This window comes from Balaenoptera acutorostrata, chromosome X, assembly GCF_949987535.1.
Source record: "Balaenoptera acutorostrata chromosome X, mBalAcu1.1, whole genome shotgun sequence".
In the NCBI taxonomy this organism is placed as follows: domain Eukaryota; kingdom Metazoa; phylum Chordata; class Mammalia; order Artiodactyla; family Balaenopteridae; genus Balaenoptera; species Balaenoptera acutorostrata.
The window spans coordinates 96,871,637-97,015,815 of record NC_080085.1 but is presented as its reverse complement, the minus strand read 5'-3'; the positions used below and the strand labels follow the sequence as shown (position 1 = coordinate 97,015,815).

Sequence of the window (144,179 nt, the reverse complement as noted above, 5' to 3'; positions counted from 1 at the left end):
GGATGGCAAGTACGAGAGACAGAAAAATCAAGTATCTCTATTGAGAGGCAATATAACATAGCCATTAGATCCAGACTGCCTAGGTTCAAAGATTGGCTCTGGCACTTACCAGCTGTGTGACTTTGGACAAGTTACTCAGTGTAACTTATAAACTGAACTTCAGTTTATTCATCTATCCTATGGGGATAATAATAGTACTAATTTCCAGGGAGCTATTGTAAGACTTAAGTCAGTTCATGACTGTAAAGTACTTACAGCAGTGGAGACCAGTGTTTGGCACACAGAGCACTACAGAAGCGTGTGTTAGTTAAAACAATGGCCCAGCTCCTCCTTGCCAAGCAGAACTTCAATGCCCACCGTTGGGACTTCCTCCTTGGGCCTGAAGCAGGGCTCAGAGAAGCTCTGAGTTGTTCCTCAGTGGGCATGTCTTCTTTCCAGTTTCCAGAGCCCTGTCCTGTGAGCCTGGTCTATCTCACTGTTCACAGGCCACTTTTACTAGTTTCCAGCCTGCAAAGTTTCTTCCCAATTCTTCAGCCTCTTTCAAAGCCCAATAAGAGTTTATTATGAGGACAGATTAGAGTGGATTCCGTGAGATCCCCAAAGCAAATAGAGTGAGAATAGCCTACTCTTTAAGAAGAATGGCTTTGCAATCAAGCAAAAGTGAGTTTGAATCTGGGCTCTGCAAATGACCAACTAGATGACCTTGAACAAATCAACCTCTCGGCCTCAGTTTGCTCATCTGTTAAATGAGGCCTCACAGGTGGTTTTCAGGATCAAATGAGAAAAAAATGGACATGAAGCATTCAGTACAGGGCCTGGCACATGGTAAACACTCAAAAAGTGTTGATCCTTTTCTTTTTAATCAATTACTTAATTTATTTTTGGCTGTGTTGGGTCTTGGTTGCTGAGTGCGGGCTTTAGTTGCGGCGAGCAGGGGCTACTCTTCCTTGTGGTGCATGGGCTTCTCATTGTGGTGGCTTCTCTTGGTGCGGAGCATGGGCTCTTGGGCGCACGGGCTTCAGTAGTTGTGGCTCGCAGGCTCAGTAGTTGTGGTGCACGGGCTTAGTTGCTCTGCAACATGTGGGATCTTCCCAGACTAGGGTTCGAACCCATGTCCCCTGCATTGGCAGGCAGATTCTTAACCACTGCGCCACCAGGGAAGCAGCAGAAAGTGTTGATTCTTATCAATAATAATCCTAGGATTATCGGTCTTGATCTTAGAATGTAATTTAACAGCATTATGGCTTTCATTCACTACTGCTCTGCCATCCCAATGTGCCCCTTCCAAACCTAAAAAGTGCAAAAAAAAAGTTCTTGGAGCCAATAAATTGAGAACACTCCATTTGAGGTTTATGCCCAGTTCAAAAGCACTACAGAGAAAGAACTGGCAACTCTAAGTACACCAGATTTCAACATGTCTGTGAATACCTCAAAGTGGGGTACTCTCAGCCCCCATAAAATCACCAATCTTATTTTTAATTTCATTAAATATATTCTTCTTATAAAATGGCAAAAGTTTTGCCAACGCTCATACTTGCATTTACCCTAGAAACAATTCTCCTATTGAAACAAATCTCCAGTGAGGACACAAGTAGCCAGGCAAGTACGTTTTGCTAAAGTTATCCGAATGAGTCTGGTAAGCACTTCTGCTCCGAGTGAAGGACTGGAAAGTGAGTTTGGGGGAAGAGGTCAGGGCCTCTCTTTGAGAAGAAATCCAAGAAGGGCAGGGATAACCACTCTGCCTCCCACACAAAGTGGGTGTGTAGAAAAATGCCCGGCACCCACTGGGGGAAAGCAACCATGTTTTCTCCTCTATGCATTAATCATGGAGGAATTCCTTCCTATAGTTATCCAAGCATTATCCTTGACACACCAACTGGAGAATTGTGCTCAGTGAGAAGACAAAATTTATCCCATGCTTCAAAAATGCAACTCTATTTAATGACTGGATTAAATATATGTCGTGTCTAAAGGTCAAATACTATTTAATGTCTAAAGCAAAGAATGATTACCAAACAATGTAAGTATTTTGGATTTATACAACTGTTCCCAAAGCTAATTGTTTGCTGGGAAAAACTGGCCTTGATTATGAACATTAGTAAGTGTGCTTACATTTCAAATCAAGAAATCAGTCTCTCAAATGGCTTTAATCAAAGAAAATAAAAACAAATAATTCTCAAAATAAAAGCATGAAACAAAACAAAGTGTAAAAAAATAATTGATGAAGTTGTTACTTTTTATTCCCTGATATATATATACTAACAACTTCATAAGTTATGATTTGTAGTTCAAAATATTGTTGATGTTTTAAAAAATAGTTTATATTTGAAGAGCACTTTTTTTTTTAAAGGGAAGTCTTTTTTTAAATTTAATTAATTAATTTATTTTATGGCTGTGTTAGGTCTTCGTTTCTGTGCGAGGGCTTTCTCTAGTTGTGGCAAGCGGGGGCCACTCTTCATCGCGGTGCGCGGGCTTCCCACTATCGCGGCCTCCCCCGTTGCGGAGCACAGGCTCCAGACGCGCAGGCTCAGTAATTGTGGCTCACGGGCCCAGTCGCTCCGCGGCATGTGGGATCCTCCCAGACCAGGGCTTGAACCCGTGTCCCCTGCACTGGCAGGCAGATTCTCAACCACTGCGCCACCAGGGAAGCCCTGAAGAGCACTTTTAAGTTCACCATCTAACATATTTTATAGCAACTCTTGATATACATTATATAAATATATATTATAAATATATGACATACAAATATATACATTATATATACATACATATATAAATATATATTATATATAATATTAATATATGTTAATATATAACATATGTAACACATATATATGTTAGATGCACCTATGTTACTTTGGAGGTCCACCAAAACTTAGATGTTTCCCATAAAATATCTGAAAATTTTAAAGTAAATTTTCATTTAAATCTTTCAAAAATAAATAGAATGTCAAATTTCTTTTTCTTTTTTTTTAATTTTTATTTTTTGCCTGCATTGGGTCTTCGTTGCTGCGCGCGGGCTTTCTCTGGTTGTGGCAAGCAGGGGCTACTCTTGGTTGCGGTGCACGGGCTTCTCATTGCGGTGGCTTCTCTTGTTGTGGAGCACGGGCTCTAGGCGCACGGGCTTCATTAGTTGCAGCACGCGGGCTCAGTAGTTGTGGCACGTGGGCTCTAGAGCGCAGGCTCCGTAGTTGTGTTGCATGGGCCCAGCTGCTCCGCGGCATGTGGGATCCTCCCAGACCAGGGATCGAACACGTGTCCACTACATTGGCAGGAGGATTCTTAACCACTGAGCCACCGGGGAAGCCCTCATATTTCATATATATATGTGATCTATAGTAACAGATCTATACTTACAGTTGACCCTCCACATCCTCGAATTCAACTGCACATCGTGTAGCACTGCAGTATTTACTATTGAAAAAAAAATCCGCATATAAGTAGACCTGTGCAATTCAAACCCCTGTTGTTCAAGGGTCAACTATATAGTCAAAGAAACAAAGACTTTTGAAAAATAATACTTCAAGAAGAAATGCTAAATTCATTGAGCTATTGGTGTCAATATTTCAATACAAGGATGCAAAATTTATAATGTAGTTAAGCATACAGACTCAAAAATCAGGTAAAACTGATTCTCATTTCCTTCCAATCTCTTGCTAACTATGTGACCTTGGGCAAGTTACTTCACTTCTTTGAGCTTCAGTTTTCTTACCTGCAAAGTAAGAATAATAATAGCACCTATGTCAGAGGGTTGATGGGAAGATTAAGTGAGCTAATTCATATACAAAATTTTTAAACTGTCTGGCATGTGGTAGGTGTTTAATGACTGTTTTGAGATTTTGTTATTATTTCTACTAGAATGTAAGTGGCAGTTTCCTTCTCATTGTCTTCTCTGTTGGATTCCTATTGCCTAATATAGGGAGTACTCGATAAATATTTGTTGGGTGGATTAATTTATGTGACAGCTACATGAAGGTCTAGGGCAGCTGTTTATTGATTGTGCCACTGCTTCTAATCACACTTGGCAGCTGCACAAGTAACTCAAGGTGAATTTTTTTATAGTAGCTTTATTGAGTTATAATTCCCTCATTTAAAGTGTACAGTTGGTTTTTAGTATATTCACAGAGATGAGCAACCATCACCACAGTCAATTTCAGAACATAATTATCACTCCAAAAAGAAACTCCATACCCATTAACAGTCACTCCCCATTAACTCACAACCCCTTCCACTACCACCCTGCAGCCCAAAGGTACCACCAATCTACTTTCTGCCTTTATGAATTTGCCTGTTCTGGACATTTCTTAAAAATAGACTCATACAACAAGCGGTCCTTTGTGACTGGCTTCTCTCATTTAGCACAATGTGTTTTCAAGGTTCATCCATGTTGTAGCATGTATCAGTACTTCATTCATTTTCATGGCTGAATAATATTCCATTATATGGATATGCCACATTTTGTTTATCCATTCATTGGTTGATGGACATTGTGGTTGTTTCTACTTTTTAGCTATTATGAATAAGGCTGTTATGAACATTCACATACAAGTTTTCGTGTGGACATGTTTTTATTTCTCTTGGGTACATACGTAAGAGTGGATCTGCTGGGTCAGGTGGTAATTCTCTGTTTAACTTTTTGAGGAAATGCCAGACTACTTTCCACAGAAGCTGCACCATTTTACATTCCACCAGCAGTGCATAAGTGTTCCAATTTCTCCACTTCCTTGTGAACACGTTATTATTATCTCTCTTTCGATTATAACCATCCTAATGGAAGTGGTATCTTGTTGTGGTTTTGATTTGCATTTCCCTAATGACTAATTATGTTGACCATCTTTTTATGTGCTTATTGGCCATTTGTTTACCTTCTTTGTAGAAATGTGCATTCAGATCTTTTGCCCTGCCCATTTTTAATTGGGTTACTTGTCTTTTTATTATTGAGTTGTCAGAGTTGTTTAGATATTCTGGATACAAGTCCCTTATCAGACATACAGTTTGCAAACATTTTCTCCTACTCCATTCTGTGGTTTGTATTTTCATTACCTTTGATTCACAAAAATTTGTAATTTTGATGTAGTCCACTTACCAATTTTTTTTCTTTGGTTGTTTGTATTTTTGGTGTTGTATTTAAGAAATATTGCTTGATTCAAGATCTTGAAGATGTACACCTGTGTTTCCTAAGAGTTCTATAGATTAGCTCTTACATTTGGGTCTTTGATCTATTTTGAGTTAATTTTGTATATAGCGTGAGTTAGGGGTCCAAACTCATTCTTTTGTATGTGCATAGCCAATTGTTTGAGCACCATTTGTTGAAAATACTTTTCCTTCTTCATTGAATTGTCTTGGCACATTTAGTGAAAATAAGTCAAACATAAATGTAAGGGTTTATTTCTAGATTCTGAATTCTATTCCATTGATGTATATGTCTACACTTATGTCAATACCACACTGATCACTGTAGCTTTGTAGTAAGTTTTGAAATTGAGAAGTGTGTGTCCTCCAACTGTGTTCTTTTTCCAGATTGTTTTGACTATTCTGGGTCCCTTGCATTTCCATATGAATTTTAGGATCATGATGTCAATTTTTGCAAAGAAGCCAGCTGGGATTTTGATAGGGATTATGTTGAATCTATAGATCAGTTAGGGTAGCACTGATATCTTAACAGTATTTTCTTCTGAGTCATGAATATGGGATTTCTTTCCATTTACTTATGTCTTCTTTGATTTCTTTCAATAACGTTTTGTGCTTTTCAGTGTACAAGTCATGTACTTCCTTGGATTAAATTTGTTCCGAACTATTCTTTTTGATGCTAGTGGAATCAATGGAATTGTTTTGTTAATTTCATTTTTAGATTGTTCATTGCTAGTGTATTGAAACACAACTGATTTTTGTATATTGGTCGGGCAACTTTGCTGAACTCTTTTATTAGCTCTAATATTTATTTTGTAAATTCTTTAGGGTTTTCTACATACAAGATCAAGCCATCTGCAAATAAAGTTTTACTTCTTCCTTTCCAACCTGGATGCCTTTTATTTCTTTTTCTGGCCTAATTGCCCTGGCAAGAACTTCTAGAACAATGTTGAATGGAAGTGGTGAGAGCAGACATCTTTGACCTGTTCCTGATTTTAGGAGGAACGCTTTACTATTTCACTATTAAGTATGATGTTAGCTGTGGGGTTTTTATAGATACCCTTTATCAGGTTGAGGGAAAAGGTGAAATTTATTTGAAACTGGAAGACCGTCACCAATGATGAAACTCTCAGGTCCAGTTGTATTTTCTCTCTTCTAGTTTGGTATAATTCTTCTGTTTCATATTCTCCAAACAGGGGGAGAAGGCCTTACAAGGCAGACCTATACCTTATTCTGGGTTTCAAATTGGGAATGTTTCATTTCAGAGGAAAGTGCTTTAAAATACAGCCTACTGAGAATTGTACAGATACTTAATAATTAATTTGTAAAACATAAGATAGCAGGCTTTCTTTGAGCTATGACTTTATTTAGTTTGGTGAAATTTGGGTTCTGCCAGTACATCTCATCTTTTCCTTAATCTCCTTGATGGGAGCATGGGAATGGGGGGAGAGCATGGAGGACTCTATTATGCATGATACCTAGAAAAGTAGTGGCATGTATGACAAGACCTCCTGGGTTCAAATCCTTGCTCTGCCACTTACACATTTGGCAAGTTATGTGATCTGTATGTGTCTCAGTTTCCTCATTTGAAAAATGGGGATCATAAAAACAATAATGATGATGATAATAATACCTACCTTATATGCTTGTTGTGAGGAATAAATGAGTTATTGTGTATAAAATTACTTAGAACAGTTCCTGAAAACTATAGTGAATTCTATTTACATACTTGCAATTAGGCTGTGGTGTTCAGAAACAAAAACATAGGTTTAAGAGCCAGATAAATCCAAGTTGAAATCCTTCCTCAACTGCTTTTGCCAGCTATGTGGCCTCTGACAAATTACTTCATCTCTCTGAGCCTTGGTTTTCTCATTCCGAATAGGAAACAGAACTTACATTACAGGGTTATTAGAAGGAACAAATTAGATAATTCCTGTGAAATACCTAGCACAAAATAATTGTTGAACAAACTGCAACTACTACGCTGCTTTACTTATATATTCCTATTTTAAGGCCAGTGAGATCCTATCACTGAACTTCTCATGCTCATTTAATAGTTCAGGCCGGGGATGGCAAAAGCAAATTCCATAGGGGGCTTTAGGTTTAAAAAAAATTGTTTCTAAAATTACAAAAGTAACATATACTTGTAAAAAACTTCAAACTTTCAAAAGTATATAGTGAAAAGTAAAAATCTGTTTTCATACCCATTCCCCCACCCGTTTCACTTCCCCTCTCACAGATAACAATACCAACAATTTGGTGTATATCTGTCCAGACCTTCTTCTATGTATATACATACATATGAATATATACATAAGAACACATACATGCACATGTATATATTTCTACATAAATGATACCTTACTATGTATATTATTCTATGACTTTCTAATTTTACCCATCAGTATGCCTTTTTTTTTTTTAAACATCTTTATTGGAGTATAATTGCTTTACCTTGTTGTGTTAGCTTCTGCTGTATAACAAAGTGAATCAGCTATAAGTATAAATATATCCCCATAGCCCCTCCCTCTTGAGCCTCCCTCCCATCCTCCCTATCCCACCCCTCTAGGTGGACACAAAGCACCGAGCTGATCTCCCTGTGCTATGCGGCTGCTTCCCACTAGCTATCCATTTTACATTTGGTAGTGTATATATATATATCAATGCTACTCTCTCACTTCATCCCAGCTTCCCCATCCCCCCTGTGTCCTCAAGTCCGTTCTCTACGACTGTGTCTTTATTCCTGCCCTGCCATAGGTTCATAAGTACCGTTTTTTAGATTCCATACATGTGCGTTAGCATACGGTATTTGTTCTTCTCTTTCTGACTTACTTCACTCTGTATGACATACTGACAGACAGTATGCCTTTGACATCTTTCCATTTGAGTACATAAAGATCTACCTCATTCTTTTTTTTTTTTTTCTACCTCATTCTTTTTAATGGCTACTCAGTCATCTATAGGATGGATGTGTCAGCGGTTTACTTTAAAAAATCTTCCATCGTTGCTCTCAGGATAGCAGCATGAGTATCCAATTGCAGGGTGCTTTTTTCTCAAAGCCTATATTTAACAATGTAGCATGTAAATGTGCAGTTTAAGGAAAATTCATAGTTTGCATAGATGATGAGTGTTTTGTTGAATTCTCAGTTGTAGGGACAGAATGGAAAGCTAAGCATTTGGACAGAAAGGAATTTCTTTAGATAAGTCAGAAGGAAAAAACAAGTCACTCAAAATATTACCAGCTTTTGAATTTTTTTTTTCCTGGCATGTTCTAATATTGAGAGACTAAATGAAAAAGAAGACTGGAGTGGAAAATCAGTAAGTTCAAAAAAGACCTTGGGACGCTTACTAGATACAAAAGTTACTGTTGATCTGGTGGATAAAACACTGAAATAACTATAATAATTAACCTTTTGTATTGAGAAGTTACCATAATAATTACTCTTTCCGATAAGAACCTAGCCCAAATAATTGAGAAATGCCAAAAAGTGATAGCCACGTATTCAAAATAATTACATTTACATAAATAAATCCATAAAGGAGAAATTAAAATTAATACTTCCAGAATAAGCAGAATACATTGTGTCAATTTCCAACAGCCCCAATCTGTCTACGTGCTGCTGATGGAGGTGTCAGAATTCTGGGCAAGTATTCACAAAGTTCAGAAGTGTCATAGCACTGAAGCAATGTAGTTATAAGAGAAGAAGATGTGTACAGATGGAATCATGGAAATGTCACTCATTGTAATATCTGAGCAGGAGGTTGTAATCAAAGCAGTTAGCAATTAGAAAGTACAAGGCCCTAACTCCCACAGAATTTTTGGTACAAGCAGCTCTGACAGCACACAGAACTGTTGTAAGATACTTTGTGAGAAAGCTTTGTCAGTGGTAATGCCTGACTTAATGACATCTGGAAACAGCTGTTTTTCTCCAAAAGAGAGCAATATGTCGAAGCCTGCCAAATATAGATAATAAGGTGCTTACCTATCATTAACAAAACTATGCTTTCCTTATTGACAGAAAAGATTTGTTCACATTGCGAGAAGAGTACATTACAGAACTAGTGAACAGCTATTGAAAAGTATCATATGGATGGCTGCAAAGCAGTGATTCCCAGCTCTAGATTTGCCACCCTCTAGGGTGTCTACAATTATCCTGAGGATCACCATGAGCCTTTAGAAAATGTCTCAAAACAAAATTAAATATGAGGCACTTTAATTTGAAAAAAATTATATGCCATACAGCATTTTCAGGAAAGAGGGGAGATGGTATAAAATCAAGCTAACAATAGCAATGTGATAAACTCCCACAAGGTTGGGAGCTAATGATGGTAAGACTGGTATATTTTACAGATTTAGCGGTAGTTTTTATGAATTCAGAACATTGTACCAAGGCACATCATCAAACTGTTATAAGCAAATGCATGTGTTTTCTATATTTTTCACACAAATAGTCATCCATGAATTCTGTCTCCAAGCTTTGGATAATTTTTGTACTTAAGCATTTCCTGAATGTCTAAAAAACATATTCCAGTGCTAGCAACAAAATCATTCATTCATTGAAGAAATGTTTATTGAGAGCATGCTATACGCCAGGTACTAATATGCACATTGCCTGATAGAAAGTTTGTATCAGCCATGTATAGCAGTGTCTGTTTTCCTAAGCTCTTCTGATAGCATATTAGAAAATATCTTTAGCAATATATTAGTAAAAATAGTATCTTATTGTAGTTTGCCATTTCTTTGAATATTAGTAAGATTGGACACTTTTTCATATGACCATCTGTATGGTCATTTGACCTTTTGAATAATCTGCTCACAGCCTATGTCCACTTTTCTACTTGTCTTTTTATTATTGATTTGTAAAGGCTCTTTACATATTACCATGCCATCTATCTGACCTTATTGTCTTTGAGTAGGAGCTTCCAGAAACAACCAAATTTGCTCAGTAACTATCAGAGTTGAAGTCAGCTAATGCTGTCAAATATTTTTATAAGGTCTATGAATATCCTGGAGTCATTGTGATTATGTTCACTTCTCCTGTTTCTGCATTTAATCTAATTTTATGTACACTAAACCAGGTTATGCCATAGCTAAACAGATTCCAGGAGTGTCCAACAAGCAATATTGTTCAGTAGTCAATAAAGAAGAAATTGGACTATAATCTTGCCAGTGATTTAAAACAAAACAAAACAAAAAACTAAAAGATGTTACTATAGTTGCCACCATCAGCTTGCTCATCATTCTTGAAGTTGGCATTAATAGTAGCATCTTTGGAATATTTCAACACATTTTTAGTGCTATGTATATTTAGAAAGGACTTCACTGCCAACTAAGGCACACTCTATCACACTGCTTTAAAAAAATCTTAGCAGGCATACACAATTAGGTCCTGGAGATTTGAGGATTTGAGAGCAATACTGACCTTTTCACCAGAAATGGCAGAAGCTAATTTGAGGCAATACCAGAGCTGCTCAGTAACTTGAGCCATCATCCTCGATGACAGATATGTATTAAAATTTCCATAGAATTCTTTTCTCTCTGTGATTCAGAGTCAATAAATATTTGCTGAGTCTTAATAGGTGCCAGGTGCTTTTACATACAATCTTTCTTCTGATCCTCACCACCAATCTATTATATCAGTACCCTCATTTTCATATGAGGAAATTGTAACTCAGAGAGGTTACATGATTTGTTCATGGTCACATCGTAGCTATTAAGTGGCAGAGATGGAACTTGAAGCCAGATTTTCCAAGTCTAAGTCTAGTGTTCTTCTGATGGTGACGCAACTGCTCTCCTCAGCAAGACTGGATGGGACATGTGAATGCCCCAGGCAGGCTTATGTACTGGTGCCTCTTCAATATTTTTAAAATGTGTGCTCAACATTTATTTAATGAGAGTAGGGAGAGACTGCGATCCTTTTAATAAAATTGTATACCTTTTTCATTACGTTCAAAATAGAGAATTTACCACATATACTTGTCACAATAACAGCTGCCATTTATTGAGCACTTACCATGCATCAGGGATGAACCACTTCACATGGATTATCTCCTATAATCCTAAGAGGTTGGCATCATCATCATCACCATCCCCGTTCAATATGTGAGGCCCAAAGAGGTTAAGTAACTTAGCCAAGGTCATACAGTTAGTAGGGAAGCCAGGATTTAAACTTAAGGCAGTCTGACACCTGAGCCTATGAGCTTAACCACTATATTTCACTGACTTCAACAACAATAAAAGTCCTAAATTAGCATTTTAACCTACTCATTTCTTTCTTTTGTCACTCAAAACTGAATACAATGGAGGTAATTTACATGGATATAGTTATAAAATTACATTTAGTGTAAGGTTTTAGAATCCCACCCTTTTGTTTTTTGTGTTTCTTTTGGTTTTCTTGATAACAAACTATTTCCTATTTTCCTTTAGTTCTTGTATTGTCTTTAGTTTCCTTTTGCAATTTTCCAACCAGGTAACTTTCAGGGAGGTGTATTAGAGGATTTAGAACTCAGGTAAGAAAATAAACCCCTCATTCCTGATAAACAGCTTGCTAATCTCACAGTTGGCGGCACACCCTCTAACTTGCACGTGCTCATGGCAAAAATGGTATGGTTGGCACCAGTGAGGACTGCTGGCTTTTTTTGCTTTTGCTTTTTTTTTTTTTTTACTCAAGGGCCCCAACCTCTTTTAGCAAGAGAGGTAGCCAGTTTCCATCTCACCAATTACTTTGGAAAACACTGGCAGAAACCCAAAGTAATCAGCACCATATTTATGATTTATCCCAGAGATTTTCTAACACCCCTTTCAAACTGGCACCCCAGGCAGCTGTTTGGCTGAATCTTCTTCCCTGTCTCTGGAAGCTGCAGAGGAATTGATGGGTCTAATTGGGTTTTCACAATGGTACACAGGACTCAAGAGGTGAAGAAGAAGGAAGGTATGGTTTGGGTACAGGCATATTGATTCAAATATTAAAAGACAACTTTCTATGAGTTTTGGCTGACCCTAATGGGCATATAGATTCCAGAGCAAAACCCATTTGGTGGGTTTCCTCACTCTGCTATTTGTAAACAGGTAAAACCTGATTATAATGAATGTCAGAGGGCAGCTGTAGCCTGCAGGTTGAATACTGATGCTGACAGCTGTGTAATTACAATGCAGTTTTATTACAGGGAATTACACATGTATAATTATAATGAAGTTTGGATAATTTAGAAAAATGACTGATCGTGAGCAAGGTCAGGCCATCTACAATCTGAACTTCCCCTTGGTGTTAGAGCAAAACCTTCCAACAGAACTGGAAATGAAGGGTCACTCCTGGTGAAAAGACTCCGCTACCCTGGCTTCTAGTTTGTCCAGTCACTGTGTGTACTTCTGTGGAAAGCTAAAAACTTTACTGACTGACTACTTCTGGGTTCAAGATCATGCCTCTTCCCCCGCCCCCACCGGCACCCCGACAATTTTTCAAGGGCACGAGTCTGCTTTGGATCTTAATTAGATGTCTCCGACTAGAACTGAGGGTTTCAAATCAAGTGGAGGGAGTGGAGGCAGTTTTATGTCTTGATGCCTGAAAAAACAAAGCCTCCTTCATATGCTGACGAGAAATGCACGGTGATCACATTTTGGAATTTCAAATGGGAACACGTAGTCTGGAAATGGAACGGAATATCTGAAATCAGGACTGCCCCAGAAAACTTGGATAATTATAACGATCATGTATTTTGAGTACTTACTATGTGCCAGGCACTGGGAAAAGTCCTTCCCATATATCATCTCATTTAATCCTTTAATCCTTTCAACAAACCCTAAGAAGTAGGTCCTAGAATCCCCATCTCTGCATATGAGGAGACTAAGGCATAGTGAAGTTTGGACTACTTGCCCAAGGTCATATAGTAATCACATGGCAGAGCTGAGATTCAAATCCAGTTCTGACTAACTGCGAAGGTGTTCTCTTGACTACCAAGGGGCCCTGACATTCTCTTGAGATGTTTAGTGTCTAAATAATTTCTTTGCAGAAAGGATTCAAAGGTAGGAGCCAAATCAGTATTTCCATCTGTGTACGACCCGCACAATTTTTGCCATATCCAAAGACAACATAAATTACAGGCAGGGTGTTCAGGCATGCTGTGCTCTCTCTCGTTCCCTGAGGGTGCAGGCTTCCCCACCTTAGCCTCATCCCCATAAGCCTACCCAGGATCCGTTCTTGGCCAGCCAAGTTCATCTCTGGAAAGTGAACTGCCATGGCTCTACCTACTTTAACCTCAAAATCTTAAGCAATAATAATCATGAAATCATGGATGGGATGTTTAGATGTACTTTTTAATGCACATCAAAATAAATAATATTCATCTGTGATCACCCCAAATCATCTCATGTAGCACTGGGGGACATATAACCACATACAGGACAGTACTGATCTAGATGATCTCTATGTGACCTTCTAACCTTGACAGTCAATGAAACAATTCACCTCTAAAAATAATTCAAAAAGGATGAGATGAGTTTGAGTAAGATGGCAATTTGCCAATCCTTGCTCATTTTCCTCTCTTGAAGTCTTCAGTCTCTGCTTTCCTCCCATTTTCTGAGAATTTCTTCACAGCTTTTCAGAAGAAACTGGGCACTTCCCAGGGAACAAGCTGCTTCTATTTCCACAAATACTGAACTTCAACCTCCAGCTAAGGTTTCACATCCTTAGAGAAGCTTTCTCTGACCACCCAATCTGAAGTGACCCCCTATAATGTTACCTGTATTTTTTTTCTCTTAGCACTTATCACTATTTCAAACCATCTTGCCTGTTTGTTGACCTGTATACTGCCAGTCTCCTACTAAATAATAAGCTCCAGGAGGTCCCTGGCTTTTAGCACAATGCCTGGCACGTAGTAAGTGCTCAAGGGGTATTTGTCAAATGAACGAAGTAAGGAATCTAAAGTTAGGGTAGGGCTGTGGAGCTGATGAAACAGAGAGAACATAAGGAAAGCTGAACTTTGGGTGATGTAATTTATCCAACAAGGTAAAGTGGGCAATGACCTGGGAAGGTGTAAAACTATCTCAGGTACTTACAACACTCATTCCATCTTGAGCACTTACTGTTTTCAGGGCATTGTGCTAAGCTGTTCCCTGTGAACTGGCTACTATTAACCTCTGGGGCCTATGCCATTGGTAAGTCCCAGTTGTATTCATGTAATTCATGTTTACTGAGTGACTACTACATGTCAAGCACTGTTCTATGCTAGGATACAGCAATAAGCAGGACAAAGTTCCAGCCCTCTAGTGAGGGCCAAATTAGGACCAGGCATGCATCTTTATATAGCTCTTTATCCCAGGTGGTATTTCCCAGTGGTCCTTTACCTGTCTAGCAAAACCATCTCTTTGCTCTCAAGGTGGTTTATTGGCCCTGACCCACTAACATTTATAACAGCTTCCATCCATTTATTGAGTATGCATTATGTGTCAGGCACTGTGCTGAGGGCTTTATATATATTATTACATGTGTTAATCTTTCCAATAACCCCATGAAGAAGGTACTATTATTAACTCCATTTTACAGAGGAGGAAAGCAAGGCTCACTGAGATTAAAATGACTTGCCCAATGTCATGTAGCTGTTATGCGGTGGAGTGGATTCAAAGCTAGGCAGGGTGCCCCCAGAATCACCGTCCTTAACCATGAGTGTGTAATGGTGCCTCTTATATTACATATGGCCACCCTTCCCTTCTGAAGATTCTGGCAATCCAGACACTCTCAGATACTGGGTTTTCCTGGGGAGCTGGCAATGAGGTAGGTAGAAATGTCTCAAGATCTGCCTGTGTGCTTCAGAACACGAGGCATATATATACGGTGGATATATGTTATGGAGCAGTTGCCATGGTTCATTACACCCTAGGAATAACACTGACTCAGTAAAGATCAAATTATTGAAGATATAGTTCAAGAGGAAAACAGTACATGTCTGGACTTCTTTCATTTGAAAACGATTAAACACAAAGCAATTAAAGAAAAGCTGAGGAAAACAGTGCATTTGTAGAGAAAATATTAAAACCATATCTCAATATAGGCAACTCAGATTAAAATAATAAATATCTTTGTGCTATCAGTTTTATCATAATATATCCTTTAGGTTCAATGTACAACTAAAAGCTATAAAATATGTTTTGTTTTTACACTAATTCTGCATTTTACTGAAATATATACATTTGTTTAATGCCTTTTCAAAGCAATTTTTCTTACCTGATTTCACTGTGGTCTCATAAAAACTTTGTAAGGTAGAGGAGGGGAGGTATTATCTTTGCTTTATAAAAGTATAAATTTAAGATACAAAGTGGACAAGTAAGTTACCAAGAACACCAGATTGGAATTGAAGAAGTGAAATTTGTTCCACACCACCAGGGTGCAAAAGTGTTACATTTCTTTATATCCTGACAACAAATGAAATCTGCTCTGAGCCTTCCACTTTTTCAGCTGGCTAAAAATGCAATCTCACTCATGGTTTTGAGAGGCCCTTCCTCTCTGCCAAGGCTGCTGAAAGCCTTAGCAAATCATACACAGACCAGAAATTTCAGGACCGGCCCTCTGCCTGTTGTCCATACTGATATGTTTATTATGCAAATGCACAAGGCCCCTTGTAGGTAGGTATCAGCTGCCTCTGCGCCACCCTTGGACATTGGTGGGGGGAAGGGTGTCTTTCCTGAGGTTGGTAGCCTTGTGGCCTAGTATCCAGCCTCCCTGAAGTGTACCATGCAGCCATTGTCCTTTGAGACCTTGCCCCCTTCTTTGGGGCGCTAGAGGGGAGCAATGGTAGTCCTTGCTGCTCAAGGAATCTGCCATTACTCCCATCTCCTCTCTAGTGTTGGACTTCTAGAACTTCTAGGTCAGACAGCTTCTGCCACCTCTACTCAAAAGTGCTCACTTCTTAACCCTCTGGAACAAACCAGCATAATTTCCCTCAATGAACCTAGGCCTTTGAAATCAAAAGCTCTAGACCAGGTGATCATCTGAGTGCCTGACAGCTTCTGCTTTTGACCTTGCAAAACAAAATCTCCCAAGACAAGGGTACAGAAAGACTTGGCTATGTTTTGATTTGGGGGAAGGAAAAATACCTGCAGAGGCAAAAACAAATTATAAAAACTTAATATCTCAATAAATAATCCTACCACAAACTTTATTACAATTCTTATTGGTTGTTTTTTTATTTTAGGCATGTTATTTGTAAGTCAGTAGTAACCATGGATCTACATTTTTGCAGTTGATTTCAATTCTGTGCATATTTATTGAACACACACAATGCTCCTATTACTGTACTATGTTATTATATGGCACATGTAAGAAGAAAAAGCTATAGTCTTTGTTTTTGAAATGTAAGGAAATGAAGCCACAATGTGTTCTTTGATAATCTGTTGCTGGTAAGTTTCAGATCCCACTATGCAAGAGGCTAGGAATTTCTTTCTTAAAAAGTATGCCCTTTATGGAGGGTATCTTCTTTTCTTTCTTTTTTCCTCCTTGCATTCACTCAAGAAACATTATATGCTACTCATGGGGCCAGGGATATAGAGAGATGGCACTGTCCTTGCCCCAAGAAGTAGAAACTAGGTGGAGGAAGAGAATAGAGCTACAATATCAGAGTGGCGTAAAAAAGGAGGGAAATTCCAGAAAGAACTGAGAGCATGGACAAAGAAGGGAACAGAATTCCCTAAAATAAAAATAGGGAAGTGAAAGAACATAGCATCTTGAGGGAACTATCAATAATCTGACTGATGTAAAAAGTCTGTGGGGAATAATGGTGAAAGACAAGGCTAGGGAGCTAGTCTGGGGTGTGATTGAAAATGTCCCTATATGCAAAGTCAAAGAGTTTGGGATTCTTCTTAAAGGCAATGAGACACTAACCAAAGGTTCAAGTAGGGTTGTGACAAAGGCAGAACAGCATTTTTTTGAATGCTCCTGCTGATAGAGCTGCCAAGGATGGACTAGAGGAGGGTGAGACTGGGTACAGAGACAGTAATCAGGTGGCTCTTGGTGAGAGTTGATGACATAAGGCTATAGAAGTAGAAATAGATTGGAGGTAATATTGGTGGACTAAGTTTAAGAGGTGGGAGATAAGTGGGAGTTACAGATGACTTCCAGGCCTGGGTAATCGGGTTGATGGAGATGACATTAACCAAAATAGGGAATACCCAAGAGGGCCAGGGTTGTATATAATGAGTTGTGTTTCAGATATGTTGAATTTCAGGTGTCGTTGGGACACCAGGTGAAACGATCTAATAAGCCAATTGAAATATCAGCCTGCAGCTTGGTTAGAGAAGTCAGGGTTGAAGTTAGAGATTTGGGAGTCATCAGAATACAGGGGTTGAATAGCCTGATGGCAATAAATGTAGAGCAAAAGAAAGGGCTGGGGATAGGGGCCTGAGGTGCAGGTATCTGGAGTAACAGAAAGACCCCAAAAGAGACTGAGGGAAGCAGTAATCTGTCATGGAAGATATAGGAGAAGAAAGGTCCTGGAAGGAAAGGATGGTCATGAGTCACAAACAAAGAGTAGAGTCAGATAGGACAAGAACTGCAAGGGCCACTATGAATTAGACAACTTGGACGTCACCAGTGGGCTTTTGTTGGAGCAGTAGCGGGGGCATAAGCCAGACCACTGTGGTTTGAGGGCTTAAGAGGAGAGAAGGAAGAAGGAAACAGTATATGAGGCTTATTCTGTCAAGAAGTAAACGGAAAGTGAGAAATAAGATGGCACCACAGTAGGCAAAGTTCAAAGAAAGATTGTTTAATGTGGGAGAACGCCAGTGAGAGTGATAGTGGAGCTCTGAGAGAGGAGAAGGCTAATGCATGGAGTTGAGTCTCAGACAAGTCCGGGGAGATGGGTTCTAGCCCAGTACTTTTCAAACTATCTGTGGTGAAGGATCAGCTTTTAAAATTTCCAATCTGTCGCAGACTGGTACTTTTGTAAAATATAATAAAAATGAATTACTAGAAAAATGCAGTGAAAAACACAGTCAAAATATAAGCCCCAATTTTTCATTATTAGATCCAATGAATATACAATTACTTTACCAAATTGCTAAAAAAGTTTCTGAATTCTTACTCTCAATTTCAGTGCTTATGTTGTTGTAAATCAATATCAAACAGTTTGAGGATCGGAAGAGGTCTATCCCCTTCTTTGGGTCCACTATCTACTTTGAATAGCACTATTTAGACCATAGGACCTGGAAAGGAGGAAGGAAAGAACACCACTTCTTCCAAGAGAGAGGAAGGAAGTGGGAAATGATGGGAGAATAGAGAGAATGCTTAGAAATGGAATGAAGGAGAGTTGAGGGAATTCCCATCTGAATTTTTTTTTTTTTTTTGGAGTGAAGTAGGAAGTCTTGACCTTATGGAGTAAGTAAAGGATAAAGGGCATAGGGTGGGAGGATTGGAGGAGTGTAGTAATGGGTTGAAACAGCTGTTGTGGGAAATGAGCAATGTAACTGAATAAAGATGAATAAAAGTGTGGTAAAACAATAGAAAGAAGGTCCAACTGAGACTGGAAATCATAGATTTGTTATGGAGTCAATCAGCCCAATTTTGTGATTTTCTCTAGCAGTTTTGCAGCCTCAGAGCAGGGGTGGAGAAACATATGGTGGGGCTCTGGTAATATGGTGGGCTAGGAATGCAAACTGACTCTCCCATGGAAAACAACTAAAAATGCTGGATAAAATGCAGCAAACATCTTCTCTTTTTTTTAAGCATAAATTTATTTATTTATTTATTTATTTAATTGTTTTTGGTCATGCCACACGGCATGTGGGATCTTAGTTCCCCAACGAGGCATCGAACCCATGCCCCCTGCAGTGGAAGTGTGGAGTCTTCACCACTGGACTGCCAGGGAAGTCCCACAAACATCTTCTTAAAGGTATCACAAAGCTGGAAAGGTAGTAAGGAATTATAAGCCCAGATCTAAGCAGACAGACTGATGAAGTTACTTCCTTGAGAACATTTGCTGAACTTAATATAAACTTCAAGGAACAAGCCATAAGTGATATTAAAAACACAAACCAAAAGCCTACCCAAGGTGGGGAGTGTAATAAGGTTCCTCCCCAGATAAAACTGGAATGACAACGGGTTGAACCATCAGTGTTCCAGTGAACCAGAAATAAGCCTCCACACACACACACACACACACACACACACACACACACACACACACAACACACACAAAAGGGGACTTTGAGGAAAGCAGCCTTGGCATTACATTAGGCTGTAAACATTGTGTTTACAGCCTCTTAGGCACCTGCCCTGAGAGACTGTAAACACAATCTCATCTAATAAAGATTCGCAGCCTAAATTCACATTACCCAGGGACTCCAAAAAACCTCAAGCTCTGAATTTAGTTTAAAGTAGACCCAGACTGGTAGTGCCACCAGGCACCTGGCAGAATGCAAATCCTCTCTGCAGGAACCCACCCTCACCCTAAACCTCAAAATATTCCCACAAATAATTTTCCAAAGATATGAGGAAATCTTAATTAAAAATCACTAAGCACACAACAAAACAAGGCACCATGCATAAGACAAATAGGAAGTTCAAATGAGATAGATTTGAATCCAAATATATAAGTAGTTTTATTTAAATACAAATAGACTAAATGCTTGTGTTAAAAGATAGACTAAATTTTAAAAATCCAACTATATGCTGTTTATAATAGTTACATTAAAACATAAAGATACAGAAAGATTGACAGTAAAAGGATGGAAAAAGACATTTCACACAAATACTAACCAAAAGAAAGCTGGTACTGCTATATTAGTATCAGACAAAATAGACTTTAAGGCAAGAAAGCACTACTAAAGATATAGTGGGTTGTTTTTATAAAAATACAATCTGGGGCTTCCCTGGTGGCGCAGTGGTTGAGAATCTGCCTGCTAATGCAGGGGACACGGGTTCGAGCCCTGGTCTGGGAAGATCCCACATGCCACGGAGCAGCTGGGCCCGTGAGCCACAACTACTGAGCCTGCGCGTCTGGAGCCTGTGCCCCGCAATGGGAGGGGCCGCGATAGTGAGAGGCCCGCGCACCGCGATGAAGAGCGGTCCCTGCACCGCAATGAAGAGTGGCCCCCACTTGCCGTAACTAGAGAAAGCCCTCGCAAGAACCGAAGACCCAACACAGCCAAAAATAAAAAAGAAATAAATAAATAAAGTAGCTATTAAAAAAAAAATTAAAAAAAAATACAATCTGAGGAGAAGATATAAAAATGTTAAATTTGCATGAACCTAATAATACCCTTAAAATAAACAAAGCAAAAATCAACAAAACTACAAGGAGAAATGGACAAGTCCACAGTCATAACAAGAGCTTTTAACATACCTCTGTCAGTATAGAACAAATAGAACAAAAATAATCAATAAGTATCTAGAAGATTTTAATAACACAATTAACAAAATTGATCTAATAGTGCAAAGAACAGTGAACCCAACAATTGCAGAACACACATTTCTTTCAAGCCCACATAGAAGACTCACCAAAATTGATCATATACTGGGTCATAAAGCAAAGGATTAAAATAATACAAATGACTTCCAATGATCACAATGCAATTAAGCCAGAAATCAACAACAAAGTGATAACTAGAAAAACCACATACATATGAAAATTTTAAAACATACTTTTAAATAAACCATGGGTCAAAGAAAAATCATATTGAAAATTGTAAAATATTTTGAACTCAACTAAAATAAAAATACTACCTATCAAAGCTTGTGGGATGCAACCAAAGCAATACTTAGAGGGAAAGCTATAGCCTGAAATGCTTATATTTCAAAAGAAGTAAAGGCTGAAAATGAAAAACTAGTCATCCATTTTGAGGAGCTAGAAAAGTAACAACAAAATAAACCCAAAGAAAGTAGATGGAAATAAAACATATGATGAAGTTAATCCAGGATTAGAGGTTGGCAGAGAAGATGTTGTTGAAGGTAATAAGTAGGAGGGAACTGAGGAAGCTAGTGAAAGTGTGGGCAGAAAAGGGGGTGAAGTGGAAGTGGTAAAGGAGGGTATGTCAGGAAGATTGGAGAATAGGGATAGGTCTAGAGACATGAGGTCACAAAGACATGAGATCACAAAGCAGTTTAATGGGAGTAAGGGAGTTAGAGGTGAATACACAGGAGTTTTTGATTAGCGTGGAATTTTAAAGTTAAAGGTTTTATATGTGAAACAGTTCTAAATGAAGAAAATATATGGCATGTGGCCATATAAGTGGGTTGCTGAAATGAGGTGGAGTACTCTTAATTATCTGTTTAGAAGTCTTTCTCTGACTCTACATTGGTTCGTAAGACCTTATAGGATTGGAAACACCTTACTCATCTCTACGTCCCTGTTATGGGGTTTGTCACATAGTAGATGCTCAAAAATGCTTGTCTACCCTAACTAATATAGGCAATATGCTAAGCACTTTACACACATTCTTTTATTTAATCCTTACAACAATTCTATGAGGTACCTACTAATACGCAACTTAAGAGAGAAGGAAAGTGAGGTTAAGTAACTTGCTCAAAATTGTACAATGAATGAACGGGTACTGTGCTAAAGGCCTCAGAGTAGATGTTTACTACAGTCCCAGACAAGCTATGCCCAAAGCAATCACTAAGCCCAGCTGTGATTCTGAAGAGCAAAATTTTGCTGAAGCAGTAAAAACATCATGCCATCAAAATTTTCACTGGAACCCCACCACCACCCAAATCCAAGCATTTTATTGCCTGCCTTCCTCCTGTGCTCATCATTGCCATCCAGCTCAGTCCTCCATCTTTCCTGGCTAACCCTATCTTATCCATCTCCCTATTTATGAAACCAGAATAGAATAATAATTGATGCTTTGAGATCTCAGTAGTTGTGCTGTTCAGGATAGAAGTGTTTCAGAATTAATTCATCTGCCCAAAAATTACTTGTAGGTATACTTCACTGAAGACTTTGTAATGATGACCAAGAAAGACATAATGCTTATAATGATAATAAAAACAACTACTTATAATAGCTCTAGAAACTATCCATAATTAAAGGAAAGCCCTCCTTCGACCCAGCATTCCTCTCTAGCTATCCCCTCATTTCTCCGCTCTTCTTCAGAGCCAACTGTTTCAACAGAGTTATCTGTATACACACTATCAGCAGTTCCTCACCTCCCTATTCACTTTTCAACCCACTCTAGTCTGGCTTCAGGCTCCTCCACTCCAATGAAACTACTCCTATTATTGCAACAAGCAACCTCCATATTGCCAAATCCAATAGACACTTCTCTATCCTTATCTTACTTGAACTCCCTGCAGCATTTGACATAGTTAACCTTTCCCTCCAAGTTAAAACATTTTCTTCTTTGGATATTGTGACACGACACTGATGATTCTTTCCCCCTACCTCACTGGATGCTCTTGTTTAGTCTCCTTTGCAGATTTCTCCTAACATTGTGGTACCTCAGGACCCACTCCTGGGTTTTCTTCTCTTTTTTCTTTATACAGTTGACCCTCAGTATCCACAGGGGATTGGTTCCAGAAGGCCCCACACATACCAAAATCCACAGATGCTCAAGTCCCTTATATAAAATGGTGTAGGACAAGGAATACAGCCAGTCCTCCTTATCAGCAGGTTTCACATCTGCAGATTCAACCAGTTGAGGATCAAAATCTGTGGTTGGTTGAATCTGTGGATGTGAAACCCATGGATACAGAGGGCCACTGTATTCCTTCTCCATGTTATCTCATCCAGATCATGGCTTCAAATACCATCTACATGCTGATAACTCTCAAGTTTATTTCAAGACTCTACTCTGAGTTCCTAACATGCATATTTGACTATCTACTTGACATCTCCATTTGGATACCTGGCAGATACCTTAAACTTATTATGTCAAGAACTCTTGCTATTTCTCCCAAACAGCTCCTTTTCCTATCTTCTCCATCTCAGTATGTCACCACCACTTATTCAGTTACTTAAAGAAGAAATCTAGGCATCATCCTTAATTCCTTCTTTTTCCTTACCTCAACAACATATCTAACAGTAAGTCTTGTTAACTCTGACTCCAAAATTTATGTAGAATATCTCACCTTATTTCATCATAACTGCTACCACCTAGGTCCAGGCCTACCCTGGATTATGGAAGTTTCCTGCCTAGTCTTGCTTCCTCCTCTCTGTTCTCCCCTAGTACAGTTCTTCACATAGCAGCAAAATTGATCTTTTTTTTTTTTTTTTTTTTTTTTTTTTTTTTAAAGGATTTTCTTATTTATTTATTTATTTATTTATTTATTTTTGGCTGTGTTGGGTCTTCGGTTCGTGCGAGGGCTTTCTCCAGTTGCGGCAAGCGGGGGCCACTCTTCATCGCGGTGCGGGGACCGCTCTTCATCGCGGTGCGCGGGCCTTTCTCTATCGCGGCCCCTCCCGTCGCGGGGCACAGGCTCCAGACGTGCAGGCTCAGCAATTGTGGCTCACGGGCCCAGCTGCTCCGTGGCATGTGGGATCTTCCCAGACCAGGGCTCGAACCCGTGTCCCCTGCATTAGCAGGCAGATTCTCAACCACTGCGCCACCGGGGAAGCCCAGCAAAATTGATCTTATTGAACGCTTCAATGGCTTCCCATTTGGCTCTTTGAATAAAAGCCCAAAAACCTTATTATGGCTATATGTGAGCCACTCTTGCTCCTTAATAAGTAAATAGAAGACTTGGACAACACTATACACCAACTAAACCTAACATACATCCATAGAGCATTCCACCTAATAACAGTAGAATACATAATCTTCTCAAGTGCATGTGGAATATTCTCCAGGATAGGCTATATGCTAGGCCACAAAACAAGCTTCAAAACATTTAAAATGATTGAAATCATACAAGGTATATTCTCTACCTTCAAAGGAATAAAATTAGAACTAAATAGCAGAGATTTGGGGAATTCACAAATATATGGAAATTAAATAAAACACTCCTAAATAACTGATGTGTCAAAGAAAAAAAATCACAAGAGAAATTAGAAAATAATTTGAGATGAACAAAAGCAAAACTACAACACACCAAAGCTTATGGGATGCAGCTAACGCAGCACTTAGAGGGAAACTGATAGCTGTAAGACCTTTATTTAAAAAGCAGAAATATCTCAAATCAATACCTTAACCTCTCACCTTAAGAGACTAGAACAGGGACTTCCCCGGTGGTCCAGTGGTTAAGACTCTGTGTTTCCACTGTGGGGGGCACGGGTTCAATCCCTGGAAGGGGAACTGAGATCCCACATGCTGCATGGTGCGGTCAAGAAAAAAATAAACTAGAACAAAGGGTAAAGTAAACCCAAGGCAAACATAGGGAAGGAAATAGTAAAGATTAGAACAGAGATACATGAAATGGAGAATGGAAAAACAATAGAGGCAATTAATGAAACAAAAACTGGTTTGAAAAGAACAGCAAAATTGACAAGCCTTCAGTTAGACTGTCCAAGAGAGAAAAAAGGGAGAAGACTGAAATTACTAAAATCAGATATGAAAGAGGGGACATTACTATAGACCCTACAGGGAAAATAAAAAGGATTAGAAAAGAATACCGTAAACAATTGTATGCCAACAAATTAGATAACCTAGATGAAATGGACAAATTCCTAGAAATGCACAAACTACCAAAACTAATTCAAAACGACAAAAAAAAAAGTAAAAAAAAAAAAACTAATTCAAAAAGAAACTGAAAATCTTAATAGGCCTATAACAAGTAACAAGATTGAGTCAGGGGGCTTCCCTGGTGGCGCAGTGGTTGAGAGTCTGCCTGCCAATGCAGGGGACACGGGTTCGAGCCCTGGTCTGGGAGGATCCCACATGCCGCGGAGCAACTAGGCCCGTGAGCCACAATTACTGAGCCTGCGCGTCTGGAGCCTGTGCTCCACAACAAGAGAGGCCGTGACAGTGAAAGGCCCGCACACCGCGATGAAGAGTGGTCCCCACTTGCCGCAACTAGAGAAAGCCCTCGCACAGAAACGAAGATCTAACACAGCCATAAATAAAATAAATAAATAAATAAATAAATAATTAATTTAAAAAAAAAAAGATTGAGTCAGTAATTAAAAAAGAATCTCCCAACAAAGAAAAGCCAGAACAGATGGCTTCTTCACTGGCGAGTTTGACCACACTTTTAAAGAATTAATACCAATTCTTTTCAAACTCACCCAAAATATAGAAGAGGAAGAAAACTTCCCAACTCATCCTATGAGGCCAGTATTATCCTGATATAAAAACCAGACAAAGACATCACATGAAAACTCAGACCAATACTTCTTATAAATATAGATGCAAAAATCCCTACAAAATACAAGCAAATTGATCCAGCAACATATAAAAAAGGATTATACACCATGACCAAATAGGATTCATCCCAGGATTGGAAGGTTGGTTTAACATCCAAAAACAATTAATGTAATACACCATATCAACAGCATAAAGGACAAAAAGCACATGATTCTTTCATTAGATACAGAAAAAGCATTTGACAAAATCCAACCTTTCATGATAAAAAACATTCAACAAACTAGAAATAGGAGGGAACTTCCTCAACATAATAAAGGGCATCTATGAAAAACCCACAGCTAACATCATACTTAATGGTGAAAGACTGAAAGCTTTCTCCCTAAGATCAGGAACAAGACAGGGATGTCTTCTCTTGCCAGTTTTAGTCAACATTGTACTGGAGATTTTAGCCAAAGCAATTAGACAAGAAAAAGAAATAAAAGGCATCTAGATTGGAAAGGAAGAAGTAAAAACATCTATTTGCAGATAACATGATCTTGTATATAGAAAATACTAAGAAATCCAATAAAAATTATTAGAACTAATAAACATTTCAGCTGGGTTGTAGGAGACAAGATCAATATATAAAAATCAGTTATGTTTCTATGTAATGTACAATCCCAAAACTGAAATTAATAAAACAATTCCATCTACAATAACTTCAAAAAGAATAAAATACTTAGAAATAAATTTAACAATAGAAGTGCAACATATACTCTGAAAACTACAAAACATTGTTGAAGGAAATTAAAGTAGACCTTAATAAATGGAGAGAAATCCCATGTTCATGGATTGGAAAACTAAATATTGTTAAGATGTCAATACACCTCAAAGCGATCTACATTCAATGCAACCCCTATCAAAATCCCAACCAGCTTCTTTTCGGAAATTGATAAGATGATCATGAAACTAATATGGAAATGCAAGCATCCCAGAAGAGCCAAAATAATCTTGAAAAAGAAGAACATATTTAGAGGATTCACACTTCCCATTTTCAAAACTTGCTACAAAGCTACAGTAATCAAGACAGTGTAGTGCTGACCCAAGGGCAGACATATAGTTCAATGGAATAGAACTGAAGGTCCAGAAATAAACCCCTATGTTATTTTTGATTGGTTCTTGACAAGAGTGCCAAGACATTTCAATGGGGAACAAAGAGTGTTTTCAACAAATATTGGCTGGGATGACTGGATATCCATATGCAAAAGAATTAACTTGGACCCCTTCCTCACACTGTGTCCAAAAATTAACTCATAATGGATCAAAGATGAACTGTAAGAGCTAAAACTATGGAACTCTTAAAAGTAAACACAGATGTAAATCTTCATGACCTTGTATTTGGCAATGGTTTCTTAGATATAATATCAAAAGTACAAGCAACAAATAAATTGGACACCATTTAAAAAGTGAAAAGACAACCCACAGGATGGAGGAAAATGTTTGAAAATGATATATCCTGGTATCATGAATATATAAAGAATTCTTACAACCTAATCATAAGAAGACAAATAACTCAGTTTAAAAATGGGCAAAGGATTTGAATAAACATTTCTCCAAAAAAGATATACAAATAGGTGATAAGCACGTTAGTCATTAGAGAAATGTAAATCAAAACTACAATGAAATACTATGTCACATCCATTAGGATGGCTACAATAATACTTCTTTTAAAGATAAAAACAAGTGTTGGGAAGAATGTGGAAAAATTGGAACCCTCATACACTGCAGATGGAGTTTGAAAATGGTGCAGCTAGTTTGAAAAACAGTCTGGCAGTTCATCAAAAGGTTAAATATGGAGTTACCATATAACTCATTACATATAGCATATAATTCCATCACTAGGTATATACCCAAAAGAAATGAAAACACACATCCACATAAAAACTTGTACATGAATGTTCATTGCAGCGTTATTCACAATAACCAAAAAGTGGAAACAACCCAAATGCCGATCAATTGATGAATGGATAAACTGTAGTATAGCCATATAATGGAATATTAGTCTGCCAGAAGAATGAAGAAAGAAGAATGAAGTACTGATAGATGCTACAACATGGAGAAACCTTGAAAACATGATGCTAAGTGAAATAAGGCAGACACAAAAGGGCAAGTATTGTATGATTCCATTTACATGAAATGTCCAGAATAGGCAAATCTATAGAAACAAAAGGTAGGTTATTGGTTGCCAGGGGCTGGGGGGTGGGCAGGTCGATGGGAGGGAATGGAGAGTGACTGCTAATGGGTATGGAGCTTCTTTTTGGGATTATGAAAGTGTTCCAAAATTATGTTGCTGATCACACAACTCCATGAATATACGAAAAACCATTGAATTTAAATGGGTGGATTGCATGCTTTGTGAATTATATCTCAAAATAAAAAAAGAAAGAAAGAATCAGAGGTGTTTGGGGGACTCATAGAGCAGGGTGTAGCATGGGAAATTTCAAGCCCCTTAGAAAAGCCATAAGCCACCATGAAGCATCTGCAGTAGAAATGGCAGCATGGAGGGTTAGTTAGAGAGAAGCCTGTCAAGTGGCATGGAAGAAATCCAGATTTCCTTGTGGGGACCTGTGGAGGATGCAGAAGGCAGCTGAGAATTAAGAGGCAGCATATTTGCCAGGCAGTTGCTGTGGCATGAGTGAACAGCCCTAAAGTCAGGGGCTGGATGGAGGATATGGCTGAAGTTTAGAGGGCTAGCAGACCACTGGGAGCTGAGGTAGGAATCCTGGGCAGTAGTATGTAAGGAGAGAGATAGATGTGCTTCCTGACCCAGTCATTGTGCATTGCGCATAGTGAGAGAATAAGCCATAAATTATGGACATTTAAAAAGTGAGTAGGGTGAGGCAAAATGAGCTAAACTTCAGCTAGGATCCAGCAGAGATTATGGGACTCACTCACTGCCATGAGTGTGTTTGAAGTGTAAATCAAATGCTTGCACAAAAGAGACTTTTAATTCAGAACACATTTCTATATTCTAATTGACAAGCTTAATCTGTCCAACCTGTGCCCAACCTGCGCCTCCAGGCAACTGGAATAGGTGCTCCAGAACACGATGAGATTAGTTATAGGAAAACAACTATATGTTCATAATTAAATGTGGAGGTGGGGCACACTTGCGGTATATACATTTTCTCACCCCATTAAATGCATAGAGGATAGTAGATGAAGCCTTTAAAGAAAAAAGAGGGAAATAGTCAAGTAAAGATTCTCCAAACTATAGTAGACACCGTCGCGTTTTGGTTGCTCACAACTCCCCTAACTGCCCAAGATAACACTCGCTTTGATCATCTTCTCCCTAAAAAGCTTTCCTTTCCAATCCACGGTTAGCTAGCTTTGTTAATACTTCCACATTCAGTATAGATATTCGCATACCTAAATCTTATTAAAGAGTTCGTATAACTTTGTCTCAAGGAAATAGGTAGCAAAACAACATTCAATTAGCTTGCATTCCAGTTGACAATAGAAGATATAAATGAAACAACTATTTAGAAAACAGTCAAAAGTAGACCATGGTCCTTCGTCTCATTAATGTGTTCATTAAAAACAGGTTTCAGGAGGGCAGGAGCTGATTTGTAATCAAGAAAACAAAAGCTGATTTATCCATTTGAATTGAAAAGTAGCTAAAGAATTTCAGTATTTATTCACATATTCATTCAAATATAAAAGGGAACTGATCACCACCTCCGCCACCACAACCATGTGTCATATGTGTACAAGGTTAGATCAAAGTGGTAGCTAATAATATTACATTCTGCAGTTGTTCAAGGATGACAGTTGAGAAAGTTTGATGACAGAGGATAAAAATAACACTTGTTTGGGCATAAATGGAAGTTTTTTAAATTGAACTATGTGAACGTTCCTCTTCTCACCCACACTGCCAGAAACCTAAGAAAATAATTTTGCAACATAAAAGTGTTCACTACTCATCGAATTACAATTATTCTCTTTTTCTGAAATGAAAAATAACTATATTGTAAGCATGAGAATAAATTGAGGTAATGATAAAATAATCAGGATCTATTGGGTTTAATTCAATTCCCAGTTTTACCACATAGTAAATAATGTGCGTTAGCTTTTCACAGTTGTATAACAAAACATTTGACAAGAGTTACTTAACGGCAATTTAGAGGCAGATGCAGAAGCAGAAATGCTTACAGTTTGAATGTGCTTTGTCGACAAAGAGACTATGGCCTATTTACTTTTTTTATTTAAAAGAAACGTGGGATCTTTAGCTCCCAGCTTGACAGTCAGTTACAAAAAGCAGAAGGCACCTTAACGTTTCCTCTGGAGGATATTATCACTCCAGTATCAGCAGCGGGTAGAAACACATTTGCTTTATCATACTTTGACCTTTACACTTTAAGTCAAGAGAATCCTGAGCAAGGTCAGTTTCCCCATCCAGTGTGCACTTTGCTGAGATGTAAAAAAAGTTTTTTTCCCACAGAATTTGATCTGTGGATTTTATTTATGTTTGAATGAAATATGTTTATTTCCATGGTGGTGACTTTGCAAGAAAACAAGACCAGGAGAGGTATTTCCTCAAAGGCTAAAAGGAGGCATTACTACCACCACCACTGCTTGCCAAGGGATTTGCAAAGCATCTTGAGGCTCAAGGTTAGTATGGGAGACGAGCCAGGCTCAGGAGAAGTTAGCACAGACAAAAAAGTTAGAGTGTTTTCCTCCCTTTTAGCCAGCCAATTCAACAAAGTACTTCAGATAGTAACGCTTAGTGGTCAAATAATGATGTCTTTTCTGCAATGATCATGTTTGGGTTTGTCTATTTCCTTTATGCTTGTGAGGTTTGTAATTGGAATTTTAAATCCTTGGGGGAAAAGCTATTTTTGTAATTCAACTGGGATGTCCTTGTCTTAGGGTTTCCCATTGCTTCAGTCCCCTAGCCTGGTACTATAGCCATGATAGTGTTTTGTCTTTTAGATGAAATGCAGAACTAAGGACATGACTACTGGTGCTTATTAAAGATTCCTTGCTATTTTCACAAGAGTAGGGGCGTTAGACTCTTGTCTACTGGCCAAATTCTAAATCGGGAGATTACATTCTGCTTTCCTGAATTCCCCTAGCAGAAGCAGCCATCCATGGTATCCTACTTTGCTTCCTGTGCTAAACTGTTGTGTGATGTCATTAAATGTCACTGCTTTTCTACTACTAGAAGTGACCACTTCTTAGTGGAGTGGTGAATAAATTGGTACCTATTGTCTGATATTGTATTTGACCTAGTTTCAAACAAATTAAAAGGTAGCCTCTGAGAGTTAAGGATAAAGTACAAAACAAAACAAAACAAAACACCCTAACAGTGTACCGGTTGTTGTGGAGCATTTTTAAAAAACCAATATGCTTTCTCTTCTGCAACACAGACAAACAAATTAATGCATTTTTCAAAACTACACTAGTGGTTGACAATAAGTTGTTATTTTGCCTCAAACAGGACGATAGTTCTAACAGGGATGCTGAGGTTTGAGACGATGTGATCACATATCACAAACTAGTTAAACCATCTCTTTTGTCTTCAGGTTGTATCTAACCATCCTAGACAATTGATCTGTCTATTTCATAAAATCTCTCTTTAAGGAGAGTCTTCATCTTTCCTTGGTAACATATTTCAGTGTTTCTCAATCTTTCCATAAAAACTAAGTTCTTATTTTTATTTAACCTCCGTTCCACCTACTGTAGCTTAATGTCACCATCTTTTATCCATCTCTAGCTTTCTATCATACACTGGTATTGAGAGGCAGTGTAGCACAACGGCATGGTTTTTGGAGTCAGACATGCCTGCGTTCAAATCCTGACTCCATCACTTTCTAGGTATGTGATGTTGGGCAAGTTACTACTGAGGTTCAATTTCCTCATCTGTAAATGAGCAACTTCAGAGGGTTACTGTGAGGATCAAATGACATAACATATTATTTGAAGGGTTATGGGGTAAGATGAGGCATGGTACTCAGAACCCAAAAAGTGCTCAATAAACAGTAGCTATTTATCTGATTAGGTACACAGATCTGACTTAATTCATAAACTCTTTGAGAGTGGGAAGCGTACTTCCTGGATTTTAACATAAGTACAGTGTCATGCACATACTATGGCACAGAGGCTCAATATTTGTTGAATGAATAAACTTATTTTTCCCCCAACTGGAATGAACAGCCCTCACCTATTTGCAAGATCCCACACATTTTAGCTCCAAGTTGACAAATCTGATCAATCCTCTGATACCTCCAAGTATGCAGATAGATACCTCACTTTGTCTAGATGTTTTGGCATGGCGTGGACACGATGCAAAAAAACTTACACTTTGTTTCTATCAGGTTCATTTCTATGAATTTTTACATTTGATGATTGTCTCGGGTGCCCAGAATGGGACTGACTCAATCATCGACCTCATCCATCCAAGCATTCTTTGAGAAATTTTTAAAATGAATGCTAACGACTATCTAATTATATACCTAAACAAAATCTTTCAACTTGTGACTAAGTATACTACCTGCCCTATTTACCTGTAAGATCTATGCTGACTACAGATATATTTCTAATTTGCTTTGTTCCCAAGCCAGCCCCTTCTCCCAATTACCCACCGCCACAAGTTCCAGAGCACAATTAACATCTGTGAACCAGTGAGGTGTTGGTTAGGACTTTATGTTTTGCTTTTAAACGTCTTCACGGGGCTAGGAGGGGAAGCTGAGGAACAAACAGAGGATATATAGATTCAATCGGGCTGCAGTATTCGTTGATAAGGAATGGAAAGAGTATTGCTCTTTTACCATAATCTTGGAAAACTTCTGGTGCGTGCTCAGATTGAGCCACTGCAGTGTGGCCATTTCCCCGACTGATTTGTACAGACTTTAGAGGGGCGATCTCAGGTGTGGAGCTCTGAACACCTGCTTGCTCACACTCTGGCAGTTCAGAACCCAGCGTATTTGAGGCCGGTGGCTCAGGTTCCACGTAACTCAGCTCAAGTGTCACTAACACTATGTGCAGCGCCCGTCATCGAGCTGGGCTTTGAGACTTGGACACTTACTTCGGACTTTCTTCTTTCTCCCCCCCTCCCCTCCCACTAGTTTCCCTTTCCCTCCTCTGACCCGGGGCGTGCCCACCTCTTCCCTTTGCTCCCACTCTCCGCTTTCTTCTTCTTTCCTTCTCCTTCCTTCCTACTGGGCTTCGCGTCTTTCATCCTCTGAGAGCCGCGGGGCGGGAGGCTGAGGCTCGGCTCGGAGGAGGAGGCGCGAGGCCGGCGGGACAGGCGCGAGGTGCCGAGCCGCGAAAGCGCGGGGCGCGCGCCGGGGCGGGGGCGCGCGAGGGCTGGCCGCGTGGCCGGGCGTCCGGGTCAGGTAGCGGCGCGCGCGCGCGTGGCCCGGGAGCCCCCGGCGCGCCCCCGGCGTCCGGGGCCGCAGCGTGCTCGCCCCCGCCGCCAGCTCGCCTCACTTATGGGTCGGAAGCGCTGCGTGGGGGAGAGTGTTTCAAGATGGCGGCGGGTTGCTGCGGGGTGAAGAAGCAGAAACTGTCCAGTTCGCCCCCCTCTGGCTCTGGTGGCGGTGGTGGCGCCTCCTCCTCCTCCCACTGCAGCGGAGAGAGCCAGTGCCGAGCCGGGGAGCTGGGACTAGGAGGCGCCGGTACGCGGCTCAACGGGCTAGGAGGTCTAGCCGGAGGAGGTAGCGGCAGCGGCTGTACCCTCTCTCCCCCTCAGGGCTGCGGCGGCGGCGGCGGGGGAATCTCCCTGTCGCCCCCTCCGAGCTGCGGAGTGGGCACCCTACTTTCTCCCCCGGCCGCCGCCACCTCACCCTCGCCCTCCTTGTCGTCCGCCGCCTCGTCCTCATCGCCCGGCTCCCGGAAGATGGTGGTGTCAGCGGAGATGTGCTGCTTTTGCTTCGATGTGCTCTACTGTCACCTGTATGGATACCAGCAGCCCCGGACCCCCCGGTTCACCAACGAGCCCTAGTGAGTACCGTGCCCACCGCCGCCCTCTCCCTTGCGCTCGGGATGGGGCTCAGAGTTGAGGTAAAGTACGAGTCAGCCTCCCCGCCGGCCGTTGCCCCTGCCCCTCTTGCTGCCCCGGGTCCCCGGAGCCGCTCGCTCTGAGTAAGGGCACCCCGCGCTTTCTGCCCTCAGAGGCAAGCGCCTCACACTTGGAGCGGGGTGCTGCCGCGAGAGATGGCGCGCTGGTTCCCAGAGGTGTTCACTTTCTCTTTGAGGTAACTTCGAGGAGTTTTGACCCTCTCCTCTCCTTCGCCACCCTGCGTCTCATTCGCCCGGGTTTGGGAGGTCTGGTTCCCTCACGATGTTGACTTCTCCTGGCTTGGGTTTCCTTGACCCCCTGTGAAAGCCCCGCCGGTATTCCCGCCCCGCGTACCTTGCACATGGAGAGTTACTCTTCCATTGCAGCGTGAAAAATAGCACCTATCCAACTTCTGTTCTGCTAGTGATGGAACTTAGCTCCGGAGCCAATGAAGTTTACCCATCTTTCTCTTTCGGGTTTCCTTGTGTCCTGGGGAGGGAGGAGGTTTCCTTCAAAGCACATTTTCCCTTAGTACCTATTTTTATCCGAACATACCCATTAAAATGTGTTTCTAGTGAAGCGCACCGCCGGCTCTCTCACATTTAAAGAGTGAGACTTTTTTTTTTTTTTTTCATTTCACCGTCTGGGTAATATAGCTCATTCAAAGAGAGCTGTCCCCATAGAGCCACTGTCAGTTTGTACATTAAGCGTACCTTCGCTTTTGTGTCGATTTCACTTTTAAGAAACCCATGTTAGGCTCGACAGTTCGAGAAATAGTTGAACAATAAGTGTGTAGGAATTTTTACGGTTTCCTTCGGTTTTGTCCTTTTAGTTATTTTATCCTTCAAGTGTGTGGTTGAGATTATTTAAAATAACACTGTTACAGCTAAAAGCCAGGTTAATTCTGGTCCCTGTCCGCTTGGATGTGTGGGAGATGGGGCATATGTTGTTTTTTTAATGTGTAAACTGAGTGTAAACTGACTTTTTGAGTTAAACGCTAGACAGAATGTAAAGCCCAAGGAAGGGCAGAATGACAAAGAGGGTGATTGTTTTTATTATGAGTACTTAGCATCAACAGGAAAAATAATAGAGAAAAATTTCAGTGAAACTTATACTGAAAAGCATCAACCCTTTTTCTAGCTAAGACAAGTGCCCCTTGTCCCCATATCATAAATACCTGAATTGATGTTCTTTTTAAACTGCTTCTTTTCATTTTGTGAGATTAGGGGATTAGACTGCGACTGGATACGTATAAACACTTCTGCCTAGACTAAAAATATTCAATTAATATGTAAAGTGGAAATTACAACAAAGTGTCCTGGAAATTATAAATTTGCTTCGTTTGTTTTCTTTGGCTTTGATGCTTGAAATGTATTTAATTTTGTATTTTTGCCACTCTTCTGTGGTCTGTGCTTTTTCTTTCAGACTTGGTTCCTCTTTGGGCATTGGTTCATAAGAAATGCATGAAAGAGCATAGAGACTGATACTTTGTCAAATAAATTAAATATCTTGATAAGTTTCATAGTTTTAATTCTAAAAGCTTAAATCCTAAACCCACACCTGTACTTAGCCAATTTAGTTTTTGGTTAAGAAGTAGAATTCGTTTTGAGAAAGACTGCCATGTTTAAAAAAAATCTATGAAATATTTATTAGGTTGAGTCACTTATTTGTGACTTTTCTGTCTTCTCTTGGATGTCTATGATGTATTAAAGCCAGTCCGGGGATGATACATAGGTTGGCTCAGCAAAGTCATGGGACTGCAAAAATTCACTCCTGTTTAGTTATATGAGTTTGGCAAAGGCTGTTTTACTATTCACGCTCCATTGCTCCAAAGCATATGCGAACACACTTTCAGGAGGTGCTATTTTCACACATTTTAAAGTGAGTTTGGGTTAACTGAATGACTGTAACAAGAATTTTAAAAGGAAAGTGAGCTTGACCAGCTCATACAGAAAATGCTTTTGAAAATGTCATTTAACAGTGGCTACTTTGCACACGTATTTAGGTATTGATTCTCCTCTAATAGTCCACCCACTGGATTTCTTTTTCATGGAATTAAACAGAAAAAATAAGACACCCTTTTGACCACTGTGGATATGTTGAAATGATGGTGGAAGAATAATAACTATTATTTAGCAGGCCTTGGCTGTGTCATGTATTCTACCAAACAACGAATTTAGAAGAGCCGCTGAACATGACCAAGGGGAGAAGGAAAGTTCACTTAAGTGGAAAGAGGACTGCATCTTATTTTCATTTATCTTAAAGTCATTTTTGAGGTGGACGGTGGAAAAATTCAGGAAAGTTTCTTAAAAGCAGTGTTTGATTATGGGAGTGAAATAACTATAATCACTTGACAGTGCCTTAGTAACCAGAACCCATTTTCTTTCTGTTTTACATATTTAATAGCATTGTGTACTTATTAGTGTGGCTTGGTGCTGGGGGCCATAAGACAGAAATAGGCACATTGCTTTTCTTTTTTTCGTCAGAGTTATTAGGATCGTGGTGTCATGAGCAGTGCTGTTTCAGGTCCTGTCTCTCTGTCCACCAGAAGACGTGCTTTCGACAGTGGCACATTCTCCTGTGGGAAAGCACACCGTTTTCATCCCTTCCCAGGACCTTTCTGTCAAAATGTCTGTCACTGGTGAAAACTGCCTTTTATAGGCTTAGAAGTTCTAGCTTCATCAGTGACCCTTCCACTTTGGAAGGTTATTAGAGATTTCCAGTGATCTATCTGTTTCAGGTTTGGCGGGGAGGATGTCACTATAGGAAAAGGCTGTGTGGATACAAATTCTTCACTGTTGCTGCTGTTTCTTGGAGTACCTACCTCATTGCGAAGAGGTAGCAGTAGCTGGGACTTGGGAGGACAGTGGAAATCTGTTTATTGGAAGGCAGGTAACATTTGTGTTCAAAGTGAGGAATGAATTACTGAATCCTTGGTCTCAGTTGCACAGCCACATTTGCCCACAGAACTAAGATTCAAGACATGATTAAAAAAATGACCTTAGGTGCATTTTACTGTTCAAAGTCAGAGCTCTTAGATTTATATTGAATAGATGGGAACACAGCCACGTTATAGGAAACCATTTGCTACCATAAAGGGATCCACTGTGCCAGGTGTCGAGCCAGTTAGACTCCAGAACCGTCGCTCTCAACCTTGGCTGCACATTCGAATCACTGAAGAATTATTAAAAAATATGGATGCCAGGGTCCCAACCCCAGAGATTCTGATTTAATTGGTCTTGGATGGGGCCTGGGCATCAGGATTATTAAAAGCTCTCCAGGTGATTTTAACATGCAGCTGAGGAGGAGAACCAGTGGTTGTATTCGACTAGGCCTTTCTCCTGATATTCTGATTAATTTGGTCTGGGGTGGTTCCTGGGTACTCGGATTTTATGAGCACCCTGGGTGATTTTTGGTAAACAGCCAGTTTGGGAAACACTTGCAGTGTGGTCTGCAGAAGACATCACCTGGAGACTTGTTTGAAATGTAGGTTCACAGACCCCCACCTCAGACCTGCTGAATTTGAATCTGCAGTTTAACAAGCTCCCCAGGTGATTCTTATGCACATTAAAGTTTGGGGAGGAGTGGTTCTCGAACTTTAGGGTACATCATAAGCTCCTGTAGTGCTTGTTAAAACACAAATTGCTGGGCCCCATTCCCAGAGTTTCTGATTCAGTCGGTCTGGGGTGGAGCCGTGAATTTGCATTTCTAACAAGCTCCCTGGTGATGCTGCTGCTACAGTTCCCAGGACCACAAGTTGAGACCCACTGGGTTAGAGAGCGGTGAAGACCTGAATAAAGTAGTTGAGCAACTGTAAGGGAAGGGCAGTTTTCACTGTCAGTTTCCAGTATAAAACTTACTGCTTCCGTGTTAGTATATTTTATCGTGGTCTTTCTAACTTAGCACCAGGGAGATTGAAGGCTGCCAAGATCATCATAAGAGTCTGAGGTTCTTGGGATGGTTTCAGTCCGAGGTGGGGTTGGCAGGGAGGAAACCCTCACCTGGAAACCTGCGGTACGATTTTCAGTCTTTTTTCAGAAATTGTTAAATGTGGGGGGCACATTTTAGGAATTAAAAGCAGCTCAAGTATACGTTTAAGTGAGTTGTATTGATTTTAGTAAGTAAAGTCCCCCTCTGTTCCCATAAAAAATGCTTTGATGATTAGTTCGCTTAAATAACATGTTGTGATGAGATTTTGAAAGCTTTTACTTATACTTACGCTTGCTGGATTGCATTTTAAGAATTTCCCTCATTAACAAAGAAATATAAAAGGATCCTGCTAAGGGACTGGGATTGTTCAGTCTTTATATCTTTAATGCTGTGTTGCATGTCACATCCCATGAACTTTTAATTTTAATCTTCTTACCACCTTTGAAGTTAATGCAGTACTACATTCTGTATAGACCATAGCACATAAAATATGTTTTACTATTAAACATCAATAAGTGTGGTTTTTCCATTGCAGTGAGCAAAATGTATTTTTTAAAAATCCACTCCTGGACATGCAGATTTTGAGAGACTCTGATCAGGTGTTTGAACAATTACCTTTTTCTTGTCGCAGTAGTCAAATTACTGTTTCTCTGTGTGCTTGGGAGGAATTGGGTTGCTCTAGGGAGGTGAGAGGTAGGCACTTTGTTTCACCAGAACAGTAACAATCCTATCGCATGTTAGTAAAAAAGATGATTTGATAATGCAGCTCAGGTCAAAGTGATATTAAATCAGCATTTTAAACACAAACTATTATATTTCTAGTATGTCCTTTTTGGATGAAGACTGACCAGAATGGCCGGAAGGTGTATGTGTTTCTTGCGGATGATACTACTAAGCCAGTACAGATGTCCTTATCCACGCTAGCGTAATGGTCATAACGTATAGTTCTTCTTTTTTTAAAAAAATTGTCTGAAAAATTGTTGAGCATTTTTGGATGTGTTATATGGGTTGTTTTGCAACAGTGTTGATTTCCATTGGAAGGCAGTCCGGTGTCCTGTCTTACTGATAGGAAAAAAAAGCAGGCATGCCCCCAGTTGTCATTTATGCTGTAAAAACCATCAGTGACTGAAATGGTAGGATGTAGAAATATAAATTACAAAATTATTTTTATATCCATGCATAAAGGTGTACGTAGGGCAAGGTATATTTAGTTACAAAGGAAAACTCGTTGCTTATTTTACCTTCTCCCCCATGTGGCCAAAGGGAGTGATAATCTAGCTCATGATTTTTATTGCTTATGTATTGTGTTTGTGCTGTGTTCAGGTCCCAGTTAGTGGGTAGCAACCAAGAAGGAACCTCTGCTGGGATCTCTCAGTCCAGTGGGAAGAAGGAACACTACTGAGAAAGAGAAAAATGCTCTGTTAGCCCATGCATAAGTTGCTTTTTTCTAGTATGTGTTTCTCAGAAACATACTAACATTCACATTGTTGTCTTTAAAAGACTGTACACTTTTTGAAATTGTATTTGCGTTAAAACACTATACCCTATTATGGCAATTTATTATAATTTTGAAGTCAGTTGTGCTTCCCATTAACAGACCATCTTTTTGAGAATGTATATGTGTGAAACACTAAAACTTGTGCAATGAGATTAGTCAAAGTTCCCTATTTCAATAGGCGTTTTTCTGTTCTCTCCATGTCACACATGCTTGCCTGTTTTAAAGCAGCACAATGACCAGGGCTTTTGCATTTAAATTTTCTTAAATAGTCTTTTTTTCCCCCAACTTGTGTAATAATGTCTCTTTTTGATACTGTTCTGAATCAATTAAGCTAAGTGAGTGAGGACCAGCAGTAAAACCCAGGGGCTGCCAAGAATGGACCTTCAGTGTGTAAGCTGTCTTTCCACAATCAGTAATTGGGCAGTCGCTCACAGGACACTGGAAACAGTGTGGGAAGCCAGTGGTTGTGTAGGTGGGAAGAGTAGATTCCCAACAGTAAACTTATTTAGAGTTGAGCTTCTGTAGTTAGTGTTGCTAAGAGCAAAAATGAGCCACAAGCTTATGTAGTAGAAAGAAAAGCGCCCAGAGGAAAAAGTATGGGGCAATAATATAGCTGGTTGGGCGGGGCGTATTTTATGTTTGGTCCAACTATAAGTGGCATCTTTTCTATCAAGTGTGGGTGTATTTTCTGCAACTTTTAATGTATCATACTTTCAAACTTGCTCAACCTTAAAAATGTTAGTGTTGAGTAGCTGAGTGGAAATTATATGTCACTGGGGAAAAAACCCGTTTTTTGGTTTTTTTTTTAAGCATATACATTATGCTGAGTTCCGTGGATGGAAACTAGAGAAATAGAAGAAATAGTTCTGTCCTCACAGAACTCACAGTCTTGTTCAAGATATGATACAGATATCAAAGTTTCTTAAAATGCTTACAGAGCAATGTATACATGATTACAGGTGAATTAGATACATGAAAAATGTTGTACCTAAGCATGGTAATGACGTGGGGTAAAGGAGTGCTCAGGAAGAAGGCTTTTGGGAGAAGACAACTTTTCAGCCAAGGTTTTAAATGGCAGAAGTACAGAGACTATTGGTAAGAGTCGGTATGACCAGTAGATCTGGAAGTCTTACTTGGTTGTTCTCAAACCAGTTGCTGTCACCGCCACACCCCTTGCCACAGCACTTGGGGATTCCCAGCAGCTGTCTTCAGTCAGCAACTTGCACACTCAGCATTCGCCATACCAATCCCCTTGCTCTGGTCTCTAAGATCATAAAACTTCAAGGAAATGGAAAGTAGCCTTTTGTCTTGGGAACCCTCTGGGAATGCTGGATAAGAAATATTGGATCTGATTATAGTTTCCCATGTTAGGAAGGGAACAGAATTTGCAGACGAGTCCTCTAGAATGTGGGATGAATTGGAAGGAGAAGAGTCTCAAGGTAGGGGAGCCCAGCGAGGCTTAAGGTGATGAGGGCAGGAGGAAAACTGGCGTTGCAAAAGTAGGGAATGCGCCCCAGGGACAGAGTTTGTGAATAAAGGAATGTTGAAAAATCAAGAAGTGGAAGAAGTTGTCAGTGTATGCAGAGACTCGCACTCTAGGACCAAGTTTTGTGTAGGAGTGGAAAGATTGCAGCTCACCTGTTTTTTGGTTTCCATCATTGCCTCTTCTTTTCTTGGCTCTGTGCCTAGCTATTCTTGTGCTCAGGAAAAGTTTGTTCAACAGCTCTGTTGGAATGGCGATGAAATTTGATCCCAAGTGTAAGAACCTACCCCGCCCACCTTTCACCTATTCCCAACTGTTATCTAATTTGAGAGAAAGGAGGAGAAGACATGTTGGTTTGATCGAATTTGGATCACGTATAAAGATAGCTGAGAGAGCTCTTGGATGAGGATCTGAAATCAGGTGATTGCATGTGAGTAAAGAGGCATTGCAGAAAAAAAAATCTACGAAATTCCCATTGCTGGGGCAAGTGAGGCTTTGAACATAATTCAGAGTGTGTAAGTCTGAGAAACCAGGAGGATGGTGGTGTCAGTTAAAAACATGGTGGGGGAGGGGATGGGATGAAACATAGTTGGTCACCTGAAATCAGATTTCTTAATATGTATATTTCAAGTGTTGGCAGTTAGCAAATGTTATTTCTTTTTTAATTAACAGAACCACAGAGCGGCAAAGAGCTATTGTGATCATCTTGGGATCTCTCCAGCCTCCCTGTCTCCCCAGTTGTGACTTTGAACTGCCGAAATGGGTAGAGATCAGTGATAGTTTTAAGCTTTGTCTTGCTAGTAAAAATACCTGACAGAATGTTGGGTTTCCCTAATGTAGGTTTATACATTTTCTCAGTCTTCAGGCTTATCAATTTGAAAGCACTCAGTGACTCTTATATTTCCTTATGTGTTTATCACAGCACAGTTGTCAACAAAATAGAGCCTCGTGGAGGACCATCTCAGAAACTTGTATTGGGTTGGCCAAAAAGTTCGTTCAAGGGTTTTCCGTATGATCTTACAGAAAAACCCGAACGAACTTTTTGGCCAACCAATAGTTTCAGGCCTTGGATTAAAGGAAATTTGTGAAGGACTGCGAGTACTGTTTGGTACTAGATTCTAGGTCCTATGTTCTCAAGCTTAGAAAATAAAGAATCAAGCTGGATCTGTTTTGCAGCTTTGCTCAGCAATGAAAGAGAGATGTTATCAGTGGACAGGATTAGCCATATTGCTTTGTGATCTTTGCAATCTTCAGTGGATAGGCAAATGTGAAAAGTTCTGCTTGAGTCCAGGCCTGCTAATATTAGTTTTTTTGTTTTTTTTTCAAATTTATTTATTTATTTATTTTATTTTTGGCTGTGTTGGGTCTTCGTTTCTGTGCGAGGGCTTTCTCCAGTTGCGGCAAGCGGGGGCCACTCTTCATCGCGGTGCGCGGGCCTCTCACTGTCGTGGCCTCTCTTGTTGCGGAGCACAGGCTCCAGACGCGCAGGCTCAGTAGTTGTGGCTCACGGGCTTAGTTGCTCCGCGGCATGTGGGATCTTCCCAGACCAGGGCTCGAACCCGTGTCCCCTGCATTGGCAGGCAGATTCTTAACCACTGCGCCACCAGGGAAGCCCTAATATTAGTTTTTAAAATAAGGTCTGTGATAGTCTTGATGATTCTTGCCTTTCCCCTGTTTCATTTTACAGATAATCCACACTGTGACCCAAAGCCACATGCAATGCTGGGAGAGCACAGTTGACTGTATTATGCAATATCCTGCCAGAAGATGCTGACCAGCTCTCTAGTAATGGAAAGGAGTGAGATTGACTTAACTGCCTATGTAGCTCGCCTTGCCATTCCATATGCTTTCTGTAAGCATATGACACACAATTCTAGTAACATATCTTATAGTGAGATCTTGGATTGCTGCAAGGTGGTGACACCAGATTCTCTGCTTTGCTTCAGGCACTGGTGGATCTTTGAGTCATTCTCATAGTATGGGATCTATGAAAAATCGGTTTTGGTGCTGTCAGCCTAACGGCCACAGCACTGTGTCTGCCTCTAAGAAATGCTCATGTGCTAGTCACGTTGGTGTGCTTCTTCTCTGTGACAGTAGTATTGCTTATGTAGCCTAAAGACCACATGGTTAGGTATAGGTGGTTTGGGTGCAAATAAGTTACATCTCTGGTACAACTTGGACCTCAGTACAAACCTCATTGTAGTAAGACAAATACCCTCTGTATCCTGATTTTGAACAACAGTGAGGTAAGTGTTTAGATGCTGGGTGCTCTTTTCACTTTTTTTTTTTAAGGTGGTACGTGGAAGACAGTGTTGGTGATTTATTCACTAAAGAAGAATCTCATGAAGTCTTCTGGCCTTTTTTCTATGTTAGAGTATTCCTTTCAATGCATTTCATGAAGTTCCCCATGATTAAGACAAACAGAAACTCCCATGCTTTGTTTGCATTAGAAACAAAAAACTTGCCAGTAGGTTGGCCAGGTACTTGATTTTGTGGAATAGCTCTTTGATGGTAGAAGTAGGGGGCTAGGCAGTCAGTGGTTGAAAATGTTTGTTCATTTCCTGGATCCATCTACCCCACACCCTTGTCAATTTAAAAAAACCCCACAAGAACAAATGGGAATGATACTGCTTCTATTTCTCTGACACTAATGAGGTGATAGGTGGTTTGCGGTGTATTTTACTCTACGAAGTCCTCTAACCATTGCCCTGTTTGGCAAGTTGTTTTGCAGAAATCCACCCTTCCACACAGAAAGCATGGCTCTGTGGAGACAGAGAGTCACACAGGGCTGGAGGCAGGAGTAGGGGGCACGTGGGGATCAGGGAAGGAGAAAAATGAGATTGTTGTCAAGTGAGGTGATGCCTGGATTCAGGGCAGATAAAGAGACCAAGTGTGGAGTCTGGAGCGGGACTGCTGCAAGAGGCGTATTTTACATGATACAAACCTAGGTGTCCCTCCTTTAGGACCAAGAGTCGTGGCACTCTGGTTAAAAAGAAATGATTCCTATCAGCAACAGATGCACAGCATGAAGTTTAATAACATAAGAGGACTTGCGTACGGGTCCCCCGAGTGCTTCCTAGAGACCACGTTGAAAACCATTCACATCGTGTCCTCAGAATGAGGCCTCTGGGTAAGTTTGGGAGCCGTGGGACAAGTAGCTTAAGTATAGTCCAAATGGATAAATGTAGCCACTCTCTGGTCATTATCTTTTTTTTCTTGATTTATCCTTGAACATAGTTATAAATCCTCAGGTATTCAGATGTGTTTTATTTTTAGGCCTGTGTATTTAGGTATTAATAGCCTCTCCTTAGATGTATGACGTTTCTTTTACATAGCTTGCTGCTCATAGTTATTCTCCATCACAAAGATTATGGAACAGATACTATGAAAGGAGAGACCCAGGTGTAATGTCTGATTGCAGAATGCAGTCATAGGAAGGCATCCTACTGAGTATACTCGGCTCTTCTGTACCTTATCTCCAGTGTCTCTTAACAGGACCCACTATGGTCGATTTAATTTGCAAATTACACTCTTAGAGGTAACTGGAGTATCAGCTATTTTTGGTTAATGAATTTCTCTTCAATCATATAGATGTATACTGATTTTAGCAAGTTTATTCTTATTGTGGTAAAAAACACATAACATGCGATCGAACCTGTTAACACATTTTGTAAGTGTACAGTACTGTTAACTATAAGCACCATGTTTAGCTTACTTTTTAAAGGTACGTAATAGTGGCTCTACCTCAAGCAAGTAAGTTTTCATAGGAATGTTGAGAATCTTTTAAAAATCTTACCAACCCACATTAGAGATGCATGAAGCCTACTCCCACTTCGTCCCAGCTTACCCTTCCCCCTCTTACAAGAGAGCCTAATTTAGGCTTTGAGGTATTATTTTTCCAAACTTACTGAAAATTATGAATAAACTAGATTAAAGGCATTAGAGGCAGAAACAACAATTTTTAAAAAACATTTCAAACTAGTAGCATTTCAGTTAGTATTTGACCTGGCATTTATCATTTGCTTTGTTAGTAGACTTAATACCAACTACCTGTATTTGAACAGAGCTTGATTTTCTAGCTTTCCTTTTAGGTCGTTATCTCATCCTCTGTTCTTTAGGGCTTTCTAACGAATTTGCTAATAATAATATAAGGAAACATCTTTGACAGGTCAGAGCTTGGCCCTTGTTCACCCACTTTTAAAGGTGGAAGGAGGGACCAAAGCATTAAAGGAGAACATTAGTTTTGACAGTTAATCCTGATATTTCTGGAAAAATGTGTTTTCTAGAGAGATGGAAAATTGGAAGACATCTTGCCTCATGGGATATTATAAGTAAGGCCTTTCAGTCCATATGTGTGTGTATAAACTGATTAAGCACTTTTTGAAATTGCTTCTTACAGTGTACACATTTGTTTCTAATGGAGAGCTCACATCTAAATGTGGTAGTGGCATCTGTGAAATAATAGGTATGGTAAAGTCATGGGTCTTGAAAGTTGTTTATTTGCCCTGTTGTCTACACAACCAGTATGAGGTTCTTTATCATTAGCAGAGGTGCAGACATTTTTAAGTAATAGCACTGAATTGTAATGCATTAATTTGAATTTTGGAGCAGTTTCTAACTTCTTCCATTTAGAGATGCCTCTGCGCTTCTAAAGGAGAAAATAGAAATTCCACCATGATTATCCCTTTGCTTATAGACATTTAAAAACGAATATTTGTTCAAGCTTCAGGATTTATTTGCCAGCATTATCTTAAGACAGTGTGTTTTACCTCAAAACCTATCTCTTATTCTAAGCTAGTACTGCTCTTCATATTATGGTTAATTCTGATATTTCAGTTCAACAAGTGATATAACTGTTGTGGGCAGAACACTGTGGTAGGCTCCTTTTTGGGTGCGGGTGAGTGATCTATAAAATAGACATAAGCCATGCTTCCTGCATTTAAAAAAGCTTGCAGTCATATTGAGGAGACAAGATTCAGGAAACAAGTAATGAGGTCACATATGACTTAATGGCCAAGTGAGTGATGGAGACAATGAGGTCTGTAGGAGTTTGGACAACGACTAATGTGGGCTGGGGTTATATAGGAGGGCTTCGTGGACAAAGTAGGATTCGGCTGGGTTGGCCTTTTTCATAGATAGATCAAGCATTCTAGACAGGGAAACGACTTAAAGATACAGAGGTCAGAATGAGCATTAGACAGTGGTCAGTGGGCGCCACAAAGGTAGTTTGAAGTGGGGGAGATCCTAGCAAGAAAGGGGATCCATCACGAGACTGTTGCTGTAATTCAGGCATTGGGAAATGAAGGTCTGCCAGTTGACAATTTTTAACTGTTAATGGCTTGTGAATTGCCTCTGTCTTGGTAAAGTTTCCCTTTTGTCCAGTTAATTATGCCTCAGCAGGTTCTTTAATATCATGAATGTCATGAAGCCTGGACAAGAGACTGGGAAATAACACAAGTAGGAGTCTGCTGTGTAGACAAAGTACTTTCATTCATCAATAGACATTCAATGAAGTCAGTTAGATGTAACATTGGTTTTATCACCCTTTGCCTGAGTGCCGTCTATGTTCGGTGTTCTTTTTTTTTTCTTCTAAACTTCAGTATCTCAAACATAAAGCTGGGAAAATTGAATAGCTGCAAAGATTATGTAATTGAAAGAATAAACCACCCTAATTATTATAGAATTAAATGGCTTTAAGCCACTTTTTTCCTCCATAAATTAATGAAGAAATTTTACTTGGATGTTGCAAATGTAACCCACATAAGGTAGGTACTGGGAATTATAATAATTACAGGAGAATTGTGTACTAATTTTTGAATGATGTTATTTATTAAATTAGCTTTAGATTAGTCTAGTGGGTGTATTACTTATGGTTCTTTTTTTTTAATTCTTTTTTTTTTGGCTGCGTCGGGTCTTCGTTGCTGCGTGTGGGCTTTCTCTAGTTGTGGTGAGTGGGGGCTACTCTTTGCTGTGGTGTGCGGGCTTCTCATTGCAGAGCATGGGCTCTAGGCACGTGGGCTTCAGTAGTTGTGGCACACGGGCTCAGTAGTTGTGGCTCGCGGGCTCTAGGGCGCAGGCTCAGTAGTTGTGGCACACAGGTTTAGTTGCTCCACAGCATGTGGGATCTTCCCAGACTAGGACTCGAACCCGTGTCCCCTGCATTAGCAGGTGGATTCTTAACCACTGCGCCACCAGGGAAGCCCCTCCTTATGGTTCTTAACATACCCTATTCGAGAATGCTACAACTCTTAAGACACAAACTATATAAGCAAAATCTTTAAAGGTTTTATAGTATTATTTAGAAACAAAACTCTGAAATAGTTTCCTGAATTACAATAGAACAGCATATTTTTATTTTTTGTTGAACAATTGCTCTTTGAAGACAAAAGAGCAAAATTCTCAGTCTTTTGTTGATAATTTGTTTTTAATTTTATTAAGATATAAGTTTAGAACCCCCAAATTCTTCTTCAGTGATCCCTGTAAAATTTTATTTTAGTAACTCACTTTTTTTGTTCTCTAGAATATGTTTCAGAATATAAGGAAATTATTTCGCAACTATGAGACTGATCTCTGACAGGTTCTAGCCACATAAGCATGAACGTTGTGCCAGCATACTCAGGAAGTAAAAAACAACACTAGCACAATGCTTATGAACAGTGTTCTCTGTGTAGTCAGGTTATGTTTATAAGTAGATCAGCTCTCCCTGATGTCATAGCCTTGAATTATGAATAATCTGTAACTTGAATTATTTGTTACTACAGTGAGGTGAAGATATACCAGATGTTAAAAGAAAATAGGGGTAGTGAAATATTTTTGAATCAACTTTTTTGGAGAAGAGATGGATTTTGGCCTATATGGGTGATCGTAGACCCCTGCCATACAGTAGGGTAGGAGGCCAAATGGAATCCAGTGGTTCTTAGGACAGACCACACAAAGGTCCCTGATCACTCTCAGTATGCTTAAAATCTTTATTAACAAAGGTGCATGCCCACGCCAGGGGAAGGAGAGGTAATTTTGTTTATACAGGGTTGAACCACTTAGATGCCAATTTCATTTTTCACAGGCTTCAAACAATAGTCATGTTAAATGGGCAGTGGCCTCCATAGTGTAGAGCACAATCAAGGAAAAAAAAGTCAGTGGTTTTCCAGTTTGGCTGTGGCAAGAGAACAAGCAAATCCCGTTTTAAAGTGAAAAAATGGGTGTAGGTCCAAAGGGTCCTGGTTCCTGTCTCCAATGGGCTGTTCTTAGAACCTTTGCTGTGTTTATTTCAGTTCAACCTAGAGAAATTCAGGTCAGTTTTTACAGAAGAGGAGCGTTTTAGCCTTGAAGCTTTCTTTCACTTTCATGAAGAGTTATAATTATTTGCCATCCCATGATAACCATTCATTAACCCTTTATTAACTTAAATAACTTGCACGAGCCCAGCAGGGCCACTGGTGCTTTCCTGTTTTCAGAATTGTTGTTATATTTATTTGAATACTTTGGTCTCCCAATCTCCCCCACCCCAAAATTGAAGCACAAATCCAGGAGGATCCTTCTCTTCCCCTTCCTCAACATAATTTTTCTATGGAGCTTCATCATTTTTGAAAGCAGTCGTCTTGAATATTTGAAGGCTTGGTAGCAACTGCATAATATATAGAATTTTGACCACTTAAATCCTAGCAGTGTTTAACCACTTTGCATTATCTAGAAAGCTATTTACTGGTCCTGCTAGTTTTCCAGTTTGGGGAGGTGGTGGAGTGATGGTGGTAGAGAGGTTGTGAATTTATGACTTCCAAGTTTTTTCAAACAGTGGATTTGAATATCTAAAGGAGTACATAAACACTGTTTAACTGGACTGATTTTGAATTCAGAGCAGTGCTAGATTTCAAAGATTTCTAGGTTTTCCAGGCAGTTTAAAAGCAGAGAATAAGTGAGATGTTCCATTGTGCTCCTTCCTGTGCTTTACCTGAAAGTGGGTATCTTTATCTCTATGTGTATAATTGACATCATAAGATCTTTGTGGATTTATTTGATATTGTTTGTTATTTGGGGACTGACCTGGCTACATGTAGCTGTACGCAGGAGGGTAAGAACATGTGTTTATTGTTCTCAAGGAGGTATGGCACAGGCTTTAATCACCTGCTTATCTTTTACCTATGAGTCCATTCTTATAGAAGATTGGAATGCTTGGAAGGCTATTTGGTACTATTTACTTATTTTTTTCTACTGCTTTGTTTTAAACTCTAGGTTTCCATATTTTAGATAAATGCTTCTTTCTTTCCTAGTACTTCTGCAGTCAGGAGTTTTTAAGCTATTGCCTAAGAATGCATTTTGAGGGGGGGCGTCAGCAAACACACTGAATATCCTACATTTGGTGAACCAAAGGAATACCTTTGTTTGTTTTTATGGAAATTCTTGATGTGTCTGTTCTCCCATTAACATAATTTAGATGAAGAGAAGCAGATTTGAAGAAGCCTGACCCAAGGGATTATGAGTTATCCTGAAAGCACAAATAATATTTTAGCATGTAATTTCCCTCATAAAATGTTTTATGGCAGACTTGTTTATGTCATAGATCTGAGTCAAAGCTGAATTCAACACATTAGTCTCTAACTTATCCAAAATTAATATCTTCTGGCTAAGAACCAACACTGCTTTATGACTCTTAAAGCATTTCCTTATATTAATCATCAGCAGTAGAAATTTGCTTTATTTGGGGGCCATTTATTTTCAAAAACAATTTTTTTATCACTTCCTGAGTTATTGCGTAGTTTACAATGCAAAGAAAACATCCAGCGCAGGGTTGGATGATAGGATAGACTTACTAACTTAGCAACTCATTCACACATATTGGCCTTAAAGTACATAAGATTCAAATTATTTATATTAATGTCAGCAAAATGAAAAATTATTTAATCAAGGACTGTAATGCTTGCTCATAAATTCCTAAAATTGCAGATTCTAAGTCCATGAATTCTAAAGATACATAGTAGTGAAAACTTATCATGTTATATACCTTTATCATATGTTCATGCTGGTTTTTTTTTTTTTTTTTTTTTTAAAGATTTATTTTTTATTGATTAATTGATTGATTGCTATGTTGGGTCTTCGTTTCTGTGCTAGGGCTTTCTCTAGTTGCGGCAAGCGGGGGCCACTCTTCATCACGGTGCGCGGGCCTCTCACCATCGTGGCCTCTCCTGTTGCGGAGCACAGGCTCCAGACACGCAGGCTCAGTAATTGTGGCTCACGGGCCCAGCCGCTCCGCGGCATGTGGGATCCTCCCAGACCAGGGCTCGAACCTGTGTCCCCTGCATCAGCAGGCAGACTCTCAACCACTGCGCCACCAGGGAAGCCCCATGCTGGTTTTTAAAAATATGTATAGACTAGAATAGTGAAACTGTGAATGAATGATAGCATCATAAATAGCACTGAGACTACTATCGTTGATTTTTATTAGTGAATTCCTCTATATTGAAGATTTGGTCAATTTAAATTGTTTTTCTCAGAGAAGAGCTTAATGACTTTGTAATCACTTTTACTGTGTTTTAAACATTAACTCAGTGATACTCAACAGTTTTTTTCCAGCAACATGCCTCTCTGCCCTGCAGCATGACCCCCAAACCCAGAGTCTCATGTACAAATTCTGGATGCTAATTTGAGGGGCAGGGAAGTCATATGGAAAGCTTTATGTGTTGGTTCTCATTCTCTGCGCCACCGCCCCCGCACCCCCGCAACATATACAATACACACAAGGGTATGAGCAGGTCGTTTTTCATATCGAACCTGCAACTAAACTCATTCAGGACCCCCAGAACTCTCCAAATGAAGAACCGCTTATAATATGTTTGATATCTCCTAATTTAGTATTAGGATAATGCTATCATTGTTGTCAGACTCTTTCATAACTTGTAATTTGGTTTGGCAACATGATAATGAATAGTCAGTTGTATGTGATGAAATAGTAAATGTTCTATTAAAGTGAGTTTTTAGGGCTTCCCTGGTGGCGCAGTGGTTGAGAATCTGCCTGCTAATGCAGGGGACACGGGTTCGAGCCCTGGTCTGGGAAGATCCCACATGCCGCAGAGCGGCTGGGCCCGTGAGCCACAATTACTGAGCCTGCGCGTCTGGAGCCTGTGCTCCGCAACAAGAGAGGCCGTGACAGTGAGAGGCCCGCGCACCGTGATGAAGAGTGGCCCCCGCTTGCCACAACTGGAGAAAGCCCTAGCACAGAAACGAAGACCCAACATAGCAATCAATCAATCAATCAATTAATCAATAAAAAATAAATCTTTAAAGTGAGTTTTTAAAGTGTTTATGATTCTTTATAAAAGTTAAGATTTAGAGCTTGTAATCACTGTCTTCCTCATTTCATCTAAGAAATACATTGAGACCTTTTCTTAGTAACCTTTCATCTGTTATGACTCTAGGCATTGAATTAGATGCTATGCCTTCAGTCCCACCATGACTTGGATAAGTCATAGTCTCTCATGTTCTGTTATGTAAAATTAAAATATGTGAATCTTTAAAAAGAAGCAATATTTTAAAAATACTTAAATGTAGCCAAATATTTATAACAGTAAATGCATTTTTTTTCATGTCTGTTATCAAAAAACATATATTTCCTTGTAGTCGGCACAGGTAAAATGGAATGTAAATATAGGTTGACCATATTTTCCCTCTTCAAATTTTATAGATGTTCACGAATACTTTAACCTAGAAATTTATGTGTAGATATCACCAGGGATCCCACATGTTTTGCTGGGCAGTTTTAAGAGCTGAAGGTTACAGTCTTTTTGGAAGACACCAGTCCCAGAAAGATTTTCAAACTCAAAGAAGGGATTTCGGAATATTGGAGTAAGGACCTCAGAAAATCTACTCATCTAAAAAAGCAACATGAAAACTGGCAAAAATTTTCAAAATCAACTTGCTTTGGAATTCTGGAAATTAACCAAAGGCTTCTAACAACTTTAGGAGCATTTATTTATTCATTAAAAACAGCCTATTTTCAGTAAGAACAGTGAATATTGTGTTTTAACTTGTCCTAATCCTACCTCCCTTTCCCTAGTTCCATAAGGAAACCAGCAACCTTGCAAACACAGTAGCTATGAAAACCAGTAGCCACTGGAAGGGTCAAGTTCCCCAAATATCCCTGTCCCCATAGAACTGTAACTGTTTGACCTGTCTGGCAGCTCCATGAAAAGGCCCCATTCACAAGGCTTGTCTTAACTTGATGTGACTCATCCTTGCTTAGTGGAAAAGTCTTATCCTCAGGACATTTGTTTAAAACAGTTAGGGGCAATTGTTTAACATTGCATCTGCCTGAGGTAGTGATACCAGGAGGGGCAAAGAAGGGGCTGGTCAAAAAATTCAAAAGAAGGATCTGGAGATGAAATAGGGAGATTTAAAAAACTCCAGTATATTCCTGGGTATCTACAAGGCCATACACATGTACAGGCCTGGGTGCATGCCCAGGAAAGATCTGAGGAGGCCCTGTTTGCTCACCTCTGGCTGACCTTGAAAATCTGCAGAAATAGGAAATGAAGACTAAGGCAGAGTTGTAAACTGCCAGAGCATTGAAGGCATGTCCCAACACACATGGGATCCCTTGGCAAGGGGTGAAAGATCTATTGGTTCAAGACATTTTAGAAAAATCTCTGTCCAATCATTAGCTGACCTCTAAGCTAACTGAGCAGAGACTTCCAGTGGCCACATATGGCAGGGAATACAGACTTTACAGAATTCTTCCAGGGACGTCCCCAAACAAACAAATAGCAACAACAACAACAAACCTTATATTCAAAGGAAATCATGCCTGAACAATTAAAGGAAAGTTTTGAATGTCTTGCCAAATAAAGAATGTCAATAGATAGAAATTATTTTTAAAAGAACCAAATGGAAAATCTGGAGTTGAAAATTTTAATAACTGAAATAAAAAATTTACTAAAGTGGTTCAACAGCAGATACAAGCTGGCAGAATTAAGAATCAGCAAACTTGATGATAGATTGAGATTATACTGTCTGAGGAACAAAAAGAGAAAAAGGGTAAGGAAAAATGAGCAGATCCCTGAGGGCTGTGGGACACCATCAAATATACCAACATACATATAACAGGAGTCCCAGAATGAGAAGTGGGGGATCAGAAAGACTATTTGAAGGAACAATGGCTGAAAACTCCCCAAATTGATGAAACCATTAACCTACAACATCCAAGAAGCTCAACAAACTCAAAGTAAGATGAACTTAAAGTAGGATAAATTCAGAAGGATACACACCTGGATGCATGATAGTTAAATTGTTGAAAGACAAAAACTAAGAGAATCTTAGAAGCAGCAAGAGGTAAGGAACATATCACAGACAAGGGAGTCTCAATAAGATTAATAGCTGACATAAATCACAGCAAGATCCTTTTTGACCCAGCTCCTAGAGAAATGGAAATAAAAACAAAAATAAACAAATGGGACCTAATGAAACTTAAAAGCTTTTGCACAGCAAAGGAAACCATAAACAAGACCAAAAGACAACCCTCAGAATGGGAGAAAATATTTACAAATGAAGCAACTGACAAAGGATTAATCTCCAAAATTTACAAGCAGCTCATGCAGCTCAATAACAAAAAAACAAACAACCCAATCCAAAAATGGGCAGAAGACCTAAATAGACATTTCTCCAAAGAAGATATACAGATTACCAACAGACACATGAAAGAATGCTCAACATCATTAATCATTAGAGAAATGCAAATCAAAACTACAATGAGATATCATCTCACACCGGTCAGAATGGCCATCATCAAAAAATCTAGAAACATTGAATGCTGGAGAGGGTGTGGAGAAAGGGGAACACTCTTGCACTGTTGGTGGGAATGTAAATTGATGCAGCCACTATGGAGAACAGTATGGAGGTTCCTTAAAAAACTAAAAATAGAACTACCATACGACCCAGCAATCCCAGTACTGGGCATATACCCTGAGAAAACCATAATTCAAAAAGAGTCATGTACCAAAATGTTCATTGCAGCTCTATTTACAATAGCCAGGACATGGAAGCAACCTAAATGTCCATCATCGGATGAATGGATAAAGAAGATGTGGCACATATATACAATGGAATATTACTCAGCCATAAAAAGAAACGAAATGGAGTTATTTGTAGTGAGGTGGATGGAGTTAGAGTCTGTCATACAGAGTGAAGTAAGTCAGAAAGAGAAAAACAAATACAGTATGCTAACACATATATATGGAATCTAAGGGGGAAAAAAAAAAGGTCATGAAGAACCTAGTGGCAAGACGGGAATAAAGACACAGACCTACTAGAGAATGGACTTGAGGATATGGGGAGGGGGAAGGGTAAGAGGTGATGAAGTGGGAGAGTGGCATGGACATATATACACTACCAAATGTAAAATAGATAGCTAGTGGGAGGCAACCGCATAGCACAGGGAGATCAGCTCTGTGCTTTGTGACCACCTAGAGGGGTGGGATAGGGAGGGTGGGAGGGAGGGAGATGCAAGAGGGAAGAGATATGGGAACATATGTATATGTATAACTGATTCACTTTGTTATAAAGCAGAAACTAACACACCATTGTAAAGCAATTATACTCCAATAAAGATGTTAAAAAAAAAGATTAATAGCTGATTTATCATCAGAAACCATGGTGGCCAAAAGGGCAGTGGGATGAGGTATTTAAGTGCTGAAAGAAATGGATTGTCAACCAAGAATCCTATATCTAGCAAAACTATCCAACATAAATGAGGGAAAAATTAGCATACTCCCAGATAAATAGAAACTGAGAATTTGTTGCTACAGATCTGCTCTTCAAGAAATACTAAAAGGAGTCCTTCAGGCTGAAATGAAAGGACACTAGATAGTAAGTTGAATGCACACAAAGAAATAAAGAGCACTGGTAAACATAACTACATAGATAAAAGGCTGCGTAAAGGTATCTTTGTAACTCTTCTCCTATTTGATTTAAGAGAGCTGCATAAAGCAGTAATTCTGAAACTGTTGATGGGTTTATCACGTATAAAGAGGTAATCTGAATGACAATAATTGCTTAACAGGGAAGGGGAGGGACGGAGATTTTGTATACTATTGACATTGGCTGGTATTAACCTGAACTAGATTTTTTAAAGTTAAGATGTTAAAACAGTTCCCAGGGCAGCCGTTAAGAAAATGACTCAAACTGGAGGTAAGAATTTGGTAGTTAGTTTTAGAAATCTCAGTGCTTTGACATGCAGGTTAGATTCTGGGAGTGAGATTACAGATTATTTTCAAAGTTAAGTTTTATTTGACAATTTCTTTTATATGCTGTAAACAAGTACATTATCTATGTAGAATATTTTGGATTCTTTGTAAGACCTTAATAAAATACTAAAAAAAACTTCATAATCATCATTCTGAGAACGTTCCCATGAATTAGGAGTTTGTTCTTATTCCAGTTTCTAAGATGAGAAAAGTACACCAGAGTGTTTAAGCCTTGCCTGTTTCTTCTTAGTATGATTTCTAACATTGTGAGAATTATAATACTCAAGCATTGGTTTTATAACATATCCCTCCTCTCTCCTAAAAGTGCTTAATGGCATATATTTATTTTTGATATTAAAATTAATATGTTTAATAATTTTATGACACCCCTCAAGGAACTGAAGACAATTAAAAAATCTCTCTCTAAGCTTGCTTGCCTCTCTTCGAGAACTAATTCCCAGAGGCCTTCAATCTGATGTGCAGTATCTGTCAAAAAACATGTATATCTATTGCCCAGAAAGTTGGTTTTAGCTCAGGTGGCGTCTCTTTAGAGACTTGAGAAAAATTACTTTTTTTCTGAAATAAGTACGGCACATCAATAAAAAAGTTGAATCATTTTAATAGAAATGCCTGAATTTTAGAAGTGAATTATCTGTCAATGTGCAGATTCAATGTATCCTTGAAAAAGTTAATTCAAATAAATATTTCTTAAGAATTTTATATGTCCAAGGCACTGTGGGAGATTCAAAGATAAGTAAAATGTGGTTCCTGCCCTCATCAAGGCTTACTATTAAGGATAAGTATGAAGGATTGTAACATGATGAAAAAAAGTTGCCTTTTATATTAATGCTTGCTTTAAAAATAAAAATAAGAATTATAATAGAGTTTTAGTATAACCTAACCTTTTGGAACTTAGCATAGTGTAACTCACCTAATGAACTACAGAGTAGACTTAACAAAGTTCCAGATAATAAAACCCGTTATAACTTATAATATCGGTGATTTGTTCCTATGGGGAGAAAATCAGCTCTAATTTTGACTTGCTTTCAGCTCTGTTTATTTGAGGAAGAGGTAATGTGGCAGACAAAATGATGAAAGGCTCTGAGCAGTTTTGAATGGATCTTGACCCGGCTGCAAGTAACATGAAACAAGCACTGCACTGCTTCTGGGGACTGGCTGTCAGGATCAGGGATGTCCAGCAGGCAAAACAGGATTCCTTGTAAGTAGGAAGCTATTGAATGGGTGCTCTCGGAAAGGACTACCATCTTCTTCTCTCTCCCCTTAGGGATCTTAGTCTCCTTATTTAGCAATTGTTTATCAAGTTTAAAGAGCGAGTAGCTTAGCAATTTCATAGTAATGTTTCAGCTTAGAAGCAAGCTGTACATGGTTGAGGAAGGGAGAAAGGATACGGTTCTAGTATACAGATCAAGAAGGTGCTGGTTCCACCTCCATGAAGTCAGAGCAACATTCTCAAGGATGTTATGATAGCATAATTTCTTTCTATGACAGACTTGTAAAAGTCTTTTTATTTGCCCTCACAACAAACCCACTGTGCTATTTTAAGCAAATTAGTTAGTTTTACATTAAATGATATTTTAAAAGTTATTTAATTTTTAAATTATGAAATGTTAATTAAAGGAACTGTCTTCAAAGATGACTGACCTAGATATTAGTTACTGTGGGAATAATGAGATAGATAAGGCTTCCCTGCCCTTAAGAAGTTTATACTGTAGTAAGAGAGCTAAGTTATGCACTGAGATAACTGTACTACAAATAAGTCTTACCTTATAGAGGGACAAATAAACCCTATAGAAGTTAGGGAGTGAGGAGCCTGGATGGGAGATTTTAGCTAAGATGACTGAAGAGTCATCTTGTTCATTGACATACAGATGTTAAAATAAAAATGAAATTTATAAATCACCCATATTTCCATGAAAAATATTGCCTTCACTGGAATAAGCCTGCATCTTTTTGAGCATTGGTGTCAACAGTTGCTGACCTGGGAATGCTAATGAGAAGCTAATTTTTTAAGCATCATTCCCGGGGCAGAATCAGTGGTAAAGAATCCATCTAGGTGTGGGGTTTTTTTTAAATTAATTTATTTATTTTTGGCTGTGTTGGGTCTTCGTTTCTGTGTGAGGGCTTTCTCTAGTTGCGGCGAGCGGGGGCCACTCTTCATCGTGGTGCGCGGGCCTCTCACTATCGCGGCCTCTCTTGCTGCGGAGCACAGGCTCCAGACGCGCAGGCTCAGTAGTTGTGCCTCACGGGCCCAGTTGCTCTGCGGCATGTGGAATCTTCCCAGACCAGGGCTCGAACCCGTGTCCCCTGCATTGGCAGGCAGATTCTCAACCGCTGCGCCACCAGGGAAGCCCTAGGTGTGGGGTTTTAAGAGTAAGTCAAAAGGAAGGGCCAAGATAAAAGGTCAAATTAATTCAAGAAAATCTGTGTCCCAAGATATGTCAGACATTGTGCCAGGAACGGCTAATGCTGCGGTCCCTTGCCCCGGAGGAGCTAGCTCGCAGTCTAGCAGGATGCACGCAGTGCTGGGTCAATGGAAGAACCTATCCCTAAATCCCATCCCATAACCCCTGGGCCTTTTAAACTAGGTGAAGGGGAATACATCAGATGCAAGGGATACTTTAAAACCTTCTGGCAGGAAAACTGTGTCCCTGGAATAAACTTTTTGAAGAGGTAGTATGTGTACATGGTATGAAATTCAAACATTCCAAGAGGACAATAAGATGTACGTCTCCTTCCCACCCCTGTCTCTCAGCTACCCAGTTCCTCTCCCCCGCTGCCACCCAGTTTCTTGTGTACCTTTATAGAGATAGTCTATGCATATACTAGCATTTGTGTACATATGCATACCCTTTTTTTTGCACAAGGAGTAGCATACTATACATACTATTCTACACCTTTTTTGCAGTTAAGAGTCTATCTTGGAGATACTTCTACATCAGCACACTGAGAAATGCCTGGTTCTTCTATTTTTTTCTTTTAGCTTTTTATTTTGAAATAATTATAGACTCAACGGGATGTTACAAAAGTAGTACAGAGAGATCCCATGTACCCATCACCCAGCTTCTCCCACAGGTGATATCGTCCTTAACTATAGTGTATTATCAACACCAAGAAACTGATCGCCACAATATAATTAAGTAGACTCCAGTGCCTGTTTCTGTTTAATGCCTGCAAGGTATCCTGGTGTATGGATGTACCATAGTTTATTTAATTAGTCCTTTATCTATGAACATTTAGATTGTAGCATTCCTGGCAGAGGGAAAGACAGGAGACAATAATTATCCATGTATTCAGGGCCACTGCTAGCACCTGCGTTGCCTTTGTGTGAATTTGAAAAAAGTGCCCCCCCTGGGTGGATGCAGCACCATAGGTGCATGGCTTGGAAAGCAGAGTATAACCTGGGTAACTGCATTTAGCATCACTGCATGTGTATCTCTTTGCACCTAAGTGGGAATCCATATGTGGGATAATGGAGTGTAATTGAAAATCTACAGCATGGCATCAGTGGTCCAATTTCAAACTTTGAAGCTGTCTTCTTTCCGACTTGGCACATCCTCATCACCCCTCCCCAATATCTCAGTCATTGAATATCTTCTATTATTTGTATATGTGTTCTTCTCCCACGTTGGATGTTAAGCTCCTTTGATAGCAGAGACCTCATGTCTTCATCTTTGTAGCTTCCTTCCCTTTCCCTCCTCACTCCATTATTACCTACATAGATAGAATATTGTTTTATATAAAAGGGTTGAGTAAATTTTTGTTTAAATTTTTTCTTAAGGCAAAGAAGTTAAGAGCAGTGAATATTTTAATCTGCCTGTCGGTACTTCAAGAGGTGTCACGAAGTTTTAAAATAAAAATTATTTTGAATGAAAATACCCACATATACTGCATTTGCAGGAGAGAAAAAGAGTGTGTCATTAAGTCAATCAACTAATAATGGGGTGCTGCAATTTCAAAAATATTAAGCATTAAATTATTAAAAGGAAGAAAATAAAGTAGCTGAAGTCCGTGTGAGATTTTAAGCCGGTTATTGGGTTTTGGTTCCACCGAATATTGAAATGTGGGAATAAGAATAATCCTTCATAAGGGCATTTTAAGAACTCATAATGTATACAAAAGAAATATATACTGTTACAGATAAAAGAAAGCATTTTAAAGCTCTATCGCAAAGAACCTGAAGTATTTTATATGTATTATACGCTTATGTTCAAAAGTACAGTTCTGAGAAGTTGCATAAATCTCGTGCCCTAAAAATATGCAGTGTCATCAGGTCTTAACTTTGTATGCCGTTGGTTTAGGATTAAAATTGTCCATTTTTACCACCGGGCTTTTTTTTACTGTTAAGCACTAGAAATGTTTTATGAAATTTTAATTACATTAAGTATTTCATTAAAACTTACATCATTAGAAGCATACGTGGTACGTATCAGTACCATTATAAACATACAAAGAAGAATGGAAATGTACTGTTTTTTAAACCATCTTCTATTGTGTAGAATTTACATTCACAATGTAACTAAATATAATTTAGCCGACTAACCATACAACCTAATTGGCATAAATCTTATACAAGTAACAAGTTAAAATAGATAATAGGAGTTGCAGAATAACTTGATTCCGAAGATTAAGCCCATGGCATAGGCAATGAATGGACTTGACATCCATTTTAGACAGTTATGTATGCTTGTGTATAATATTTAAGGAGGTAAGGGTTGAGGAAGTCGTACTGAATAAAAGTGAGGGAAAATGCTCACAGTGAATTATCAAGTGAGAATTGCTTTGCCAGCAGCACATATTTTTTCATTATAGGGAGTGACTGTTACTAGAAGAGAATTGAAGAAAACATTTGTTTTCCTTGATTATTTGCTGTAAATAATTTTTTTTGTAACCAAATCAACAAACTACTGTGGGTTCATTTTGAGATAGAACATTGTTATCTCGAGGCTTTGTTATCCTGATGTTAACTGTAATGGGTTTTTACCTGTATTCCAGGAAACAAAGCAAGTTGGATTGATTCCAGTAGGTTTTATTTTCCAGCTTTTGTGCTAAAATCAGATTGTTTGCGACTCTGAATCATGGTTCTATAAATTCTTGGCTATACTAAGTAAATTACAGTATATCTTCCAGTACAATTATAAGAATGCGCTAACATGCAGGATCCTTTTCTTGAGTGTTTTTATGATTAAAGATTCATTTCCTCCTGAACTTGGCTGGATAGGTTTTCATTCAGCTAGTATTGAAGATCACTGTCAACTACCACTTGAATGCCCTCTGTGTACTTGACAGTTTACTGTGGACAAATAGGAGTTTAAAGAATGGTTTGGTTTGGCAAGCTTTCTTATAAGGGACGAATAGAATGGGCATGTTTACTTTGTAAGTATGTGTTTTTTTTGTTTTTTTTTTTTTATTTATTTATTTTGGGCTGTGTTGGGTCTTCGTTTCTGTGCTAGGGCTTTCTCTAGTTGTGGCAAGCGGGGGCCACTCCTCATCGCGGTGCGCGGGCCTCTCACCATCGCGGCCTCTCCTGTTGCGGAGCACAGGCTCCAGACGCGCAGGCTCAGCAGTTGTGGCTCACGGGCCCAGTTGCTCCGCGGCATGTGGGATCCTCCCAGACCAGGGCTCGAACCCGTGTCCCCCGCATTAGCAGGCAGACTCTCAACCACTGCACCACCAGGGAAGCCCGTAAGTATGTGTTTTTATGCACACAAACATTTCGTGTTAATCTTAGCCTGGAAACTTTCAGTATACAGTTCATAGAATAATTTACCAACTTGCTTTTCCACTGGGACATATGTAAGTACGCATCTTTTCTACTTAACTAAGCAGGTGGCTATTTCTATGGCTACGAGGTATGTCTCAATTTATAATATAACTTGATGTAATTAAAGTTTATCAATACATATATATGTAATCACCTCTCATTATCCCTGCTTCTGTAAGGGACCTTAATGCAAATAGTGCAAAACAGTAATTTCCTTGCCTCCTTTTCTTGACTTTCTCCCTCATTCTGTGAGCTGTTTGTATGTGCTTTCCCTACCGTGCTCCAGTGACTTCACTGGAGTGGCCATGCCCTAGGCCAGTAACTGAAAGAGGGGAAATGGCCACAGGTGGATGATGGGAATTGGGTATTCACAATTATATGTGAGAATGGGGGAGGCATATTAGTTATGTTGAGGTTAATGGACTTACTTGTTGGAGAAGGATTCATGGAAGATTTTGAATTATGTTTCAAATCATAAGCATTTAGAATTTGATTTGTGGGGAGGGCATTAGACATTTCAACCAGTGAGGATCACAGAGTTGACTGAGTAGTTTTGTTCAGGGAGCTATCAGGAAATGAGGGTATTTGAGAAACCCTGAGTCAGGAGAGGGAAGAGTGGAAAGACTTGAAATTAAAGCATTTGTTCATTCATTTTGACTTGATTTTTCTGACCTGTTGGGAAATATTGGTGTAGGAGTTATATGGTTGAATCAGTGTGAGAGATTGGTCACATTTAAAACAGTCATTGTTGAAGAGAACATTGGAACAACAGTTAGCTCAGAAAGGACTCTGGTCTGCATAAGGATTAGCTGTGAAGTTAGGTTTGAGAGGAGAGAATAGGTACAAATCATAGTACAGGAAAGAAATGGTATAGTTTGGCATTTTACTGAATAATATGGGTGGTGATCTAGACGTTCATGCTAGGGCTCTCACTATTCATCCACAGAGAAGGGCTGCACCATTACCCAGTGGATTTTGGAGAGCTCTGTCAGCCATACACCAATGAAACCCTGCAGAGTAAGGTGTGTATTTTTGCCTCCAAGTATACTTCAGAGATCTCTGTTTTTTTCTCCACTTCTGAGGGCAGAATCTGACTCCTGAAATTCTGGTAGAACTTGTGGGGAGACGTCAAGAGCAATAATGTTTGCTGAGAACTTATGTGCCATGCACTCTTTTGGGTGTTTTACACACTCACTTTTTCCCACCCTGTTTCTCCACCAAATCAGATCTTCTGTAAGGGTATATATGCAGGTGGGTGAGAAGGCATCGTGCTGAGAGAGAATTCCCCACCCTGTCAAAGCCTTTGTCACCTAAAAAAGTCCAAAAATGATGGTGCTCCTTTGGCTCTTTGACCGGAAACTTTCTAGCCTTCCCCCTTCCTTTTATTCTACCTTCAATTTATGCTATCTGGTGGCTTCAAGCCACAGACCTTGAGCTAGAGTACTTTCCCTAGTCATGATCCTCTACTTTCTTGTTTCCCTGAACTCCCACACTAAGTGGCCTTTCTTATGCCCCCTTACTTCTCATTCATAGCTGTTTTCTTATTTACTGCTTTATTTTAAATTCTATTTATGTGGTTTCTCTTCTTCACTTACTAGACAATGAGCTCCTAGTGAGGGATGGTCTTTGTTATTTCTGATCCCTAGGACATAGCACAGAGTAGAGAAGGTGCTTCACAATGGTTTGTTGTACTAAATTGACCCTATCAACTGCAGTTTGGTTTCTCATCTTGTTTATCCTTGTGGGATGATGACTCTCTAACCCATTCTCTCTGCTGAGAAAGAATGAGGCCAGGAGCACCTCCTAGCTTTCTTTGTAGTCTCTCTTAATCCAGACAACTGCATGTCCTCCAGATAACAGACTGAATCCTCCAAGGGCCGAGTATTCCCCGCTGTAACCCGTACTGCACGGTGTGGTTGAGGTGAGGAATTCTTTTTTTTTTTTTAATTTATTTATTTTTGGCTGCGTTGGGTCTTTGTTGCTGTGTGCGGGCTTTCTCTAGTTGCAGTGAGCGGGGGCTACTCTTCGTTGCGGTACGTGGGCTTCTCCTTGCGGTGCGCGGGCTTCTCCTTGTGGTGTGCGGGCTTCTTGCTGTGGCTTCTCTTGTTGCAGAGCACGGGCTCTAGGTGCCCGGGCTTCAGGAGTTGTGGCTCGCGGGCTCTGGAGCGCAGGCTCAGTAGTTGTGGCGCATGGGCTTAGTTGCTCCGCTGCATGTGGAATCTTCCCGGACCAGGGCTCGAACCCGTGTCCCCTGCATTGGCAGGCGGATTCTTAACCACTGCACCACCAGGGAAGACCGAGGTGAGGAATTCTGAGTAATAGTTATGCACACTAATTTCTTCCCCCAAGTGATGATACCCAGGAAACCAGGGAGCCCTTGGTTACTTAAGGAGGTGTCAACTACTGCAGATTGAAATTAGATCAAGTCATGCTAATTGCTGTCACTCTGACTGATCGGATGTGTTCTCTCCAACTACAACGACAAGGTGGCCTCTCTTTTCCAGGGTTGGAAAGGAAACCAGAACAATTTGAAAGTTGTTACTCAACTTGGTCTGGAGGCCTAGCCATTTCCCTGAAGTGGAAGATCCTGATTCAACAACGCCTGCTCAGTCTCATTCACACTAGATGACTGCACAGTGTCTCTGCAGTTTGATTTCTATTTGGGAAAAGCATCCCGGGGAGGAAAATTAACACAGCAGTAAGAGGTGGTTTATCCTTCATCCCACTCTTTTGAGATCCTACTCTTGAATTCTAGTAGATAGAATTATTTTGTCTCTCTTAAACCTGCTACTTTCACATGAAGGTAAATTGTTCAAACTCACCTACCTGTGACTGACTTGATAGCAGCAGGTCTCATAATTGACAGAGTAAGGCAATCACTGGCAGTAAGGCAATTAATTCTCTAACCAGTCCAATTTTTATAACCACTGGTTATAAAATTCTGCTTAACTGTCTATTGGATCTCAAGAAACTGTGAACTCCTGAACATGATTTAGTATTGAAGGACCTTTTGTCCCTCCTTACCATCAAGGGCAATGAAATAGTCCAAAAGAACCCTTAAGCTGGTATTAAAATACAGTAGTAGCTAATGTAGGATACTTGGGATAAGCCTGATGATCTTTACTGAGGTCTCCAGATTTGGGCTAATGAATTTATAAAACCAGAAGGGTCTGGTGGAAAGGGAAGAAAGAGAAGATGACCCTAAGTAATTTTTCATAAATGCTCTAAGTTTTTAGGGGTCATGTGCCCATACAGCCTTCATTATTCAGGGTGAGTCATAACCAGAGCCTGTATGGAGGTATTGTGAAACTCTGCAGTTCTTTAGCCATACTGGTGTTGGGTTCTTTTAAAAATAGACCATTTCCAGTCAGTAACCATATAGTCTGAAATTCCCAGGACAGCCCTGGTTTCAGTCTGTCCCATTGTGTCCCTAAGTATGCTCATATTCGTCAGACTCTGTACCAGTTTTTGGTTTGGAAAATATAGACACCAAACATACAAGGACTTCCTTCTTGCCCACTGAGAAGAGTTCAGCATGGCCTAGCCTTGCTCTTCCAACCCTGCCATTTTCATTGCCAGCAATTCTCTCACCCACTACAAGAACTCTCTTAATACTGTCCCCGTCTTGCTTCCTGTCTTTAACCCTTCATGGGTTAACTTCTCTTTTTTTCTTTGGCATCTCTTTTCTCAGGAGTCTAGCAAATGGTATATCTTTACACTCTCAGAAAGCTGCTTGTATCCTAGCATTTGGGTGACACCCCTTTGAAAACTAGCACACTTTCTTTCTTCCCAGGGCATTCTTGGAGGTTGAAAACTGTTCCTGTGAGATCCTCATCTTCACAGCCCTGCAGAACAGATTAAATAAGAAGAAGCCACCGCTATCATTTATTGAGTGTTTACTATGTTCTAGAACTTAGGTAAAATTCTTTAAAAAATCTCATTTAATCCTTACAAACTGTGAGGTTGGTATTATTCCCTTCTCACAGATAAGGAAACATGCTTAGAGAGGTAAAATAAGTTGTGCAAGATCCCTGCTTAGTAACCTCCATTTGGAAATCCTTACTACATTCCAGGTAAAATGTTATTTGTGTGCATACCAGGCTCAGAATTGTGGATGATGTGGCCAAGCATTCCAACCCCATATTCGAAAAGAACCTTTACCTTTATACTTCTCCTTACCAGGAAATGTATATTTCTGTACTCTTGTTATATACCAGTGGTCCTCAAACTTGAATATGCATGAAAATTCCCCGGAGGGCTTGTGAAAATGCAGGTGGCTGGCCCCAATCCCGGAGTGTCTGATTCAATAGGTCTGGGGGGTGGGGCCCGAGAATTGAATTTCTAACAAGTTCTCAGATGATCCCAATGCTGCTGGTCTAGGGACCACACTTTGAGAATCATTGTTATAACAAATTATTATTCAGCATTTGCTGTGTTCTGGGCCCTGTGCTAAGCACTGGGGATATAAGAGTGAAAAGGGCAGACAGGGTCTTTGTTCTCCTAGAGCTTATAGTCTAGTGGGAGAAATAGAGGACTGAACTAATTTTATTTGGGCTAAGTAAACAGGATCGACATGGAGAATAACAGTTGCTATCCTGTACTTTAGATAGGCTGAGAGAAAGTCTCTTTGAGGAGGTGCTATTTAGTCTAAGACTTAAAGGATGTGAAGAGCTCATTAAGGCTTTCAGCATTGGCTTTTTTCAGCTCAACCTCTGTTTCTGTCACTAGTGATGACTACCTTGGGAGAACTCCATGAATTTCAGAGTGACCTCTGGGCAATTCATTCCTTGGCACTTTCTGTGGCCTTGGCCAAGCTTGACTGCATACTTCTTCCATGACTATTTCCCTCCCCTCTACCTCAACCCCCCCCCCACCTCCAATAAAGATACAGGGGTCAGAGGAATTTGAAGGGTAGGCTAATTTTGTCTTCTGCCTCCATCTAGGTCACATTCCTTGGTATCTAATGGCTTAGGAAGAATATATACCAAGGGATTGGGCCTGTGAACTTACCATTCATGGCCACTGCCTTCACCTTGTAACTATTTATCAGTGACATTTTAAGATTCTGTTTTATTTGCCAGTTGGCAGATTTGCCCGGAAAGGGGTGTCAGTATAGGAATCCATGTGACTCCCTAGCTACCCTGATGTTGGGTTTCTTTAAAGAAGATTCCCAGATTTTTGTGTTCTAAGAGGATGCTTTCTGCTTTCCAAAAGTGCATCAGAGCAACACAAAACCAAACCTTGTTTTTAGTTGTGTTGACCAAACCTGGAAAAAATTTTAGGTCTTTGAAGATGACTTTGGTCCCATTTGCCCTTATCTCTAGCCCTCTGGTTTTTAGCTCTGATTTCAACTCAGATTTTAGTTTGATAACTTATTCTTTTTTTTGCTCTGAATCTACCGTGCCCTGATTTAACTAGCTTTTGCTTGGAACCCTACCGCTTCTAGAACCATTTCCTTGATGTTCACTTTTATTCTGTTTTGATTAAACATTTCCTCTGGTATTCTGTTCCTGTAGAGGTAAAGGGACTCTTACTAGATATTTCTCTGGGTGTTTTCAGGCAGAGCATTTCTTTTGGCTTAGGTATACTTTTTTGGGATAACGGACTTCCTTAGTCACCTCTCTATAAATCCCTGAATCCAAGGATGTTTATCAGATGCGGAATACTGGAAACTGACTTTTCTGGTTGCCAAGGATATCCTGAGTTTACTTAAGAAATCTTTTAAACAGTCATCCAGTGCATGCTTCATGGGCTGTGATGTCTCTTCTACATACCTAGGAGTCATATTTAACTACTTTACCCAGATTGAGAATCACCTTTTCCCTGTGGATTCAGAATCTTCTTACTGTTAATCTGGTTCCTAATGATATAGAGTGGATCAGCATGTTTTGTTAACACGTATATCAACCACAAGAATGACTGAAATAAAAAACGAAATGGTGTGCAAGCTCACTCATATCTGGAGATGATAAACTTTTTGTGTGGCTTTGGAGTCTGATAGCCCTGGGTGATAATGTCAGGTCTTCCCCATACTAGTGGTGTCTTAGGCTTAAGTAACCAACGTCTCAGCCTCAGTTTTCTCATCTGTAAATGGGGATAATAACACCTTTTTAAAAATAGAGTTGCTGTGGAGTGTAAAATGCATATGAAAACACCTAATCATACTTGACTCATAGTATGCTGTCATTGAATGTTAACGCTCACTTTCCTCCTTAGTGTTCTTAAAGTCAGGACTTTTGACTGGGCAAGGCACAGTCTCTCATGGTACACCTATCAGCACCAGAATCTTACATTTCCCCAGACATGGAATCCATTCAGGAACCACCTGTGAAATTATAATACTTACTATAAGAAATTATAATACTAAATTATAATACTCAAGTATCCCTACTTCTCCCAGGTATCCCAGGAAGGAAATTAACAGTTATTGAGGGGCTACTTATTAGAAGTTTCATTGGGCAAAAGTGATGATAACATTAATAATTATACCTTTACTGATATGGCATTATAATACTTGGCAGTTTCCAGAACCTCTTAACTGGCTAGTGTCCTTGGATCCTTGTAGCGGAGCAGCCTATCAAGCAGACAGTGCACTTGCCCCCATCTTGCATATCCATGTCTGAAGATGAAGGGAATTGAATGACTCTTTCATGGTCTTCCGACTTGGATGGTGGAGTTGAGCCTTGGGCCTATGTCTTCAGACGCCCCATGCCTATTTCCGTTCCCTTCCCACCCTATCCCAGCACTTTTATCCTACTGTACCACATTGATTTGAACTCTGAGGTTCTGATACATGATTGACCCAATCACTAGAATTCTAAGAACAAAACATCTCTTAGGTTTCCCCCTGATTTTATCCCTGAGACATTTATCTTCCTAAAAGATATCTCTAAAGTGTGAAAATTTTACACTCTTCCTGGGGGCCTGAGAAAGCTGTTTATGCTTTTGATATAAATTCTGTGTGCCACAGTTAGACGTCCACTGCACATTCAAAAACAGTATTGGGTTTAGACCCACAACAAAACTCTTTTAGTGTGATTCTCAGTCTTTTAGATTAAATTATTTTATTCATTCAACAAACATATATTTAGCCCTTACTGTGTGCCAGGGGCTAGGAATACAGCGATGTAAAAGGCATGTAAGCTCTTGGAGCTTACAGTCTGGTGGGTAGACAATAAACAAATAGGTAGTGGTATGTGCTATGAAGAAAAATAAAGCACTTTAAAATTTTTGCTCAAACCATGAGGTAACTAAATTGCGATAGCTACCACTGGCCCCTGGTAGACTTTATAAAAGAGCTAGTTATTGGGAAGATGGCCTCAGAAAAGGAACATTGTCTCTGACAGCCCTTAACAGTTCCTACCTTCCTTTCCATTCTTCGGACTAAAACCTTGCTTTCTTGTATGGTTGTGAGGAACCCTGACAGAATCGGATTGTAAGGATACAGCCAAGCACTTAAGATAGACTGAAGAGGAGAAACAAAATCTTGCACCAAACACCTTTAGAGTTGTGTTTATCTTTTATTCTTTAAGTGTAATGTCTTGCTTTATAGTGTGTTACATGAAGAACATTGAAAATAAATGGATTTTAAAGTATTGATTCAACTATGCTACGTGTAACAAGACATAGTATAAAAAGGCAGCCTCCTCAGATGCTTCTAGTTTTATGGCGTAAGACTGTAGAAGTTCTTTTTGACATAAGTGCTTTAAAAGTTTTGAAGAACAGGGAGTCTGCAAGCTGGAAAGAAGCCATTCTTACCATGAGGCAAATATACTTGAGTTTAATTTTTAAACTATAACTGCTGTTTGACCTTAAATTAAGACAGCCTGTTTCCATTGTGGTGTTTTACCGGTTTAACAATGAGAACATTTAAAGCAGCTGCCACCAATTAAAATGATTCAGAAATACTGGTTGTAAATAAATATTCTTGAAGTTTTAACTCAGTGAAGTCAGTCTTTTTTGTTTTTTGTTTTGTTTTTGTTTTTTTTAGTTTTTTAGTGGCACTGTCTTTCTGGAAGGCAATTTGGTAAAATGCATCAAGAGCTCAAAAAATGTTCATACACTTTGAACTGGTAATTATGTTTCTGAAAAATCTATCCTTAGAAAATAAATCTGAGATCTGGATAAACTTTAATGCACAGAGATGTTCCCCATAGTTTTAATAAGAAAGAAAGGATTACTTAAATTATGGTACACCCATATGATGGAATATCATAGAGCCATTAAAATATTTTTGAAGAATCTTAACCATGTAGGAAAATGTTTATGCAATTTAGTTGAAAAACAAACTAGACAAAACCATGCAGTATAATTTTAACGATGTGAAAATATTTTCATAGAAAAAGGCTGTCAGGAAACATTGTAAGTTTTCATTTTCTTTGCGTTGTGAGATTATGTGTGATTTTTATTTTCTTCTTTCTACTTTTCTGTATTTTCTTAAAATTTTTTACAGTGAACATATATTACATTTATAGTGAATAAAATATTATATAAGTGTTTTGAGTCTTTCTTTCAATGGGATGCTTTTTATTAATACCCAGTCCATTTATAGTATTATGACATAATTTTTTCCAGATCTTCATCTTTAGAGCATTTATTCTTTCTAGTGAAGTTTTATGTTTTTAATCTTCTGTTTATTTTAATTTTTATGATATACATAGTCAGTGTCAACAGTTTTATTTATGCTTGCTCTAATTTCCAGGTATTCTTCCTTAAAGCAAATAATTCAGTTCCACATTGGAATACTAATTTTTAGGTGGTTTATATCAAACAACACACATACATTCATAGTATGTAGTAAAGAGAGTTGGCCCTGGAGCCACAATGCCTGGGTCCAGATCCTGGTCCTACCACTTAATAGCTATGTGACCACTGACAGGTTAATTGTCCTCTCTGATCCTCAGTTTTCCTATCAGTAAAATGGGGATAATAATAATATCTACCTCATAGGGTTGTGGTAGGAATTTAAAGAGTTATTACATTTAAGCACTTGAAAAAGGCCTGGCACATAGGAAATATTCAGTAAAAGTTAGCTATGTATTTTTAGTAGTATATATACACAAACATACATATATTGTCATGATCATTTGCAAAATGCTCTTTTCTGTCTGTCTTATTCTTTTATACAGTTGTAATTTTAAAATGAAGATTTTTGTCTTATTCTCAGGTAATTGGTCAGTTTTCCTTTCATGCTTTGAAATTATTTTTTAAAGTTACCATATTTTCAACAATAGAAACCTTATTGATTTGTTTTCCAATCATGTTTTCTTTTTCCATTTTTGGAATTGATGGCTCAGTCATGTGGGCTGGATGGAAAGGAAGTTGGCTTTGTCCTAGGTATAAAAGAACTTCTGTTTACATACAAATAGTTAATGTATTCATTGCCAGTTATTCTCATCTATTAAATTATTTACCTTATTTGTTAAAGCGCTACTTTAGTAGAGAAGGAAGGGGATGGGCAGGTAAGTGAGAGTGTACCCGCGAGTGATAAAACTACATTTGTTTCATTTTAAACTCTGTAATTCAGACTTCTCTAATTCAAACTGATCTTCCCGGACAGATTTGGGGTGAAAAGAGAGCTACCTTTTAGTGAATCATGCACTGGGCTTACATGTATTTTACATATATATATGTAAAATAAATAATAATACATTCTATACATATTACATATAAAATATATTATAATATGTTGTCTATTACATATATATTATACTTAGGTATATTATGTAATTTTGTAGTCCATATGAGAACTACCAATATTTTATTATAAGTAAAATAATCATTTGCCAATTTTTCTGTCTTATATTACAAAATATGTTCCTATGGAAAACAATTTGGATTTAACTGATTACCTGTTCTCTATAGCTAATTACAATAATTTTGTCATTGCTCAGTTTCACTTCCTCGAAGAAGAGGTGCATTTGTGGTATGTTTACATTGTCAAAATGAGGAAAGACGCTGGGCAAGTTTGAAAGCATGAAGCTGGTCACTGAAAGACTCTAATAAAAAGATTTTTTTCATCAGTTTAGCAGTATTCAACTGAGACCAGTAGAGTCCAGACATCTGCATCTTTAACTGGAAATTTGTTTAGTGTTTAATGCCAAGACAATGTGGAAGAGGTAGGCCCAATGCGAAATTACATTTCCCCTGGTCTTTGGTTCTATAGCTATATAGAAACCCTGGACTGAATATGAAGTTCCATATGTGCATTTCAGATCTGGAAGTAGAGCACTCTAGTTTAAAACAAAATATTTTTTATCTGTGGGATTTATCTAAAACGCAAAGGTTTGGGGATTGTTCTTGTTGGTTTTAAAGGGGACTAGGTAAACTCTAGGGAAAAACTTAGCTTTCAGGGATGAGCATGTTCAGCAGCTCAGGTGGCAAATCTTACTTTCTTGTTGAGTTAACGTGATGAAGCCGAGTAGGTCACCATCATTTCCAGACCCTATACACCACCTTTGGCTAATTTGTAGTCCGCTGTGTACCTAGCAGTTCAGCTGGAGGCTTTTAAAATCAGAGCCTTTAAATATACAGAGGAAGTTGTTGTACTGGTGCTTGTTGGTAGGGCTGCTGTGTTCTTTCTTATCTTCCCAGGGAGTTTGGTCCCTTTGTTTAGCTTCTGTTTCATTTGTTTACAAAGTTCTAGGCTTTGAAGTAGGCAGTTCTATAGGACTGCCTAAAGAGAAGTGTAAGGCGAGAAGGTAAGCAATTATCCTTCTGACTTCACTACCTTATTACCTCGGTTTCTCAGTGTCATTCATGGATTTTGCTTTTTTCTCATAGGTTCTGCTCTGGCTTATTTTCTGCTATCCTAGTTTTCTTTGGAAACTTATGTTGTTTTGTGCCTCCCAGATTAGAAGCTGGTTCAATTTACTTTCTGAACATTGAGCTTTCATGGTGTTGCCTGATGAGTTGGTGGGAAATTTTTAAAAATAACTTTTGATATGATAATTTAATGGCACATGTCACAGAATTTTTTTCTGTTTGTTCCATCATAAAAGATCTTTGTGAATCTGATTTCCTTAATGTGGAGTTCCTGTCCTTAGGTGACTGCCCTTCTATAGATGTGGCATTGTGATTGCAAGGTTTATTCTATTAAGACTATGATAAACGCAGTGTTATCTAGCAGAGTAGTGAGGTAAATAGCTGAGCCCTAAGATTGTTTCAGTCGTCATAGCTGAAAAAACAGCCCTTTAAAAATAGTCATAACAAAACATACATACATCAGACATCATTCATAATTATTAATGACTTCCTCAAGATTTTTTTAAGTGTTGTAAATAAGGTTGTTCAGATTGCATTTATTTATTTATTTATTTATGTTTTGTTTTAACTTGTATGGAGGGAGAATAAGAGGAGTGAGCTATTTTTGGCATGGGCTTAAAGAAGGAAATATCAGTGTGACTGGTAACTGACACTTTTGTCAAGTTCAGTTTATACTTGACTGCTTTGACTTTTTTTAATTTTGTTACTTTGGATTTTAGAGTTCTTGATTTGATATTTTTAAGAGTGACATCTCTAACCTTTTGGTTCTGAGCAGTGCATTGCCCCTGAAACTGGTTGAGTCACTTCATATTCTTCTAAAAGTGCACCAGCTGTCAAAGCTGAAGAGATCTGTCCCTTTTGCTTTCTGCTTCCTGAACCATTTTCCTGCTTACTGTAGTCGTCTACTATTTGTGGTAGGCTTTTTCCACATTTAGTATGTGAAACCTACCACAGAGTTTGACCCTTAAAGTGACTCAGTGTTGAAAGGCTTTGAGACTTCCACTTTGGTCCATGAAGGAGTAACTGGTATAAGACTTGTTCCTTTCTGCCTCGCATACCCCATAAACAACTTGAAACTGGACAAAATATATGAAACAATGTTTTCAGACATTGGGCAACAAGTAGCACAGGACTGTGATCCCTGAGAAAAAGGGAACAAACAAAAGGAGCCCTACAGTCACCCTGGCTTTCTGTCTGTAGGCAGTTTCTGGCCCATAGCATTCTGAGAGGGAACCCAAGCAGAGCCTGCAGTCTTGTTGAATTGATGAGACAGAGATAGGAACTCAGGGAGGCCTACCTAGATGGCAGGAATTTGTAGAGCAGAGTACTGGGAGGGGCGGGGGGAGCTAGTCAGAGAAATAGCTCCAGAAATCTGCATAAATGTCTCCTTTGTCTTTGGCTTAATTATGAATCTGTGAATGTGTTGAGAGAAACACCATGGGGCTGGGCAAAAAACTATTGCTCAGGAGCTATAAGCTGAAATTTTGCCAGAGCTCATATAGGACTGAGAGATACTTCAGTTCCTACAGCAAGAGTTGAGAGACCTTGTTGAACACCCAGAGCATTCAATAGAGACCCTAGAAGGGTCATTCCTTAGTAGTTGAGCTAATGTAGCCCTAGAATAAAGCATACTTTGAACCCAAACTAACAAAACTTAAAACCTTGCAAGCCTTGAAAAATAATTATCCACAAAAAATTTAGACGCACGACCAAACAAACTTCAGTACTCTTTGAAGGAAGACAGTAAAATCAAAACACTCAAGAATGTAATGATTATAATAGCTGATATCCAAAAAATTACTAGACATTCCAAGAAGCATGTGACCCATAACCAAGAAGAAGTCAGTCAGTAGAAACTGAACCAGAAATAACAGTTACAGAATTAGCAGACAAGGACTTTAAAGCAGCTATGACACTATGGTGAACAATTGAAAGAAAAACATGAATATAATGAGGAAAGAAATTGAAGACATATAAAGAAGCAAACAGAACTTCTGGAGCTGAAAAGTATTACTATATGAAGTGACAGATTGACTGGATGAGATTAATAGATGAGACTGCAGAAGAAAAGATCAATGCATTTGAAGACAACAATAAAGTGGCTGGTCTGAAACAGAGAATGCAAAAAACTGAAGAAAAGGGGCTTCCCTGGTGGCGCAGTGGTTGAGAATCCGCCTGCCAATGCAGGGGACACGGGTTCGAGCCCTGGTCTGGGAAGATCCCACATGCCACGGAGCGACTGGGCCCGTGTGCCACAACTACTGAGCCTGCGCGTCTGGAGCCTGTGCTCTGCAACAAGAGAGGCCGCCACAGTGAGAGGCCCGCGCACCGCGATGAAGAGTGGCCCCCGCTTGCCACAACTAGAGAAAGCCCTCGCACAGAAACGAAGACCCAACACAGCCATAAATAAATAAATAAATAAATAAAATTAAAAAAAAAAAAAACTGAAGAAAAAGAAGAGAAAGCCTCAGTGAACTGTGGGACAATATCAAGCAGACTCACATGTATGTAATTGGAGTCCCAGAAGGAAAGGAGAAAGAGGAATAGGCAGAAAAATAGTTGAAGAAATAATGGCTAAAAATTTCCAATTATTATGGAAACTATAAACATATAGATCCAAGAAGCTCAATGAACCCTAAGTGGGATAAGCCCAAAGGAACCCACTCTAAGACTATTATAATCAAATGGCTGAAAACCAGTGATAGAGGGATCACTGAAAAGAAGCTAGAGGGGGAAAAAAAGAAACAGTACATATGGAAGAACAAAGATAAGAAGTCATACACATCTCATCAGAAACAGTACAAGTGAGAAGACAATGGAATGACATCTTTAAAGTGCTAAAGAAAAAAAAAGTACTGTCAACCTCAAGTCTTATCTCCAATGAAAATCTTTAAAAAAAGAAAGCAAAAATAAATGAAGGTGAAATATATTTTTTCAGACAAAAATCTGTCACCAGCAGACGTGACCTACAAGAAATATTAAAAGAAATTCTTCAGGCTGAAGGAAAATGATACCAGACGGAAACTCGAATCTCTGAAAGTAATGAAGAGTTCCAGATAAGTGCGGTAAGTGTGGAATGGATATGAAAGACTTTTTCCTCATTTTTAAATTTTTTAAAAAGTTAAATGATTGTTTAAAGCAAAATTAATAATCTGTCATGGAATTTATAATGCATGTAGATATAAAAGGTATGACAATAGCCCCAAGGCATGGAAGGAGTGAAATAGAAGTATGCTGCTGAAGTCCTTATGTTATATGTATAGTGATGTAATGTTACTTGAAGGTAGATTACAATAAGTTAAAGACGCATCATTTGCAACCTGGAATAACCACCAAAAAACGTATAACTAATACGTTAATAATGGCGATAAAAATGAATACTAAACTATACTCATTTAATCCAAAAGAAGACAGAAAAAGAGGAGCAGAGAACAGATGGGAAACAGAAAACAAATATCAAATATAAAGAACACAGCAATATGAAAGTTACATTAAATATAAGTAGTCTAAATAGTCCAATTAAAAGAAAAGACTGCATGAAAATGCAAGACCCAACTATGTACTACTGTCTGTAAGAAACCTACTTTAAGAATAAAGACACAGATAGGTTAAAAATAAAAAGATGGAAAAAGATATATCATGCAAGCACTAATCATGAGAAAGCTGGAGTGACTATGTTATTGTGAGACAAGTTAGACTTTGGGGCAGGGGGCACATTTCATGATGATGAAGTGGTCAATTCATCAAAAAAGCAGCAATCCTAAAAGTGTATGCTCCTAACAGAGCCTCAAAACACATAAGGAAAAAAAAAACAGATATAACTGAATGGATAAATAGACAAAACCACAATTAGAATTGGCTATTTCAACACTCTTAACTCAGTAACTGATAGAATAAGTAGAAAAGTCAGTGAGAAGATAGAAAATCTGACCAACACTACCAACCAACTGTAACTAACTGATATTTATAAAACACTGGACCTAACACTACCAGAATATATCTTCTTTTCAAATTCACATACTACATTGGCTAAGACCACATTCTGGGCCATAACACAAACCTCAATACATTCAAAACAATTGAAATAATACAGAGTATGTTCTTTGATCAAAATGGAATTAAATTAGAAATCAATAACAAAAAGCTATCTGGAAAATTCTTAAATATTAGGAAATTACACAGTATACCTCTAAATAAACCATGGTCAAAGAAGAAATTATAAGGGAAATTAGGAAATATTTGAACTGAATGATAATGAAAACACAACGTATTAAAGCTTGTAGGATGCGTGACTTCCCTGGTGGTGCAATGGTTAAGAATCCGCCTGCCAATGCAGGGGACACGGGTTCAATCCCTGGTCCGGTAAGATCCCACGTGCTGCAGAGCAACTAAGCCTGTGTGCCACAACTCCTGAAGCCCACGCACCTAGAGCCCGTGCTCCACAACAAGAGAAGCCACTGCAATGAGAAGCCCGCTCACCACAACGAAGAGTAGCTCTGGCTTGCTGCAACTAGAGAAAGCCCACGTGCAGCAATGAAGACCCAACGCAGCCAAAAATAAATAATTAATTAATTAAAAAAAAAAACTTGTAGGATGCAACTAACAGTGCTTAGAGGGAAATTTATAGCTTTAAAATAAGGAAGATCTAAAAATCCGTAGTCTAAGATTCCAACCTAAGGAGCAAGAAAATGAAGAGCAAATTAAACCCCAAATAAGAGGAATAAAATATTAGAAGAGTAGAAACCAATAAAATAGAAAACTAACAATAGAGAAAAATCAATGAAACCAATAGCCAGCTCTTTGAAAAGATTAATACAATTGATAAACCTATAGCTAGATTGATAAAGACAAAAAAGAGAAAAGATACAGATTAATACAACTTACCAGTATCAGGAAGGAAAGAATGGCTATCACTACGGATCCTACAGACATGAAAAGGATAATAGGGGAATATTATGAATAACTTTATGCCAATAAATTCTACAACTCAGATGAAATGGAAGAATTCCTTGAAAAACACAGATTACCAAAATTGACTCAAAAAGAACTAAAGAAGTCTGAATAGCTTTATATCTATTAAAGAAATTAAATTTGTAATTAAAAACCATCCCATAATTAAAATCTAGGCTCCAATGACTTCAATGATGAATTTTATCAAATATTTAAGAAACAAACCAACCTTGTAGAAAAGAGAGGATAGAATTCTTCCCAACTCATTCTATGAGGCTGACATCGCCATGATACCAAAAACTGACAAAGATATTAGAAGAAAAAACCATAGACCAATGTTCCTTATGTACATATACACAAAAATCCATCACCAAATAAAAAAATGAACGTCAATCTTTGCCTTACAGTGTATACAAAAAGTAATTCACAATGGATCATAAACCTAAATGTAGAAGCTAAAATTATAAAACTCCTGGAAGAGAATAGGAGAAAATCTTCATGACCTTTGGATAAAGATTTCTTTTATTGGACACAAAAACATGAACCAGGGCTTCCCTGGTGGCGCAGTGGTTGAGAATCTGCCTGCCAATGCAGGGGACACGGGATCGAGCCCTGGTCTGGGAAGATCCCACATGCCACGGAGCAACTGGGCCCATGAGCCACAATTACTGAGCCTGCGCGTCTGGAGCCTGTGCTCCACAACAGGAGAGGCCGCGATAGTGAGAGGCCCGCGCACCGCGATGAAGAGTGGCCCCCGCTTGCCACAACTAGAGAAAGCCCTCGCACAGAAACGAAGACCCAACACAGCCATAAATTAATTAATTAATTAATTAATTAAAATAATGAACCAGAAGAGAAAAATTGATAAACTTCATCAAAATTAAGAATATATGCTCTTCAAAAGATACCATTAAGAAAATGAAAAGGCAAAACACAGGCTAGAAAACTATATTTGCAATACATATATGTGATAGATTGGTTTCCAGAATATATTTTTAAAAACCTACAGCTCAATAAAAAGAAGAAAAACAATCCAATTAAAAAAATGAGTAAATGAGTTGAACAATCACTTCCCAAGAGAAGATATGTGAATGAATATTAAGCACTTGAAGAGTTGCTCAGTATCATTAGTTATCAGAGAGCTACAAATTAAAACCACAGTGAGATATCCCTACACATTAACTTGAATTAAAAAAAAAAAAAAGACAATACCGAGTATTGGTGAGGCTGTGGAGCCACTGGCACACTCATACAATACTTGTATAAGGTAATTGGTACAGCCACTGGAAATTAGTACAGCCAATTAGAAAATCGTTTGGCAGTTTCTTATAAAGTTAAGCATATGCTTACTCATGGCTCAGCAGTCCTCTTTGTAGGTAATTACCGAAGAGGAATGAAAAGTTATGTTCACACAAAAACTTGAATGCAAATATTATCACAGCAGCTTTATTTATAATAGCCCCAAACTGGAAGCAACCCAAATATCCATCAGCGAGTGAGTAGATAGACAAATTGTGATATATCCACTCAGTGGAATATTACTCAAAAATAAAAAGGACCAAACAACATGAATGAACATCAAAAGCATTGTTCTAAGCAAAAGAAGCTACACACGAAAGACTGCATATTGGATGATTCCATTTACACGAAGTTCTAGAAAAGGCAAAGCTATAGTGACCAAAAGCAGGTCAGTGTTTGCCATAGTGCAGGAGTGTGGGGAGGGGGATTGATTGCAAAGAGACACAAGGGAACTCTCTGGGGTGATGGAAATGTTCTATACCTTGATTGTGGTTTAGGTTACCTGTATATACACGTTTATCAAAATTCATTGAATTTTACACTTAAAAGGCTGCTTTTATTGTATGTAAAATATACTTTAATAAAGTTGATTTTTTAAAAGAAGCACTTTGGAGGTGAGGATGTCAATTCCATGTTTAAAAAAATCATAATCTCTTGGATATTTCATGATAGAGGTTCTTGAGAGGTTGAAGTGTTTTCTGAAAGGAAAAAGAGAAGGAGGAAGAAAGAAAGCAAAGGCAACATAAGTTGCCCTGATACAACTGGTCTCAGTTGAGTACTTTGTCCCTAGATCCTGTGTTTCTTCTTCCCCCTAAAATGAGAAAGGCTTGCCAAATTCCTGCTGCAAAGCTGAGTCTATCCAGCTCCTTTCTCTCAAAGGAGCAAGTAATCCAATACAAGGACCTTAAAATCAACAGTTACCTTTCTAAACTCAGAAAACATGTGAAAAACAAATACATCACAGTTTTATTGCTGGTCTTACTTATGAAGCTGGCACATTACATGAGATCTCCTTGGAATGGGAAACAAGATAAAAATCTAGAATGAAGAAGTTGAATAACTTTCCAGCTGTTTTTATATTATTTTTTTATAAATGTAACTTTTATTTCTATTTTTTAATTAATTAATTTATTTTTGGCTGCGTTGGGTCTTCGTTACTGCACGTGGGCTTTCTCTAGTTGCGGCGAATGGGGGCTACTCTTCGTTGTGGTGCATGGGCTTCTCATCGTGGTGGCTTCCCATTGCGGAGCACGGGCTCTAGGCACGCGGGCTTCAGGAGTTGTGGCACGCAGGCTTAGTTGCTCTGCAGCACATGGGATCTTCCCGGACCAGGGATCGAACCCGTGTCCCCTGCATTGGCAGGCGGATTCTTAACCACTGAGCCACCAGGGAAGTCCTGTTTTTATATTAGTGTTTAAATCAATCAGCATATTTATTTCCTACAACGGGATGGTAGAAGATGGATCATTAGCTGGGGAGGTAAGATATAGGGACAAACCTAAACCAAACCAAAACAACAACAACAAAATCCTTAGTTGTTTTCATTGTTTTGTTTTAAGTGTTATGAATTCCCTGACCATCCGGCATATAAATGATTAAATGGAAGTACCAAAACACAGTTCCACAGAAGTTTTTAATGGCATAAAAAAAGTAAAAGTTGACTGTATCAATCACCATTCATTCTAAAACCCCTGGATCTAGTTCCCCTAGTTCTCTTACTTTTGCTTATATTGAGTTCAGAAATCTTAGGACTTCAGCACAAGGTCATCTTTTTTGGCCTGGTCTGTTTTATATTAAAATAATTAATTCTTTTCATAGTTAAGGCTGAGTCTCAAACTTTAAAGCTCTTTGAACAAATGGTTTCAGAATAGGAATTCCAAATAGAAATTATTTCATTTTGGAAATCTATAGCAATTTGTCATTTAAAATTTATTTTATGAGTTAGATTTTCAGATAATAAAGATTTATGATTTGTTCCTATTATCAGAAGAAAGCACATAGCTATTTCATCCTTCAAATGCTACCAGATATTAAATTTAATACACACTGCAGTGTAAACTAATAAGAGAAAATATGTGCAAATGTAGTATTTTTTTCCCCAATGCACTGCCGTTCTCATCTAATTTGGGACTTTAAAAATGAAAATAATAATGAGACTATCTCAATTTATCAAGCCTGAGACTGATTTTTTTTTTTTAGTTTACTGAAAATTGTTGATTTGGTCTTGCTAAAAGGAAGAAATGGTTCTTTCAGTTCAAAAATTGGCAGAATCAAGGTAATCCTTTAAAGTATGCTTGTGATTTGGCTGTTTGTGTGTCGGTGGTGATTACCCTTGATTTACAAGACACACACACACTCAACCTTCCTAATCATCTGTAAGACTTTTAGACTGCCTCTCTCCCTCTGGCATTTGCTAGTTAAATTAGCATTATATATATAATATATATGAATATAACGCCGCTATGATAGAATTTCTGGGAACACCAGGCAGAGAAAAGTAGTGAAAGATTAGTAATTCCTGATTCCCACTTTCAGGTGTTTGTGGTCTTCTGTACTAACCCATGCTGTCTGTTTAAGGAGTGTCTCCTTATTTTCCTGAGCCCCATGGGATACAGGCTAGTTACAAAGGTTGGAGGGAGGAGTGTGGTATATAAGGCTGTAATGGTGATATAGTGTATTTTCCTTACCTGCAGTAAAGGATTGGTGTAGATGAGAAAGTGTTAAATGTTTTGGAACCTTACCTTCTCTTCCCACCCCCCAACCATATACCTCCTTCTATTCCTCTCCTTTCAGGGCTTCCTATCAATTTGAATTTCAAATTATCTGAAAGACTTAAGCATCATTCATTCATTAATGATTCATTCATTCATTCAAAAGCCTCATTAAATAATATGAATTACTTAAACAATCAGATCGGTACCTAGCTAAATAGTTGTTAACCAATAGTAAATGGGAATTTTGATTTGGTGGAAATTTGTAGATATTAGAACACCTGAGTTTGATGAAGGCTGGCTAAGCAATAGGAAAAAATGAAGGTTGCACGGGAGTGAGAAAGGGTGTTTGGAGGCCATCAAAGACAAAATGTCAGATTTTGGTATGGGCTTCTAATGGGAATGGTATAGAAGCTTGCAAACTGGGTCTAGTGTTTCTAGGCCGATCCAGTGTTTCCAGTTTGTCCTGTTATCTTCTCAACTAATTTCTCTTTCCCCTCCTGAGAAGAGGAGAAGGAGGAAAAGGAGATTTGTGCTTAGGCTCACCTAGGTGGTACTGTGTAGTATTCATGGGGTATTCCTATTCACTGTTATTTTAGAAGACATCTAGGTTTGCTACTCACAATTTTAATTAAAAAATTAAATCAGTAGTGAGAAATTTTGGAGAACTAGCCAGGTTCTAACACTAACCAGTTGACCCTACACTATGCCTAGATAGCTTTTTGTTTTTCACCTGTAAAATGAAGAGGAAATAGAGTCTCTTCTTTTAATCTCTTAAAAGCTCTTTTAGCTAATAACCTTAGATACCTTATTACATAAACTTTGAACTATGTGCTAAAGTTTTTGTTAGCAATTTGCTATGGACTGAATTGTGTCTCCACAAAATTCATATGTTGAAACCCTAACCCCTAATGTGACTGTATTTGGAGATAGGGCCTATAATGAGATAATTAAGGTTAAATGAGGTCATAAGGATGGGGCCGTGGCACAATAGGATTAGTGTCCTTTTAAGAGATACTAGAGAGCTCATGTGGATGCTCGCTCTCCTTCTGAAGCTCAGAGGAAAGGCCATGCGAAGACTAAGCAGCCATCTACAAGCCAGGAAGAGAGCTCTCGGAAACAGAACCCTACTGGAACCTTTATCTCCGACTTCCTATCCTCCAGAACTGTGAGAAAATTAATTTCTGTTGTTTAAACCACCTTGTCTGTGGTATTTTGTTATGGCAGCTCGAGCAGACTAATATAGGATTTAACCATATTTGAGTATATTTTTACAAATTGAATCAGTTGTTTATATAGTCTGGAAATGAGATATATAGCTTGTTTGTGTTGAAATAGGACATGAAAGGTTTTAACCTGGTCGTGGAGGGAAGTCTCTGCCATTTCTGTGTTTCTCTGAGCTTCTAGATACTGTGGAATTATGGTATTGAGTTGGATGTTATGAGTAATACAGTTGGATTTTTTGAACTAAGTTGGTGAGGAACCTGAATTCAGTTGAAAAGCAACCATTATTTGATGGCAGAAGAAAAGAACGAAGCTAGAGGACTTCTCTCTTTTCCTGTATCTACCTACAATATAAATAACCTTGTTGAATACCCCTGTTACAGTAATTAGTATATTGGTGGGGATTGACATTGTGTTGTTAATGTTACTGCCTACAAATCTCATTCTAAAGAAGAGCAAATTGTCGGAGTAGGGGCTTGCTAATGTCTAAGGGTATTTTTAACCTGTATTTGCCTTGGTATGGCAGGGGAGATAGGATTTATGGTTAAAAAATTAAGTAAATACACCTTTTTCAGAGTTGTACCCCTCTCCCACAAACATATTTCTAATCTTTCCTGGTCTGCATCAATAGAATAGTCTCAGAAGAGGGGCATAGGAAGTGGCATGCAGCTTAGACTGGGGAGTATCCTGCTCAGATTTACATTGCTTTTCTGGACTTTTGCTGATTCCGCGTAGCTACATTTCCCCTGAGAGCTACTATTGACCTGATAGTACTGGCTGCCAGTTGGCAGGGAAGATTTACCTAGATTAGGTGGTTACTTCCTGTTCCTGTCTACAGACTTGGAAAAATGGAGAGAGTTTACTTTCCTCCAAACACTTCTCAGAACATAGTGGCACAAACTGTTCAGAAGTGGGAAAATTCCTTAAAAAGCTATGTCTGGTTACCTTCAGATAAACATTTCCATTAATATTTCATTTCATTTTGAGCCCCTTCTGGTTTGTAGTATTTCTTCAATATATATAGGTGGCCTCAAACCATACGGTAAAAGTATTTTCCAAAAACATTCACTTTTTGTCTTACTATGAACTGTTTCCTTATTTCCTTGTCATTGAGTAAGCAGCTCCTCTCAACAGGCTCAAATCCCTTTTTCTACTTTGATCTGTCTCTGATTATGCTGATGTCTTATGTCCTTTTGGGAACTCATACATGTTTTAATAACACATTTAAGAATGAAATTGCCTATTTCTTCCCTCTGTGTGTTGGGAAAAGAAAAACTTTTGTTGCTATGTTTAGATGATATGTATTGAATGTTCCCATAATCATTGCCCTGTGTAAAGTAGTTATCACACGCAAGATACAATCTCTCATGCTCCGTGGTGTTTATTCTGTTTCAGTCTACTTTAAAATGCTTAACTTCCCAAGTTCTTTTCCCCATTAAATATTGCCTTTAGATATTTTGGTTTTTTTTTAATTTCCATATACATGTTCTTTATAAAAGACATTGGATGGGCATTTGCAAATGAAAAATTAGAGTCCCAGATTTTGAAGGAATAGTTTTATTCTGTCTACTAAAAGTCTGATTTCTTCCATCTTCAGGCATCTGTCCTAAACACAGTGGGGTTGTCAAGTAGCAATCCCTCCCATCTTTGACACAGATACTTCCCTGCAATACCAACCCCCAAAGAGGATGTTTCCTGGGGCAGGTAAGGAACAGGGAGAGTACAGATGATTCTGTATCTGCTCTACCTCTTATGAGGGCTCTTGAGAACATATACTCAACAGTGCCTAAAATTCATAGAATGTTAAATCTGGAAGAGACAATAACAAGTTATCAAGACTGGCAGACTACTTCCTGGTCCCTGAAAGTGTTGTGTACTTCTACATCTTATTATGGAGTGCCTGGCAAAATGCAGCTTATCCTCTAGTACCCTACCCTCTGAGTGAATCATTCCTTCATCAGTCATAGCATAGCCTAATAAGAAACTGTGTATAATTTCTCCCACTATGTGTTTGAATGCCCTCCAACACATTTCATAGTGTAGTGTTTAATGGTGTTCTTTTTTTATTTACTCTACAAATTTTGAATGTTTGCTTGAATAGACAGGATTATAGTAAGAATGGCGTACATATCTATTTTAGTGGGATAAACAAGAGGATTGAAGGTAAAGTACTTGTAAATGACTTTCATGTTTTTGATAGGAAATGAATTCACTCATACTTTTAGGTTTCCACTCAAGTCACTGAGGAAGAGAATATACAACTTAGTTCTGTGTTATTGAGAAACCATCAATGGTATTTTAAAGACATGTTATATATATGTTACAGTATGATTCACTTTGTTCTGAATCTGCCAAGGGACCTGTCTTACACACAGCTCTTTTGTATAGGCATTGCTATGGGAGAGGATTGACCTCTTACTGTCCATTTACTGGTTGCTGACGTTGACTCTACCAAATTAGAAGGTGAAAAATGAAGAGGTGAAATTCATCTTTAAAGATAACGTGTGTGAATTTTAGGATACTAGTATTTGTATGAGTAATAGAAGAATTGGTGAGAAAGTGATCCCATCTAATACTTATCTTCCTGATCAACTACTAGTCAAGAGCAATTAGAGAAAAATTTCAGCTGGAGCATTAGAATCCTGTCTCAAGTTATAAGATAGTATATATGATGTAGAGAGCAAAACAAAAACAAAAACAAAAAAAAACCCTGGAATTTACCTTTTGCTTTTTATTTTAGGGCCTTTAGTGTAGGTCATCCAGCATGTGAATACTAACATTGACAAAACTTGGCCTTGTACTTAGTCATCTTTTTCAATGCCTCTGGGCATTTGGCTCTTGGAAGGAGGTAATTCTTAGTACTGCTCCCTGGTTTGCATTATTTATTTGGGAACCTGTCTGCCATTGTGGTTACTTGTCAGAACACAGCATAATTTAAATGTTCGAGGTGGGTGATCGAAGTACTTGAACTTTTTCCCCAACTGCTGATGACTGATTAGAGAGTACTTTAAATAAAGAATGTGTTCTCCAACTTAACAGCATATTATAAGAGATATATGACATATGGTATATCCCCCAAAATTTTAATTTTTAGAAAGCAGAAATGTATTATATTTTACCAATAATACTGTGAATACTCATATTAACAGGAACCATCCCCAACTGTAGGGTATTAATCTTTTTACAAAATGTCCTAAAATGTATAAATTAATTTCATAAAATCTGACAAAGTTGCTTCTGTTTAGAAACGAATTGCTTTTAAACTTAACCATTAATTGAGACTATCAGTGCTTTGCTGCAGAATCCAAACATCTATTGTATTAAACTTCATTTAAAACTATATTACCCTCTTAAAACAACAACAGTCAAAACAACTAAATTATTTTCTTGTTGCCATTTTATTATAATTGATATTTTGATGTTTGATGATTGTATTTATTGGCAATAATTTTATCTGAAAATTAAAATAAACTTTCTGGTTTCAGAGTATTACTTTGTTAATATTTGCTGTTGTCCTTCACCTCTCCAAACCCTACTCGTTCTTCTAGGCCAAGCTGAAGATGATCAAACTCACTGAAATTTTCTCCTATCCCAGTAGCTTAATTTATGGCATTTTGGACATGGCTTATAGCACTTACTTCCTTTTGCCTTGTGTTAGTTAGCTGTGAACATGCCCTCCTCCTGTACTGGCTCCCAGAGAGCAAAGACTATGTTTTAGGCAACTGTGTATCTCCAGTAGCACCTTTCACAGTGCTTTGCACACACCCCCCCCATACATTCAGTAAGTATTTATCAAATCTGTTTATTTTTTTCCCCTGATTTTCTAGACTAGACTTAGGAATCAATCAGTGACTTGAGGTTTAAATGAGGAACGAGGTATAGTAATGGCTCTGTAGTCAGGATTGGCCAGGTTTGAGTTCCTACTTCATGATGTATTAACTGTGGGACTGCCTCATCTGTAAGATAGGAATGTTAGTAATAGTATCAGCCTCCTAGAGTTGTTGATGAGGATTAACATAGATAATCTGTTAAAACCATTTATTGGGCTTTCTAACATATAGAATACATTCAATACAGCATAGCTATAATTGTTGCTAAACGCGGTCCTACTGGGCTAGATGCTAAGCCCCCGAGGGCCTGTCTTCTGGTCTTTATAGCTCAGGCACCTAACCTTGATATAGTAAATATTCAACAAATACTTCTTTTAATTGAATTGATTGATTTACCCTATTTTTATCTTCCATTACAGCCCACTGTTTGTAACATGGAAGATTGGTCGAGACAAAAGATTGCGTGGATGCATAGGTACTTTTTCTGCCATGAATTTGCATTCAGGACTCAGGGAGTACACACTTACCAGGTGAAGACCAATTTTTGTTACCTCTGCTTCTACATTAAAAAAAAAGAAAAACCTTGCGAAACTTGAACCTGATACTTTAACTCCTTTTCCTTTCCTGAACTGTCAGCATTCTTGACTCCTTTCATGTCAGACTTTTTTCTTCTCTTCGACCATTTGCCTTGTCTCTGATAAAATGTTATTGATATATATTATCATAACATAAAATACTGTGATTACATGTATTCTGCCATAGATGTCTTAAAGAGTTTTTTTTTTCTTTCAGTGGCCATCTTATTTTGTATAACTTGAAAATCAATGACCAAATATCTATGGGTTACTTAAATGTGTTATTTCCATAATAATAGTCATTGTGTCGTCTTTGTTAGGCTTTAAAAAATTGTTGATGTCTATTCCATCTCACACATTTTGTTACACTTTTATGTACTTTTGGAATTGAAGGGAGAACCTAAGAAGAAAGTGATGCAACAGCCTGGCAACATAATCATTCACATTCACACTTTACCCAGAATTAATTGCAGCTTACTTATTTTGTTTCATCCAACACAAGGACAAAGTAATGAATGCCTCATTACAGTTGTTAAGACTTTGTTCTTAATTTCTGAACTCACAAAAAGCTATCTAGCATGCCATCAGATTTTTTTGGTTCAAGTTTAGATTTCTAACAAATTGTGTTCCAAAATTATTTCAAAAGAAGAAAATTCCTTAAATAATAAGCTATTAGCAAAGGAATTTCCTGTTTTTGTTCATATTTCAGGGTGATTATCTGATACAGTTTCTATAGTTGTAATATGCACAGTGTCTGTCCAACAAGAAATTGGTCCCTGCTGACTATTGGTACTTGTGGCAAGTTGCTCAATCTCCAATAGATAAAGTAGTAATTATAGTACTTTGTTCTCTATACTTAATAGGAGTATTAGGGAGATGTCAGGGGAATGAAGTAATAATCAGTCACTACTTTGCTTCAGGATTAATGTTGTGGAAGATTCATTATTTTACTATAGAATTGCATAAATGCTGCTCATAGCACCAGTTAATAAAATGCTGGCAACTGAGTTTAGTATTCTTATATTTGAAGATGTAGCTCACAGCTACAGGATTTTCTTAGCTTACACTGAAGCCCAGAAAGAAAAGGAAAGGCTTGGAGGGTCATGTTCATTCTTAGATTTTCACAGGTATTAGAAACGGGGTGTTTGGACTTGATTAAATAATAATTAGGCAGAAAGGGGGTTGAAACACACATTCTGGAAATAACTACAACTTACTAAAGATAGTACAGTTATAAGTCTAGGCATGTTAGATTTTTTTTCGCTGACACGAAATACCATGGACTCATTTTAGGACTTCAGCAAATTCTGCCAGGACAGGTGCATATGAAATTACATTTTAAATAGCTAATCAAAGGCAATTTATTATATATTTCCTAAAATAAGTTGTTATGAGGAATACCAGTTCCTTGGTATTGCTTGAAAAAAGAATTCTATGGCCAAATAAATTTTGGGAACACGAGTGAAACAAATTTAAACAGCTCTGCTCACTGCAGGGTTTCTCAGAACCTTTTATGTTAATGGTGTGGTGAATCTCTGAGGGATACAGAATGCAGCATTTCCCAGACTTTTTTGACTACAGAACCCTTTTATCCTCCCACCCTCGTGTCTTATGCCATTAGTGCTCCAAGGAACACATTTTCAGAAACAGAAGTATGTTATAAAATTTCCATTTTTCTTTATAGTTGGGGAGCCTGAATTGATAGTATAGAAAACCTTTTGTACTTTCAAGTGAAATTGTGGCAGAAATCTCAGTATCAAATATTATATACTTTAGAAATCCTTAGTAGTAGTAGCTATAGTAGCAATTTTTTTTTACTTAAAGAAAATATGAAATTCTTTTGCCTACATTGATAAAAAGGGATGAAAATATCCAATTTTTCTGGACTTGTGAATCTGTCTCCTAGGGCAATTACCAGAAGAATTATAGTATATTTTTTCTGACAATAATATGATTCGGAATGAATCATTCAAATAGTTGGACTTAGAAATTTGCCTACATTTGTATTTGTATTTGTACATATACAGGTGTAGTCTATGGCTCTTCCTGTTTACTTTTCAGCTTTTTTCCCCATCTTTCTATACAATTTCCTGAAATTGTATACAGCACATTAGAGAGATATGTGTGTTTGTGTGTGTATATACACATATATGTACCTGGTCTTCTCATTTTTGTTTGGTTTCATTTCTTTTGCTTAATATGATAATAAGAATGAAGTTATTTGGAAGAGACGAACAAAGAAAACAAGTCTTAAAATATACAGTTGCTCTTTTTTCTGGGTTCATTTTAGAGTCAAAACTGTGGCATCATTTAAAAAAGCTGCAATATAATGTTTTTCGGTCCCATAGGGTACTTATCATTTCTACATGCTGTTGTTATTAGTGGTATTAATTTATATGCATGGTCCTCACAACAACTCTTAGGTATTAATATCCACATTTTAAAAATGAGGAAACTGAGATTTAGAGAATTTAAATAATACACCCACTCACACATCTAGTAAGTGGTAGAAACAGGATTCAAACCCAGGCCATCTGACTGCAAAGTCCAAGCTCTTAACTACTACATTTAAGATAAGATAAAATAAAATTTTCTGAGAATATATGTTTTGTAGCTTCATGGTGAAAATAATGAACTTGAAAGCAGGTTCCTATAAATTGTTTAATCATGGGTCAATAATTCTTCAAAAATTCTAGTTAGCAGTTAAGACTGAAATTTTAGAACATTATTTTAAATTCCAGAAAATCCATAGATGGAATCATAAAAAGTATATAACTCAGGGTTGCATAGACTAGTCAAAAGAAAATTGACTTGGATTAATACTGTAGAAAAGGATAATGCTTATTACAAAAATGTACTACTGTATGGTATGAAATTGCGTTCTTTGGCTACATGTAAATAATGGATTAGACTTCAAGAGGAATACAATTCTTCTGAACATAATAGTTGGTGATTCTTGGAGTCTGGTCTTAAAACCTATAAATCATGAAACTTACAAATGGAATCAAATGAACTTAGGGTATTTGGGATAAAAGGGAAGGAGAGAGCAAAACAAAAAATAAACAGTGAAATTAAAGACTCATCAGGTATAGGTGTCTTTTTAAAAAACATTAGGATATCTGGTTACTCACTGTCTTCATCTGTGACTAGATAGATTATTATTCAGTTTTCATAATGTTACTCAGCTATACTCTTTATTTTTTATTGTAAAATATGCATAACATAACATTTACCACTTTAACCAATTTTAAGTGTATAATTCTGTGGCATTCAGTACATTCACATTGATGTGCAACCATCCACCATAAATCTCCAGAACTTTTTCATCTTCCCCAACCGAAACTCTGTACCCACTAAACACTGACTCCCCATTTCCCCTTCCCCCAGCCCCTGACAGCCATCATTCTACTTTGTCTCTATGAATTTGACTCTTCTAGGTACTTCACATAAGTGGAATCATACAGTACTTGTCCTTTTGTGACTGGCTCATTTCATTTGGCATAATGTCTTCAAGGTGCATCCATGTTGTAGCATGTGTTAGAATTTCCTTCCTTAAGGCTGAATAATATTCCATTGTATGTATCTACCACATTTTGTTTGTCCATTCATCCATGCATGGAAACTTGGGTGGCTTCTACTTTTTGACTATTGCACATAATGCTACTATGAACATGGGCATGCAAAAATCCGTATGAGTACCCTTTCTTCTTTTAAAAAGCTAACCATTTTATAGAGAATAATGATCTAGTTTGTTTGTGGTCCCTTAATCTCTAAAACCTAAATGTAAAAAATGACCAGGTACTTTTTAAATGAAATGCCTATCCTGGATTAAGTTTTTATGTATAAATATACTGTTTTAAAATTAAAATACTTGTCATAGTCAAGTTTTATGTTCTCCTAATTGAAATTTTGATTTATTGTAGACTGGAATAAGACCTTATAAGTAGGCTGAGGATTTCTCCCAATTGTAAAAATACATAGTTTCTGTGTAGGTAGCAGGAAAACTTTGTGAGAATTACAACGTTGAACTATTAAATAGACTATTATTTCCTTGACCTGAGTAAAAGCAGGAAAGATTATAGCAAATAAGAAGCAGGATGGAGAGCTCAGAATTATTGATAGAAGTTTATCCATGGTGAAATTAAAGTTCACAGATTAGTGTATTTATTAGTGGTCAAAACTTCAAGGTAGAAATATTCTTTGTCCCACTTGAAAAAGAATAATTTCTAGTACTTATCAAGCTAGTTGCATTAGTGGCTTTTACCTGTTAGAAAGCAAAGACAAATTTGTTTCCTCTTTTTTAGTACTTAGATTATATAGTTTTATAAAGAGGAGAATTATAATTAATATAGATGAACACAAACATCTCAGTCAAAGAAAATTCCTTAAAATCTTGGTTAATAATTATCCAGTGAAGTGTAGGTCTATTTCTTTATGTAAATTCAAGTTGATAGTAATTTTTCTAGAATATGTAAGTGATTAATAGATGTGTTCTTATTTCATCAAACAGGAATACGGCCTATCATCACGCTTAAAAGACTGTCTTTCCTTTCTTCTCCTTTACTTGGTTGTTCTTAGACATCTTGGCAGTGAAATAATTATGCAGGTGCAGGCAGTGTCTGGAGCTTGATTCAGAACTATGCCACTTTGTTGCACTGCTTAATTCTGAGAAAATAGCAAGGGAGGTTTGTTCTTTCTAGGGAATAGGGTGACCACATAAAAGGTGATGTGTTTTTTTGTGTGTGTGAGAGTGAGGTAAGAGTGTGTGTGGGGGGGGGGGATGAGAGAGAGAAGATGATTGTTTGTTTACATGTTACACATGTTCACTTACTATTAGGCTTTTTGGGATACTGCAAATAGCTAACAGACCTACTTTATTACTTTCAAGGGTCCTGGCTAGATTGGGTACTTTTGGGTAACTAGATTCATTGTAAACCAAGTTTGCTTTTATATTTTGGTGTTGTAATCTGGCATTTTTCTAAAGCAGTATGAGTTTAAAGCCATTGAAAGCAGCATAATTATATTTTCCCCCTCAGGGAGGACTATTTTGTGATCATTGTTTTTCTTGATTATTTTCGGTAACTAGACTTGGCTCCCTGTGAATAATTAGTTTAAGCAAGCTCCCCCCACTCCTCACGGTAATATCAGCCAGATTGAATTTTCTTATGAAAAGAAAAGCTGTACATGAGTCACTTCTGACTGTACACTATTGTCAGCGAAGCTCATTCTGGAGATGTTAAGGCCAGACTATTTTTGGCAAGTGTCTGTGGCAAGGCTCCTGGCTAAAATATGCTTTTTGGAGAGAGAAATTAGATCTATCAAAAACACTATGCAAAATTAATTATCTTAATTTACAATCTACATTTTGTTGCCTTTTACAAAATGTGGCATGGCTTGAGTCCTAAAAGGTATACCTAATTTGTTAGTTTCAGTGTATAAATTACCAAATGAGAAATTAAGTGTTTGTCAGATTTCATAAGCATTTAATTTGAGGTGTAGTTTGGAACCTAGATTGTTACATGCCTTTTACTCGAATTTATCCATAGAATAGCACAGCTAAATATAATCTGTGGAGTCCTGGAATCTTGATCTTAGCCTCTAGCTTAATGCACTCCTTCATTATCCCGTGGTTGTGCTAATGTGCAGAGATGTGGCCAAAAACTGGCCAGGAGAAACCAAAGAGCAAGAACCATTCCCGGTATGGGTGATGACTCCTGAGTTACAGAGAATTATCTGAATTCATATAGCACCTACTGCCACAGAAATTAAGTGTAGTGAGTATATCAGATTCTAATTCCTTATCACATCTTTCAGATCTTCAGAGTCTCTACTTGGAATCCCTGTGCTGCTTTGATTAAGAGCCACAGGCACAATGCCTTTGGGTAGAAAATCAGAAAAAGCCATCTGAAAAAGGTGAAGGTGTGAGAGAAGCTGATAATGGGTATTTGCCCTGTCAGAGCTCTTGGTTTCTGTGTTTCATAAGGAGAGGGTAAACTACAGGAAATTGACCCTATTCTTACATCTAACTCTAAACCTTACCCCTTTGCTCTTTCTCCCTTTAATTATGTTTAAACAGTTCATCCTGTAAATCTAGTCTAAATTTTGCCTTAGGAGTTTATAATGTAGTAGGAGAGATAAGCTATATAAATAATTACAGTCCTAGGTAGAAAGTGACTTTTGCCAAAAAGTCAGAGGCGGTGATAATGGATGAACAGATATTCTATATCTGTAATAAAAGCAGAAATGTATTTAAAGCAATTTATGAAATTATTTTATTTGGTCCATCCCTACTTCACTTTGAGTAAAAGCAGAACACTTTATACCACTTTTTGGTTTGTTTTTATCCTACATGGACAAAAAAAAAGTCCAGATTACAGGGATGTGTGTAAATTATTATTATCAAAGTGACCACATACAAGGTATTGGGTGTTTTGAGAGATTTTACTAACACATATTTTGAAGGGAGGCGGAATGAACTTGCTATGGAAAAAAATAAAACCTCAGAAACAGAGTACCCACACACACACTCTTCACCAAAGAATATCTAGAACCAGTTGGATTATAGCCTGATGCTTGGCAAATGAAGAAAATTAAAAGTTAACAGTTTAGATTCTACTTTCCTCTTGTCCCATTAAACTAAATTCATATTTTGTGTCAGTCCAGTAAACTGATATCTCCCTCCTTTCCTGAGAATCATTGCTTGAGATATTCTTCATTTTTTCGGATGAAGGATGAAGTGGTAAAGATAAGTTAGAACACAAATATTGTATGAAATTATTATCATATTAGATGTGGTCTAAAATCATACCATAGGCATTTAACAATATATTTACTTTTGTCTGAACATTTAAAAAATAAATATTGGGTCTACTTATAAATGTCTGAAGTATTTGAGTCATTAGGGCCTGAATGAACAAGAGAACAGATTTGTATCTTAGTGTTCTGGAAGAATAAGATGCTCACACCAATGTATGCTCAAGGCGACTGTTCATTCTAGAATAGCATGCAAGTAATATACTCTTACCACTCTAGGGGACAATGTTGCTAGTAATTTGAGTACTCTAAAATAATTGAATGTTGAGGTTTTTGTGCAGCAATTTAATATTAAATTTTCAGCTATTATTTTATGAGCATGAGCAAATGCTTTTTAAAAGATTTCCTTAAAAGGCAAAGGAAACAGCCCTCCTCTGTGATCTTTGCCCTTCCCCCAAACTTTCAACTACCTCATATGTGGATATCCAAAGTAGTAGACTTTGGAAAACATTTCCTTTTCATTATTGATAACAATTTGGTGTTCTTTAAAGCCTAAACACTTATTGTTAGCCCTTTATCTTGCATTATAAATATATTTGTCTTAGAAACAATTTCCAGATTTTTTTTTACAGTCTCTCTCTTTTTAAATAAAGAGCAAACATTCAATATGTCTTGTTCTAAAGAGCTACATTTTCTGAGCTGCTTCTTGTTAACAAAATAAATTAAAACACCCATACTATATAACAAATAAAGTAGACATGGACAAATGGTAACTTAAAAAAAGTTCTACTGGAATAAGAATTTCATAGGTGCTAAGGATTTTTAAAGGTGAAAATTGGTATTTAACACCTTCTATTGAGAATGTAGCTCTAATTATTGTTAATATCAAATGTACATTTTTAGTATGTTTAAAATTTAAAAGTGAAGAGAATACATTAGATTCATAAAGTATAGATTTACAGTTGGTCTCATGTTCAGAAAACTTTTCTATTAGTTTCACAATTTTACTTCAGCTCACGAAGCTATCTTGTAAATAAATATATCGGAAGTATAGGCTTCATCATTCAAATTAGATTAGCAGGTTATGTCCCATATTTAAGCCTCATTTTTAACATTTATACATTGAAGTGCCAACTCTTGTGTCCTTTCTAGTAGTGAAAGAGAAGGTCAGAAAAAGCCATAAAATAAATCCTTCAGAAGCTTTTTTTTTTTAAACAAGTTTCTTTTCTTTTTTTTAAAATTTTATTTATTTATTTATTTATTTTTGTCTGTGTTGGGTCTTCGTTTCTGTGCGAGGGCTTTCTCTAGTTGCGGCGAGTGGGGGCCACTCTTCATCGCAGTGCGCGGGCCTCTCACTGTCGCAGCCCCTCTTGTTGAGGAGCACAGGCTCCAGATGCGCAGGCTCAGTAGTTGTGGCTCACGGGCCTAGTTGCTCCGCGGCATGTGGGATCCTCCCAGACCAGGGCTTGAACCCGTGTCCCCTGCATTGGCAGGCAGATTCTCAACCACTGCGCCACCAGGGAAGCCCCCTTCAGAAGCTTTAATTAAAGGGATTGCCCAGAACTCAACTTCCCGTTCCTATACCCGGCTACTTTCAGGACTGCCTTATATGTTCCACAAAGCTGATTTAAAAGGTTACCACTTCACTAAAGATGGGAGGAAAGAGGATCTCTCTTAAATTCTTCAGGCTGCTTTAAACCTAAGCCAGATTCTTCTAAGATGGCCTTCTGTTGCTCTTTGGCTAAGGGGGATTGATTTGCTTACCTAGGTAGGGAGAAGGCTGCTAAGCCATTGAAATGAGTGGAGCTGCATTGCAATATTATGAAGAGCAGTAAATAACCATACACTGTGGTTAGACTTCCACTGCTAATGAGGTCACAGGTTCAATCCCCATTTGGACCACTTCACTTTGTTTTGCTCTGACTCACAGCCTGCACCCTAGACCCTGGGCAGTGGATGACAAGGGGCCTCAGGTAAGAGCATGTGGATGATCCAGTACCACACCCCAAACCTCAGCATTGTCTCAGCATATGAGACATGCTACATTTGGAGTACCCCAAACTGAGCTGTCTCAGAAGTAGTTAATAGTAAGTCTAATAATAATTGCTTTGAATCTCAACGAAAAAAAAGAGAATGTTAAAAATGTTAGTTTCTTTCCACAAGCTCTCTGAAGAGAACCAGTGTGACATTGGAAAAAGAGCTCTTTGGAGTAGCGGTGGGACTGAGAACACAGGTTGGGTTTCAACAGGCCTGAAAATGCTGTGGACAAAAGGGGAGATCTCTGGTTGGATCCCTGGCCTCAGAGCAGCCTGGAGAAATTGTGTATTAGTTCCTTTTTCCTGAATTTCCACCTCTAATAAAGAGTAGTGGCTAGGGATGGGAGTCATCCCAGATAACAGTGGATTTCAGCTAAAGCAACTCCTAAGCACTTCAGTGGTGAAAGGATGACTGTTAAATTCATAAGGTTATAAAGACATGTTATAAAATGTAATTGCTCTTTTTAAAAGACATTTTTTGAAAAGGCTGCCTTTTAAGGTTGTCATCTCTGGTGTATTGAGATGTTCCTGTGCCTCATGTATCAGCTCACTAAGGTGTGTGTCTACTGTCTAAGCATCTGTGCCCTCCCATGCTGTTGCATCATCCTCTTCATAGCTTTTGTTACTGCTCAGAGCAGCTCACTTACCCCATCAGCCAAAATGGGCACAGACGTACCCACTGGCGTGACTAAACTCTCCTCAGTTATTGTTAATCCTTATACTCGAGACAAGAAGCCCCCCCTCTGTCTACCCATCTTGTCTAGAGTAAAATTAGAGTCATTCCAGAGCCTGTATTTCACTCAGAATAAAGTTAATGTTCTAAAGTGCCACCATCTTTGTCTGCCCCTGCCTCTCCCCCCATCTCCTATTCCCATCCTTCTTAAAAAGCACAGCATCAGAGGCCCTAACCTCACACTCCAGCCACGCACAGTTATTTGCCACTTCCCAAATGTAGTCTTTTGTGTCTCTCTGGCTTTGAACATTTTTTTTTCTCTGCCAACCACACCTCTCTCCATTTCCAGCCAGTCAACTCCTACTCATCCTTCAAGACTCAGCTTGCTCATTACTTCCTCTGTGAGATTTCCTAGACACTCCCCAGCAAAGCTGGTCCGTCTCTATGTTCTCGTAGCACTTTGTTCGGGCCTCTATTATAACACTTAATATATTGGATTGTACTGATTAGCTTTACATGTTTGTCTCTCCCTTCTGAAATTGCTCTCAGCAGTAGTTTAGCAAGCCACATCAAAGCAAATCAACAGAAACCAGGCTCATGACTTTGTAGCAACTTTCCTAGATCCTGAGAACCATTTTTACTCTTTTCCCTTTCTGTCTGCTTCTGTTAGCTTAGGTTTGTCACCTCCTCTTGCTGCCAGTGTGCTTGAGCTGGTAGGAGTTGCCGATGCTGATTGGTAGTGAGAAGGGGTAGTTTAAGGCCACTTGGAGTTAGACTGAGCCAGGAGGCAGTGTACCCAGTACACTTTAGAAAGCAGGTTAACGTAAGGTCAATCTCTTGTTATAAGTGCTATAAGTGATTGAATTGATGTTCACCATGGAACCATATAGCTGGAAGACATCCTTAGAAGTCATCTTAGTCCAGCCCCTATCAGGTACTTTAATCTCTCTTAAAGTCTCCCAAGAAATGAGCATCTAGCTTCTATCTGAATCTCTCCACTGACTTGGCACTCACTACCAGTTAAGTAGTCATTTCATTCTCAAACACCTCTAAACCCACCGCCACAGCTCCAGTTACCACATAGCTATAGTTGAAGTGCCAGAAGTCAAAGATTGCCTGTATTTAGCACTTTATCCTTTATAGAAAGCCACATTAACCAGCAGTGGTTAAACTTGCCCTCTGAGTAATGGCTGAGTCTTTAGAAGTTTAGGAGTGGTAAGATACACAGCTTTACAACTGACTCCCATCCACCCACTCATAACAATTTTAACTGGCCCCTTATTGAAACCTTTGAAGCTGCTGCCACCGCATCTTCTCTCACTGCCTACATTAGACTTCTGGAATTGTCTGGGCCAGAGAGTCCACAGATTCTGAGATAGAACTGGCACTAGAACTTTTAGTACCCCCAACAACTCATCACACAAAATTGTGTTGAATTAGAACACAGGTCCTCTGACATCACCAGGGAGACTGTCACTACAATTTCCACAATAGAAGGGATCCATAAAAGTATGTAAATTTATTTATTTTAGTTTTATGTTAAGAAGCATACAGTTTCAAGGCACGCTGTAATAAAATAATCATTTTGTAATGTAACATCTCACCGTAAAGTTATCTGCCTTGGGTCAAGTTTTTGGCATATTTCCGTAAAGTGAAGAATGCCCTTGGAGCTATTCAACCAAAACTACAGGTGTAATAGGATATGTGTATTGAGAAGCCCGAAGCAAAACATACACACACACACACACACACACACACACACACACACACACACACACAAACTCATATATATATGAAGTTTACTCGTATCTTAGATTTCCATTTTTTTTCCAAACATGCCTCCAACATACTACTAGTTATATTTCCTAAGCACAATAATAACTTCTATTTTTGTGGGTGTGCTGGACCTGTCCTAAGTATTTTATGTAAGTTACCTCATTTAATCTTTTCAACAACTGCGTGAAGTTGAAGGTATTTCACTTACATTACAGTTAGGGAAAACCAGGGCTTAGAGAGGTTGAGTGACTTGCTGAATGACAGCTAATATTTACATGACAGTACCTGAATTTGAACCTGATTCTGTCAAAGTCTGTGTTCCCAACCACATTGCTATACTGTTCCCCTCCAGTAACATCGCTCCCGCTTCTCCCATGAAAGCTTCTTACAGCTATTTGTTCTGCTAACTCAACTGGTATCCCCTGGTCTCAGCTCACAGGAAAAACAAACAAACATTGAACAACTTTTCATTCAGGGACTCAGTTTCTTAACTCAGGAATCCAGAAATCTCCCTTACACCCTCAGCCTGTTCATTCCAGTCTTACTCAACTTCTCCTGAGTTCTCTTTCCTTTTAGAATCCTGCGGTGCAATGTCTCCCTCATGTGCCTTTTTTCTTCACAGCTATCCTGTCAGTCCAGTTTGGTGTTCTGAACTCCCATAGTCTCACCAGAATTGATCAGTCTCTCAGGGATACACACTTCCCAAGCTTTGATTTCTCTCTGTGCAATCTTTGCATTTAATATCAGCAAGTTTCCATGGAATACTAGTTCAGCCTTTAGGTTTCTAGTCAGGCATAACCCACTGAAATCTACTGTGACTTTTCAGGGGCTCTGCTCTTCTCAACAGTCAGTCAAAAGGGAGACATCATTTCGGGGGTCGGAAATCAGTCTGTTCCTTGGAAATTATAATTAAGGAAACATATTCCAAATATCTAGGTGATTCAGGCCAAATTTATTGCCTTAGTTTTCATTTTTACAACTTGAAGTTCCTTAGGGCAACTTATAAAACAAGAAACAGCTATATAAATGGAGGACAAATATATCCATGACGGACATTTTTCTTATAGTAATAAAAAAGGAATTTCAGGAAAGAATTGTATGTATTTGGTTATGGACTATGTCGGTTTTACCAAACTTAGATTTCTTACAATCATAGGGTTTAAAAAAATGAAACGATCCAGTTTTTGTCTCTCTCTTACTGCAGCTGGGATTCAGGGATCTGAGTATTTGGAAGACAGGGAAGATTTTTTTAATGTATTTTTAAAAATCGTATGCAAGTCTTTTATGGGTGCGTTATCTTTTTTAAATTTTGAGGTGAATGGTAATAAAAACTTTAGAACCATAGGCTTTGTGAATATCTTCTGTTTTTGCCCCTGATCCATTTAAAAAATTTTCTTTGTCTAAAGCAAGTAATACATCGTTGGAAGTCTATTTTCAGGAGAGTTATTTTAAAATCTGACAGGAAAATACCTTTCAAAATTTATATTCATATACTGCCTGTTAATTATTGTAAACTTAATAGCAATGTTGGTTGGTACATTGTCCATGTCACATGTTTCTTAATAGGCTTTCAAGAATTTTGCCCGTATAAGAAGTCATTTCACATATTCAAGGTCCCACATACCAGAGACTCAATCATGGCAACATGGCAAATTAATGATGCAGTGGAGGAGAAACCAGCAAATGGCTTGGGGATGCTAGCCCAGAAATTAGTAACATATTTAGTCTTTGGGATGCCAGTGAGGCTAAACAAGGCACTTAAGTGTCATTTGTAGGCTTACGTCATAGGCCAAAGAGGTGGGAGGAAAGGGTGATGGGGGCCTGGTAGAGCAGAAATTCTGTGGAATTGTTTAATGTCAGAGTTGATTGCTGCTGTTCTGTCTCTTGCCTTAGGTGTATCCCATTTTAAGTTCAAGACTAAGAAAACCTTCCAGAAAGAAAATTGAAAAATTTCAAAGCAAATAAATTAGTAAACGCCCATGGCTGTCGAGTTTCACGTTGCAGATTCCATCTTCTGTTTCCCAAAGGATTCACCCAGGGTTTTCCCCAAACCCCCAGAGTTACTGCTGCTTTTTTTGGTGTGCTCATTACACACTGCTTGGTGCCTCTGTTACAGCACTTGCTTTATCTTGCCTTGCAGTGTCCTTAGTTTCTTACATGATTGTCTTCCCTACCTAGATGGATAGTCCCTTGAGGACCTGGGCTAAATTTTTCACATCTTTGCACCCCTTAAGTAGCTGTGGGGGATTAGGCATAGATCAAAATAAATGTTTGAATAAGAGAGTTCCCTTAGTATACTGAAATAATTGTTTACTTAGGTGCGTAAGGTAATTAAAGAAAATGTTAGGACCCTATGCAAGGGAAGCAGGAGATGAAGATTAAAGCATCTCTGAACACGTAAACCATAGGACAATAAAATTATTTTACAAAAGTAATTTACTTTCATTTTTAGGAACCTAGATATAACCTAAGGTGAGACATATCTGTATTTTGTTTTCTATTTATAATTTTAAGTCAAGGAGTTTTTTTAACACCTTATTTGCTTTACAGTTGCATCAGTTGTCATTTAATGAAGGACGGGAACACAGTTCTTATGAGAGGCTTTTCAAGGTTGACAGAATATTTCAGTATCCTAGTTGCAGCTGCTAAGTTTTGCTATTATAAAGTGAAACAACTGAAATAAAAGTTTAACATGTGCTTCCATGGCAAAGCCTATATATACTAATTCTACAAATGTGATGAATGAGAAACAGAAATAGCCTGAAGAAAGGAAATGAGAGTGATATTTAACATCCTATATATTACCTGTAGTGCACAATTGCAACTTATAAGCATTTGGTGCCCCAAGGCTGATTATTAGAATTGTTTCACGAGGGACATTTTATTCACAGTGGCACTACTGTCCAGGTATTTTTTTTAAGTCCTCGGAGATGGCCATTTCTGGGAAGTTTTACATGTACTTCCTAGTCTTAAAAAGGTTTGGGTTAGTGGGTGATGGTTTGTCAGAAATGATCTTTCTGTGATGGCCAGACACCTTGGGGGGATCAAAGTTTGAGGTGAGCAATCCCAGGTAATGTCTTCACGTTGTGCCATTTATTAGTGTCTAGTTAACTATGCTTGGATCTGTTAATGGATGAAACCACACAGAAAGGCTGTGTTGACATAGAAATAAAACTCGAATTCAACAAACAAAACAGTACTTCACCCCCTCTTTCCCAATGAAGAAGATTTGGGCTAGGGATTGCGACAACATTTTGATCATTGTATTTATTAGCAAGTTCAAAAAAGTCCCCTTGAGAGATGCCTCAAGGGCTCCCGTTTGTGATTATCTGTGGGAATATTCGCTCAGGGAGTGGATCCTACCCTACTGTGAGCCCGACTTTCCTTGTCATTCCCCCTGCAATAAATACTATGCAATACTTGTCTGTGTAACAAATAAACAGTTTGGGGATTAAATAGAATGCAGTGGAAAAAAAGAAGTCCTTTTGATATGCATTTGATAGGAATGTGTTAATTTCAACAAAACATCTGGTATAAAAAAAAGTTGTGAATGCAGGACGTCTGAGGGAGTTGTGGAAGAAGGGATTTACTGTGCTTAACAATTGCCAGTAGTCAGGCCACTTCCAAGTTGTGATTTTGTCAGACTTGGAAATTAAGTGGGATCAAATCTACTCAGCCCTTCAGTGGGAGAAGATCCAAATCCAGCTGCAGCAAGGAGCAGTTTACTGATTAAGAACTCAGGCTGTACCCAATGTCTCTTCGCTAGTTTTCATGCTATTAAGGGCAATGCTTAATATTGCCCTTTTTATATTCTGGGTAAAAAAAAAAAAAAAAAGACTGCCTTTGTGGTTTACTGGTTGAACTTGTACAGCTGAATCTACAGTAAAAGGTCTTTCTTCATTGGCGTTATTTTACTACAGATTTCAGTGTTCTTACTGTTCTACTTATTTTCTTAATAAGATAATTCAAACTTAGAATAGTTACTGTAGTTTCAAAGCTTGATTGAAAGATGCATTCAGTATTTTCTCTAAATAAGCAGCAATTATAACAGCACAGCTGTAGTTAAAGATAGAATTTATTATAAATCCTGACAGTCTTGCTTCTCAATTACACCAGGCTGAAATAAGGTTTATTCAGTTCAATTCCACATTTATTGAGCACTTACCTCAGCATGATACTGTACCAGGTACTGTGGAGCTACAAAGATGAACAATGCATGATATCTACCCTCCATGAGCTTGTAGTCTTGTAAGAGAGATGGATGGACACACAAAAGAACGATGAGGAAGAAAGTATAAGTGCTATTTAGATGTATAAACAACACTACTGGAAGTTAGAGGAATTAGCTGTGGTTGGACAGACTGTAGAAGGTTTTACAGAAGAACTGACATTTAAGCTGAACCTCTGTGGACATTTAAGACTCCATTTCAACATTTAAAAGTGAGGATGTGGAGAGGGTATGCATTATGTGTCCAAAAAACTTCCTGAGCCAAATGCAAGGAGGCAGAACAGTGTATGTTGTTTGGGGGAGAGCAGTAAGTAACCCTGTGTGGCTTGAGCTCCAGTGAGAACAGTGGGAGAGAAAATGATAGACTGGGGCTGGATTTTTTCTTTTTTCTAATGGCATTAAATTGCCGTTGAAAGATTTTCAGCAGAGTAAGAAGATCATTAGGGATGACTCCGGCTGCTTGTACATCGGATGGAGTGAAAAGGATAGAGATGAGAGACAGAACAGTGCAGAGGCTAATTTTAAATATTCCAAATGAGAGATGCTACAAGCCTGAATTAGATTAGTAGCAGGAAGGATGTAAAGAGACTTATAACAGAGACATGGTAGTTATAGAACAAGATGAGACTGTATGTGGGGAGTAAGGTAAAGGGAAGAGTTGACGATGGCTCCAAAGGTTCTTTCTTATGTGACGGGGAGATGGCACAGTTACAAGTGATAGGCAACACGGGAAGAGGTACATGTTTGACACATTGCTTGTAGAAGAGTCATTTTTAATGTCAAAGTAATTTTGGCTTTAATCTTAGGTTATCTTTTTTTTCTGAATTTGAGCCTTGAAGATTTTTTAAATTAAAATTTTATTGAAAATTGTTTCCTTTCAACGGTAGTGAGAGTGACGTATCCTCTTTAATGTATTATTGTCTTATTTCACTTCTGTTTTCCTCCAGTTTTGCTGAGGTATAATTGCCATACAGCACTTTTTTTAAAAAATTTATTTATTTTTGGCTGTGTTGGGTCTTCATTTCTGTGCGAGGGCTTTCTCTAGTTGCAGCAAGCGGGGGCCACTCTTCATCGCGGTGCGTGGGCCTCTCACTGTCGCGGCCTCTTGTTGCGGAGCACAGGCTCCAGACGCACAGGCTCAGTAGTTGTGGCTCACGGGCCTAGTTGCTCCGCGGCATGTGGGATCTTCCCAGACCAGGGCTCGAACCCGTGTCCCCTGCATTGGCAGGCAGATTCTCAACCACTGCGCCACCAGGGAAGCCCCGCCATACAGCACTTTTTAAGTTTAAGGTGTGCAGCATCATGACTTGACTTACACATATCATGAAATGGTGACCACAGTAAGTTTAGTGAGCATCCATTGTCTCATACAGATAAAAGGAAAAGAAAAAGAAACAAAAGTTTTTCCTTGTGACAAGAACTCTTAGGATTTACTCTCTTAACAACTTTCATATATAACATACAGCAGTGCTAATTATCTTTATCATGTTGTACATTACATCCCTGGTCCTTATTTATCTTATAACTGGAAGTTTTTGCCTTTGACTGCCTTCATCCAATTCCCCCTCCCCTCACCCCCACCTCTGGTAGCCACAAATCTCATCTCCTTCCCTATGAGTTTGTTTTTGAAGTACAGTTGTCGTACAACAGTGTGTTAGTTCCTGTTGCACAACATAGTGATTTGATATTTCTATACATTTCAAAATGATCACCGTGATAACTCTAGTTACCACCTGTCACCATGCAAAGATATTAGGTAATTATTTATTTATTTATTTATTTATTTATTTATTTATGGCTGTGTTGGGTCTTCGTTTCTGTGCGAGGGCTTTCTCCAGTTGCGGCGAGCGGGGGCCACTCTTCATCGCGGTGCGCAGGCCTCTCACTATCGTGGCCTCTCTTGTTGCGGAGCACAGGCTCCAGACGCGCAGGCTCAGTAGTTGTGGCTCACGGGTCCAGTTGCTCCACGGCATGTGGGATCCTCCCAGACCAGGGCGCGAACCCGTGTCCCCTGCATTAGCAGGCAGACTCCCAACCACTGCGCCACCAGGGAAGCCCGATATTAGGTAATTATTGACTATATTCCCCACACTGTACATTTCATTCCCGTGACTCATTTATTTTGCAACTGGAAGTTTGTATTGATACTTCTTAATCTCCTTCACTTAAAAAAATATATATATTATTTTATCGGATAGTATTATTATTTAATATATTATTTTATATAAAGGCATGATAAGGAAAATAGAGGAACAAAATCCTTGATATCATTATTTTCTTTTAGCCCATGCCACAAAGCAAAACTCAGAAAATAAAAGATAATTTTTATAGGCTACACTTGCTTGAAAAAACATTGATGTTGAAACATTTGTTAATGTACAACTAAACCCTCAAAATTCCTTTTCTAACTAAATATACATTTTGTGGATGAGAAATCTATAAAGAAATAAATGTTTGTAAACACTGGATGGTTGTTATGGAATTTAAATATCTGTACTTATTACCTAAGAATGTCTGGGTTTCAAGGCTGAATTAAAATAGATTCCAGGCTTCCTTAAAGGTAAACAGCACATCTGTTAATTTGTCTAGGATGATGGAAACTGACTGAATTTTGTATTATGATAAAAGTCAGCATCTTCTCTTCCATCTATTTAGCAATACTTCTGGGTAATCTTTTCTCCTTTGGGGAACTTGCCAGATGTTTTGTGAACATGATTCCAATTTAGAAGAATTGTTTTTATATTGTAGCTGACTGATGTCCTAACTCTGAAACTCTTAGACTGGTGTAATTCTATCCAGGGGGTCCTCTGCCGTATGTGTAGGAGTGCCCTGTGACACTTCGGCTTCCTCGACTGGCCTAGACTGTCAAAGCTGCCTATGGGGGCAGTTTCCTGGAGTCAATGAATCCAGCCCCTATTGCAGTAATTTCCATTAACAAAGAAAATAACATTTCCAGGTATCAGCCAGGGTCACTGAGTTTTGAGCAGTGTTCATATAGTACAGTGAGCATGAACAGCTAATCCCACAAGATTATTTAGATGGTTCCTTAGGTACAAATGTCGACTTGTATTTTCCAAAAGGAAGAGAAGCCCTGAAATGTAGTGAAAATCACAGGATGGTTGCTGTTGTATACATGGTTCAAAGAACCATCTTCAAATAAAAGATTGCAAACATTTATTTTAATGCTAATGCATTGTAATAGTCCAGCATTAAGTAGTGAAACAATATTAGACAAGTGTCCAATCTGTATTATGACTACATTTGTTTCTTAATATTTCTTTAGAAAATTAATCGCCAGTGCTTAGTTTTATCTGGGTATGGATTATGCCTTCTATGATCTTCCACAGAAAAACCCTCCCAGACCGGAACAACTCGGAGCTACCTCACACTCGGCCCAGCAGTTGGCTTGTGTCTTGTGTTTGCTGACCACCTTAAATATTTGCCTATACCAGGCATAATTTCAAAAGTAAAATTCTCATCTGAAAAAAAAAATGGTTCTGAAGAACCTAGGGGCAGGACAGGAATAAAGACGCAGACGTAGAGAATGGACTTGAGGACACGGGGAGGGGGAAGGGCAAGCTGGGACGAAGCGAGGGAGTGGCATGGACATATATACACTACCAAATGTAAAATCGATAGCTAGTGGGAAGCAGCCGCATAGCACAGGGAGATCAGCTCGGTGCTTTGTGACCACCTAGAGGGGTGGCATAGGGAGGGTGGGAGGGAGGCTCAAGAGGGAGAGGATATGGGGATATAGGTATACGTATAGCTGATTCACTTTGTTATACAGCAGAAACTAACACACCATTGTAAAGCAATTATACTCCAATAAAGATGTTACAAAAAAAACCTATATATGAATAAATTGATTTTATAAATAGAAAAAAAAAGAGTCACAAGCTTATGGTGTCCAGTTGTAGATGATTTTGAGACTGTGGACCCTCTCATAGCTCTCATTTTAACACTGATACAGAGATTGACACAGATGATCAACTCAGTAGATAAAGAGACCTATGGTTTTTTGTTTGTTTGATCGTTTGTTTTTTGTTTAAATTGAAGTATAGTTGATTTACAATGTTGTGTTAGTTTCTGGTGTACAGCAGAGTGATTCACTTGTACATATATATATACATATTCTTCTTCATATTCTTTTCCATTATGGTTTATTACAGGATATTGAATATAGTTCCCTGTGCTATACAGTAGGACCTTGTTGTTTATTTCATATATAGTAGTTTGTATTTGCTAATCCCAAACTCCTAATTTATCCCTCCCCATCCCCTTTCCCCTTTGGTAACCACAAGTTTGTTTTCTATGTCTGTGAGTCTGTTTCTGTTTTGTAAATAAGTTCATTTGTATCATTTTTTTAGATTCCACATATAAGTGATATCATATGATATTTATCTTCCTCTGTCTGACTTACTTCACTTAGTATGATAATCTCTAGGGCCATCCATGTTGCTGCAAATGGCATTATTTCATTCTTTTTTAAGGCTGAGTAGTATTCCATTGTATATATATACCACATCTTCTTTATCCATTCCTCTGTCGATGGACATTTAGGTTGCTTCCATGTCTTGGCTATTGTAAATAGTGCTGCTATGAACATTGGGGTGCATGTATCTTTTCAAATTACAGTTTTCTCTGGATATACGCCCAGGAGTGGGATTGCAGGATCATATGGCAACTCTATTTTTAGTTTTTAAAGGAACCTCCATACTATTTTCCATAGTAGCTGCACCAATTTACATTCCCACCAGCAGTGTAGGAGGGTTCCCTTTTCTCCACACCCTCTCCAGCATTTGTTATTTGTAGACTTTTTAATGATGGCCCTTCTGACCAGAGTGAGGTGAAACCTCATTGTAGTTTTGATTTGCATTAAGAGACCTGTGTTTTAAAAGAGAGTATGTAAATTAGGAGTTTGGGATTAACATATACAGGCTACTATATAAAAAATAGATAATCAACAAGGACCTACTGTATAGCACAGGGAACTCTACTCAGTATTCTGTAATAACCTATATGGGAAAAGAATCTGAGAAAGAATGGATATATATATATGTATAACTGAATCACTTTGCTGTACACCTAAAACTAACACAACATTGTAAATCAACTATAATATAAAATAAATTTTTTTTAAAAAAAAGAGAGTATAGACTTTCTTGCCCAAAACCATTTCAAAGAACATTTTTCCCTATAAAATTTACTGGCTAGCATTTCACTTTTGTTGGAACATTGACCTATGATTATTTTATTCAGTATTCTTGTGGGACACCTATCAATTTTAGTGTCCCAAATTTTCTTAAGCAAACACATTTCGTGGTTCTGGTATTTTCAGAGTCTCTATAGAAACTAGAAATTTGGGCACCGTTTAAAAAAAAAAAATCCTACTGCTCTGATTTACAGTTCTGTATATGAAAAGAGGGAGTCTTATCACCTCAACCCAAGCGAAATTAGTAGTGTAGCCACCCATGATGTGCTAGTTCTGCGTGTCTTGTGCTTAAGGGAAACTGGTAGGAATCCGGGAGCTTACAATATTATTAGAGTGGTCATACCTAAACTTGTGACAAGGTAACCAGGCCTCTCAGGCAGTGAGCCATGTTCACAGAGGGAGCTGGAAGTCTGCCCTGTGCTAGTGAAGTTAGAGCCAGTATGGAGGTGTGAGGAGTAACAGCCTCAGGAGTACTTCCTTTGGAGAGTGATGCTACTTTGTTGGACTTTCATTTGATATTTGTTTCATAATGACTGAGTATTTAGGTTTCCCAAGGACTTTGTTGCTTTCCCTTTGATTTTGTTTGTTCTGGTGTGTAGGCCTCTAATCTAAGGGATATAAGGCTTCTTTTTGTTGGTGTTGTTCTCTCTCCCCCCTGTTTTATAGCTAGATGTAACCCAAGGTATTAAAAGTTGGTGACTTCTTTAGGTCAGACAGTAAGGAAGTGATTGAACTCAGTCAGGAGGCTTGGGCCATATTTCTGATTCAGTGACTAGTGATCTCCCGTTAAGACTTGTACTCAGAGGTCTTTGACCGTGACCACAACTGTAGGCGAGTAGCCTAGCAACACCAAAGTAGAAGTCAGAGCTCCCAAATTCAAAATAATTGCAGGAAGTCCAGAATGATCAATAAAGAATGAATGCAATATTTCTTTTAAAAATAGTTCTGCTTGGTTTAGTGACACAGGTAACTCCAAATGGGCTGAGTGTTATTAAATAGAAGTCTTCCAGAGATCTGCTTTTTCATATACACACACACACACACACACAAATGTGTAATTATGATGTTACAGTGCACGTAGATGGTTAATTCTAAAGTTCTGAAAATAGTTTCTCTTTCAGCCAGTCCTGTACTTCTCTTCCAACCTTAATTACAAAGTTGATTTGCTTAGCGGAGCAGACCCTTCTTTTCCTGTCAGCCTAGGTCTGTTTGAATTAGCACAGATTTTGAATTAGTGGAGCTCAAATTAATGACGTTTTATTCTGCTACGAAGAGTTTGTTTTCCATCACTGATAATTATTTCCAGGAAAGTTAAGTCCACAGAAAATACTCTCCCAGTTTCCTTCACTTTGTTTACCAAAGTCTAAGAAGTGGCTTTTAGTTACATGGGGGAGGGAGAGCAAAGGAAAATGAGGTGCTACAACTTGGCCTCTCAGATTTGTGGAGCAGGCTCTGAGCAGCATTCTAAACCATTATTTCTTGTAAAAGGCAAACCAGACCTGGGAATGTTAAAGTCTAATGTGAGTGAGGGAATCTGTGCTGGTGCGTACTAATTCTTTAACCCCCATCAGCCCGGTGGGTTGTCAGAATGTCTCAGTTGACGAGCGTTCTGCCAGCCCCACCAGAGGGGCATCACAGGTCCACCCATCTTCTCCAGAGTCAGCTCTTCTCCCTCTAGATCATTCTCATTGCCTCTGAGGGTTGATTTCCAACAAGTCCCCTTTCCCCCTTAGACGCTTACTCACCTGAAATCCCACAGAGAACCGGAAGAGTAGGCAGAGGATTTTTTTTAAATTTGTGAACTGACATCTAATTTCTTTTAGACCCATGTTCATTTAGAGAGACTGTTATCTTGTGCTTCTTTTTTCTATGCCTGCCCTTGCTGACTTGTGATTCATCCAGTTCATAAGATGTTCCTTTATAAGAAGGTGTGAAAGGCATAAAGAAATAGATGAGTAATATGGGTCCCTATATGTTCCAAACTACAGCAAAATAGTAGTAATAATCACTGCACAAACATAAGAGGCCACTGAGCTCTTCCAGGTTGCAAAGCATCTGTGTTTTCTGCAGGGGGTGGGGTGGGGTGTGGGGGGGGGAGGGAAGGCCTGTGAGATCAAAGCAACTCTGTAACTCTATCATGGAAGTAGATTATTATCTATTTATAGCAGTCTATGAGTTCTAGATTGAAAAATGTCGCCAAACTGTGCTGCACTGTGAATGCACGGTAATCTAACTAAAGACTCAAAACACTAGTTACCACCTTCTAAATGAACAGCATTTAATAGATACTAAACAGAGGAAAACACACTTTAGTGGACAGTTTTTAAGTTGATGGATAAAAGGATATTATTTAGAGTATAGGGGAATGTTGACTGTTTAATAAACTATAACCAGTGGGGCCATTTAATGTTTATTATATTGCCAATAGATGTTTATTAAATATGCAATGATGTGAGACTACCTTCCTATATTCTTTCTTTCACTCATTAAATATTGACTCACTAGCTACTGCATGCTGGGCACCGGGTATACAGTGGTGGGCAGAAGTGGGCACATCATCATCATCACACTCAAGGAGCTGACGGTCCAATGAAATTATACATATAACACACGCATAGGTGTAAGTAGTCAAAAACCTAGTTTTTGAGTTTCGGTAGGGTTTTTCTTAGCCTAGTAGATTCTCTATACGTAGCCTAGTATCCATAAAGTTAAAAGTAGTACGGCACTGTGAGTTTAAGTGCCGTTCTCTTTCTCTTTCTCTCTCTCTCTTTTTTTTTAATGTCTCTAACACATGACTTAGTTTGAGACTTGTACTTATCATTGGGTACTCTGAGTTGCTCATGTAAACGCCAGTTGTACCATAGTGAAACTTCTATGAGGGAAGGTGTTCCACAGGACTGCAGTTGAACAGACTATGCCCCTATGTGTAGACTTGTACTTGGCATATAGCAAGCACTCAATAAATATTTGCTGCATTAATTAGTTCACGGTCATAGATATTCTCTTCCATCAGTAGTCATTAGGACTGCCACTTATTCACTGCAAGTTTTGCTGCTGTGGGGGACAGAGCTATTGTCACATGACTGTAATTTAAATTGCATGGCTTTTATCCATTGCATTTTTTCCATCCCCAAATGATGCAGTTTCCTTTTAGTATCTATTGTGGTTTTCCTAATATGTACTGCAGTACAGAATCAGCAATTGTTGTTATTTCAACAGCATATTGTGAAGCTTTTCCAACATATTTCATTACCCCATGTGCTTGTCTCATGGAAACAAAATCAAAGTAGGACCTCTTCAATGGGAGAATTATGTAATTTTTAATGGTAATAGAATGGGAAACTATACATGTGAAATTTTTCTTTGCCTTTGAAAATTAGATTTATCAAGATATAAACCAAGCAAGAGATGAAGCGTTAAAATATCCTTTTCTCTTCGACCAGGCTCACTTTAAACATTTGTTGAAAGGAATAAAATAAAAATCTTTTCCAAGTTAAGAGACAGGAAGGTAGATTGGAGTAAAGTCCGAGGGCTTTAGCAATACATGAAGAACGACATATTTCTCCTGTGCCGGATCCTTGCATGGTGGTGTGCTATTTACTGGAAAATGGGCATTGAGGTTACCTTGCCCTGACGAGCTTATAGTCTGACATATTTATATACACACAATCAGAACATAGTGTGGCATTTACAACAAGGACAGATTCTCTAGTTGCGAGAGCTTGATAAAAGGGAATTAAATATCTTATTTTAAAAATGTATAACTTTTCTGTTGTGCGATTCTTCTATGTAGCTCAGCAGCTAGGGAGAAATGACGGGCCAGAATGGATGGCCCAGACTGCAAGGGCGAAAAGAACAAGGGGAAAGCACAACAAGGAGAGAGCAACACCTACTATAAAGAGAGGTGAGGAGGGAATGGATTAGAAACGCAGAGGAGGGCAGTAGTGATGACTGCGTTCGCTGCCCTCACAGCACAGCATTTGTGCTCTGCTGCTCCCTCACCCTTATCTGCTCAGTTTGTAGGTTCTGCATGACTTCAGCATGCTGGCAAGTCCCAGGGGCCTGGCAGTGTTGGGAAGCTCACTGCTTTATTGTTCTAGCTATTCCCCGGTGCCTTTGGCATCATTTTCTTCTTCCTACTCCGTACATCCCTGGTAGAGTATTATTGGATTAGAACAGAGTTGGTCAACAAACATGTGAAAGAATACAGGAAAGATGAGTGGATGGGGGACAAGGGAAGTCGGGAGATGCAGCAGATGAGTCCCGACTCCACTGCTCAGTAGCTGTGTGACTTTGGGCACGTCACTTTCTGCTCCAGTTCCCCCAGATGTCAAGTGAAGGGTGTGGACTAGATGGTCTCTAAGTGCTTGTAGCTCTGACATTTCGTGACTCTGTGACTATAGGGGGTCTTGTTCTTGGAGGAACACCTATTATGGTTTCTAATGTAATGTAGCATTAGCTTGTCAACTTCATGAGGCTGTTTTGAGCGTCAGGATAGAAGATGTGAAGACCCTTTAGAAATTCCATGAAGAATCATATAAAACCAAGGTGATATGAATGATTTAAAGGAAACTTTCCCCTAAAGATACCACATAGTGATAAAAATTGAGGTAGTTCCATTTAAACAAATGTAAGGAAAGTTACAGAGGCCTTAAAAACAGGCGTGTAGTTATGCTTCATTGTAGAGATATACGTCGTTGGAAATTACACAGATCAAAGAAACTGATTCTGTAACCGTTGTGTGGTTAAGCAGCTAGGCTTCTGGGGGTGAGGCCCTTGACTTTTCATCCCAACCCCCATCCTTCTGCTCTTCAAGGGTATCCTTAAAACCCCAGAAAGAAACAGGCAGTGGATTGTGTACCTTCCTCTGTCACCATCACTCATCTACTTCCCGAAGGCTGAAATAGAACATTAAAACCAGTACGGAATGGAATGGGTCATCTTGACCCAATGGCAGCTGCCTTACTTAATGTTCCCATCCCTCCCCGCCAGCCCCGTTCTTCTCTTTCATCTCCTTCTTGTGACATTTTACAATTCTTTCTTCCTTTCCTTGGTAGAGTAAGAAGAGGAAGAAAAGGAGGAAAACATCCAGAAGGTGGGGGAGGGGAAGAATAGAAGGAAAATAAAGATGAAAAACATCTCGGTTGAGGCAGTGGAGAGGACTGGAGTCCTTCGCTCCCCCTTCCTCAGCAGGACCGAGTTGATAAGTTGATTTTGGACCTCATCTTCAAGACTGACTTAACCCTTTTCCTTTGTTACCTTTAGTCCCCTGTCAGAGACATCTGAGAAAATCAGAGACAGCCCCCACAATAAGAACCAGCATGCTAGCTCTCAGCAGGCCTGCACCATCTAGAACTGACAAGAGTTTAAGAAAGGACAGTAAACCCGTGGGTAAGACCAAGCCACCTTCACACACGGCACACAAGTTAGAGTGACACCATATGTTTTGCAGTTTACAGAGTTTAATTTATAGATTTGATTACCATGGAAAGAGGGAAGGAAAAAAAAATTGCATGACTCTTGTGGTGAGTATGAGAGGGCTTATTCATTCACGTTGGAAAAGCAAAGTTAAAAATCAGAAACAGGCCCGCCAGCCTAGATATGTCCGAAACTAGTACTTTGGTAACGCTATTATGACTTCCAGTAGATTAAATTTCAAATTGTGGAAAGGCTTCAGAATAAGGGAAGGCTTAGTGTCCCACTAATAGGGCTTATTAAATTTAGATAAAACAGATGTTTTTCAATGACAGCAGCTCTGAGTCACCAAGATCAAAATGGAGAAAGAAGAGAACAAAAACAAGCCAAAACTTTCACTAAAAAAGTACCATTTATCTCCGTTGCAGAACTTGCCCACACTTACAACCTAAAGCATCCAGTTAAACCCCAGGAGAAGCATTAATTGGGGGGAAAATTCCTTAAAACTGACTGAATGTGCATATACTGAAGTTGATTTGCTAACATTCTAGAAGCGGTGCTGTGAAAAGAGAATGGGCCATAGGGGCAGGCAGCCTAGAGTTCAAATGTCAACTCTCTTACCTGTTTTTGTGACCTTGGGCAAGTTGCTTAATCTCGCTGAACTCAGTGAACCTCGGTTTCCTCATCTACAAAATGGGGTTGTTTTGAGGACTCAACAAGATAATACATGTCTAACACCTGGCTCACGGCAGGCGCTCCATAGTTATTGGCTCTTTTGTATTTAAAGCTCTTTTTGCTCATAGTGTCATGTCTAAGTATATTAGGAGGACCAGTTTCTTAGAACTTGATTAAGAGCTTTAGATTAGCAGTCTCCTAAGAGGGGTGCACCCAGATGATCCACTGTGGGGCAGGAAGAAAAGATTAGAAATTCTATTTATGATATTTTTACCTAAAATATAAGAAAGTACTGAAGTAGTATTATTTTCAACTTGTGGTTTCTTTGCAGGAATCTTCTTAAACCATTTGACCATTGTGCATAGGTTAGCTAAAGCTAGATAAAGCCACTCAGGATGGACAAGTGGCTTAAGATTCCTGCAAAGGAACAATGGAGTGACGATAATAGTCTTACTACAAGCACAAGGCAAGGACAAGAAAAAGGTGGAGCTAGCTGCCACTTCTCCTGCAAGTCGCCTTGTAACTTGGTCGGCCAAGTCATCAAGTAAAAATGAAGATAATCTAATCAGACCTGACAAGATGTCAGCCCCCAAATAAGAAGGAAATTATCAAGAACATTATTTGAAATATGTATTTATACCCACTGTTTTTTTAACAACAAAACTTATTTAAGTCTATATATGCTTTGGATATATTAGCTATACATGACAGTAGTACACGTATGTATTTTATAAATAAATATACATATTGAGGATGTGTGCTCAGACTTCTACTGATAAGAATGCTCAGTCAAAACAGTTTGGAGACCATTGGGTTAGATGAGGAAAGCATGGAGCTTCTCAGCTCTCATTCTCTGTCTGCTGCTTAGAGAGTATTTTTGTTTTGTTTTGTTTTTCCTAAGGACTTTGCTGGAGCATATCCAGTAGGATAGAGAATAACATATCTAAATCCATTGAAGGCTAATTGAGTACCGTTCAGGGAACTACATCTCTCGGTAAACATTTTTTTTTGTATGGAAGTAAAAAAGCCAATCCGTGCCCTGGAGATTTTTTAAAACCTAGCTCAGGAAATCTAAGAGTTACATTACAAAGCAACATGTGAATGCATGGCTGCAGGATAATGGAAATTTTTGATGAAGAAGTACCTCGCTTGATGTAGTAGATTTCTTACTAGAAAAAAAAATGTGTATACATTTAATTTCTGTAAATTTACTTGCAATTGTTACTTGGTAACAAGTAAACCAGTAGCAGAGAGTGTAAAACAGATCCTTCCAGGAAAGACGCTAAACCTTGTCTGACCATTCCTCTCAGCCTTCCTGTCGAAGTCTTTTACACATATTCATATATTATTTTGTAATCTACTATTTTTATATCCTCTGTGGCTCTTCACTTAATAAAAGGCATATAGCCTTAATAAATATTTTGAAAATGAAAGAAAATGAAATGAAGGCTTCTCAGAAACACCAGAACCTGAAAAGGGTAGCCATTATCCCCTTTAGATGGTCACAGTAAATTTCTAGAGCAGATAACTTGCTTAGACCTTCTCATCATAAGGTTGAATGGTCAATCTTAGTCCTGGGGCTCCATTCTTTTCACCAGAACCATGATATGGAGGCAGCCCTGTGGGCATAAACTTAACAAATATGCCGAGGACCAAAGTTCTTTGACAGCCACTACTTATTGAGCACCTGGTGTATGTAAGGCACTTCTGCAGGTATTATTATTTTGTCCACTTGCCACAGTAGCTCTGTGAGGAAGGTACTAGTATTATCCCCATTTTATAGATGAGGACATGGAGGCTGGCACAGGTTAAGAGACTTGCCCAGATGTCACACAGTTAGTGTGCAATGGAGCCAGGATCCAAATGTAGTTATGTCTGACTCTAGAATCCAAGCTCTTAGCCATTCATTCTCCTGTGCTGTGTTCTATAGGACTGTGAAATAAGGCTCATGTATTAATGATGACTTCAAGTTTTCATTTTTAGGAGCTACATTTATTGGCAGTAAGTCACAGTTATTACACCTTGGAGAAGTGCTTTTGATGGCCCTGGGGAAATAATACTTGTTCAGGGTTGTGTAAGTTTTTCTAGATTCTACGAGAAAGGCAATAAAATTTACATTTAATCCAATTCGAGAGGTAGTTCAGTTTTATAGTATCCTAACTTAGAGAACACAGAGACAAGATCCCTAGAAACTTTGAAAGTCTATGACAGGTTATATTTTGTGTTACATTCTCTTAAAAGTAGAGACTATGTCACACTTTCAGATTTCCCAAGATGGAACTTGCTGGTGGTCATACTGTTAATCTGTTTTCCATACCCACAGATTTTTTTTTTATTGCCAAGACTACATTGAGAGCACTGTTTCAGTACCGTAATGAATGACCCAAGTCATATTGAGTCTTAAAGATGAACCTGACTCATTATGTCCATTACACTCTGGTAGAATATATTTTAAAAGATTTTGTCAGAAAAATAATTAAAACAAAAACCAGTTTCTAGCAGTTCGTTTCTAAAAACCGTATCAAGTAAATCCAGAAAGTCTGCAGGGAAAGCATTATGTGGATGTTACATGGAGGGAGATGAGGAATACCCGCCATATACGCCAGACATTTAGCCGTATGTTTCTTCATGTATCTTGTATTTTCCAGTTGTAGTTCCACTCCACTAAATCAAATTCACAACCTCGTCTCCTAATTTAAAGGTGAGGAACTTGTGGCTAGGAGGCAGATTCTTGACAATATTGCTCTAGTCATCAGAGCATGCAGCCCACAGAGTATTTTTCCCTCCTGCTGGGCAGCTGTAGCCATCTCAGAGAGTAGAGGCTTTTAAGAATTCGAGATCAGAGCAATTCAAGAACTTTAAGCCAATCGGAGGGCAATAGGTGATAACACTCTAAAGCCTAAGGGAATCCTGTAGGATAGGAGCCAAATAACATATATGAAAACCTCCAGCACCCATCCCACTGGATTTCCCTTTCCCTCTTACCCTTCCACTCTTCCTTCCTTGTGTTCTCTCTCTGCCCCTTTGTGTGTCTCTATTTGTTTAAGTTTCTTTGCTTCCCACTTCCTTTTCCTGCTTCTTGTTTTCTCTCCCTATCCATCTTTCCTTGCATATATTTCCTTTTTCCTTTTCTTTCCCACCTTCCTACTTTCTCTTCCTTTTGTTCCATGCCTTAGTTCTTTCCTCTATTCCCTGTTAATTACCCATCATATCATGTTTAAAAATATATATTACAATGAATAAATTTTAATGTCAATGTTCATCAAGCAGCAGGTAGGTTGTACTCATTACTCTAAAGGGGAAAAACATCTCCCAATTAAGTAACACTTTACATATGGCTTACAATGGAAAATTTCCCTTTTTTGGGTCACAGCTCTCACCAAAATAAGGTTCCCTTCCTCCCTCCTTAACCATGACCATGTCCTTTGTTGCTCCTCTCTACCCTTAGGTTTGATGAACAGTCACTTAACTTTTTTGCATTTTGTTTTGTGTCTATTATTTTTTTAACGGTGGGAAGCTAACATTGCTACTTAATGTGAAAGAGAGGATATAGATAACTTTTCAGATTTGGGCTTAGGATTCTAGTATTCTAAGTTCCTGGAATTCAGACCTGTCACATGAGGAATGGCAGAATTTCCAGATGATTGAAACCCCTCGTGAAAAAGCTGTTTTTTGGGGGGTTTTTTGTCTTAATTTTAGACTCACGTATGCTTGATTTGCTTTTCTTCACCTATCCAAACAGGGATTTTTAATTTTAGTTTTAATTACTTCCTTGTCCTGAAAAATGATTGCCTGTAATTATGAAGCCCTTCGGCAGTTTGGTAACTTTCCACTGTTTAACCAATTAAGGTCATCAGTGTTTTAGAAAGTAAAGGAATGAATGGATGAGTGAGTGAATGGCTAGCTGGCTAGATTCTTAAATAATTTCTGTTGCATGCTATATTGTTTGTGATGAGCCTTACAATATCTAAGGCTTTGTCTCTTTTTTTTTTTTTAATATTTATTTATTTATTTATTTATTTATTTATGGCTGTGTTGGGTCTTCGTTTCTGTGCGAGGGCTTTCTCTAGTTGTGGCAAGCGGGGGCCACTCTTCATCGCGGTGCACGGGCCTCTCACTATCGTGGCCTCTCTTGTTGCGGAGCACAGGCTCCAGATGCGCAGGCTCAGTAATTGTGGCTCACGGGCCTAGTTGCTCCGTGGCATGTGGGATCCTCCCAGACCAGGGCTCGAACCCGTGTCCCCTGCATTGGCAGGCGGATTCTCAACCACTGCGCCACCAGGGAAGCCCTAAGGCTTTGTCTCTTTTCAGCTGTTTTTTTTCCCTCATAGTTTCCAGGTACTGTCACAAACCCTTTGATTCTTTGATAGCTAATTCCTTTTTTTTAATGTTCATTTTCATTAAAGTGCTATTTAACATTAGATATTAACTTTGACAGATGTTAATGCTGCTTCTCAATTAGGTGAAATATATTCTTGGGAGAATGCCAATTTGAATTGAATATACTTGAATTTGGTATTGAATTAAACTGTTGTTTAAACCTTAGCCATCCATCATATGGGTGATGGAGTAGCCCGCAGGTTTTTGTACATAAGTGTTCTTTTTTTTCCTAGCAATATTTAAACACTAGAAAATGGCTTCCTATTGTAGCAAAGAGAACTTCATACGAGTTTATTACAAGATCTCTTTCTTTGTCAGTTCCTTAGACTGCCTAGAATTTAAATTGGCAGACACTACTTTGGTATAAAATGCTTTCCATGGACAATATTAATATTTTAAAGTCCTTTTTGCTCCTGCAGATTTCCAGTAGACAGGAAGTCTAGCTCTATCTACCCTTCGGCTACTAATGAATGCTATTAAATTATTATTTATCTTCTTTAGGCAGAGGCACTGTAGGTATGAGATCAGAATTGCCTAGTAAAGCAAGCATTTCATTTTAAAATTAAAAAAAAAACCCCATAAACCAGTCAAAGGTGGCAACTAAGGTACAGATACTAGAAAGAATTGCGGACTTGAGTCAGAGAATCTGGGTTGTACCCCTACCTGTGTCACTAACTAGCTGGGTCACCTTGAGCAAGTCACTGCCTGACTCCAGACAGCATAGCCTCTCTAAAGGCTCAGCTTCCACATCACATATTCTATATACTAAAGAGAATGGGGCTGAGGGAAGCTGAATCCTCTTGTTTATCAGCCATCCACACCAGCCTAGCAGCTCTGAGGTCAGTCTCCAGCCACATTTTTCATCTTTTTCTTATAATCCCTTAAATCCTTGCTAGGCTTTCATTGCTAGTTCTTTTCCCTAGGAATTTGCATTTAGAGATATTGAGGGCTTCCTGCCTTTTAGAATTTGTCTGTATTCATGAATTTAATGAAAAGTTACTTAGAGTTGATGAAAAATGCAAGAAATAAAAGTCTTGTTTGAATGAGTGTTTCTGTAAAATCAGACTGTTTCCATCATGATTAATGTACCTTCACTATTTCAGAGTTTTGAAGTTAAAACATTTGAGTGTTGGTATGGCGAGGCATGATTGTTATTTATGTTATTAGCCACACTAGCCCTCTCCCACTCACTCTTTGTTCTAAACATTCTTTTTTTAAAAGCCCCAAATGATTGAGCAACCAGCTCCATATCACGAGGAAAGCTTGCTAGCCTGATCCTCAGTTACATTTTAGGTACTTGAAAATTTGCACTGAGCTAAAATATACCTTTCACTGGTTTGCTAGGAAATAAACAAAATAATAACTTGCCTCAAAGTGTTGAGAAATTAACTGCATAGCAACTTCAACATGTGTATTTTTTTAATGTAAAAGCTAGAGCTAGATACAAAAACCTTTTCATTAAAGGAGGCCTAGCACTATAATGAAAAAACCAGACAGTAACAGGTGTTGGCAAGGATGTAGGGAAATTGGAACCCTTGTACATTGCTGGGGGGAATGTAGAATGGTACAGCTACTATGGGAAACTGTTTGATGGTTCCTCAAAAAGTTAAACATAGGGCTTCCCTGGTGGCGCAGTGGTTGAGAATCTGCCTGCCAATTCAGGGGACACGGCTTCGAGCCCTGGTCTGGGAAGATCCCACATGCCGCGGAGCAACTAGGCCCGTGAGCCACAATTACTGAGCCTGTGCGTCTGGAGCCTGTGCTCTGCAACAGGAGAGGCCGCAATAGTGAGAGGCCCGCGCACCGCGATGAAGAGTGGCCCCCACTTGCCGCAACTAGAGAAAGCCCTCACACAGAAACGAAGACCCAACACAGCCAAAAATAAATAAATAAATAAATAAATACATAATTCCCATTTAAAAAAAAAAGTTAAACATAGAATTACCACATGACCCAGCAATTCCACTCCTAGGTATCTACCCAAGAGAAATGAAAACATTATTGTCCACACAAAAACTCATACATGAATGTTCATAGCAGCATTCTTCATAGTAGCCCAAAAGTGGAAATAACTCAAATGTCCTTCAACAGATAAATGGATAACAAAATGTGATATATCCATAGAATTGAATATTATTGGGTAATTAAAAAGATGATGTACTTTTACAAAATGTAACATGTTAAAATTATCAAACAGAAAAAAATATATTAAAAAAGGATGAAGTACTGATACATGCTACAACATGGATAAAATCTCAGAAACATTATCCTAAGTGAAAGAAGCCAGACACAAATGGCCACATATTGTATGACTCCACTTACATAAAATGTCCAGAACAGGCAAATCCATAGAGACAGAAAGGAGATTAGTGCTTGCCAGGAGCTGGGGGGAGGGGAGAATAGGGACTGACTCCTAATGGGTATAGGGTTTCTTTTTGGTGTGATGAAATGTTTTAAAATTGGATGGGGTAATGATTGTACAATTCTGAATATACTAAAAACCATTGAATTGTGTACATTAAAAGGGTGAATTTTATGGTATGTGAATTATATGTCAATAAAGCTGTTATATATGAAAAGCATTTGCAACTATATTACTATAATTGTTTGAAATTATAAAAGTGTATTTAAATTACAACATTTTTGCCAAGGGCTGGGAGGAGGGAGGAATGGGGAGCTGGTGTGTAATGGGTACCGTGTTGCAGTTGGGCAAGATAAAAAACGTTCTGGAGATGGTTGGTGATGGTGGTTGTACAACAATGTGAATGTACTTAATCCAATAGGAATGTACACTTAAAAATGGTTAAAACGGTAATTTTTATGTTATGTATATTACCACAATAAAAATCTATAACCCTAAAAATTATATTTTATGTTATTCTAATGTATAAGGCTCTTTTCCCCTCTTTTGCTTTGCACGAGGAAAATTGAAAGTGTGACTGGCCTTTGGGTTTTTATGCATGGGATTCTTCTGGTCTGTATTTTAGAACTTCTCTCCTGTGGCAGGTCTGGGGCTGGGGGGACGTTACACACACACCATATATGTCTTTATCTTGACTTTGAATGAGAACTTGAGAATATTTTTTAAAACTTTATTTGCCAGTTGGAAAATAAAGAAGCCAAGCCATAGGAAATTTATGTTGTTAAATTATAAAGTAGTGAAGTGCTGTTCTCAGAGTATGAATTATCACAGATTTCCTGATTTTCTTGGTTAATCTTGGCTCCTCGAATGGGGAAAAACATGTATGCTTTATATATAACATCTCTATCTTTCTGTAAGCATTTTCCTCTGTATAGCAGGATAGAATGAGCACCAAAATGTATTGAAAATACTTACAAACATAGGGGTATATTTGTACAATAGAGTGAGTGAGTTTCTGAATGCAAAGGAAGGGATGGAAAAAAGAAAATCCAACAATGAGGAGCTCACTGAAAAAGGAATTATTTCCAAAGGTCATGGAACTTTGTTATGACCCAAGCAGTTTGTAGGCTCTAAGTTTTTAACCTCTAAGGATTAATCTGTGAAAACATTTTCTAAGCCTGGCTCTACTTTATAGGACATTTGGAGAGCGACGGCGCAAATGCCAGCGGTGCCATTAATATAGTGTGTAATCAGAGGTGTGTTTGTTTTCTTGACCAGGAAGTGGTTTCTTTTAAAAGTACAAGGAACACACAGTGCCTGTGTGTGTGTGTGTGTGTGTGTGTGTGTGTGTGTGGTGTGTGTGTCTTTGTATTTTCTACTGTATTTTCTACATTGTCTATTCTACTGTTGTAGGAAGAATTACGATCTTCCAACGTTTTTGTCCTTTACAGTTGGGTTTTTCTAGAGTTAAGCACTGTGGTACACTACCCTTGATTACAGGGTCCAGTCAGACTTGATGTACTCAGAAATCCATTGATGTGATTAATGGTCTCCTAATCATAATTTTATTTCCTAAGATTAGCCCTATTTCCTGAAGTTTCACAATTTTTGAGTCATATCTTGAATTATCCTTTATAGGGGGCCTGAAATCCTTGTATTTTTAGTGTGTAATTTGCATGATTATTTTCATTTTCTTTGATTTCTTTTGCTTGAAGAAAATAAAATTATCTTTTTTTGAACTCTTTATATGCTGTTCTATGGTAACTGGCCAACCTAGTATGAACCTTTTTTTTTAACAACATGAAATATGTATATATTTTTTCCAACAGTGCTAGATCCAGAAGTCTTCCCACGAGTTTCCACTACTCTGGTTTTTATTCTCCTCAAAAGTAAAATAAAACATTGTCAGGTTCTATAAGTAACAGGGAAACATACAAGGAAATAACTGTACAGGAAATGTAATTGATCATTCACTCTTTACAACTGAATTGGTCACAGGATTGGCTAGTAAACACAATCTACTGAATGAACAAAAATAACGACTTCTAAAATCTTTGGAGCCTGTGAATACACTTGAAGATTTGGGCACCTTTCTCACCTGAGATTTTTTTTTAATCTCATACCTTTTTCAAATGATTGCCTGCCTTTGAAACTAAGAACTCCCATATCTAGTGATTGCTTTAATATTTGCTTTGTTTTCAACAGTGCCCTTAAAGATAGCCGTTTTCCCCCAATGACAAGGGACGAGCTGCCGCGGCTGTTCTGCTCAGTGTCTCTGCTCACTAACTTCGAAGACGTCTGTGATTATTTGGACTGGGAGGTAAGGCTATAGAGAATTTTTAAAGAAAAATGAAAGTAACTCCTGAGTAATTGTTTAAAAATTAGGCCCAGAAAATAACTCTTTCAGCCCATTTCCTATTGTAATGGAGGTGGAGAGTAACTTGGATAAACCTCACAGCTGATCAATGAGATTGTGAGCGAAGGAGTTTTTCTTTCTTTTTTTTTTTTAAAGGCAAAGTACCCTGTGTTGTTTTAATCCCCCAAACTGAATTTGCTCTTCATTTTTATCCTATTACTTCACTACAGCACCTCATAAAAGCTGTTAACAAGTAGTAGGCAGGACTGATTGGAATTTATTTCTCCTCTTATTTCCATTCCAATGCACTCTGGCGTGACTGCCATCAAGCAGTTAAGGTGGTCAGAGGATACATCACAGAAACAAGGAGCAAAAGGGTTAGGATAATACACCAGTTGGGGAAATCAGCTCATGGATAATAACAGGGTGTTGGTTAACTACAGGTAAACCATGCTAATTCATTCTTGGCTACCTTAATCTGTGTATTTACACACACTAACACGTAAGGGTATATATCTAAGGTGTCTCTGTGCGTTGGGATTATCAGAGTAGCCTATATTGATCATATTTTTGTTCTTCGTTAGTATGTGGGGTTGAGTTGTTAAGGAAGTTCAAAGTTCTCACCATGATTTGCTTTGGTGGTTGGGGGGAGTTAGTTGAGTGTATGTCTATGAAATTTTACACGCAAACATACCCATGTTACCTGACTGCTTACTGTATTCAAGGCATGTGCTACATGTACAAAAGTGTTAAGATTTGGTCCCTGCCATAAACATCTTAGAGTCTACTAGCAGAGAAAAGGAGTATACACAAGCACGAAGAAGTAAGTGCTATAAGAATTAAACAATGGGAATTCAGTGATATACAGGGCATTCTTGTGTGTACACATACTCATAAATGACATGACTGTATCATCATGATATAACATGTTTAATTCTACTGCCTTTTTAGAATGACTGTCGCCCATGATAACTGAGATATTTTGCTTTGTGGACAGACCACTTTCTTGACAGTTAATTTCATTTTTGGCTTTCCCTTCATTCCTTGTGAGACTTTGGACAACTTACTCCACTGCGATTCAGTTTTTCCACACAGAGAAAAAGACATTTATAAAGTTCGTAATCTTCATTGAAAAAAATCTCTGTGATATAAACAATGTTTTTATGCCAGAGCTATTTAAAAAATTCTGCAGAGAGTAGGATGAAAGAGTTCCTTTCTGCATTTTGTGGTAGGGTTTTTTGGGAGCATTATTAGAATACAAAAGCATCTTAAGATTTTTTTCTAAAGGAAAAAATAAAATTTGTTGATAGTGTTGATCCTGGGAAAGTTGGAGTGTGTAAAATCTTTTAGGGGATTAAAATTTCCTAACTGATTGTTTTCTATAGGTTTTATTGTTCCTATTTGAATTTTTCGTAAAGAGAAGTCCACCGATATTATAGAAATATTCCCAGTACTTCATTTTTAAATGATCCCAAATCATATCCCTTACTTATTAACAAATATTACAGTTTGGGTGGTTCTTTGACTGTTTTAAGGGGACTACTCCCTCTTCTCCAGCTAGAATTTTATTCCTGCTTTCTGAATTGCAGGGTGCTGTGTGTGTATTGGTGGGAATGGGAGTGATAATAACAGAAAAAGCCTGACACCTAAGGGATGATTGAGCTACAAAAACACTTCTTCCCTTACTTGCAGCCACTGAGTTGGAAGTACGGTTCTGGGGGGAGGGCGTGCATTCGTGTGTGCATAAGTGTGCATGTGTGGCATGTACATGAATGTTTATTGCATAAACGTGTGTGCATGTGTTCTGGGGAAAGTTGTTAAATAGGTGTGGGTAAGCACACCATCATCTTCTTTAGCCCACATCAAGTACTGTCTACAGCTAAAATGAACCTTGATATTATTGGGCTTTTATGTTCATGAGACGTATCATCTTTCTCTTGGGAGGGTGGGAGGTAGAACTCTAAGAATTGGTACTGTGTACTCTTTGAGGGTGTATTTATCCTCTCTGATCACCATCTGCCAGTTTGAATTTCTGGAAGATTCTGTATGCTTCTACTTGGTATTGTATATTTAATACATCCCTTAAGGTTTAAATATTGATGTCTATTTAGTGATGCTTTTCTTTTAAAGAAACAACAACAACAAAATACATATATTTTTGTACTTTTAATATATAAGCATTTGAAAGTGATTTAGGTACTGCTAGAATGGCTATGCTAAGAGAAAAAGATTGTCCTTTTCAGTTAGTTCATCATAGTTTAAAGTATTTAGCATAAAAGAAATTTGTTCCCAAAGAATAAGGATGAAAATTACATTTTTGAAAAGAACGTGATTTGGCCTTTAAAAAAAAAATGTACCATAATCAGTGATTGAAAATGGAATGGTATTATTGTAAGAATGATATTTTTAGGGTTATCCTTAATAATTCTGAAAAAGCATTGCTACTTTAAACACAGAATGCCAAAGTAGAATTAAAGACATTTTAAAAAAAGCATATGTCAATAACATTCCTCTCCTAGGTATATACCCCAAAGAAATGAAAACAGATGTTGAAACAAAAACTTACACATGAATGTTCATAACAGCACTATTCACAATAGCCAAAATGTGGAAACAACCCAAATGTCTATCAACAGATGACTGGATAAACAAAATGCATTATAGCCATACAATTGAGTATTATTCAATTGAGTATTATTCATAAAAAGAAATGAAGTACTGATACATGCTACAACAGGAATGAGCCTTGAAAACATTATGCTAAGTGAAAAGAGCCAGACACAAAGGCCACATACTGTATGATTCTATTTATATGAAATATCCAGAGTAGGCAAATCCATAAAGATAGACAGCAGATTAGTGGTTGCCAGGGCGAATGGGAAGTGACTGCTTAATGGGTACAGGGTTTCCATTGGGGGTGATGATAATGTTCTGGAACTGGATAGTAGTGATGGTTGTATAACATTGTGAATGTACTTAATGCCACTGAATTGTACACTTTAAAGCGGTTAAAATGGTAAATTTTATGTTATGTGTATTTTACCACAATAAAGAGGCACATATGCATATATATGTATGTATTTAAACCTACTGTCCATAATAATATAGTAATTCTAAGAAGAAGAAAACTTTAAAAATTCAAAAAATATAAAGAAAGAAATGCAAGCCATTTGCAGTCACACCATTCTGAGATAACCACTGTTAATAGTTTGGAATTATTTCTCTTCTTTTTCTGTGTCTTTGTATCAATAAAACTGCATATTTGTTTATGTAACTGAGATCATATTAAATTTACAGTCACTATTAAAAAGAGGACTATGGGGAAGTCTTCGTTTATGGTTTACCTTTGTATATAAGTTAATTATTTATATTGTGGATTTCCTTTATGAGGTGTCAGTCTATATTATGAAGGTATACGTTTCACTTTGAGAAATTTCACACTGTCAAATAGGTACACCTTTTCTTCCAAGAATGAAATATCCTTTTCACCATAAGTGTCTCGTTTTAACAGGAAATGCAAGGTGCTATACATGTTTATGCCAGAGAGGGAAACAGGAGATGATTACAGAATTTCAATAGAGAATTTTTAAGTCAAGGATTGGTAATGAGTATGTTTCATATGAGCAGAAGCCTCTAACATAGGGCTTTTCTGGTGGAAGTACAGTTTGAGAGTTGACCCCCACCGGTGCAGCGTGTTACTGCAGTACAATTCCTAATTAAAGGGACAAAAATGCCCAGATCAATGCAGGGAGAGGGCAAAGTCTAGAAGTCCCCAAGGGTAGAGTTAGGTAACTTCAGCAACAAGAAAGACATCCCTGTGGTCACGAGGATGAGGGATGTGACCAGTGGTAATAGACACCTAATTTTCAAATGACAAGTGAACTGCCACAGGGCTGGCAGTTACTCTCCACCCAAGGTTTTTAACTCAGCCTGTTTGGGAGCTGTCTTCTGGTAACATGTCTCTAATTTTATGATGGCAGTTAGTAGGAAAATAGGATCTACATCAGACTTTGTTTTAGAGGCTAGAATGCTTCTATTTGATAATGTGAAGAATGTTTGATAAATGGTTTCACAAGTGGATGTAATTAATTTCAAGTCACTATTGAATTGACAGAATGATCAGTAATGCTTCCATCTGTTATATTTCCTCAAAGTAGTAATTATACATTTAAAATGAGTGTCTGTAGGTAGCCTCTCAAGGAACCTGGGTAGTCATTAAAAACAACAAAGCCAGCCACAAAAGGCTGTAAAGACAAATTGGAACAGTGGTCCCTCCCTTATCATTGCCCGCATCATGATCTACTTATTGCCCTGGTAGGCATGAGAAGAATGAGGAGTGATTGAACTGGGGAAAAAAATTCATTGCTGATAAGTAGAAATATCTACCTACAAGACTAAAATGATTGTTAAATGAGGAAAATTGCTCCCCTAGGGAGAAATCTGAAGTGATCTGCCTTGTGTTTGAACACAGAAACTTATCACCATTGTTCTGTGTTCTTCAATCGACAACACTCTCTTAATTCTGAATGGCAGCATGGCTGACAGACATGGCATTTTAGAAAGAAAGAAAAGCTCATGCAGCATGTTGGAGTCCTCTAAAATGATACAGAGCCTAGAACTTGTATAGTTACACTATTTGGGAGCCATGCTTCCTTTTAAAGATCTGAAAGAAGATAAAACCAATGACATCACAATCCCTGGAGTTTTGACTCGTGGGATGATTCTAGGTGTGTCATCTACTAGCTGCTCATTTTCAGGGAGATATAAATGAATAAGCTTTTTGTTTGTAGAAGAACTTGTATAGCAAGTATGCTACCAGTGATCCTGTGGGGAACCGATGTAGCAATTTGCTGACAGACGTCAAAATATTTTATAAATTGTAGTCAGGCATCTTTTATCTCTGCTTTAGAGACAAGATCATTTTGAAGGTATGAGGAAGAAATATTTTTTGTATTCTGAAGTAGACCTTCAGATCATATTTCAATAGATTACTGACATTTTCACAAACCGTAAGGTACTTTTTGCTATATCTAGCTCCCCAAATCACTGAGATCTCACCTGTGTATACAGCTGTCACTTGTGGTCCTAAGGCAGATGGTTCCTTTTTAGCACCCAACACTTACATGGAATAAACCCATGCTGGGTGGGGCTGGCCAGCATGATCCTTATGTGACGCCAAAAATCTGTCCCCAGACTATAAAGCTAGACCTCAAGCCCCTAGTCTCACTCTGTCCCTAAAGCACCCAAGGTTGCTGGACTGCTGGTACTCAAGAGAGCTGCACTTCACTTTGAAAGCAGCCTCCAAAGCACACCTCTTGAATGATCACAGCTGATTTCTGACGTGGTCAGTTGCAGTTAATAATAGGGAGCTTTTGTAGCAACCTTCATGAGTAAACAGATGAGATGAATAAATCAGCTGCCATCATTATCTCGCATATATTTTAGAAGTTCATGTTCTTCTTTTCACCCTCTCTCCCCACTTAAAGGTTTACCTTTTTCTAGATCCTGTTAATGTTCCACTGAAAACAGTGTTCCCATTCATACACAGATGATTAGCATGACTCACAAAGTCACCAAGTGAAATGACTTCTAGTGGTACATGTTCTGTCAACCCCCAACCCTTGGTTATTTTTTCCCAACTGTGATATACACTATGTTTTCCTTCTCTTCTAACTGAAGATTTCTGCCTCTTTAAAAAAATACATAGGCTTCATATATCCAAGAAAATGTTTTTCACAGTATTTTCTCAGGGACCTTGAGGTTGTTGTATAAGATGTCACTATCATTATGGTAATTTAGTCTTTGTCCTGATGCTCTACTTTAAATGTTTTTTCAAGTGCTGTGGAACATTGGGAAAGGAATGCTTCACGCTTCCTGGCCATCTAGAAAGAATTTGCTGTGAATCAACAATTCAATGTATCAGAAGCCTAGTGAGGAAGCAAGCCGAACAAAGTAAAGTGACTTCTAGAAGGTGATTTAATGCATAAAAATTTCCATTGGCTATTGATACTCTTAGTGAAATGGGCTGCTGTAGTCCATTCTCAGGCCTCCTCCAGTCGCTTCCTGCTTCCCTCCCAGTGTGTTGTTTGGTGGTGGGAACGTTTTCCTGCTTCTTCCCCCAAATCCATAAATTCTTCCAGCCCTTTCCCTAGTAGTTGCATTCCAGTCTACTCTTTCCTGTACAGTTTGACTCTGTGTGTGTATCCCTGGCATTTGATAAAAAGAGTACTGAATTGTGGGAATGAGGGGACTCGGGTTCTCTTCCTAACGGCCACTACCCAGCTTGGTGACCTTTCTGGATCTCCGTTTCCTCACCAGGAAGCTGGAAAAGTTGGACTAGATAATTCCTAAGGTTTCTCTGGATGCTGACACAGTGTGACGCTGTGACTCCCGTTTTAAAAATGGCTTGTTTCGTTTTACTTCCAGGGAATCAATCACTGCTAGCCATTTAGAAGTCATAAGAGGTCCCTAACTTTTAAAATGGCCATTGCCAACTTAAATGTAGGAAACAAAGTAAAAGATAGTCCAGTTTTTAAAATTTTACATTCTAGATTTCTTTTTCACAAAAGGATTTTCTTCAGGAAGAAAAATACTCTATTCTAAACCATATATGCTTCTATTATATTACTGCATCATCCTCTAAGTCAACATTATATGTATAAATCTAAATTAAGCAAACATATTAGGGAGTGATTATTCACTTTACAAATAGATATTTTCCTTTGCAGAAGGACACACTATAGGGTTTCTTTACTATCCTCCTCATGACTTGAAGATTAATTCATTTACATAAGTTCAACCCATATGGAACTTTTTAGGAACAAATCTCTTGTAGACTGAGTAACACCGTATTGAGTCAGATACTCAATGTACAGTTGTAATGTGTATAAGATTTTTCTCAGTTTCTTATCAGGCAAACATTATTTTTATATTGGGTACATTTGCAAGAGGTATTTTTTTCCCCAGCCTTTGAAAAGCAAACTAAATCACATCTCTAGGTTTTAAGAAAATTTTATTACTTTAGTTTCCTTGTCTGTAAAGTCACCCCCCTCCTCATTCCCTTTTAAAAAATGGTAGGAATGCACTTTTCTAACTTTTGACAAAAAGCAGGCTTTTTATTTAAAGGTCACCTGTGTTGCCTGAACTTTCCTTGGAAAGCTTCAGGATGTTCAATTTTTAAGGAATGCTCATTATAATTAATCATTACAGAGAATAGGTTTTCTTTTTTTTCCTTAATTGCATTCTGAGCTGTCTCTTGTTCCCTGCAAAACCTTAGAGTAAGAACAGTTTCTTTCACTGCAAATGATATATAAACATGTTTGGCTTCATAGCTTTTCAGAGCACCTCTTCATTAGCCATGCTTTATTTTAAAATCTTAACTAATTCTTTCAAAGTTCATGGGGGTGATTATTAGCTAGTCCAGGTATTTTAGAGCTGCACGTCTATTAGTTAAAGTACAAGTTTTCAGATTGTTGTTCAGTGGCCTTTGTGAAATAAATTGGCAGCCTTATGTTCCTGATAGACAAGATGTCTAAGTCTCCTACATCTCCTACATGAATCAAAATTGGCACTAATTGGTCTTTTGGTAAGCTCTGCAAAAGCCAAGAATTGGTCCATGGAGACCAAACTAATTTCTAAGCTAAAGGTGTCTGATTTGCAGGGATTTTAGAGAAGAGCAGCTTATATGTATTTTGGTCAAGGAGACCTTTGCAGTTGTTTTCACAAAATAACAACGGGGGGTGGGGAGAAAACCTCAGCTGAGGTAGATGGTGAAGTGGAGTTTTTATAGTAGAATATATTAAAAGGTTACTTGTGCCCAAGTGATGGTTTTGCAGTCAATTACCCTTTTTGATTTATTTTTGTAGTATTTCTTCTGCTTTTAAGAGCTTCTCACTTGAAGGAGATTTGAAAGCAAGTACAGCTACAGGAACTGGTCAGATAATGGATAAAAACAGCCTAACAATATAGTCCTTGGCGACATCTCATTTGGTTCAAGAGAAGATTATTTTTTAAGTCACGAAGGCAAGAGTTGTCTCTAGCTGGTACTAGGATTACACGTCATCTTTATTTTCTCCTTTATACTTTTCAAAAGGGATTTTTTTTTGGTAATATGCATGTACTATTTTTATAACCAAAAAAAAAATCCATGTTTATAATTTTTAAGGTTTACAAAAGTAAAAATTACTGAGAAAAAACCCCTGAATTGCAGCAACACTGTTTTTAAAATTTATTATTTGGCCAGATTCTGAAGTGTTAATTGTTAACCATTGTTAATTGTTAAGTGTTAACTGTTAATCAGATGGGCACTTTCAAAACTTCAGACTTAACTTCTGAAGTTGATGGGTGGATTAAAGCGTTGAGGAATCACAACTTTGAGGATTTGATGGGCAGATCTGGACAATCAATACGTAGTCAACATTATTTTTGTGTAGTCGACATTATCAGGATTGGGGGAAGTGTTTCATTATGATCTGTGCAAATTGTCATCAGCCTTTATGATGAAAATGCTAATTTTTCTTGCTCAAATAAGAACTATTCTTGGTGGAGACCCAAGTTTGGAGTATTTTCTTCTTTTATGTGGAATTTGCTTTCATTGGGAAGAGGAAGAGTCAGTCTGCAGAAGTCTGAGCTGGGGATGGGGCAAAAGGTACTGTGGGGCTATGAGTGAATGAGTTGAAGGTGCTGCGTTATGGGTTTTGTGCTTTCAGGCAAAAATATCACTTGTGGCTTTGTCCTCCTACAAATATTAGAAACACCAGACTCTGGGTCAGACCCATAGGTTGTCCAATGCAGTGTTTGTTTCTGTCCGTGGTACCACGGGCTGTTTTGTGAGAGAGCGTGTGTGTCTCCTATGATGCCAGCCTCTGGAAGTTAGGGGGTGTCCTCTCCTTAGAAACAGAGTCCTTCCATTCAATTCAATGGAACTGCCATACTGAGCCTGGCAGGTCAGTCTTTCATGAATGACCAGCAACTGGCTGCTTTGTTAATTGCAAAGCCTGTTTTGCCAAATGATATCAGCAACAAAGCCATGTCAGACAAACCTTCAATTCTTTGATCTCCTGATATTTTTTATTTTATTCAAGGTGAACCCACTGAAAATCAGTGGAGTGAGCTATGGCCATACTGTTACAGGGAAACCCAACATTTGGTTCTGAAAATGGGGACGAGTGGGACTAACTGTGACATTGCTAAGACAGGATGAACCTGAGGAAGTAAATTGGTTTTATTGGCCGGGAGGTGATCAGGGGCAGATTTAGCTTTGAGGGTCAGGACCGTGTAGGTAATTGGGGACCCAAATGGTCCAAGGCTTGCATGGAGCCTACTCCACTTAACCAGAGCACATTTTATACTCACTGATGCTTTTAGCCAGATGACTTTTTCATGTTTCAGCATATCCAGATTGTTGGCTTGCTGATTAGGCTCACAAGTAAAAGCGAGACCCTTTTGTAGTGCTGCTAGTGGATTATAGGACTAACACTTGCCTTATAGACAGACTAGGGTGTTTTAAACTTTGTGCAATTGAGCAGAGCATAATATGGACTATGTATTATAATGAGGAGGGAGAGGGCACTTATTTTTAATGTTCCTGTGTTGAGAGTCACTGCATTAGGGGGTAATAGTTTTAAATGAAGCCACGTTTCTAACAAGGGACCAGATAACGAGGATAAATGAAATCTGCAGACAGTCTAGAAGCTTCATTTTAGCCATTATTTATAATCTCTTCTCCTACCAAACCTTTTTACTATGTAGCAAAATTGATTAATTTGCGTGTATCTCTTTTCCCTGTGCCCACATGCTCTCTGATAGAGCGGTGAACAAATAGAGAGATGGACAAGGGAGGAAAGAGGATGAGGCCGAGGCCAGGGGGAGTTGGGGATGCATAATCCCCACACTGAATAATCAACTCCAGAATAATCAAGATATATTTTAGGGTCCTAACATTAATCTTGATATTTAATCATTCTGGGTGATGTTAAAAACAAAAGATTGTATAATAGCATTAATAAAAATCACTTGCTTTGGAAAGGTTCGGAATATGGCTTTCTTTTTAACATGAAATAGGAATCTGCTGAACTGCTCTTAATGTTCGCTCACAGCACACACAGATACAGCTCTGTTTAATTCCATATCCTCTTATCTATAAGTCCTACATTTAATTTGCTACCATTCGAGTTGATTTATAGCTTTGCTTAGCAAAAGTACAGTCTTGATTAAAAGGACATTATCACAGCTGATGGACCTTGAAAGCATTTTTCTCCCCAGACCTTCTAATAATTTTGAAAATGACCTGAAGACTCCGATAAGGCTAGATTTGCATGTCTCCAGCTTTTGCTCACCTGGCTGTACTTCGGGCAGTGGTGGTTAGGGGTGTTTGGTGACATAGTTTTCCCATATGCTAACTCCTTATCCATCCTGAGAAATGGAAAGTTACTGCGATAGAGTTTTCTAGCAAGTTTGCTTCAAGGAATCCCAGAGCCCTGGTTAGCTGATCTCTTATCTAGCTGATCACTGCAGCTAGAGCCTTTGTCTCTTGGGATGCTGCTGGCCCGAAGGATTCTCCAGTCTGTTGAAGGGAGGATTCAATTATTACACACGAGGGTTCCATTCTGGAGTTGCAGCTGTGACAGATGCCTCCCTCCAACAGTACAGAATTCGTTTTGGTGCTCATTTCAGTGGAGATGACTTAATTTGCAAAGCCAGTGATTTCCACAGGTTGGCCAGATTGGGTCAGTCTCCCTCCACAGCAGGCCATTTTCCACTCTCCTGTTTTGATTGCGCAGTATGACTACTTGGTGGCGTCTGTGGTTCTGGGAGCAAGATGCTGTTGCTCAACAGGTGATAAAAGGCTATTATACTTTGATTCTGTTCAGAACATTATTACCATTCTCCTGATTCCACTAGTTGAAAAAAAAATGAGTCACTCTGGCTTTGGCTTTATATCTCTGTGGAGTATATTTTTGACCTATGAAATAAGTTATTTCTCACAAAGGAATCACTTGAAAATCACCATACCTACAGTTCAATTTACAGGGCTTTCGATTGTTCAGAATCGTAGGAACACAGAAAAGAATAAAAAATTGTAAATGTGGTACTAATTCAAAATGGGGGAATTTGGGTAATTTCTTTCATGTCAAATTTGATGGGGGGGCCTTCTCAAAATACAACAGTAAATCAATTTTATCCATGAGTAATTTTTATTTTGGTCAACATGTCCTTCCAGTTTGGTCTTAACCTCTTCATATGCATATATCTTTATTAAGATATTATTTGCATACCATGCAATTGGTCTTACCTCTTTTCATTTTTAAATTACTAGGCTTCAAAATCTCTGTCATTTTTGTTGAATAGCACAGAATGTACTCCTATGAAGAAAGGATTTATGTCTAAATCACCTCCAATTTGCGTAAATCACTTTTTTTCCCCCCAATACTTAGCCACAGTTTGTCAGAGCTAGACTGATTATTAGAGGTTATCTAGTTAACCCGGAATAAAGATCACCTGGGGACTTATTCTTTTTACAAACTATACTTGCTGAAGTAGGAAACCTGAAGTTCTGATAACCTTCGCAGCCCACACCCCGACCCCATACCAATTAAACAGCACTGATTGAGTCTAACATTCTCATCTCCCAGATAGGGAAACAGTCTTCCTTTCACAGTTTTGATGAGACACCTTAATAAACACCAAAATTCTTTTCAATTTTAACATGACAGATTTTTGATACATTGAGTTGAAGTTGCAGAATTCACCTCAGTGAATGATGGGAGCATAAATTATTTATGCCGTATGTTTTTAAAAACAAATTATGAAGGATCTAATATTGTTGAAGGAAAAAAATTTCAAAGTCACTGATCAGAAAGTCAGTATACAGAAACTGTTGCAAATCTGTCATTGTCTCCATAACGTGTCAGGCACTAGGGAGATTAGTAGATGTCCTTTATCCTGGAAATGCCTGATAGCTAAGCACTCATATTTCTTCTCAGCTGTCCACAGTCATTTCCCACAGGGTATGAGAGGCCTTACTGTGTTAGTTTTTAAACAGCTGCCCTGATTGCATTTTCAGCAGAAGGATATTCATAAGAATACTGATATTGGATAGAAGAAATAGCCACAGAGATAGGCTTTAATAAAAAAACATCAACTGCTCAGAAGATCTGACAGACTCTAATGGATGGATGTGTGAAGACCTGGGGGAAAAATAAAATGGATTTTCCAGAGGACTTCTTATTCCCTGAAAAACTGGGAAATTTCAGGCTAAGTGCAGAAGAAGCAAAAGAAGTTTTCATGGACCCCTTTTCCTCTTCTAGACCTTTACCTCCATACAGATGAATGGATATAGCCACCTGCTCTGAAAAGAAGCCCCTTTCTCCGGTAAAAATGTTTACCTGGTCTTAACATCTTCCCTCCTGGACTTTGGACAACCTTAAACTCCACCTGGGAACCCTTGATCTAAAGCAACCATAGATTTGGGAGAGCAGAATGGAGTTGTTACTCGTTTGAAATGTCATTTTTATTATCAGCGTATATAAAGAAGACAAGAACTTTTTGTGATCTTTAGCACTAAACACTATTCTATGTAAGACATGACGGGAAAGGACAGATTCCTTTTGACTGAATGCTAATCAAAGAAAAAGTAGATTACTTTCTTAAAACATTAGCAAGAAATTACCCACACTTACTTAGGAGACCACCTTTTTTAGGGTACCATCAAAAGTTTGTCTTTCACATAATAAAGTTATAGTGGTCTCTGGGTTAGTATATATGAAACTATGTAAAAATGCCCTGCCCCAAAGTCATTTGAAATCTTTATTGCTCTCAGATTTGGCAGCAGTGTTGTAGATAGACAGTGAGGGTTTGCCACCGGCACGCTTTAAGCCATAATACATTTTTTTAGAAATACCGTAATGGGTGATGATGCAGGATCTGATTGTTAGATTTTTTTCAGTCTTATCTGTGTTTGTTTGTCTACATATAATTCAAGGTTTCAAAGAGACTAGACAGTTTGGGAAGAGAGTCAGCAGTCCCAGAAGTTTTGGAACTCAATCTGAAATGGTGATTATCCCTGAAAGCAGGATGGTTGCTTGCTACCTCTCTGAAGTCGGTTCCCTTGGTCTAGTTCCTTATTGTCATGAGCCACAATTTGGGGGTGGGGGCAGGACTCTTGCCATCATCGATTGTCTTATTCTACACACAGCCTCAGAATGGTGGCCCTGGTTCCAAACAGAATGGCATAGCCCGGTGCATGCTGGGCACATGCAAAAATCAGTGTTTTCAAGTCTCCGTGGCCATCATAACGGCCTTCAGTCCTCAAAGTTAGTGTTTCAGAAAGAGAAAACAGATATGCCCTTCCAAAAGCAAGGGGAAAGGAAGAACTGCATTCTCTGAAAGTTGAATTATAACTTTTTCTTTCTGTTTCTATGAAGAAGATTGTACTAATAAAACTGCCACTTTCTTTCAGGTGGGTGTACATGGCATTAGAATAGAATTCATCAATGAAAAAGGATCAAAACGCACCGCCACCTACCTACCGGAGGTTGCAAAGGAGCAAGGTCACTGTTGTACTTTATTTCATATGATCTAGTGAAGAATTTAAACAAATATACAAATTGAAATGCGTTATCTGACCTTGCAGTTATATCTGGTAATTGATCACTGTCAGATTATAAGAAATGACTCTTCCATCGCTGCCACTGCAATGTCTGTATGAAATCGGTGAATTACACAGAAGTTGAATCTCTGCACTGAAGTTTGGTAGCAAAAACATATAAAAGTATACTTTCAAAAAAAGCATAGATTTGTAAAAGTTGGGCTTTATTTTAGGCAATGGTTTGCTATGAATTTTAAGTGCCATTTTCCCATATTCCACTGGGCTGTAGCCTTGTGGCATAAACAAGCCTTTAGTTTGACGATCAGCCACACCGTTCATTGTCAGTATCAAATGTTTCCTTCTTAGGTGGTTGCCATTACTCCTTCTGCTACTATTAAGATTGTAAGTTTCCCATGAAGAAAAGGAGCATTGAGAATACATGAACTATTAGTGTTTTATATGTTCCTAATCAACAAACGTTTTTTGATTTTACAGATATAGCACAAACCTTTATGAACTACCAGTATAACACAAAATAACGTTTCACTCTGTAGTATCTTGTCCTTTCTAGCCACTACTAAATTATAGTTTCATGTTAGTTGAAATGAATGCCTCTTCTTTATCTCATGGAGCTTTTCTTCTCATCAGAAAGCATTGGTAATTTGGTTTTCCCATATCTGTTTCATATAAATATGATATATAACTACAAAATTTAATATCATTAAACCCCCAAATGAGAGCGTTAGTCTTTAAAGCAGCTATCTGCAGATTTATTTGGGTTGCTTTCGAAAATTTCTTAATTCTGTAGTTCCACTGACTCTGTAAAACATACATAAGAGGTCGAGGGCCTCGGGTATGAGTGTGCATCCCGTGTCAGAACCCATAAAAATGCCTTTGAATGCTGCACACAGATGCACTTGATAGCCTGCAGAAGATACGGTTAGAAATGGCGATTACCATGAGTTAGTGTGGGAGTCCTAAGTACTACTGAGTTGGCTCAACGAGGCTTTTCCTTCCCTTTTAAAGATGTCACCGTTAGAGGAGAGTACAATGTTTGTGGCTTGTTACTGAGACACGACCGAGCAGTTACTGCCAGCCTCTCAGGCTCCTTGCCTTCGAATGCGGTTGAGATAAAGAAGCCAATGTCGCTAGCCAGCAGGGATAGCTAGAAGTTAAGGTGTGCCATGGTGTCCCTGCTTCTGTGCAGGATGAAATCTTAGCTCTTCTGTGTGACTGTTTTTAGGACCAAAGGGGTCGGTGACAGTGATAGCTGACCTCTACAAAGTCATTTTGTATTTAACCAAAGGTGGTTGTTACATGTACTTGACTGGTATTTTATCTGGTCTGCTCTCCACAGGATGGGACCATATTCAGACCATAGACTCCTTACTGAGGAAAGGAGGATACAAAGCTCCGATTACTAATGAATTCAGGAAAACCATAAAACTGACCAGGTACAGAAGGCGTTTCCTAGTGCAAGGCTGACCAGTACATTTTGATGCGTATACCTATAACCTTTTGATTTCTTTGGTCTCTCTAACTATACTTGCTTCTCTTTTCTGAAACAGAGTGGAAATGAATGGCAGGGCTGTACTGAGGGTGAATACAATGAACTCTGCTTGGCAGTAAAGCCCATATGATGTATGAGCCCATCCTTCGCATCGTAGCTCTGTGGGCTTACTCTGGCTTTGTTAAAGCAAGCCCTCTGAGCCTTTAGACTACATTATTGAAGAAAGTTGCCTGAATTAGAAATTGGCCAGCTTTTGACATTGCTTAGCAGAACCCCAGGATCCCGATAAGCAGTCCTCAAATTTGAATTTCACCTTAGACTTTTGGCAGTGATAGAAAGCTTGCTGAAAAACACAATTGAGCTAGACTCACAAATGCTAGATGAATTTCTGCATGGGCTCATAGGGGTACTTATTTAAAAAGGAAAATATCAAACATTTTGGGAAAATGGGTTGCTGTTTCCATTTCTTTTAATTCCACAAAACCACATTGAATGCCTATAGTCTAAAAATGGACTATTCTCAGCTCTGAGGAGTTACAAATTTGAAAATGCCTGCATTGCTGCTCTCTCTGAGTTCATATTCTAGGAGAATAGAAGGGCATGTACAAAGATAATTATTAATATACAGCAGAATGTGATAGATGATATGAGATCATAGAGTAGGGAAAGAGGAATTCCAGGAGGGGGTTGAGGATAACAGAAAATTTCAAAGAGGAGGTAGATGTGAGGCTGGGCTTGAAGAATGAGTAGAATATTTGACAGGTGGAAAGTGGGGGAGGAAAGGGATTAACTTAAAGAGAACTTGGTGAGTCAAGGCATGCAGGTGGCGAAGTATGGGGCAAGTTCTAAGGAATCTGCAATAGTCTGATTTGGTTGGTCTCTCAGTGTACATAGAGGAGGTGGTCACTGGGGAAAATATGGCCCAGAAGGTAGAGAGTAAGAAGTTTAAACCTGATGCTATAGGCAATTGGTAGCCATTGAAGGGTTCTGAACAGATGGGTTTGGGGAAGTGTAAGATTAGAATTGGAAACAGGAAAAATAATTAGGAGACACTGTTATTATCTAAGAATCTGTGGCAGCAATCCAAAGAAGGTAAAATGGGAGCCTTAACACGAGCTGTGGCAGTGGGATGGGAAGAAAGGAAGGAAAAGAAAATATTGTGGGAAAAATGAAAGGACTTAGTCATCATTCAGAAGTAGGGAAGAGGAGCAAGTCAAGGCTTTCATCTCAATAAAAGGGACCAAGGCAGTCCCTTTCACCAAGAGAGGGACCACACTGGGGAGAGTTACATTAACGTCTTGATTCTGGATTTGAAGTGCTTCCTAGGCTATCTGTATAGAAATGTCCAATAGGTCACTGAAAATGTACGTGTGTAGAGCTCATGGCTAGAGATGGTGATTTGGGATCATCTGTAAAGAGGACATAGTTGAAGCTGTGAGGCAAGAGTTCACTGAGCTGGGACAGAGCGTAGGGGCAGAAGAACTGAAGGTAGAAATGTAGGAAACTCCTACAAGGCGAGGGTAGGATGAGTAGCCAGAGAGATAAGGAGCAGTCCGAGAGGCAGGGGGAGAACCAAGCGAGTATGGAGCTGTAGAACACAAGGCACAAAAGAGCTTCCAAAAGGGAGTGGTGCGTGGTATCCTAATGGAGAGGTCAGGCGGGATGAGGGGTGGCTTCTGAAAGAGCAGTTTCTGCGGAAGCGCGGCAGTAGAAGCCAAGAGGCACAGGGCCGAGGAGCGGTGTGAGATGAGGGATCGAAGGTAGAAAATACACGTTACTCTTCTGAGAAGTGTGGCAATGAAAAGAAACCTGAAGATGGGGGGAAAGAGGATTGAGATACCACGATCAAGACAAGTTTTTTGTTGCTACTGTTTTCCCTTAATGGCAAGACCTGAGACGTGTGGACAGAAGGAAAGGAATGGTTAAAGAGGAAGCAACGGAAGATCCCGGAAGAAAAAGTAGTCAAGTGAATGAAATGCATACATGGCAGTAATAGGCTGGCTTTCCTCCGTTCTTTCCTGTTAGCAAACCGGAGCTGAGGGGGCAATACAATTTCTAGAACAATTTAAACAAGGAGTAGTAGAGTGCAAAGAGCACCGGACTCAGACTCTGGATTCCTGGGTTCTGATCTCAGCTTTGCTGCTTATTAGCTGTGTGACAGTGGGCAAGTCACTTCTTCTCTCTAGGCCTCTGTCTCCTGATCTAGAAAATTATCTCTAAGGGTCCCTCCTAGCTCTGACATTCACACGTCACCTATTTCGTGATGTTAACTTTGTCTCTTCCCTAACTTTCTTTCAGGTACCGTAGTGAAAAGATGACCTTGAGCTATGCTGAATACCTTGCTCATCGCCAGCATCATCATTTCCAAAATGGCATTGGGCATCCCCTTCCGCCATACAACCATTATTCCTGACACTGAGCCACACAACCAGTCACTGGGCCTCTCTGCAGACCTCTTCCCAGGAGACCCTACCCCTTCTTGGTCTAGCTATCTCTTTTACTGTACCATTTTATGATGATAGTTTCCGTTGCCATGGTGAAGCTTCGACATCGTCAGTTAAGATCATCATGGTAACGGTAACGGGTAGGAAAATGGCATTTATTAAGATGATCCTGTTTTATTATTTTAGATTGTTTTTTTTTTTTGCAGCATATATGAATTTTGGGGTTTTCTTTCCTTACAATATTATATGGAATTTTGCTTTGCTATCTCAATCAGGTTTGTCTTTCTGTCCTTCTTGCCTTCCTTCCTGTCTTCTTTCCTTCTTTCTTTCTTCTCTTCCTTCCTTGTGTTGACTGTGGATGGAAGAAATCATGCAGTTTCTAAGGATTTCATTTAGGTGTTTCTTTCATTTTCCTCAGTAAGATAGGTAATTTTTGATAGCTGTGTTTGGGAGTAATTCATACCAGATTCAGGTATTTGTATATTACTCTTGAATTTGTCTAAAATTCATTTTGTTATGAGAGCTTAGTATGTGGGTCTTCTCTGTTTAAGTATATGTTTTTCCCATGGTTAGAATAGATGAACTTTCGCTCTAGTGTAGAACATTCGAAGGTCCGTGATAGGACTTGTCACAGAGAGTGAGAAATCATTTATGCCTATTGTGCTGGTTATCACAGGAAAAACTGCCTCATCACTTTATAGAACCAACTTACAAACTAAAACACTGTTTTAAGAAAGTACAAGCTACCTTTGAAATATGCTACAGAAATTATTTTGAAGAGCAGCAAATATCAGGAAGAGAGCAGATACAGAATTTAGTGCCTTTGAGAAGAATATAATTAAGTGGAATTAAGAGGGGTTAGAAGAAAGGCAATTTAGAGAAATATTCTTAAAAATTTTATTTCTATATGTGAAACAACAGATTAGACAAATTGCTTACTCTTAAGTATTTTTTTAAGCTGAAAAATTTATTTTGAGCAAATAACCAAAAAGAGACATGTGTCTATTATATATTAATTTAAATTTGTTAGCTTTATCTTTCAATAAGTCATGATTGGCCAGAGACAATTTTAGCTACCATTTAAAGAAATAGTAAAGATAATCTAGTGAAACAAAAGTTAATACATGTCGTGATTTCAGACATGTTTGTCATGGGGACAATACTGGAGTTTTAGAAATACTATAAAATTGCTTGAATCTCTTTCTGCACTACATACTTTTGATAGAAACACATTTACTATATCGATAAGATGTTATGTTACCCCTGTAAAAACGGAGTTGGCATTTAGATGCGATATAGTTGTTAGAGCCCAGCTCATTTGCAGGGCTAGTCTTCCCATGATGCATATGCAGAGAACTTCCTAATGTCAACGGGAGGTCTGTATGTATATCCCCAGGAAAAATGACAGATGATTCTGGAGAAAGATTACCTTCATTTTATGGTAGTGTATATATATATATATATATGTATGTGTGTGTGTGTGTGTGTGTGTGTATGTGTGTGCGCAAATTTTTTTTCAAACAGGAAACAAATACTTCAAGTGATGAATATAAGTGTGGTGCAGAATATATAGTCTAAAACTATGAGATGTCACGGAATATCAAGATGGCATAGCTTATACATGCAGTTGCTGTGACAAGTGACAGACTGCTAGTTCAGAATTTGAAAACCCTTTTCTAGTTTGTGAGATTAATCGGCTGAATTCCTTCTGCTTGTCCTTATGGCAAAGCAAACTGCTTTTGTTTTTGATGAGAGTTTTCAGAAGTTTGTTGGTATTCCTTCGTCCACAGCATCTGTTGTTGGAATAACCATTTTCAGTCGTGATGCCTTAACCAAGAAGCCAATTGTTAGCCTGAAATGGAATCTCGGTAGCCAGTTCCACTGAACCTAGAGATTAGTCAGAGAAAGCTAGCTGCTGGGCTTTAGAAAGGGATTTTGAGTCCTTTCATTTCTACTTGGGAGCATTCTGGAGCAGATTAGTCTTTCAGTATAAAAACAAGTGGCTACCTGATGGAAATTTTTTCTTGCCCTTATAGGGAAACTGAGCACAAGCTGAATGATATTGTCTGCTGCAAGAAAAAAAAAAAAGTAAATAAAACAAGCAAACCGAAGAGAGACAAAATAGACCAATATTGATCCATCTTATCTATCATCTCATCAGTTCAACAGGCTCCTTGTCCTGGGTGAGCTCATGGTTAGAAGTTTTTTTGTTTTTAAAGAAAAGATCTATTCCATACGTGTGTGTGTATACTTACAATACATACATATGTGTGTGTTTATGTATTTAACGGTGCTAATCAATCTTGAGCAGGTCACGTGACTGGTCATGCGGACTCTAAAATCATATCAGATTTTTAAAAATTCTTGATATATGCAGATGTTATACAGATTTTCTTACCAGTGTAATAATGTTATACTGAAGAAATAACCATCCTGCAGGCTTCAGAGGACGAGGTCAGCAATATTTCCCACCGTGGCTTGGGGGAAAAGGATAGTTTTGTCTCCTTTTGTGTTCAAATTAATGCACAGTGCATTTGTGTGTCTAAGTAGCTGTTGACTAAAAGACTTTGTAGTGTAAAGGGTGTTATACAAACTTGTAATGGTGTGCTTCAAACAAATGCTAGACCCTTTCACCTTTGTCGTATATTACAAAGCTGTTAAATATGTAGTTTGAATTAACTTTGAACATGTTGAAATATGTAGCATGTGTTTTTAACTCAGACGAAGATTCTGACTGCACAGGTTGTGTTCTAGCCAGTTGTGGTTTATTTGTGCAGAAACACAAATGTGAATTGCACTCTTGTCACCAGAATATTGTGTAAGTTCAGCGATCTCTAAACAGCTCAGAAGTAATACTTGAACTTCATTTGAGTAGCACAAAGTTTACATAGCCCCCCTTTTAAATGTTAATTAGTTCCATTTATGTTTTCCGTTTTCAGATGCAACTGGGTATTTTTTTCCTCTTGGAAAATAGTACGTATTTAACTTTGGTATGTAGCAAAAGGCTTCCATTTCTGGAAGGGTTTTCTTGTTCTTAAACAAGGTCAGCCAGGTACCAGATTCTAGAAGAACAATTGCCCCTCCTCCTCCCCCCCATTAAGTGGCCTTCTGACTGCACGAGAAAATGTGCTACTGCCCTGCCCGCTCCAGTCTCCGGTGTGATTGATGGAGGAAGTGCAAGACTTGCTCTTTACCCCCCGCCCCACTTAAAGCAGTTATAAGAGTTTCAGTCCAGAGCATACAGCCCCAGTGTGCAGCACACCGGAAGTTTGTATACTGGCCTCTGTTCATGTCTTCAAATGTGCAGGAAATCCGAAACTGTCATCTGGAATAGGCTCCATCTCTTGTGTGTGTTAGATCAAACCAAAGAAGCCCCCAGCCATGCCCAAATGCTGCTCCAAAAGCCTGCCTTCCAGTCCTTACAAAACCTTGCAGGATTAAATGTGTTAACTTTTTTATTTTTGTACAGTTTCTAAGTGATTTTTGCTAGTGATGTTAAATTGAATTAAGTTTATTTGAGGGGTGTGAGCACCTCCTCCATTTAAATAAACTGGTGACTTTCCTTTTATTTTATAAAAGAAACCCGTTGTGTGCCTCTCGATTTAAGGGTTTCTGATTACATTATTCTTAAGACCAGCATTGATCCTTTATATACAAAGATATGTTTTCCTTGTTTTTTATTACTGTTTCAGAAGAAAATAAACCTTTTATTTTGCTCTGGACCCAGTAACTGCGCTGGTACATAGACGCACTGAGAAAACAAACTTTTGTAACCACCTCTGACTGTTTTTGTATATGAAAGTTGATTACTTTTGAAATATTTGGATCAAGTTTCTAAGTTATTTTAGTGTTTTATATGTTCCCCCAAATTACTTTGAATCGGTCACCAGCATAATGAGTTCTTGGTGATGCAGTGGTTGAGACTCGTAATGAGCAAAGCTACCTGGAGTAGCTCTTCTCCTCCTCCCTTTCTTAGTACCCTGTTTTTTGATTACAGTAAGACATCACAGATTACCTGAAACCCCTTCAAGTATAACTAGATCCTCCTTCCTTCCACATTTAATTGCTTAATAGTTTGAAGAAAACTATTGGAAATGGGCATTTTATATGACATGTATGGCTTTAAAATATTACAAATGAAGAAAAAGAAAAATGGGAAGGTTTATGTGGGTCTGTAAGGTATGGCTGTGGAAAGATATTGTAGTAGTTTTGACACTATTGTTATTACCTTTAAAATCATTTACCCAATAAAATGTTAAAACTGAGTTACCACTTCTGGTGTCTTTCTTTAACCGGCCTCATCAGAGGATTCGGGGCTCGTGGGTACTTCTTACTAAAAGCTAACAGTTGAAGACTTTGAAATAATATACTTAGGAACTGATACGGATTTCTTTCCAAACTGGCACTTGGGAAACCTCATCTGCTTACCGTTGCTCCCTACCGTACGATTTACCTATGTCATTCTTTTACCCAGCCGTGAATCCTGGCCTGGTGATACAGTAGTCTCTGGCCTTTATTGGGCACCCTACCCTGGCCACGGATCTGAGGCCAGCAGCAGACTTGAATTCCAGTGGCGGCATGGCTATACTTAAGCCCGCTCCAAATTTCTTCCAGATCAGTGTATTACTGGGTGTTTCCCTTTGTGAGCTGGTAGGGGGCAGTAGCAGTACCATCCAGCACAATCATCTGGTGAGGTGGGAAGGCTTTCTTCTGCCATCAAGGCTTTCTTTGCCATTTTCTCAGTACAGGACAGAAACTGAACATGCCCAAGATGTGGCCGCTCGGAGCTTGTCCACACTCACTGGGCACATCACACACATAAACGTATTTCCAGTTTTCCAGTTCCAGAGTGGTATGAGATGAACCCTATTTGCCACTTGAGCTTGGGGAAAACGTCTTGAGTATCGGGCAAGGCAACTAGTGCTACTGCCTTCCAAGGGCCAGATGGGAGCCTGCTTCAAGCACGGGATCTCTCGGTGTGCTACCTCTATCAGCTGTTGCCTTATCTCTTCCTCTATGGAAAGGCCGTCAGGGACATTGCTGACATACCTCTGGCTCTTTCTAAATCATTTGCTGTCTCAGTTTCATCATGCATATTT

General features: G+C 38.6%; 1 protein-coding gene across 2 annotated transcripts; it reads left to right on the top strand.

Annotated features, from left to right (window-relative positions):
* The first annotated feature begins 32,841 nt into the window (after positions 1–32,841).
* On the top strand, positions 32,842–143,329 carry AMMECR1 (AMMECR nuclear protein 1). 2 transcript variants are annotated; one of them, XM_057538883.1, is made up of 6 exons: positions 32,842–33,337; positions 85,514–85,624; positions 121,388–121,502; positions 134,998–135,088; positions 136,484–136,580; positions 138,935–143,329. In XM_057538883.1, the coding sequence occupies exons 1-6, from the start codon at positions 32,865–32,867 to the stop codon at positions 139,047–139,049; spliced, it is 1,002 nt and encodes a 333-aa protein (XP_057394866.1). In that variant the 5' UTR covers positions 32,842–32,864; the 3' UTR covers positions 139,050–143,329. The 2 variants fall into 2 exon arrangements, with proteins under 2 accessions (XP_057394866.1, XP_057394867.1); XM_057538884.1 differs by lacking the exon at positions 85,514–85,624.
* The last annotated feature ends 850 nt before the right edge of the window (positions 143,330–144,179 follow it).

What these genes read in the sequence shown, in the direction of transcription:
- AMMECR1 (XM_057538883.1), top strand. Translation starts at nt 32,865, where the DNA reads ATGGCGGCGGGTTGCTGCGGGGTGAAGAAGCAGAAACTGTCCAGTTCG. An exon ending in GTGATTATTTGGACTGGGAG is followed by an intron (nt 121,503 to 134,997) that starts GTAAGGCTATAG and finishes ACTTTCTTTCAG; the next exon opens with GTGGGTGTACATGGCATTAG. An exon ending in AAAACCATAAAACTGACCAG is followed by an intron (nt 136,581 to 138,934) that starts GTACAGAAGGCG and finishes ACTTTCTTTCAG; the next exon opens with GTACCGTAGTGAAAAGATGA.